The sequence below is a fragment of the Papilio machaon genome, chromosome 4, assembly GCF_912999745.1.
Source record: "Papilio machaon chromosome 4, ilPapMach1.1, whole genome shotgun sequence".
NCBI lineage: Eukaryota > Metazoa > Arthropoda > Insecta > Lepidoptera > Papilionidae > Papilio > Papilio machaon.
This window is the reverse complement of record NC_059989.1, coordinates 7,632,658-7,755,777: the sequence shown is the minus strand read 5'-3', so window position 1 is coordinate 7,755,777 and position 123,120 is coordinate 7,632,658. Positions and strand designations below refer to the sequence as shown.

Here is a 123,120-nt window from a genome sequence, read left to right as displayed (position 1 = left end):
AGCGTTGATTTTCCAGGTGACTTCTAATAATAAAAATATGCAACAATCGTTTCCACTAGTTCGTTTAATATGCACGTTTCAGTGGCGATTTAATTGCAATACACTTATTCTTTATTTAGTCTCTAATAAAACATTATTTTGTTTCATAACCAAAAGAGATAAGTACCTCAAAATATAAAGCAAAACCAAAAAAAACCAGCCAAGTGCGAGTCGGAATCGCGTACCGAGTGTACCATACAAACCAGTAAGTAAATAAGCAAAATTTACGGTTTTCGGAATGTTTCGTTTATCTGCGCTATAAGACGTTGCTTCGTACTAAATTTTAAGATCCTCAGGTCACGGGAAGTACTATCTAGGTTTTGATTCCCTTCTTTTGATTGCGTTAGCTTAAAACTTTGATTTTTTCATAGCTCCAAGGGACAATAGACCTAAGTATATGATATAAATTCCAACTTGATACCTCCACGCGTTTCTGAGAAAAAGGGTCTTGACAGACAGGCACACGGACGTTCAACAAAGTGATCATAAAAGGGTTTCTTTTTTCTTTCGAGGTAAGTGTCATAGGTAAAAAGGTTAAGTGCCGTATATTAAAAAAAAAACGAAGTTCCTTTCGATTAATTAGTGAAAGAACCAATGTTTATTCTATGAATAAAAAACTTAAGTCTTCACAAAAAGTACATTTTATATCAATGAATTTTCGTTATATATTGTCACGTCGTTGCCATGGTGAAGTAGCGCTCATTCGTCGTTAACATACTTACTATAGCAAAAAGTGTCGTGACAACTTTTCGTAAGAATTTTTTTTGTCTAGCCCCCTTTCACAACGCGCGATAAGGAACTTCGTTCCAAAAGATTGTCTTTATATAGAAAAATATTACTTTAAGTGTAATTGTTACAAATCGACTATATGAAATCCGAGGTATTCGATACATACAAAAATAAACAAAATAACTAAGAAACATCAAAGCAAACGAGGTCTTTACCCTTTTAATTAGCGACTAAAAGAATCTTGTAAATTCTGTAACCTCATTGGCACGTTCAAGAGTCAGCGAAAATAATAACATTTATTGTATTTTAAATGTAGTCGTAAACTAAGCCCGGTTTAACAAGGCAAAAAACCAAATGGATGATCATGAGCCAAAGTATTATAAAATGAGACAATCAAATACAATCATAGTAATTTAAATTCTAGCACATTGTAATGTGGAAATTATGTTCATTTCTTTATTCCTTTGTTATATAAAATATTTGTTGGTTGGAACAGTTAAATCTTATATCGTTTAATTACCAAATATGTTCCTGTAAGTTTAATTTCTTTCATGCAATATTTTCGTCAATCAGGTATTGTAAATAAGAGTAAGCAAAATGTTCTGTTAAAGATTTCGCAACAACAAATATAATTGAAAACAGTACAGTTGCTACCTCTATCACTACGATAAATATATTTATAAAATCATTCTGTTTGATCGGTTCCGGTTTGATTTCGAACGTTAAATATTTGATTCCTTACTCAGGGCTAAGCCCATCGTAAATATAAACCATGAGCACGATGATTTTGCGATTTTACATCACCATATATAAGATAATTCTTCAGACTTAGAATAGCTAATATATTTATGTCACATGTTTAAAATATTATAACTAAGGTTTTATTAACTTTTATACAATGTTAAACAGCTTTCTGCAGTCCAACTCAGAGTGTCAACTGGTAATAGTTGATTATGTACGAGGTAGCATCAATATAAACTTAAATAGCAGCCTGTTTCACCCTGGACCCTAAACCAGTGAACCAATTGAGAAGTAGTCATTATTTAATTACCCATCGATTTGTTGCTTCTGTTTATCAATTTTAATGTGTTAACATTTACACATATATACTGTTCATCGTAGGGCCTGTGTAATTTCTTGAGAGTTATTTATGACAACTATCCGTGTCTGGCGACGGCCGCATCAAAGATCACATTGAAAGATAATAATACAAAATTTCCCCTTCCTTTCTACAGAATGTAGCTGGCTGATGGCGGAAGATTTATCAATTGGAATAAACTTGGTTCACTAGTTTCCGAGTTAAAAGTGACAAGGTATTTTGTGGTTAAAATGATGTATTTCGAAAGAACTTTTTAAACGTGGTCTCTCCTTGTGCTCGCGCATGTCTCGTCCGATACGATTTGGATCATTATTCACTGACATTGATCTGTCTCCTACGTGGGCAGAGACAATATGCCAATGTCAGCTCAGCTACGCCGCCTAATCGCCGCGATACGAACTTGGCAACCGGAAATAATTTAGTAACGAAAACTATAAATTAGTGTTACATTAATTTTAGTTACTATTAATATTTTTGAAGATCCTCCACAATCCACAATCATTAATAAATAATAAATCTTCTCTAGTGAGACATCATAATAAAGATATTAACAAATTTGTTTTTCATCATGTGGAATTTTTTATTTTACTATTATTACTTCCGATGCGGTTGGCGTTTCGCCTAAAAGCGGTTAGTCATTATGAGTCGTTAATGGCGTTTTTAATTACTTATAAAAATACTTCGATACTAAAAAAAGTTTGTGGGCATGAACTTATGTATTTTTTGACAGTTTGTCAAACAAGTAACCTTCAGTATATTAGAGATTCTGACAAATTATTTAAAACTACCTTACATTAAAATAAAAGAAAGTATTAAGGTATTTATCAAATATGTTTAATAAAATATTAAAGAAATTACATACAATATGTTCATAGAATAGTTTCTCTTTGCAAAGGAAGCTATAGATAACATTAAATGAACTTATGATAGGAAAACGGTGCGCTAGGCTAGCTTTTATCGATTTTAACGTAAATTATTATAAAGTGCATTTGTTAAAGATTGGTAATCAACGATTTTTTCCCATGGACAGTTTTCAACTGGCTAGAAATAAAACAATGTGAGCTTTGAGTAGTGGCCGTGATTATAAATAGATCGAGTACGGAGGGTGACGTGTCCTTGGCTGCGACTGGCGCGTTGGAGAGTTGGTGCCCGAAATATTATGTCATTAGCGGCCAGCGGGCGACGGTGTTGCTGAGAGAAGACCGTCCCAGCCGCCGCGTTTGTGATCACCACCAAGTTTAATGCCCGCCATTTTCTTTTACATTCGAAGGTGACTGAGTCAAAAGAAACTAATTTACGTCTACTGATCGATTGTAGTACTGTGTATTGGTTGATACTTTCTTTTATGAACCCAATCAACTGAGTTTCTTTTTAATATTTAACAAAAAAAAGTGGGGCAAATGTTTTCTTCATATAAATAAAATAATTTACTATCTTGAATATAGAGTTAAAGGCCATGTGGGGAAAATAAGTTTACGGTTTGGGAAATCCCTTTTAAAGTATAGAAAGTACCTAATAGCTTACAATATCACAATACACATAAGTATTCAAGCTGTGAAACATGTTCTATGTGGTATATAAATCAATATAATTGGGTCGAACATGACAGCCCATAAATAAAACAACGTAATATATAGTCGCTGAAAATGTGTTTTATGATGGAGTTTAACAAACTGACTGAATATATACGTCATTAAACAGACGCGTCTTTATGTGATTATTTTGAGATAGCTTATATATCTGACTAACGTGATTGACGTTAGTAATACCTAAATACTTTGATCGGAGATTTTTAATCCAACACACACATCAATCACATTTTCAGCTCGTAAGCAAACAGTTCAGTTTTCATTCAAAACATATAAATTAGTGTAAGAGCAGCGACTAATCTGATTTGGGCTTGTAATTTAACTATATTTTGTAAAATATATTACATTATTAAACAAAACAAAAGCAATTTTTTACAGGGATTTATACTTGAAGGCTCTTTTTGTCTTAAACTGCTAGAAGGCTGCATTATTCCAAAGTAACGTAGGATATAATTTTACGTCAAATTTGTATTCCTACGAGTATAGACGGGCACGATAGTTTACTACAAACATGCTTGGCAACGTTGTTTACAACGAGGTTCGAAAGATGCGGAATCAGTAGAACGATGTAGTAAAGAAGTGTTTGATTGACCCTGGAGACTGCTATCAGTCCACCTGTTCGCCATACATAATAGCAGTTGTCGCAACACGCCGCGGGAGCTGCTCACGTCGTGATCTACACCCATTGTTTGGCAAACATCACTTCAAGATATGGCAACATTTTGTAGTAATATGTTGAAATATATACGAATAAATGTAAAGTTTTGAATAATATGATTTATTTGAATTTTCCATCTCCGACTCTAAAAAAAAACAAATTGGTAGCACTTTATAAACATTGGTGTTGATGTACAATAATTACTACATCATCATTTAACTTTATTTTCATATAAGTTATAATTGCAAAGCGCCAATAGCCTTAGAAGCTTGCTGATGAGGCAATGAGTTTTACTTAAGGTCTACTAAGGCAGGGTCTACAAAAAGGACAATACGTAGCTTCAACATCCATCATTCCATTACCACCAGACCCATCTTCTATTTTAATTTATTAGGAATAATTGATAAAATCAGTAAAAGTTTTTACAAAAGCGTACTAGCCTAGCCTACTTTATTTAGATACCGTAAGTACCATCTTTAGGCTACATCACTTAACATCAGATGGGATCTTGTTTAAGCGCCGATTTATTCAGTGTAAAAAATATACAAGTAAGCTACAGTGTTTCTGAAACATGAAAACAATCAATAAAGGCCCTCATTTTTTCAACAAAACCAAGGTGTTTATATAAATAGAAACAGCAATAATTCGTCAAAAAAATATTTCAAGGTTATGTTATTTTCGTCTAGCAAACGGACATCACAGAGCGACTTATGCCAGATGCGGCGTGGTCATTGTCGCACGACGTGCGTTGCGGCCGACGACGATGCGATGTCAGCCGGCCGCCGCGTGCAGCGCCCAATATAAACCGCGCTCCGACCAATCAGCGTCAATTCTCGCCCGTCGTCTGCTCTCACATATAAAAACTCCTTTCGCTGCGGCTTATTTCAAAATATTTAATAATTTTTTCATAAATGCTGGCAACATCTGCATGTGAACTTATTACGATTGTCTATGGACTGTTGCGTTCACTATTCAAGTGATCAATTGTTTCTTTTTCAGAAAGAAAATAAGAGTAAACTGTGTTACCAAAAATGAATAACTATAAAACAATGTTGAAAACTTTTTCAACTTCAATATATAATTAAATATTTTCGTGACCTTTAAAATAAAACGTAAAATAATAAATATATCCGACTAAAGCCGGCAAAAGGCGCTCGTTAATAAATCATATGAGATACCTAATCGATATTTACGTCGTGATTTATTTCATTTTATAAAACACTTAATTTGCAATAAACATGGACATCTGACATATTTATTACTCCGAAATTTATTGGTTCAGATTGAATGGTATAATGTTTTGAATTTATACCATGACAATTATTTTTTAATAAATAACTTACTCGATCTAAGCACAATATTAGCAACAGTTTAATAAAGATTTCTAAATGTATCTCGACAAACTGTCAAGATTCAGTATTATCATGATACATTATAAATTACAGTAATAAAGGAAGCTGTTCGCAAATTAATTATAGTGTTCTAAAATTATAACAAAAGGCTGTTAAATATATTATTGCCACACTCCTGACCTGGCGCTAGTGCGCACGCATACCTGGATTTTATTGAAATAACTAAGTGATATATGAAAACGGCAACGAAAATAAGCTGAACGTCAATATCACGTTATAGAAAGCAATAAAACAATAGGTCGATATCAATGCGAGCTGGTAATAAAAATCGACGTCAGTCACCTATATTGAAACTGCGGCCCACGCCGCTGAATCCGTGTACACATCGGCGACGCTGCCAAGCGAATTAAATAGAGTGGATTTTTGAAATGAACGTCGTGTGCGCAAACAATAGGTCGAGGTAACATCGCTCTACCCTTGATTAGCGACGCGACCACTTGCTGCGGGCCATCAAATGTACAGCAGTCTTTACTCGGTCGCTTATAGCTTTATAGCCCCGTAATTAAATACTAGTCGAAGCGTCTAAACTGGAATGCATTAAAGTTTGCGTTGATGGTTTTGCGTGATAAAATTCAATGGTCGGCTACAACCACAATTTCCTCTCCCACACAGGAAGAAATTGTAGGCGGTTACTATGGTCTGCGATGTTAAATCATTTCTTTAAGTCTAGGCGTTGTGACTAAAAAAAGGAACAGGAACAATTCAACTTATATATCAAGACTAGCTGTCATCCGCGACTCCGGCCGCGCGGAATTAAAGACAAACTTAATGAATAGCCTATGTGTTCTTCCAGACTATGCTCTACCTCTATGTCAAATTTCATCAAGATCTATACAGCCGTTCTGGAGATACCTTCAAACAAACATCCATCCATCCACCTAAACATTCGCATTTATAATATTAATACGATGTCGGCAAAGGAGTAAGCCTCCTAATGGTAAGTGACCGCTAACCGTAGACATCTCCAACAACATGTATATATAAGGTTGCAGATGAACGCACTGTAGTGTACCGTACGTACCGTAGCACTTCAGCATAATGCAAATTGAACTCAGAAATCTGCACAAAATTTTGTGGTGGGTGGGTACGTTCGTATAATTTATACTTCCATTTAAAATTAAGTCGGTGGCGTAGCGAGAGCGTCGGTGGCACAGGGGTTAAGAACTTGACTTGCAATCTGTAGATCCTGGGTTCAAATCCCGTTATGTATTAATGAGTTTTCCTATTTTAGATTTATATATGTACACCTATTAGACGTTCTTACGACGAAGAAATTCAAATATATGTGTGATGTCAATCAACCAGCATTAAGCCAGCGTGGTTGATTATGGCCTAGCCACTCCTAACTTAGGGTAGGCTTCGAACCCCTCAGTGGGGATGTATAGGCTGATGATGATGATGATGATTTGAAATAAAAACCCCAATACATTTAACCATCGTTTCATTATTAACTATACATAATACAAATGGGCCACGGTTTAAAGTCCCTAATCTTTGGAGTAATTTACAACTCAGCGACACAATACCACCACGCATACAATCACATTATTATGTATTGGACACTTTATGGATTTTTTCAATTAACTATAACATAAAATAAATCATTGTAACTTTAATTCAGTTTCAACTTTTAGATTTGGACAGGCGTGATCGACAGTGCAATATTGATGTGTCGGCGTGTCAGTTTCAAGGAATCTTACGTCGGCAGCAGAATAATGCGTCCCAATATAACCAGTAACCAGACAAATGTACCAAGTTTCTACGCTATTTAAAGCAAAAATATACACATGTTGCTGTCAGATTAAACGAAGATAAATTTATATTCTGAAATGTCTTATCTTCATACTTTGTAAGCTATGAGTTTCTTTATGTAACAATTATATAAAAATGAGATTGTTATCAAAAAACATATTAAATCAAATAAGTACTGGGGGGTGTTTACCGGATGGGTTCAATGGAAAACACCAGTACTGGCGTTGATTTGATGTCATCACCGGCGGCCGGCGTAGCATTCCGTAGTGCTCTGGGGGGACGACCAACCAAAGTACTATTAACAACATTGCTACTGACTTACCTGGCGAGTCACTTTTATATGAAAATATCGTAATGACATGGAACGTGTTAAAGGAGTATAAAAAAATCGGCGATTTCAAGTTATAATATTTAATTGATTAGACAACTAATAAAGTAATTTAAAACACTACTAAACTAGTGGCAAATTATGATCATAAGGAAGTCAACGATTTTGTCAGTTATTATAAATCCGGACGTGGTTTAGTTTTATATTTATGAGGGAACAATAAATAAGCCGCATATAATTAGACTATATTTATATCAGTATGAACCAATTACATTGTTTTTAACGATGTGTACATTAAATTTATTACTCGGTATACAGGCGTGCTAAATGATTTTCTTAACGGTCAACGTCATTGGGTATATTCCAGATGTCAATTTATTTTATAACATTATTACAGCTAGCAAGTTTTATAGAGTTTCCGCGGTAAGTCGAAAGGAAATTGACATGTGTAAAATTAATGAATTCATTAATGATGGTTATAGTTTTGACAAATTTGTACCATTAAAATTATTAGGTAGGTACTTGTGCAATGGATACTTCGTTGGAGCACATTCGGATATTTTCTGGTAAATAATCCTTTGTCATAATGTCTTGCTGATTGATTCAAAAGCTTTAACAAAGTTTAGTATGAGAGCACGTTTAATTTATTTTTTTAGAATTCTTACAATGTACATAATTTGTCCTAAAAATGAAAAGTAAGTTGGTATGAAAGGATGGAAATAGACGAAATTGTTTAAAATTACTATGCTAATCATAAATCATGGTATCAAACTGACAATCTAGAGCGATGAGTGAATCCGATTTAATGTTGCATAAAATCCATTTGTGTTGGAATGGAATCAATTGCGTTTAATAACCGAGTAGAGGAGAATTCACTTATTCCTGCGCCGGCGCAGCGAGGTAAACATTTTGACACGCATGATTTATGGTGATTTACCGCTCACTAGCAGAACAATAGTTACACGGGAGGGAGCAACTTCCTGCTTATCGCTTCATTACAGCACTCAATGAAGCCGACGTACACCAGCGCCGGTTTAAAAGCGCGTGCACCGCAAATAAACGGCTTTCAGCTGAAATAACTAATGTCTTACCTACTTATTGTTTCGACGTCGAGGAATGGGAACACTTAACGCGAATTTTATTTCTCGAGCACCGATGATAGATTGATGGCGGTATATCCACAAGTTTCGTCTTTGAAGCGGTTTCTTTTAGCTTTAATGGACTATTGGTTTTAGGTTTCATTTACGACCGGTGTAGTGAATCAACATATCTTACATACATATAAATATTATAAATGTGTACTCAAAATTACTTATGTTACAGTTTTATAATTTTATAGATGTCGCCTGAAACTCCATTCGCGCAGAATAAAAAAAAAATAAGTAGCCTAAGTGTTTTTCCAAACTCTTCTATATCCATGCTAAATTACATCCAGATCTGTTGAGCCATTCTGGACACCTTCTACCAAACATCCATCCATCCAAACATTCGCCATTTACAATATTAGTAAGATTGTCTCAGCGCCTCACTCACCAGCTAAGTTATCCTTGTTTGAATATATAAAAAAATACTCAAAAAGGCTCCCCTTTTGGATGTAAAAAGTTTTGCATAGTTGTGCTTCTTTTTATTTGGATATTGCTAGTTGTGACTAGATTTGCACGTAATCAAAAGTCCGAAAAATATTGATAAAAGGCGGTTTAACTAATAAAAAAAAAAACTATACATGTAACCTAATTTACACTTGATTTATTTATCAATGATTACTTTACACTTCATTTTACTTATCAATAAATACAAATAGAGTGATAGGAAAATGTTTACGACTTGACTCTCTTATGTAGCAGCATTAACAACAAGCTTCCAGTGATCAAAGCCCCGCTCCTGCAAACAAACCAAATTATTTCGAATTTTAACGCAAGCTGCCAATAAAATGGCAAGTAGCTATAAAAATTATAACGTCTAATGCACCTGGAACGAGTGAATGACACGACCGGACAAATGAATGAATCAAAGAACAATTCTTAGGTTATCAGTCATTTTATATTCATTATGTTTGTGGAAGGATGGTAAAATTCTGACTTTTTAATATAACGACAAAACAATAATTGTAAAGTTTACACAAATTCTGTCCTGAAATTTGTTTTGTACGGCTTGAAATTTTGTGTGGGAGTCGTTTAAGAGCGTTACATTACACCGTATATCGAATAAAAGCGATGAAGCTGTTCACACAGTGCAGTAAAATTTGTCATTTTATATTTAAATCACTTGTACTTTATATTTGTATCATTGACTCCTACCAATGTCGAGTACTTTCTAAATATATATTTTTTTATTTTTCTGGGACTTCACAAAGACAATACAATGTCGCTTGATTGTTTTTTATTGTCCGGCTGACCCACAAGAAGGGCATACATTTTTTAAATGAATGATTTTTCACATTCAAGGCAATTATGCCACTTTTGGTTTTTTAAAAATATTAGATGCAAAGTGTCACTGACTAAAAATGCTTATTTAGTCTTCAGTAGACAACATTTAACATATAAAGAGACCGCTAGATTAAGAAAGTTTAAGTTTAAGAAAAATTTGTATCTTTTAACCTGTAAAAGTTAAAGGAGCCTTTATTTTTTGAATCTTCACTAGTTACAGAATTGAGCCAAGGCGGATATGATATATTGTCTTAGTATATTTCCATTAGCCAAAATAAATGTCTATAATAAGCGTTTACCAGATCGCGAGGCGACGCGCCGCGGACTGTCCGTACGGTTTGTATGTTGACACTCTATATTCCCGGCTGTCTTTGAACTTCTTTAGAATTTTATCAGCCCTGGAAATGTTAACATAAAATGATTTGTTGACTGTTGATTTCACTATTTAATTGTGTTAATATCACTAGAGAAAAATAGTCTTATAAAAAAAAAGACTAAGAAAAGAAATTCCCAATAGACATTATAATCATTGCTGACGAAAGTCTAGTCAAGTGTATTTCAAGTTTTATGATACCCACATTAAATACTCTTAAGCGTTTAATCGTTTCTTTGTTTTTTTTTAATTTGCACGTTTATAAAATGATTCGTTTACGTCAAGGAGTAAATTGCATTAATTATGTATTCGTACGTGATACTTACGTGAAGTGCGTGCCAGCGGCGACGAGCGCGGTGCGGCGGCCCAGCGCGCGCACGTCCGCCGCCCCGCACCCCGCCACCGCGCACGCCACCTGCAGCGCACACTACTGTATCACCCCCGCCCCGCCCCGGCCCTGCGCCCTAACAATGTCATACGACATTCTAGATATAAACGAACATCTCCTCAATCACATTCGCAATCCAATTTTATTTATATCCTAACCTCAAATCGACCTTGACAGTGGCATGAAAAATTACTGCCCGTACGTCCCAGTAATCAACAACCCGGGTGGCGTTTTAAAAACGAACCCAGCGCTAAAATAAAGGTCTTTCCGTGTGACACTTGGGCATTATCAATCTGTTTTAACTGGCGACGGGAAATATACGCTGGTGGTATGCGTGTGGGTGTTCGTTTACGCTAGTGTGCGTGTAGCGAGCGCTGGCCGGTCGCCAAACGTCAGCCGCATCTCTGACGGGCGTGTTTGTCAAACACAGTGTCGGCGTGTCGTTAAAAACTCAAAGCTATCCTAAACATTGTGCTGTGCTCGCGCTCAGCTGGAAAATGCATCGAAACGACACAGCGCCGGCCCGGGTGACAATTATTTCTACCATAACAGTTCCCTAACAACATACGGTCGCTAAAATTGGCGCCTAGGATTGAGACAACGTGCACACAACACTAGTGATGTACTTTTGGGTTGTTCGATATACTCATTATCTATACATAATAATAAAATTGGGGTGTATGTATGTTATATCGATATAAACATAATTGTCATAGCACATATCGAAAAAACATTTTTAAATTTTTGTCCGTGTGTCTTACAGTCAGACATAGTCTGTCCTCAAGGCCGCGTGTGTTCCGAGTAATCTTCGGAACGATTTAACCGATTTAGACGGGACTTGGACAAGAAAGTAGCCGATGCACACGGGCATATTTTAGGCTACTTTTTTTTAATTCGTCGCTGTCGAAGTCGCGGACGACCAATCATTTATGAGCAACAAATTGGATCATTGACATTTCCTAATGTAAACTCAACATTAATGGTATCTAAAAATACTGCTTGTATTACAAAATTATTATGTTGTCGTGCATGTTACTTACTACGAGCATTTTAAATACAAATATCAACTTAAATATCACTTATCAATTATAATCGATGTCGATAATAGAATGTTGTGCATCCCTAGAGGGTGCGCAGCGTGTTTACGACGTACAACCAAAATAGTATCATGCAGAGCTCCTTATGCAACGTCTTTATCCTGCCAGGTTTAGCGTAAACTTTGTGATAGTTATTGGCCAATGTGTATCGTCAAGGTCGAAATGAACGCCGACGTTTCGCTCGCACTATTATTAGTCGCTCGCTGGCAAATTATTATGATATCTGGAAAGCGTCTATTACATATTTACTATTATTATTGCTTCTTACCTTATCTATGTTCATAATTCGCTCCTTTAGAGATTTGATGTGCAACAAATTGGGACGGTGTGTGGGCGGATCGTTTTCATCGAGGCACTGGAACGTAATTATTACATTTAATATATTCCTATGACTTTCATATTTTATTTCTGAGTTAGGAATATGGTATTGGTTTGACAAGTTTTATCAGTCTAAAAAAAGACAGTTCTCTAACAGTGTGAGGATGTGAGGCATAGATAAAATGGGTATTGTATATACAGTACAGTCAGAAGATAACGAAAGTATTAGATTTTTCCTTGCTATATTTAACTAACATACCATGTAGGGCGTTGCGCCTCGTATGACATTGACTTTGTTACAATAAGGGGCGAGGGCGGCCATTTTCTCCCGAGGCCCCACCGGCCGGTACACACCCATGTTATCGCACGCCGCCCACTGTCCCAACCGGATGAAGCAGAACCCTGAACAATGTGCTGGGTTAACTGCCGCTATAAAGAGCTGGATACTACTCAAAATTTGTAGAGTTGTTGAAACTATAGCTTTCTACAGTGTGTTCCAAATAACAATGTCCATAAAACATGTTTTACAACGTAAAAAATAAATAGTATTAGTTGAAGCTAACAGTGCTATCTGGATAAAAATAATGACGTTACAAATATAACATAACCTTTGTTTTCCTATTGTATTATATATTTTTAAAGTTTTAATGAATTTTATTATCAAAAAGAAAAATAAAAACAGTAACACACAGTTTAATATGCAATATATAATACTAGACACCATTTTAGTTATTGATTTACTTTTTTATAACAATCTAAAACATATTGAGCTAGTTTTGATTTAAATTGATTAGATGAATATACCTTTTTAATAGATGAATGTATAATATTATAAAGTTTTTTTTCGAACAATTTAGCAAAAATGACGCTTATTACCTGAACAGTAAGAGTCCCAGCCAGCCTCATGGTATGATTGCTTCTCATTAAAAGGTGGAATTAACGTTATAAAGTTTATTCCATTTTGTAGCTTCTTGTATTTGCCTTTAGCGAAAAATTCATATAAACTGTAAGAACAGGATCACATTACCACGAGTTCGCATTGTCTAAACATTTAGACAAAAAGTTAGTAGTTTCTAGTAATTCTTTTTAAGAAAAAGAGTTATTAAGACCAGAAGCAGACCCAAAACTAGATGGAAAGGTGTAGTGCTAAAAGACATCAGTGAGTGCCAATTCTCAGACGAAGATGTCGAGGACAGAGCGAAGTGGAAGAAACTAACTAGGAAAGCCGACCCCACCACCATGTGGGATATGAGGTAGGCAGAGACGAGAGACAGAGAGTTATTAAGTTAAGAGATCATATAGATTGCTAGTAGTTGTATGTATATTTATGAAATCTTACTAATATTAAAATGCGAATGTTTAGATGGATGGATGTTTGTTTGAATGTATCTCCGGAACGGCCAAACAGATATTTATTAAATTTGCCATAGATGTAGATCATAGTCTGGAAAAACACACAGGCTACTTATAAAGTTTTTTTTTAATGCCGCCTAGACTTAGTCACGGGCGACAGCTAGTATAAAAATAAACTTACTCTTGTAGTATATTTGACTGCCATACTTCATCCAGTGTTAACTTCTTTCCCATTTCATGTGAAATGTATTTAGTATCATAAACAATTGGGAACAAATTGTTTATATTCATCTTAAATATAGAATACTTTTTAGGCAATGGACCTATAAATTGATTGTGCAAAAGTAATAAATCCATAAATATATTGTGACCAATTATTGGTTTCTTGTATTGAACTAATAACTGTATTATGTTTGAAAATCCTAACAATTTGTCTATTAAGTTTTTCTCTAATATCTCCATTTTTGCATTGTTAGCACCTTCTATACTCTTATCTCGATATATTAGAATCTGAAAAAAAAAAAGTAACTTTAAATTGGTTAAATTAAAAAAAAAACATTTTATAGACAAAAATGCGTTTTTATTTCCCTTTTCATTATTTCTGTAAAACCAGAAAGGTTATATAGGGTTTCAAGTCAAAGTAATTTTGAATTTATATTTAATTAGCTGTCGCCCGAGAATTGGTCCACGTGAAATTTAAAAAAAAAAACTTAATAAGTAGCCTGAGTTCTTCCAGACTATGTTCGTTTGTTCTGGAAATACCTTGAAACAAACATCCATCCATCCATCTAAACTTTCGGAATTATAATAATAGTAAAAAGTAAAATTTGAAGAATAACAAATTTAATTGGGAGGGCGATTGGCCAATATTTATTAATAAAATTATTTTCAAGCTACAAAATTACCTTATTGCTATTACCTAAGCTATCAGTTGTAAGAATGTTGGGGAACCTTTGCCGGAGCTCGGTATGTATGAGGTATCTTTGTATTGGATTCTGTACATCTATATACATTGTTCCATCTTCACTGCTATGGAGCCACCTGAAAAGAAAAATAATGTCAATTAAAAAAAGTTGGTTTTAAAAGTTATATTTGTTATAATGTTATCATGGATAACAAGTAGTTATTAATTTTAGATTTTTAATCCTCCAACTGTGATGATCAGTTTATAATCATACTAGCAATATTGTGAACTGAATCAATCATTGACCATTGGTGTGGAAAGAAAATAAATATGTTTTTGTTCTGAAAACTGTTTTCATACAAAATTTTGTTGTTCAAAAAGTTACAAATTAATGGAATGAAAGAAAACATAATAAAATTGGATCAAATTAAATTAATTCGTTGATTTATATTATATATTAATGTAGTTTAAAACAAATTGAACCTTAAATGTTCATTAATAGGAATAATTTTCACTTACTCACTGACTTTATTGCTATAATATTGTAATTCTTTTTCTTCTTCAATTTCTAATGCACTAGTTAGATAGCTAGTAAGATTATTATTTTTTATTTGTTGAACTATTTCATCTTCTTCAACTTTTGATAAATATGGAATACCTTCATAAATGAACTGGAATTTACAAAAAAAAAACAATTAAAAATATGGCCCAATATCACTTTCAATTAAATGTTATTATTAAAAGCCTTATCTTTCCTTTTGGTATACAAAGAGCTTTTTGATAGAAATAAATTGTAGTTCCATTGTTTTTTATTATATAAAAAGGATTTCGATTATTTATGCTTACCTTATTAAAATTAAAATTATGTTTACACAAAAACTTGAGTGTAGATGCTTGAAATATGAAGGATTGGTCAATATCTCCCAACACTTGCGGGCACAAGTGAAATGTATATCCCACAGCATTATAATCATTCTTGTTTCTGTCATACTGGAACATTGTGAGACCCACTTGTGAGATAATCATTTTGCTAACTTCATCTTTGATTTTATCGTATCTTTGTTCATTTGTGTCAAACAATCTGTAAGCAGTAATGCAAATTGCTAAATAAAATTACTTACAATAGTATCATTCACTGAGTTTATAATAATGGTGTTATTACATTTACTCAGATTGTTTTCAACAAAAATAATGTTTGAAATTTAAGTGACACTGTAAGTAGGAGTAAGACTAAGGTAGGAGTAAGACATCAGTTAACATTAGGTTTAGTTTTTTTTGATTTAATATGAAAAGATTGAATAATTGGACACTTCTAAGAGTTGGTATTATATTTTTACCTGTACTTAAAGCACTCTCCTGATAGTAAAGCGGTAAATTCAGCGTCGAATCCAACAAAACATGAACGTTTCAAATTATTGGTTATGTTTTCCAATTCTGCGGCAAAGTTCTTTCTTGTTATCTCCATAATTAAATTGATACAAAAACACGACTTGATTTATATTTTATAGAATAAATTATATTTATTTAACACATTTTATTTATTAAAAACAATTCAAAATTAGAAAAATTTTTTTGACGTTTTTGACAGAAATGTTTTGTCTACGGAAGTTGTCTTTTATCTACTCTTTGGTCGTTGTCATAGAATTGTTAACAAGTTGAAAAAGTAAGTAAGTTTTTGTATAAAATTGTAAAATAGCTACTAAGCTACTAAGGAATATCTTAATTATTAATGCACTCTGTAAGCATATTAATTGTATTTTTACAAAATAATCAAGACAATTTCTCTATCTCTTCGAATGTACCTTATGCTTATGTTACCAGTATGGGTAAAAAAGGGAGATGGGGGCCGCCATTAGTTTTCCTTCGTATACGTAATTATCCGTATCCACATCAAATCCTTTGTGATACGGATTCAAATCCAAATCGAAAAATGATTATCGACTGTGATAATAAATTTTTCTCTCAAGTATAGCATTTTTTGTACTATGTACTTTGAAAGTGTAATGAATAATAAATAGGCGTACAATATTATGAATATTATGTAACAATAGTTTTCTTATAACAAATAAATTATTTCATACGTAATTATAGGTCGTCTTAAGAATGTGTGAATTAATAAAATATGCCTAATTAAATTAGTTAATTATTAATATTATGAACCTATAAAAGTAGAACTGGTTTGCAGATCGTACCAAGAGCGTCGTCAGACCATGATCTAGGCTAGAACTAGATTTGGGGTTAGTAGTAACATTTGTTTTTATTCCTAGCGGAACCTTTCCCAACATGGAAATTTCGATACTATGGGGGGAGGGGAGGTTACACCCCCTGCTTTTGCACTCCTTGCCAACGCCCATGTAGGAGTTGCCAAGTTTTCATATACCAATTCGTGTAGAGCTTCCCTTATTTTCGATTATTACGATTTCTAATTGAATCCTGCCTATATTTTGTATTTCTTCCTAATGCAAAATTCTGAAGTTTCTAGGAATCATGATCCATATTATAAAAATAGAGATTCGAATCACTGTCATAAATATGAAGTCAAAGAGAGATAGGGGAATTTTTTTAATATTCGTGTATGTTTACGGTTTCGGCACAGCGACGCTCGTAAATTGCAAAAACATGCAAATTATTCAGAGTACAGCGTTACTAATGTCGATAGCGTCAAGGCCGGGTCGCCGGCTGGACTCGTTTGTGTAGAAATATATTTTCTGGTCTGTTTTGAATGTGCAGAGATTTGATGATAAAAACTTCGTGTTGTGTAACTAAACTTGAACTTTAAATAAATTCTGTTTGGAATGAACGTGAGAATAAATAATTAACAGAATTGTTATTGTCTAGATATGTTTAACGGTAGTTACACGTTTATAAAACGTGTAATTTGAAAAAAAGTTAATTCCACTTTTCTTAGATTAAATAGGAAATCTTTATCTATTCTAAAGATCAGCTTAAGCGGCAATAAAACTACCGAGTGTGTCAATAAGTGCTTATTATGTGTATTAGTTCTAAAGTAACTTTTATTAATGTTTAATAAGAATAGATCAACGATTGTAATTCATGATAGTTACGGCATCAATCAAGTTAACTACAATTTCCATCTGTACTTGTCTTTTAATTGCAGTTGCACAATAACTTACGTCACGATGTAGAGAGAGTTCGTTCGGCGCGGGGCTCGCCAATTTACTTCCGAATTGGAGCCCTCTTAATGCAGCGAGTAGCGACGTTAAAATACTAGCCTCAGGCGCCGCGCGGTGCCGTTGCAACTCGATGTTGCAATGTAAACAGATAGTGGATCGGATCGCAAGTCCAAGCCGCAACCAGCAACCAGTCGCCACTCAATGGTCGGCTCGCATGGTCGCTTCGTCACGCTCGACGTCACTATCTTGTAAAGGAATCGGCGTGCAACTCAAAAATGTCGTAAGAGATTGCACGGCTGTACTTACTCAACTAGTGAACACAAGGTTTACCATCAAAGATGGAGAAAGAAAACGTCAATCCAGATGTGATCGTGAAGCCTAACTACATGCTGATGTCCTTGCAGAGGATACTCGTGTTGTTTGTTATATTGGCCGGTGTAATTGTTGTTGTTTATTATACGCCGATGCCAGGTATGGAAATTTTATAAATGCTTCTCACTGTTTTATGATTTTTTTTATAAAATAATATTTTTAAATTAAATAGCTGCGACCGGTTCCTTATATTTTTATGTCTACTGATTTTACTATAATCTGTTTATTGATTCGAGAAGATCTAGATTCTGTATAGTATTTTAGTGCATTTATTTGGAACAGACCTTGCCCAATTAAATTTTGGCTAATAATAATGCCTGAAATCATATTGATTGTATATTTTTTGCAGAGGAATATTTTGAAAATTGTGATCGTGAATGCCATGAATTGGATTGGCCGATGATATGTCGTGTGAAACTAGTCATAGAAGTTTATAAAACGTACAGCAAGTAAGCACCTAAAAGTTGTTTTCCTTTAAACATAGAGTTAATTTCATTACATATTTTTACTATAGAATTATTTCTTAAGTATCAATAATTTCCAGATCTTGTAATAACTGTGCCGATGGTGCAGATTGTCCGCCGATGTGCATAACAGCCGATGGTCGAGAACGCGGCGTATTGGCCGCCAACAGAGAGCTACCAGCCCCATCCTTCCACGTCTGTCAGAACGATATCCTCGTAGTAGATGTCGTACATCGAGCTCCAGCACATGCCCTTTCAATACATTGGCGCGGTCAACCACAGAAGGAAACTCCTTTCATGGATGGTGCACCAATGTTGACTCAGTGCCCGCAGCCCGCTTATACAACGTTCCAGTATAAGTTCAGAGCATCAGCTGTGGGCACGCATATGTATCATGCACATTCTGCAGCAGATGCGGCAGACGGGCTAGCCGGTGCGTTTATTGTACGTCAATCGCCTCGACTAGATCCGTTAAGGAAACTTTATGATGTTGACGCTACTGAACATACGATCTTTGTAGCCGAATGGGGTCATTCCATGGGACCGCTAGCTGGAGTAACACCCAACGCACCAAATGCTGAGTCATTACTAATTAACGGAAAGGGAAGATCATCCGAATATTCGAATGCTCCTATAACAACGTTTGTAGTTGAAAATGGGAAGAGATATAGATTCCGTCTAATGTATGGTGGAGGATCCAAAAGTTGCCCCATCAAATTTTCTGTTGATGATCATGTTCTTAAAATTATTGCTTTAGATGGTTCTAGTATACAACCTATGGATGTCGACGCTATAACATTTGCTCGAGGAGAAAGAGTTGATTTTGTTCTAGATGCTAATAAAGCTTGCGGAGTATACAAAATAAGAGTAGTAGCTGAGAAGTCTTGTCAGGAGAATCTTGAAGGTGTGGCAGAGGTAGTGTATAAGACTTTGGATAGTAAAAACCTACAAAAAACTAATGAAAACGTTAATTTGCCAGTGAATCGTGAACTAACAACAGTGAGTAGTGACAGATGTGCCAGTGACAAAGTGTTGTGTCTGAATGAAATACATTCTGCGGACAAGATTCCGGCCAAGCTCGCCGCGGCCATAGATGAAGTTATTTATGTGCCTTTCAACTATTCCACAAGACAAATATCAGCTAAACGAGTCGGTAAGTTAAAGTATTACTAATACTTATAATGCGACGGTGACATAAACCGTTTTTATAAAAATGAAATCAAGATAACGTGTATAAATAGACTAAAAATTGCATTAGCAATATTATCGGTTTGAGTTAAAGACAAAGTTGAGGTAAAGTGGTAAAAGTATTGAAATACAATGAAAATATAGGTAATGTCTTTAAACATTCCAAAGTCATTGTTACAAATAATTACCAAAAAAAAAAAAAAACTATGAATCTGCTACAAAAATTATTACCCTAATGAGGTATTTGAGAGTAATCATCTTTGTTTTTATTGGGTATACTTTGGTTGTAGTGTTCGTGTCAATGACATTTTATTGCGCTTAGTTGAGGAAAACTCAGTTCACTTATCAAGATTGTTTATGGCGAAAATAGTACTTAAAGGAACAGCAAATGACTAATGTCAAAGTATAGAACGGTGCACTGACACCAAACAGTAACACCATAAGGAATAATTAAAATTATTAAGAGATTGTGGTAAAAGAGTAAATAAGAGATGACTTGTTCTATACTATTTTGCACCCGGTAATTTTACGATTCCTATAACTACGATTCCTATAATATGATAACATGATTTTTGTCTTTTATTGCAAACATTTTGCTTAATTTTCATAATTACGTAAAATATTGGAAATGTAAGTTTGTTTCTCCCAGTTTACCTATAAAGGGAATGAAATTGCGTACATTGAGTATACAGGTGTATAGGATGTTTTGTTCCGTACATTTATCTTGATTTTTTTTCCCTTGGGAGGGGAAAGGCATAATAACATTTTTACGTTTTCACTCGATTCAACATGGTTTGTCCGTACGTAATAATTTATCACATGTTGTTTAGTTACATAAATTATTCTTACACTTCTATTTATTATTCTTTTACTTTCGCAATTATTTTTTTAATAGAGATAGTTGTAAGGGCTCGATTTCCGCAACTCCACGACTGGAGCGTATTTTGCGTGTGAGCAGGACCTGAATTCACTCCAGCCAACCCAACTATAGAGATACTTATAAAATTGTTAATTCTATACAAAAGATACAAACAGGTTAGGTTTTGGATTGTAAACTTTGAAGTAGAATAATTTTTTAAATGTCTTAGAAATTATCCAATATGTCAACTAAAATTGCAAAGAATTGTGCCCAACTATGTCAAGTGTATGTATATGTATGTATATGCAAAGATTTACGCACGGTGCTTCTAAATTGTTTGAATGTTTATTATAATAAAGTACCAAATAACGTAAATGTATATGCATGTAGGTACAGCCAACGAGATTAAGAGTTACGTTAAAGTTTGTATAAACGTCATCGTTTAAACGTCGTAAAATATTTTTTTAGACGGACAAAGTTATCTGACCCGTTGGGCATAAGTCAAACTAAATTATAAAAACTCACTATTTAATGTTGCCCCCATGTTAATGTAAAAAAGGTGTTATAAGTACCTTATACTGTCTTTGTCTTGTCATGTTTTATTTTGTGTCATTTTTCTATTCCTATGTAGATTTTACATATTTTCTGACAGAACTAACCGTCACAGTTATTATCTAATATATAAAATTCTCGTGTCACAGTTTTCGTCACCGTACTCCTCCGAAACGGCTTGACCGATTCTCATGAAATTTTGTGAGCATATTCAGTAGGTCTGAGAATCGGCCAACATCTATTTTTCATTTTTTTTAACTGCGCGCGGACGGAGTCGCGGGCGACAGCTAGTATTTTATAATACAAATCGTAGTGGTCAAATTAGTAGTTAAATTATTGTTTTTAATTTGTAGATAATAAAATGTATTTTAGCGAATAAAAGTAGAATATTAGGTAATTTTTCTCATGAAATTAACATTAATTACAGTTTAGCTCGTGTAGCTGAACTAAAAATACCTCTACTCTATTTCTATTTAATTCTATCTATTTTAATTTTTGATATGTCATTGATTTCATGATATTTTTTTTACCTTTGGTAGCACGATGCGTTTTGCTAACTGTACATACGGACGATTACATAACAACCAAACTAGGTAAGTCAATAAGTAGGTCGCGATTATTTTGTAACTGCAATTTTGTGTCTTTTGCACGGCGGCAAATTTCGTATCGAAAGTGTGTAATAATGTTCGTAAAAGCTGGAAAATTAACACCACATATACTAACAATGGAAATCAAAATAAAACACGATTGTTCACTATGGTTCTAACATAGAATACGTTAGAAATTGGCAACAGACAATATAAGTAGAGTTCTGTAATAACAGTAGTTCATATTTGATTTCACGGTGCTTTAAGAGAACGCTTGGAAAGTGTAGTAATAACGTCTAGATAATCGCATGCATTGCAACCGCTAGTGATGTCAACAGATTGCAGATAGACAGCCGTGCTAGTGTCTCCGCAATCTGTGAGCTCTACTTTACCCTGCTTATTAACAACTGTCGTAATTACATTGCGTATGTAATGATAGGTTTATCATACATTTAATTGACTAGAGTAGAAGGAGGTCTTACTCGAGGAGGAATCACTACTTGGTACTGAGTAGTCTGTAGTAGTACTGAGTAGTATTGGTTTTATCGGTGACGAGGTCCACGTACAGTAGTGGATATTTATTGGTTGATCATAATGACAGGTTCTAAACGTCCTATTAGAAGTATTATTTTGTTGTATTTAGTAATTTATTTAATCATTTTAATATTTCTTCGATTCGATTTTATTTTAATTTTGCAAAGTAATAAAAAATTACGCCACCACGTTTTTAATACTTGTGGTTTGTACAGTTAACATTTATTTATGTAACGGCAAATAGTTTTATATAAACGGTAGAAAGATAAAAAGAGGCGACTGAAATTATATCTTACGATTTAATTATCTGATAACTCGAAATGTTTACACTGAGTTTGTAATAACACATCCACTCCATCTTAATATAAATTACTGTTCTCATAGAGCCTCCTAATATTAGGAGGTAGTAATAGGAGGAATGTATCAGGAGGTTCAGTATTTTCTTAGTTGAGTTGATAATAATCACATAAATGAGAAAGTAATGAGAGTAAATGTGTCTAAGTTGGTAGAGGAAGACCGGAAAAAATGAGGATGGTTTGTGTGAAAGAGTATATTTATAAGAAGGGAGTCAGATATGACGGCTGATACAGATGCATGGAAGAGAATTACATACTTTGCCGACCCCTCGTATGGGACAAGGACAGGTTGATGAGGAGTACTTTATTAGTTCACATATAAACCACTATGAACTTTAAATGTGATAATTCAAATTTTATTACTCAACAAATTTATTTTACCTTAAGAAATCCGTTTAATAAAGGTCGTTATTCTGTGAATTCGATTTAACTTTTGCTATTAAACACTTCTAAAAACGTATTTAATTTTTGCCTCCGACGACCTTTACGTTAAAACAGTACTTGTACATATTATTGTAAGGCTCCTGCCCTTTCATTAGTAGAAAGTATGTAGGCGTCGTACACTCCCGCTGATCACAGACCAACTTCTATACATAACTCTTTATTATGGTGATTAATTTTATACTAACACACCCTCGCTTTATACAGATGGTACATTATACGGCAGCATTTTTCTTATGTATTAAAATTATGTATACAAACTTTTTGTTAGTATGATTATAACCAAATTAAAACCTTAGGTAATTGATGTACACTGAGAATTGTTAAAAGTCGACTTTTTTATTGTTCATCGCATTCATATAGACTACAGATAATAAAATAATACACTAGTGTGTGTAGTGATACCAATACAATTAAAATATCATTATGTACTCCTTTTTAAAGAGGTTTATGTTTCTTACCAGGATTATAAAAGTTGCGTTTGGTTATGTAACTTTGAGGAACAAGAAGTTAGATAAGTTACAGTTATTATTATATCAATAATGTAATCTAATTGAAACCGCGATGAAGTGATCTCGAAGAATTTCTTATTGTTTTATTCGAAAGCTACAAATGAAAATTTTAGAATTTTAGTGGTACTCGTCTAGTATTCGTGTGTGTCCATAATTTATTTAGCTGAAATAATATTTATATACTTGCTAACAACTAAACAAGTGAGTAAATGAAAATGGATTTAAGCAATATTCTGACGATATTGAGAGAGCATCATAATGCAGTCGACATAAAATACCAACGCAATTTAGTTCCACAACTTTGCATTAGAAGTTTAAATTGGAAATCGCCGCGGAAAATCTATTTCACTACTCTCTGTTATTGAAGTTTTATTTTCTAAAATAATTATTAGTTAAAAGGTAAATAATGTTTGATAGGTATTATTTAACGTGAAATTTGATGACAACAAAATGTTACTCGTTTCTCTTAAAATTACAACTAATTATGTTAATGAACACCTAACAAAAGAAATTAATTTAGTTCTATCGTCGGTTGTGGTTGAAGCTAACTGTGAATTTCTACTTTCAAAACAAACCTTTAGCACATTGTCATTCGCCTTTTTCTATTTAAAAAATAAAACCAAGATAACATTGTTTTTGATTAGATGTTTTGTCGTGTAAACGATATTTAACCAAAGAGTATCTACTTTTCCGAATTAATTCTGAGCCATGTTGGAAGTAACGAAGTATTTGGACCATCTAGTTTATTATCCGTTGCGTTATTCAATGCCGACCCCATTTTCAATACACGTATGCGTTTTATTCAAACCAACGTATCGCAAGTCATGAATATTAACGATTTGCGCTTAATTGCGTAATAAACACATGAATGAATGAAGATACCACCTTACGATACTATCACGTACACAAGAACATCTTCTATTTAAGTCAAAATTGTGTTAATACATTTGAATTTTATTGTATACGTAATTTTTAGCGCTTTTGCGATGTTTTCAGATCTGCAATTAATTTACTGCTATATACTTAAAGCGTATAATATGCCATCAATCGGTTTTAAATACCGTCAGAGTATATATTATTGTTAAGTCCGATAATATTCACGTTACATGTGGTCTATGATATACTACTCGTACATTGATTTTATGTTAATTGAGTAACTTCTCCTATGCACAGTTTACCAATGTAACCTCAATCATAGGTCGTATTTCATAACATGTTGACTTAACTTCTTCTCAGATGTCATATCTCATATTCTGTTGCAGAGAGTTGGGGTCAGACTGACGGCTTCCGTTTCACGTACCCAGCGTCTCCCCTACTGACGCAGGGTAGTGACGTGAGTTCTGAAGCGATCTGCGCCCGAGGCACCAACGACGACGAATGTGTTCACGTTAAGAACATCCCTTTGAGGTCTACTGTTGAGTTGGTTATGTTTGATCAAGGTAAGAAATGTTTATACCAGTAATATGTACCTTTAGTTTCTACTGCCGAAACATGTGTGTAATAATATATTGGTGTTCCTCTCATCCTGTTTGAAAATTCTCACATATCATTGTGTTGTTATTTTCTCGTAATGATCTATGGGAATACACAAACTAAAGATCTTTTTGTATCTAAAGATCTTTATGTATTATTATATTTATTTATATACATAAATTCTAAGCCACATAATTTATTGATAAAAATGGTTATAAACTTTAAAGTAGTGACTTATTGAAATGGGTTTCTTTTTTAAAAACAATTTTTGATTTAGGTTTGATTAATTACTACTAAAATTTCTGAACTAAGTTTTTCACAATAGGATTTTAAATGTTGTTAAAAGTTATGACTTTACGAGAATAAAATAACAATAAAAATGTATATTACAAAAGTTCTCGAATGGTCAACTTATGAATTATTTATAAGGCCATGGAATGTTACGTATAATCAAAATGTAATGAAATATACGACCTTTTGAATAATTCATGACTAATCTATAATAGATTAAACGATTTACAAATGTAGAGGTCGCATTTCATTTATCCTTTAAATATTAACTTCCTTCTTTCATATCAATATCGCGAAGTATTCAAAGTATCATATTATTGTAGATTTGAATTAAAATAGTGTTAAATAAGTCGTAAACTTGAATCTCAAATGCAATGCAGCTTATTGTATTTTAATATTATTTTATTTTTATACACATTCAGATTATTACGTACATGCATAAAGCGTGAATACTGCAATTAATTTTAAAAATCTTAACTTAATTAAATACTAAATTTACGGATAATAAAGCGGATACACAAGAGGCTGCTAATTAATGCGTATGTTCACCTTTTGTAAAATATACATTTACATATAATATACCTATAACAATATCTTTATGTATGTAGATTGTACACTAAGTGAAGAGCTCGTGCGATGTTTTAGACTGGGTTGAGACGCAGTCAAGGTGTTTGTCCATGCTAAATAAGTTTGTTCAACACCGTTTGAAGTGTCTTTGAGTGGTGTTGGTTATTGTTGTGATTTTCATACGACAACTGTGCTGTTTATTTGTAATAAAAAGAACCAGTCTGGATCTTATTGAAATGGGTGATTATAAACAACGAATATGTCACTCGTTTTTCACTAAAGCCTAACATTTGATGAAGTTTATTTAAAACAATTTGCCTATATTTGAAAAACTTGACATTTTTCCTAATAGACAAGATATTATATATAAATCATAGGGAATTGTAAAGACTATATTTTTTGAGTAGACTATAGTAAACGGACTGTTTGTCTTAAAGATAAAAGGAATTGACGGCTTTCTGTTGAAAGTTCTGCAACATATGTTTTCCTAGCACTTTACCTGACGGAAGATGTCTGCTGGTGTCAATATTCTCATCGGCACTTGTGTAACTAAGTCTATTGACAAATGTGTTTGCGTCCGGTTTGTTTGTTGGCTCAAATGTTATTGTAAATATCCCTTGTCTTTGTTAAGTTTTGCAACAAGACTTGTACTGATGCCGCAAAGTTAACTAACTCTATTTTTTTTGCTTTTACGATGCTTTACAACTATTTTCAGATTCCTTAAATTAGAAATTATATAAGTCATACTTGATATACTATTTAACTGATAAACCTATATTAATTTCTTAAACAAAATGGTGCTTGTTGTTGGCCTAATTTTAATCCTCTTTCTCTGCTCACCTTATTTTTGTAAGGAAAGGATGGGAAGGAGACGTTGATTTGACAGAGCAGTATAGGCATGGGGATATTCTCTACTTGTATGCGTCCTCTCCTGCATCATCAGCATTCAGGTGGTCGCTTGCTCGTTTGCTACTTTATAATGTAAAGAAATTAAAAATATCTTCAATGTTCACTTAAAGCTGGTCAACTTTTATTCCGTTAATTTTAAATGGTGAATAAAACTACTCATTAGAGTAAATGAAATATATTAAAATACGGATTGATAAAAATAAACATAATAGCTTCGTATAAAGTCTGTAGGCAATCGATACTTCAATGTCTTCAAAATACTGCGGTGTAGCCGACATAAGTATTTATTGCGCGGATGCAAAATAAGGACAGTTCAATTATTTTATTTTTCCGTAATAATAAAAAATACTGAACACTTCAATTAGCCAACACGTATATTCTATGAAAGTGAGAGTTGGGTAATATTCAATTTCAATCTCCATTCCCTGCACTGTTTGTAAAAAAAATTAGATAAATAAGTATTAAAGTTTATGTTATTGCAGATACAGTTTCCGAATTGATAATTTTATTTTCGATGTCGTAATGTAAATGATGGAAATGCTTTTTTACAAACTTATATAATTTGTTATCATGTCTAACACACATATATGTTAGAACTTTAAATACAAGCAATTCATAACTACGAGTATGACAAGTAAAAATTAATAATATGCTCAAAACCACTGATTCACCATCATTTTTACATGGTTTTTACTAATTGACGCATTCTTTTTGGAAAAATTCAAATTATATGTAGTAAGAGAAAGGTTTTTAATGATGTAATAATCGGGTAAGAAGGTGCTAGCTTGGTAAAAAATAAAATTAAGTCAAGAGTAAGGTTAGGATAAAAAAGGCAAAAACGTCAAGTAGAATCAAATAAAATAAAGTTTAAATGGAAAGCTTCTTCCGGATTAGGATATAAAAGCTTTAAAATCTACTCACGAAATTGCAATCTAAAGTTTCTATGGTAGGGACGTGACTGAGAAATAACATCGCTGAATTGATGCTAAGGTACTATGTATTTATTATATGTAGGTTTATATGTGGATATAATTATCATACGACCTTTGGCAAGCTCGTTATTGGTGTATCGCAGTGACCTGTGTCTCAAGTACTTTAATGCTAACTTTCTCGTGATGACTTCTCCGCTTGCGACATAAGTATTTATTGCGCGGATGCAAAATAAGGACAGTTCAATTATTTTATTTTTCCGTAATAATAAAATATACTGAACACTTCAATTATTAGCATTATAATAAACCTCATTTTACAGTTATAAATAGAAAAAAGAGGACTGTAAAGCCTTATTCTATAAAAATCTAGAAATAAGGGATATTATTTATAGATAGCAAAAGTGGTATTGGAAAAAATGCACGATATTCTGACACTGAGTGCACTTTTCTTGTTTGAGTTGTTGTTATATGATAGTATAGATATATTAAACCTCTGTTCCACAAACATAAAGTAATAATTAACTGCTGTTTCCACTAATTTCACGTTTCAAAACAATTTTAAAACATTACGCGCACGGACTGTAAAATGTTAGTGTACAATTTCCCCACGGGCCAATTTCAAATCGCACGAATACCAATAGCAGAAATCCGCTTTAATACATTATTGCACGAATGGAAAATATAAGAGAAGTATTGATTTAATAGTATGAAAAGTTTGTAGAAATCGAGTTATTATTGGGTTTGGGGTCATATCAGTGCGTCATTATCAATTTCGTAGACAAATTCATTTAAAGCTCGTTACAGTGATGAAAAAATACACTAGCTTTTAGTTATGTGTTCCTTAACTAATGTTCAAACTTATTGGGTGTTCACAAGATGTTCTGAGAACGTCTGTGAAAACTGTACAAATAAATTGAAGATAATTCGAGCATTTCAATGCGAAATGATGAAGCAGTGAAACCTCGAATCTCAAATAAGCACGTACCAACTGAGATAACTTAAGTAATTTAGAAAACGACTACTAATCCGATTGGAACTAAATGGCCGAGTACGATTTTACTATCGATCAGGAATCAGTTTCTCCTTTAAATTGTACTACCATTTTATATTTCAACTTAGATGTAGTTTTCTTATTGTTTTGTCTGATTAGTATGAGTTTACAAAGGTCTTGTAATGTAGGAATTAACAACTTCAAAACATAAGAGTATTTAAGTACTCATAATATTTAAACACCTGTACATTGCTGTAGTGTGGACAAACATTTGCAAATTAGCGTAAACAATGTGAGCATTGCATAATAAATTTGAGTACATTCCGTTGTTCCCTATATTCCAGATTGTAGCATTAATGGATTAAAAGTAAATATTACAATTATGTTCGGTTTGGCAAAGGTATTGTTGAGTTCTTATTTATATTTGGAATTAAATAAAGTCACGGCAGTTTATTTTGTATTCTTTTGTATATAATAAGCGATAAAAGAGCAAAGGTAAACCTTAAGTATACGTTAAGTATCCCATCGATACGATTATAATATCAATAAAATCGCTTATATAAAAAATGTAAGCTAACACACGCTCTCGCACGTTAGACCACAAGGGAACGTAAATACGTTTTACGTAATTATATTATGCTTAGAGTAACAGATTTCGACACTTAGAATCAAGTTGGTTTCGGTCTCTGTCGTAAGAACCGTGTTATATTACGTGCAAATCCGAGTAGGCCTATTGTTTAAAATATGTTTGACGTAATAAGTATAATATAGGGATTTTTAGTTACCTAATAAACGTTACAATTACCTATATATTCATATAACAAAATATGCATATTCAGTTTTTCTTTCAAACATAAACATTGAAATTTAAAGAATGAAACTATTGCACCAAAGTTTATTTCTATTTTATTGAAAATAACTGATTGGTTTAATTTCTTTCAGGTGGTGAATCAGATCACATATTCCATCTCCATGGCTACAATTTCTATGTGGTTGGTATACGCGAGTTTAATACCAGCATTGAAAAGCATCAAATCAAAGAAATGCACGAGAAAGGAACATTATTTACTTCAACAAACTTAATAGATCCTGTCATTAGAGATACTATTGTTATACCCAAATTCGGTGTCGTGGCGTTACGATTCGAAGCTGATAATCCTGGGTACTGGATGATGAGGGATGAAAGATCAGCTCATTGGACTAGAGGACTTGACTTCGTATTAAAAGTGGGCGAACAAAGTGATTTCGTTCAAGCACCTCCAGATTTTCCCAAGTGTGGTTCCTACGTCGGCCCGGAATACTTTTTAATTTAAACATAAACCATACTAAGGATAATAAAATTAGTTACCAGCGTTCTTTACTTAATTAGATTATTTGTATATGATAATTAGATTCAATAATATCAGATGTTTTCTTTATTTGCAATTATGTAATTTGCAATCAAAGATAAAGTATATCTGATGTTGTTGTTGAAGTTTATTTTGGTCATGGATGTGTTTAACAGGGGCAATATTTATTTTAAGTTATTATATGTAGTTGAATTTTTTCTGAATCTGACCTAAATTTTGATTATCTAATATATAGATTTTCATAACGATATTTTAGGGCAGTAAATAAAAACATGTCAATGGATTCTCCTTTGGATATTGTTACTTGATAACTTCTAAAAAGAGAAATTTATAAATATTGAATATTATTCTATGTACATATGCTTAATATTTGAACTTTAGAAAGCGGTAGATATAGCGAAAACAGTATCTGTTTTAAGAATGTTTAATAGTTATATATTACATAAAGACATGTGATAAATAGGCCTTATTGGTTAGAGTAAATAGCCATTCGATCTTGCGTCTAAAAGTTGTAAGATATAATAATTTTTTAGATTAAGTTTTGTGTTGTATTCTAGTTTCTACTAGCTATTTAACTTAATAATGTGTTAATTTAAAAATAAAACGTATATTCTAAAAGATTATGTACTCAGAAATATAAAAATATACACCTAATTTTTAATTGAATATTTTATTTAAAAGCCAAATATAATCAATCGTCAAGAGTTTATAAATAAAGACGTAAAGAATTTATTAGTTTTAATTTTAAGTTCGGTCTCGTATAAAAATACGTTACTCAAAGTAACCTAAGCCTATAAAGTAAGTTTTTGGAAGTATGTCATAATGTTGTTCAACGCGATATATATGATGGATTTCAAATTATATCAAATCTTTTCTGGTGTTTGTTAATCTTCTTATATAAAAATACATTTTTAATCCTAAAAACAGAAAGTATTTTTATAAGTCATACTCAGTACTTCTTATGGTATCGACCTCAATTTTTTCTCGTGTCTACAAAAATCAACAAAGAAAATAATTGACAGTCTTTACAATGGGCATCATCGAACTTTCTACTGCATTATCTCTTCACTTCGTCTTTTTGATAACTTTTGTCAAAGGCCACTGACTTATAGTTAGTTTTGTAGTGTTTTGTACCTATTTTAGGATAATATTCATATTTCAAATTACCAATACACTTCAATCACATTCTTATAATCTTTATATTTGCATATTTATGTGGTATAGAGATTTTTCATGTTATTAAGGCAAGGCTACTTAGACTATTAATGTACTATGCTGGCGACTTTATTATGTTTTGATGATTTGAAAACTAAAAAAATGGGACCATCTTCAGAAAAGGAGCACCAGAAGCGAAATTATGTGGTTACACACAAAAAAGATACAGACAAATTGATAACCTCCTTCTTTTTATAGTCGGTTAAAAAACCGTTGTGGCGTCTTATATAAGACATGTTATGTAACATAAAAAATGAAGGTGAAGAAAAAAATTAAAATGTTTTGTCTAAATTGAACGTACCAGTACCAGATACGTCAAAGTACTGCATCTAGTCTTGAAATTTTACACCAATGTTCCTGTAACTACAAAGCCAAGAACTAAGAAAGGATTCTACTTGACTTATTCCTTTAATGTCAATGGGGTTTGAGGTATTTTATAATAAGAGAGTATTTTATAAACATTGCGGAGGTGGATGCGGATGCGGAGGTACGATTTCATGCGGAAGTTTCACACTTGTCCGGCGGCGAGATTCGTTTACAAGCTTAGTTAGTACATAGTACCGAAAGGCTAATTTAGCCTGAATCCTCTGTAAAAAGTAATATTGTATCTAATCACAAGTTATGAAGCCTTATTTATGGTAACAAAAAAATATGTTATGTGTTTTTTTAAATAAGTAGGCATAGATAGAAATTCAAAAAGTAAAAGGCACACTGTTAGGCAAAGTTATTAACTCCGAGAGCATTGATTAGGGTGAACATAATAGAGCTGTGTCGTTTGGTTATTGAACAAGATAAACAGACATCTTTGTTAATTTACTTTCTATTATATCTGAGATTCAATTAATAACTTATAACAGATCTTATTCCTTGGTGAATTGTTCGATTCAATCTTGTTATTTACTGATCGTATTTTAGTACATAAGACCATTTATCTAACGATATTACGGTGTATCTAATAAAAGTATATAAAGGAGAATAGGTTTTAATTATGGGCATAATGAAAAAGGTTGGACACACGCGTTGAATAATGTCATAGTTTGGACATATTTTTACAGAAATATATCGATATTTCTCCAGCGTAGTTATAGCGCCCAAGCCCCAACTAGATATAGGTACACGATCGATACCTAGTAGATTAGGCTAGACTATGTGTAAAAACATTAAAGTAACAAATTACGTCATATAAAAAAGTGGAGGGTTTAGGTACTGCTGGCGTTTTAGTGGGTGGTGATTTGAACGCGTGGAGCACATGGTGGGGAAGCCGGCAGGATAACAAGCGGGGTATTGTGGCCGCGGAAAAACTCGACGAGCTGGGTCTACATGTACTGAACGACGGTTCTGGGCCGACATTTGATGTCATCAGAGGAGGTACCCGCTTTTCCAGTTGCGTCGATGTTACTGCTTGTTCGGCCCACTTATTAGGTTGGATAGTTAACTGGCGTCTCGCGGAGGATGTATCTAGTTCGGACCACAAGGCAATCCTATTCGACCTGGACCTGGACAAGTCCAAGGGCACCAAAATGGTATCCTCCACCCGGAAGTATACTACTAAAAAAGCAGACTGGGTTGGGTTTCGTAGAAAACTCGCCCAGCTGTGGGAGAATGAAAGGATAACAGCGGTAGAGATTAGCAAGATAGAGACGAAAGAAAGATTAGAAGGAATGATAGAAAGGTATGTTGCTTCCGTGGTGGAGACGTGCGAAGAGGAGCTGCCCAAGGTGAAGAGGAAGAGGAGAGCAGGATTGCCTTGGTGGTCCGAAGAGCTCTCTCGACTCAAGACCGAGGTCTTGAGGAAGAAGAGGCGGATCTCCTCCGCGGCGCCAGTTCGGAGGGAGTGGGTCGTGCAGCAGTACATGGACGCTAAGGAAAACTATAAGCGGGTGATGAAGTCGGCCCAGACCCAAAGTTGGAAAAGTTTTTGCTGTCGCCAGAAGCGAGAAACCATGTGGGACGGAATCTACAGGGTACCACGTCGCACAGCCGTGAGGAAAGATGAAGCCCCACTCATGAAGAATGGTAAAATACTAGAGGGGGTGGAATCGGCCAGGAGCCTAGCGGAAACGTTTTTTCCTGAAGATAGAGAGGAGGAAGATGATGCGGACCACAAAGAAATAAGAGAAAGAGCTGGCAGAGTGAACGAGGGGTCGCATGATGATCCATGCGACCCCCCATTTACAAGAGCAGAATTGTTGTGGTCCGCATCAAGCTTTAGCCCTAAGAAGGCTCCTGGCCTCGATGGTCTCACGGCTGACATTTGTTTAGCGGCAATCACCCTGGATTCAGACATATTCCTGGCGATCGCTAATAAATGCCTAAGTCTCTCTTTCTTCCCCAGAAGGTGGAAAGAGGCAGCAATAGTAGCACTGCCTAAACCCGGTAAGGACGACCTCACGCAGCCTAAGTCTTACAGACCAATAGGGCTTCTGCCGATTTTCGGGAAAATTTTAGAAAAAATGGCTGTAAGACGTCTACGGTGGTACACTGCACCGTCGATCAGCGGGCGCCAATACGGTTTTATGCCGCAGCGGTCTACCGAAGACTCCCTCTATGACATGGTCCAGCACATTCGATCTGAGGTAGGAGAGAAGAAGATCGTTGTGCTGGTATCATTAGACATAGAGGGAGCCTTCGATAACGCCTGGTGGCCCGCGGTCCGGTGTAGATTAGCGGAAACACAGTGCCCCGTAAATCTGAGGCGCCTGGTCGACAGCTACTTTAGCGAACGATCGGTGCGCGTCAGATTTGCGGGAGCGGAGTACGTGAAGAGTACCACCAAGGGCTGCGTGCAGGGATCTATCGGGGGGCCTACTTTTTGGAATCTGCTGCTGAATCCCCTTCTGGTGGAGTTGGATAGAGTGGGTACACACTGCCAGGCTTTTGCCGACGATGTGGTTCTGATGTTCTCGGGGGACAGATCCTCGGAAATACAGGAGAGAGCCAATGCGGCCCTCGCTCTTGTTCAGAAGTGGGGAGTCAGAAACAAGTTAAAATTTGCGCCGCAGAAGACGAAGGCAATGGTCCTCACTAGGAGGACCAAATACGACTCCCCGCGTCTGAACATGGGCGGTAAGCCCATTGAGCTAGTAAAAGAAATGAAAATCCTGGGCTTGACAGTTGACGATAGACTCACCTTTAAGACGCACATTACGAATGTGTGCAAAAAAGCGCAAGGCCTCTATCGTCAACTGTCAAGAGCGGCCAGAGTTTCGTGGGGTCTGAACTCAGAGATCATCAGGACCATATACGTGGCAGTTGTGGAACCCACGATCCTTTACGCCGCTAACGTTTGGGCGCCCGCGGCAAAACGGAAGGGGATTTTGAAGTTGTTGAACCGGGTGCAGAGGGGGTTTGCGCAGAAGATTGTAAGGGCGTACAGGACCGCGTCTCTGAACTCGGTTCTAGCGCTTGCTGGGTTGCTTCCTCTGGACCTTCGGGTCCAAGAAGCGGCCCTTCTTTACAAAGTAAAAAAGGGTCACCCCCAGCAAGTGCTTGTAGACCTCGAGATGGAGGAACCGATCCCGTACGCCCAGACGCCACACCCTGTGCACCTGGAGGGGCTGCAGTTCGACTGCCTGGCGGACGGTGACGAAGTGGCCCAGCAAGCTGCCGTCGATGTAAATATGTTAAATATTTACACCGACGGTAGCAAAATTGAAGGTAAGGTCGGCGCGGCGTTATCCGTTTGGGATGGTGCTGCGGAGACTCTCTGCCGGAAATTAAAGCTGAGACACTTCTGCACCGTATACCAGGCGGAACTGTATGCCCTGCACGAGGCAACCCTATTCGTAGTGAAGAGCACGCGCAACGCGTTTGGTATTCATTCCGATTCCAGGTCCGCCCTCCAGACGGTAGTAAATGGTGAGTCCCTCCATCCCCTCGCAGTGAAAGCGAGAAAAAATTTGAAAGAGGCTAGAATGCAAGGGAAGGATGTAAGATTATATTGGGTGAAAGCGCACGTGGGGGTGGAGGGAAATGAGAGGGCGGACGAACTTGCGAAACAAGCTGCAATCGGAATGAAGACCAAACCCCACTACGAAAAGTGTCCCATTTCATACGCCAAGCGACAGATCCGCTTGGAATCGCTTGGGGTATGGAATGGGCGCTACAAGGACGGTGAAACTGCCTCGACAACCAAAGTCTTCTTCCCGGATGTCATAGAAGCGTACTCCATCATCAGGAAACTGGACGCAGACCCGGTACTTACACAAATTTTGACCGGACACGGGGGGTTCTCTGCTTACCTTTGCAAGTTCCGTTGTAAGGAGAGCCCCTCGTGTGTGTGCGATCCGGGGGTACAGGAAACCGTGCTGCACATCATCACCGAGTGCCCGATGACCGGCGCAAGGAGGGCCGACTCTGAAATCAAATTAAAAGAAAAAATTAAGATCGACAACTTATGCAGTCTAATAAGAAATAAAGAGAAAAGAGAAACGTTATTAGAATATTGTAAGGAGTCGGCCCTCACGGCCATAAAAAGGAATAGGGTGTAGGTGAAATAATTTATTGATTTTAACTATTTATTGATATTTATTGTTTTTATTGCTTTTTAACTTTTTATCCTTTTAAATTTATTTTTAATTATATTTGAAAATTATTATTGTAATTTTAAACTAGTTTTAATTGTAATTGTTTTTATTGTCCAATTGTACATAGTTTTAATATTTTATTTAATGTATTATTTTTTAACCTAGACATAGCAATAATATTGTGATATTAGATTTAAGATTTTATGAAAGTGTATAACCGCACCCCAGGTCCCTGACCCAAAAATATGTTAGGGGGAACGAGAGGGCGGCATGGCGCCGCCCAATAAAAAAAAAAAAAAAAAAAAAAAAAAGCCTATAAAGTAAGTTTTTGGAAGTATGTCATAATGTTGTTCAACGCGATATATATGATGGATTTCAAATTATATCAAATCTTTTCTGGTGTTTGTTAATCTTCTTATATAAAAATACATTTTTAATCCTAAAAACAGAAAGTATTTTTATAAGTCATACTCAGTACTTCTTATGGTATCGACCTCAATTTTTTCTCGTGTCTACAAAAATCAACAAAGAAAATAATTGACAGTCTTTACAATGGGCATCATCGAACTTTCTACTGCATTATCTCTTCACTTCGTCTTTTTGATAACTTTTGTCAAAGGCCACTGACTTATAGTTAGTTTTGTAGTGTTTTGTACCTATTTTAGGATAATATTCATATTTCAAATTACCAATACACTTCAATCACATTCTTATAATCTTTATATTTGCATATTTATGTGGTATAGAGATTTTTCATGTTATTAAGGCAAGGCTACTTAGACTATTAATGTACTATGCTGGCGACTTTATTATGTTTTGATGATTTGAAAACTAAAAAAATGGGACCATCTTCAGAAAAGGAGCACCAGAAGCGAAATTATGTGGTTACACACAAAAAAGATACAGACAAATTGATAACCTCCTTCTTTTTATAGTCGGTTAAAAAACCGTTGTGGCGTCTTATATAAGACATGTTATGTAACATAAAAAATGAAGGTGAAGAAAAAAATTAAAATGTTTTGTCTAAATTGAACGTACCAGTACCAGATACGTCAAAGTACTGCATCTAGTCTTGAAATTTTACACCAATGTTCCTGTAACTACAAAGCCAAGAACTAAGAAAGGATTCTACTTGACTTATTCCTTTAATGTCAATGGGGTTTGAGGTATTTTATAATAAGAGAGTATTTTATAAACATTGCGGAGGTGGATGCGGATGCGGAGGTACGATTTCATGCGGAAGTTTCACACTTGTCCGGCGGCGAGATTCGTTTACAAGCTTAGTTAGTACATAGTACCGAAAGGCTAATTTAGCCTGAATCCTCTGTAAAAAGTAATATTGTATCTAATCACAAGTTATGAAGCCTTATTTATGGTAACAAAAAAATATGTTATGTGTTTTTTTAAATAAGTAGGCATAGATAGAAATTCAAAAAGTAAAAGGCACACTGTTAGGCAAAGTTATTAACTCCGAGAGCATTGATTAGGGTGAACATAATAGAGCTGTGTCGTTTGGTTATTGAACAAGATAAACAGACATCTTTGTTAATTTACTTTCTATTATATCTGAGATTCAATTAATAACTTATAACAGATCTTATTCCTTGGTGAATTGTTCGATTCAATCTTGTTATTTACTGATCGTATTTTAGTACATAAGACCATTTATCTAACGATATTACGGTGTATCTAATAAAAGTATATAAAGGAGAATAGGTTTTAATTATGGGCATAATGAAAAAGGTTGGACACACGCGTTGAATAATGTCATAGTTTGGACATATTTTTACAGAAATATATCGATATTTCTCCAGCGTAGTTATAGCGCCCAAGCCCCAACTAGATATAGGTACACGATCGATACCTAGTAGATTAGGCTAGACTATGTGTAAAAACATTAAAGTAACAAATTACGTCATATAAACCATTTTTTAAATTTGTTCTTTTAACTAGCTTAAAAATAAACATTTAAAATAAAAATCAGGGAGCATTGTGGCATTTTTAAATCGATTCATCATCGCTATGTTAACGAGGCGTACGTCGGACAATTTCCGACGCCGCGCCGTAAACGGAACTTGTTCTAAAAGATCATTTGACCAACTTTCACTTTTTAAATGTTACGATCGGACCGAGTGGTATCGACAGCCGTCTGTTGTATCTGGAACGTTGGCTCTAATAGTTTTTAGCGGTAAGATTCTAATTATAATGCTAAAAAGCATCGTTTCTTTTCTTTTTAATATTGGCTAGGCTTTGTGACGTGTTTGAAAATTGATATTTATGACCATGCACTTGGTAAACATAGAATACTTTGTTTTAAATGGAGCGCTATGGACTTTTCTCTTCTTTAAAATTACATTAAAGGATCGAGGGCAACGCGTTCGTTAGAACTAATGCTAGTTACATACGAGGGCAGAAATCAGACAGTGCAGTTCTTCTGTTGTTTGAACGCATAACGCCTATACTGAACAGTTCCTACTGTAGGTGTGTGTTCAAACAACAGCAGTAGGTACTGCACTATCTACCATTCTGCCACATAGTTTTGCCCTTGTGTGAAACCAGTGTAAGCTGATTTTTAGCGAAGCTTTTTCAGCGCCGCTTGTACGAGCTTGTTGTTTTGTCTTGGCTCGGGGCCAAGCCGCGTTAACGCGCTCGCGGATTGCGCGTTTTGTGCTCGCTAGCTTTGTTAGCGTAAGCCGGTTGACATAATTGTTTTGGTGTTAACTAGCGTTAACTTTGACTACAATTTTTGTTAAAAAAAGAATGGTAAATTTTAATGGATTTATGATCTGTGCTTATTGATTACATACTTAAATCTTACTCTTTGAGCTGATTCTATTGATAAATTGTTTGGAACGGTTGATAAGAGGGTGATATTTCGATATTACTTTCCTTGTATTATCATGCTTATTTCGATATCGATTATTATTTTTAATAGAAATAAAATGAAAAGAAAATAGGAACTGCAGGGGGGGATTTTATAAAAAGTAAAACATAACTACGTATTGAAAATGTATAGTCAGCCAGTACCATTTTTTTAAAGATTGAAAATTAAACGAAACAAAAACATTGAAAACAAAGTTACCCGTACGTAACATAGATCATCGTCAAATGAACTCTGACTACATAAGGTAAGTACGTAGTTAGATTTAATCAGTTTTTAGATACATTTGTCAACTTCATTGAACATTTAATGCATTGGAAAATTAATAGAAACTTTCTTAGTTATGTTATCCAATAAAATTATGTAAATATCAAATTATATAATCATGGGATTCCGCTGTGTACAGAACTCGTGTACAGAAATTTTGCCGTCCCTCTCGTTCTCAGAGAATTCTCGCAGAAAAACAGAGATAATAATAAATTTTTCTATTTTCTTCGGCAGTTGATATTCACCTTAAACAAATATCCCTTCGCTTATAATGTTTGCAATATCATAGTTACGTGAGCTATTCTATAGAAATGGATGTAACACTTACATTTTAATGTTTGATTCTTAACTTTCTCATTGAAACATGACTTGCGATAATTTTATGTGGGTTAATTTTTTTTTATTTCATTTCGAACTACAGAAAGTAAATACTACTTTAATTTTAACTGCAACTACACAGTTTTGAATAAACACTCTTACTGCTCAGTTAGGTTTAATTGTGTGCTGGCTTTATAATAAAAAAGTACAGAGTACAATAAATTATACCGGACAAAATTGGTCATGAAATTCAAAGCATTAAACGCAAATTGTCTTTAAACTATTCCCACTTTCCTTTCCATCCTAAGTTTCTTGAAACAAACATTTCATATCCCTTTCTCTTTTATGATGAAGCTAAAATTAAACCAAACTTTGCAAATCGATGTGAAAGACAATTTGCGTAAAATCAAAGTTTATTAGCTGTTATATTAAAAAAATATCTTCTGAACAAAAATTACAGAAACAAAATCAATTTCTTATGAACAATTATTACGTAAATTGTAACAATTGCAGTAATCAAAACAAAGGTCTGAAAATTAAATGTTTGAACTTAAAAGGTGTTTCTAGTCACCTAATGCTATATTACCTAGAATCTAGGTCATAGATGCTGACAATCTATTGTTTTAATGATCATTAAATTTTAACTAATAAAATTGGTTCACTGGAATTTAATTAGTAAAACAATATAAATAAACTTCATTACATAATTTTGAATAGAATAGAGTAGTTGATATAAGTATACGTGGAGCTCTCCCGGTCGGAGAGAGCTTGTTAGTCCATTCAGTTACTACAGCACTGAATTTCTATCTTTAGAATTAATTTGTTTAAATAAGTTTGAATTCGCTGAAACGAAAATTATGAGGGGTGAATCTGAATGCGGATGAAAAAAAAACGAAAAGTTACGCCTTATTAATTAGTATAGTATCTTTTTGGTCAAAAGAGACACCAATTAATACTAGGAATTATGAGGGAAAGTAAGGTAAGTAAATATTAGAATTGTTTTCTTTGAACTATTTAATGTTGTTAAAAACTTATCGGATTTTAACAATTCTTTTTGAATTTAACAGACTAATTTAGCAACGCTACTAAACATAGTTTAGTAAATCTATTTTTTTTCATTGCGTGTGATAACGTATCCTGCTAAATCAATCTATGAGGTAAGTAACAAATACAATTGTATAAGGTTAAGCTTGGTTACGTTGTACATAACTATATTATATTTGCATATTAATTTTTCTTTCTTACATAATATGCACAGCTTGCTATTTCAAAATTCCAGAATATTGGAATTTAAACTGATACTTTGGAGTGAAATAAAATTCTTAGGAAAGTATATTTTCAACAATTTGCGGGAATATGTGCGCTTGGCGTAACTGAAGTGGAAACAATAATATCATAAAATACTTCGCCTTGAGTGAACGCAAAACTGCGAGAAAAGTCTTTTGTGGTTTGAAAGTATTTTAAATATACAATTTTAGGTTTTAGAGTAAAAAACTCCGAGTAAATTAGATTTTATATTTAAAAAAACTTGTACATTTTTTATTTAATCTACATAAAGATGTTTAATAATGGAAAACTAATAACAGGTTAACTTATTTTATGGAGTATAATTTGTGTAATAAATATGTAATAAGATAGGAAAAATTCTAAATACAAAGGGCAAATAGGTAACAAACAAAATTTATTTAATTATCTTCACTATACTTTACAAATATTAATTTATCCGGTAGATAGATAAAATTATTCAATTTGTCGAACACGTCTGCTAAAGGCTATCGCGAGGTAATCAAATTTTTACCACCTACGTGACAATAATTTCCAAGTGAGAACGCCCTATGATTAAATTTTCTCGAGTAAAAACCATTAAAGGTCGACTGAGCTTATTTAATATTCAATAACTTTTTAGGTTTTCTTCTAAATATTGTCGTAAATTAAAATTCAAATCCATCAAGAACCTTTTGTTAACGACACAATATAACTCTTTAAACATTTTATGACCTAGATTCTGCTTGATCTGAATTTGTAGCGTCGGTGGCTCAGGGGTTAAGCACTTGACTTGCAATCTGTAGATCTTGGGTTCGAATCCCGCTATGTACCAATGTGTTTTTCGATTTTCGATTTACATATGTACATTTATCCGACGTTCTTACGGTGAAGGAAAACATCGTGATGCAACCCGCACATATGTGTGAATTCCCGGGAGGAAAAAGACGGCGACGCGGCTCGCCATCCGTCACGTTCTGTCCCCAAAATGGCGAAAAGTAGATTGCGGAAGTTCATTTGGCCATACTAGATGGAGGTCCGTGAACTCTGCCTACCCCTCTGGGTTACAGGCGAGGATTGTGTACATAAAGGCTGTTCGACACAGTATGTACTACTCTTCCATACACCTCTATCAGCCGTCATATCTAATCTTGCTCTTTCTCTACTTAAGTATATCATTCTTTCATACAATCTGTCCATACTTTCTTCGGTTCTCCTCTACTTTTGTAGCTAATCATTGAATTTCATTATTTTCTTTTTTTCTGTGCCAATCATCTCATTACATATGTCTATACCAGACTAATATACTAGAAAGGTTAAGTAACATGTACAAATCTTTAGGTTTGATTACAGACATTAAAACTTATTAGATTAATATACAATGTATTTAATATTGTTCTTTATAAGAATCTCAATCAATTATAGATTTTAAAAGCCTTTATTTTCCTGAATAAATTTATAGAATTATCTTTGCGAGGAAGCAAAATTTAAGTTCAGCAATAATTCGCTTCATTTTGACAAATGTGCCTCAACGTTGTGACAAACGAGGCCGGGGGGAAATTTTAGTTATCGCCCTTACGGATCTCTTGTAAAGCTCTGCCCTTTGTATTCAAATCGCTTGTATTTATACATTATTATTGTCTCAAAGATACTTAGAATACAACACAAGCTAGAGTTACAATTACACTTAATAATGCAAGAAAAAGCAATCCAAAAAGAAATGTTTGACGTTAAGAAAAAGAAGCGACAAATTAAGACTTAAAACATAAAGTGGAAATGAACGGACGTCTTTCTATATAGATGCAATCTAAAAGTAGACAAAATGAATGTTCACGTATTGAATAAAAGCTATGACTCTAAATGGCTGCGGTATCGCATAGATGCCAACATTTATTTTCATTAAGTTCTGGTTACGTTTTCAGTGCGTTCATTTTAATGAAAATTCATCAATTACAATTCAAAGAATAGCACTATTGCCACTACTATCATAGAATAATTAAAAAAAAATACCAAAACTTAACTATGATTTTGAGATCTAACTATTTTTCAATATGTTCTATGTTCGATGAAGGATTAACTGTGGGTTTCTGAGACCAAAAGCTCCGTTTAAAAAATATTCTTATCCTTGTTGTGTCAAAGATGATGACATGTTTTATACAAAGATTTTGGTCTCAAAAACTCAAGGTAACATATATTTATGGATATGTTATTGAAAATAAATCTTTTTAAAATTTTCTAAAAAATAGATTTTCAAAATTTTACAATTCTTTTAATTTATCATTTGGAAAACTGCTTAAAGACATTGCTAAGACGAACATGTGACTTAGAACCTTACAATAAATCTCATTGATATTCACTCTACGTTCGCTACAATTGGCACTCTGACGACGTGCAGCTTTGCATTAAATAAAGTGAGATATACTCGTACATTCATATTGACACTTATAACTATTGGAACGAAGTTCCTTATCGCGCGTTGTGAAAGGGGGCTAGACGGAAAAAATTCTTACGAAAAGTTGTCACGACACTTTTTGCTATAGACGAATGAGCGCTACTTCACCATGGCAACGACGTGACAATATATAACGAAAATTCATAGAAATAAAATGTACTTCTTGTGAAGACTTAAGTTTTTTATTCATAGAATAAACATTGGTTCCTTCACTAATTAATTGAAAGGAACTTCGTTCCATCCGGGTGTCCCTTGACACCTCTCAAGTTTTATATTTATATTTCTCTATAAGATTTAATGATAGTCGTTGACACATCTATATATTAATTAAAATTTTCTTGTTGAACACTAACAGATCGAACTTTTTTAATTTGCGGTGGAAAGGTTGTTTTTATTATCTTAACTCAGAAATTACCGTCCATGACGTTACATAGAACCATTTAGACGATTGTTAATTTATTTCAATTAGAATTAAACTGTAGTGACAGTTGGCTTTAGCGAATAGTGCACTAAATTTGATTTGTGTTTAGAGCTGAAATTTATTCAGGAATTAAACTATGAAGTTGTTGAAAGCGAAATTTGTCCACCAGTTTGACTTTAATCGTAGTAGTTGCTGTCCTAATTCGGAAACGTAGAGCTTATTTTTTATACCGAGCTTCAGAAAAAACCTCAGAATTTTGTGTTCTTTGACATAATGAGAATAGAAATATTTAATTAAATAAATAAATCCGCAGAAATATGAAAATAACATGGTACGATAATTGTTCACGATAAAACAATATCTCGCGGGAAGATTGCCAACTGCGTTTGTTGACATTTCGCTATTTTTGACGAAATGTAGTCTTTTCATTGTCATTTAGAATTCAAATCATTTTAATATTTTTATTCAAATGATATAAAATTTTTTATTCTATAAAAGTGTTAACAGAAAATCTGTTCCATTTCCTACGGTTATATTTATAAATAAGATTTTTAAATAATAAAAAAACAAGACGAATTTGTCTAAATCTATGCTTTGAAGCTTCGAGTGATTAATGAACTTTCTGTTGACATTGTAATATTTTTACGTTAGCTCCAGCCAAATAAAATGAATTCATCTAACGAATATAAATAACGGTTTCATTAGATGTGTTGTTCTAATGATAATGGATTGTTCTAGATGTTCAGCTATATTTCAAATTATGATTTTTTTTCCAAAATTAAGTAATTCTCATAACAAAGAAATGAGCCCATAATCCCATCACCTTGAAGCCCCCAAAGTAGCTATATGTCATCCATCTACTCTATCAATGTTCCATTATTTTTTAAGTGAGCTCGGATTCCTTAGTCTCGTATCGTCATAATTTCATCACGTAAAACATTACCTATACGTGTGCACTCATATAAAAATACAATTATGATGCTCGAGGTAAATTATCTTACTTGCTTTTGAAAGATTTTGTTTTCTTCCCATCGCATAAGTAATTACAGGGATAAAGTCAGAAGATTTTTATTTTTTCTTCGCAAAGTTTCGTTATTCTACAAACTAATATAATTAATAAAGTTTTATACCTCGATAAGATTCATAAATGCTAACTTAGTTTAAAATGAACTTAACAACATGTTTGTTTAATTAATGTAACATACCATTGATTCACGAGGGAGTCCACAAACTTGTTTCAAAGAGGTCTTAAGTTATCTTAGCTTAATGCCATTAATAATAGTTTTATCTCGTTTACAGTTCACCAGTCACATATCATAATAATTTTGCGGTGAAAAGACTTTTTATACGTATTTGTTATTATTTTCATTACTTTGATAAAAAAGCTGTTTCTAAATTTTTATCATGAAATATTAAATATATTTTATGTTCTGGCTACTACAAACAACAATTTTAATATTGTAAAGTGCAACTCAGTTTAAGTAATATTAAAATGGTGCAATCAGAATGAGAAATTCATTCCAATTTATTACAATATATATTTCATTTTGTCGTTAATTTCAACTATGTTTTCATATTTTCCTGTAGAAAGCAGAAGTTACGTTACGATTGTATATCAAACCTTAAAGGAAATGATCACGCGACACTCGTACGCGAATCGTTTTTATAAGCTTTAAGTATAAAAACTCAGTAATTGTAATTTCTATATACGATATTGTTCAGTTCCAATAATGAATTTTTACTTTATGTTTAGTAAATTTATTAAAATAGACTTACAAACACAATTGACCCAGAGTTTATATAGAACGGTGGTAAGACCAAACCTAGCTTATTTTATACCACCAAGTTTATTGTTACTCTCATTTGATCCTCCGTCGTGTTTCTCGCGCATTTTGTATCCGTGCATACATAAAACATACATATCCTAGTACTTTACGACCTCCAGCGTGTCATTACGTTCAACACGGCAACAGCGAAAGCTCCTACACGGACACGTGAAAATAATAATACTGAAATAACTAAAATCCAAGAACACTTCGTTGTATACTCCTAGATTATTATTGTCGTTTATTTACTAAGTATTTCGATGATCCAAATTGTTTTGTCATTCAGGAAATAATTTTTACACAATTCTATCATCTGTGTTGTTGACCAGAAATTTCACCAGTTTGAAAATTGACGAAATCCTTAGTAGCGCCTAGTTAATATGAATAGATATTTTCATTGCACAATTTCTATCAGGCGCTTTCTTTATATCCACATGACTATGACCAAAATGCTTTGCTAAACCAGACACTGAGACATAACCATTTTTAAAATTTTGTAAAATATTTTTAATGTTTTTTTTATTCAAAATAATTAAAAATACTTATCAAGCAAAATCATTTTAAGCCGCAGGCATAATATATCATGAAAACATTGACACCGACACAAATTTACCAAAATGTAAAACACATTTTATGTTAACACCTGTACAAATATTTGCTTTATTGGAAAAATGAAAAATATTTCTTGGATTGTGTGATCTGATACAGAAAAATTATTTCGTTTTTGTATTCAAGGTTGTAATCTTTTTATTTCTTATATAAATAAAAACTTATGGAATTAATGATATCTAAATTCTATGTTACAAATAGTATATAAGTAATAGGTATTTTGCTTTATAACTATCAGTTTACTTTAACATTTATTATATACAAGTAAGTGTAGAGAGTTTTTCTACAATTTGTGGGTAATGTTGGCCTTGCGTGGAAAAAGGCCATGCTTACTGAGTAATTGACTTATCAATCTGGAAAACGGCGCGCCAAACAAAAGCCCTCTGGGACGCTTTATGTAATGTTTTGTTTAATAATAACCATACATAATTAATATTTATTTTAACACACAAATAACACCGATTTCAACAATTTTTTATTTACTTACATGTTACACATATATACATATATGTGCATACATGTGTTGAATCCAATGTAGAAAATGTTAAGAAAAGAGTAACGATTGCTAGTTCATTCGTTGTTTATAGAACGACTTTGTGAAATTATAAAATGAGGGCGGTACTGAGTTATTGCAGTGTCACAAGCAATAAAATAGCAATGAAACGCGCATACTGCCGCAGTCGCAAGTTAGACTTCCGCCATTCAATATTGTACCGTATCCTGGCATAATCCTGTCTTGAAGTCTAATTTGAATGCTTACAAAAATATAAGTAAATTTTTAACAATCTGATAAAATTTAAAACAATTTTGGGTTTAAGGGTTACTGGGATTTTTTGAGAATTCTGCTATCGTATTCCATCTTTTTAAAAACAGTACGCCTCGGGCACCCCGAGACCTCGTTCACTTAATTATATACAGCGCCCCCTGGTGAACTAGCATTGACGTAAAAATAATATTTTAAAATGCTTATAAAATATGTATTCAATAGAGTAACTACATATAAAATAAGCAGTTGCTTAGCGTTCATGTTAAAGTGAACTCTTGTGTATAATAATTGTTAAAAAAGTACAGCGAACTCTTACGTAAAATTTACCTCGTTCGTTTTAACATGTTATGTTAACATTGAACAAAAAAGAAAAATAATAAAATACGTATATTTTAGCAGTATTTAATGCTTTTAAATGTTTGGTGTTTCTTTAAAATTTTGTATATCAAATAATCAAAATAATAAAATCGAGAAAAAATGTTACAAATGTCGCAGTGCATAAAAGAATATTGTTCTGTTCTTGACGGAGGGAGCCTCGATTAGTCGGTCTTCCTGTAATTTTCTATCGAGTCGCAGCTCGGATGTCATAAAACCTGATCCCGGGGCTCGTTTCATTCGCTACGTTTACGTCGTTATCTCAACTAGCCACCGCAATTACTCTTCTATAAGACGTAGAATATAAAAAGACCGTGCACCGTACTAATTAGACATGGCAGTCTTTCAAATATGTTTTTCAGAAAGACTGTTTTTGTTCGACTGACAGAAGTGCAATTATTTTTGAGAACATAGTTACATGACTGTTTTTTTTAGTAGCTCTAATAGCCTGAACTTCTTTACTAATTGTGAAGGGCGACGTGTCATTCAATTAGGGAATGTTAAAGTTAGGCATCGAATCTGATCAAACCTTACAACGTCTTGAGATGACTATGATGGACTGATGGTGTGTTTACTACTTTACACATACTCGTATTACGGTACAGTCATTTAGATTTATTTCTTTCACTTTTATTATTTTCATTTTTAAAATAGAACGTAACTACATTGTCGAAGGCTAGTATTACCTGTAACAGTGACACAATTTTATTATAGAACGTGATTCAGTGTCGTGCCAAGTAAACATAATTCAATGGTTGTTATAAAATTACTTAATGCTGCCTAGAGATTTGAAGGGTCAAATAACATGACTGAAGGTCATTTCCGTCAATTAATATCAGTTAATTTATGTAATATCTTTAATAAGTAAGTAAATAACATAATATTCAGAAACTAAGTAAAAGACGACGGTTTTTAATACAAGCTTTTGGTGTGTCTTCGTCCGCTTTTTAATAATTATCGTTACTTTTTAATTTTCCATATCACTGATCATTTGAATATCATAATTTGTTATACTATATTATCTTTTTGGAAAATTAAATGTAATCTTGGTTGAAGATTAAGTGTTGCTAAGACCTTAGCAACAGAGTTATCTTTTCAATCATTATCATATACCAGTACATAAATCCTGCACCCGTCTACAAGATAAGCGAAACCTTATCCCGGTCTGTATTGCAGTTTGCTTTAGGATGCATAAGAAAATTGCTTTTTAATGTTTTTCATCAATATTTGAAAGTATTTAAATATTTTAATTTAAACATTGAAACTATAAGATAGGAGTAAAAAGTAATTTTTCACAAAATAACTCTGTAGGAAATAATTAAAGAACGAGGAAAAATTTTCCAAGTATATAAGATTGTCAAAAAATCACAAAGTAATATCGTAATAAAAATAGTAGGTCTATTCTACGTTTTGCTTTAGGGGGAAATTTGGTACGCCATACGTAGCAATTAAAAGAAAACCGCTAACAGAAGTTTGTTACCCACACGTATATACGGTTTTATGACCGCACAAGCAAACGTGGAATTATGTAAGTGAAAACGAGCCTGCTCCGCGGCTTACATATTTATTTTCAGTTAACTGTTATTGTTTGTGCTTTGTTTTGTTTGGGCAATGTAGAGAATCTCCTGTAGAGAATTATTTACAGTTTTGAGGGTCCAGCACGAATATTCATGAGGACAATTTCGTAACGTAATCGTTAAAATTTGTAATAATTTTTATGCAGCGCGTAAAGTATACACCAACACATTTGTACAAATTTTGACATATTTTGTCATGTTTTCACGCTAGGCCCTCGTATCGACTTCTCTTCTAATGATTCAAGTGACGCCGGCCTCATAACTATTTTCTATTCTGAGAATATGAAATTATAATTTATTTTTATATCCTACACAAAATATACGCATCCTTGTTGTTAATTGCTGCTGTACAAAAATAAAAAAATTAAAAATACAAAAAAGATTCGTAACCTTAATATTTTTACTCGAATATTTTTAACTGTGTTTCAATTCCCAAAATACTTATGTAAAAACAAATAGCGATACTTCTTAGTCTTCAAAAAAACTTACGTTTTAATAAAAGTCAGCAGTGTAGTTTCGGTAAATGAATATTTTTTAGTGTAGGATGACATTTTACTTAAAATAAAAATTATGTCAACTTCTAAATAAAAAACACACGAGGTTTACTTAACTGCATGGATATAAAATTGAAACAGAATTAGCATCAAGCAACAATTTTTTTACCTGGCGTTATAATTATTTACGAGTCGTTTGTGTGTTAAAAAAACATAATATAACGTAGAGGTATGTAATCTAATATCTTTTGTAAAATGTTATTAATGCAGTAATTACAAGTGTTGGTGAGAGAAACGTCCGAGAATAGTAGCAAGCAATTTCCTTGATCCTTTTGTCACTTATATTATACGTCACCGATAGATAAAGAACTTTATTGGTTTAAAATCTGGCCAGTTATCATAATAAAAGTGATAATTAGAGCAAAGTTTTTTTTTATGTTACACGGTGGAAAACGAGCAAGCGGCCACATGAATTCGCCGAAATGGCGAAGCGACCGCTGCCCATAGACATCCGCAATTGCAGATGCGTTGCCTACCCTCAGTCGACGAAGGACACACAGAAAGAGAATCTTTGCAACCCTAGCGTCCACTTCTCCATCAAACTCACTTACCCTATCTCTTTCCTTATGAGAAAAGGATGTGGTGAGAAAGAGGAATAAAATTAGTCCTCATATGGCCTAATAGTCCATTGCTTTTATGTCAAATTGTGAGTTATTTGTTCAGTTCGCAATTTGCAACGACTAATATACCTAGTAAAATTACAAACTGTTAAAGTTCACAGTCAATCGGTGACATAATATAAAGAGGGCGTCGGGTTTTCCGAGCTGCCCCCTTGCTTATTATGTGTGTCCCTAAGGTTTTATTCGTGTCGTCTTGTACATCTATTTAATGTCCGAAGGGTGAGATACTGAATAAATATATACAAAATGGCCGTCCTTTCATGTTTTTATTATTTCTTTTTTTTCGACAGACACATAATACGATAGACGTAATTTAGAGGATGTATATAGAATTCCTAGTACGGCAAAACGAAGCAGTAACGAAAAAACACAAAACATTGCCTTCGTAGAATAATTATCAGTTTTATGGTTTCAAACGTTTTTTGAAAAGTTGATTTTCCAAATAATAACTTTATTTTTTATGCTGTTGGGATAATTAAAAAGTAAATTAATAAATATAAGTACCATAAATATTTTAGGATTTTTCATAGGACGCTTTGCGAACATCTTTTAAATATTTATGGATAAGAGAAATTGCTTATTAGGATTATAATTAATATTATTAAAGCAGTCAACCCTTTTTTTGTTAATATTTCCATTTTTCACTTTGTAGTAATTACAGTCATTGTTAAGCATGGCGACAACGGGAAATAAGTAAATATAGACAATGTTGCAATACAACATTAACTTGAAAAGCCAGATGTGCTCTTTCCTACAACATTCAACGCTGTTTTACTATTTTATCTCGTTTTTACTGGCGTACACTTTGTCGACTTTCATCTTCTTCGTAGCACTTCCTCTACGAGACTGCTTGTAACATTGTACTCAATCAATGTTTTAAATTTGTAAGAACCTGCATCCATTTTAATCCATTTTAACTTTATACTTTTGCCAATGTAATTTTGCCATAAAATATTTTCGTTGCAATTTCCAAATTTGCAATGATTACCTAGGTTATGATTTGTTATGAAATGCTGAATTTGTGAATTGAAAGTTAAAAGTTATTTACTAAATAGTCAGCTGATTTCAAATTTAATGAAAATTAAATGGGTAAAAAATAAGATGTATGTAGAGGTTAGTAGTTGAATAACACAAAAAATTCAATATTTTGTGATGTGTCAATCGGCAATTCGATTTAATATGTGCTACAGACACGTTAACCTTTTTACTTGAAGCTTCTTTATAATTATTGCTTGTATTTAAATTTTTAAATCAATGTTTAGTTACATTGAAATGGTTCAAATAACGTGACAAATGTATCTTTCCTCCTCATTGTAACATCTTGGTGGCAAAGTCAACTTGCATACTAATATCTACTTTCTGCGGCTTAAAATTGTCAAAAGAGATCGTTTGTGAACAATGGTTTCGAGTGCCACAAAGGGCGCGTACACTAAACGAGTGGAGGGTTGCGCGCGTGGGGTGCGGGGATTGCGACGGGGCGCAGGGGTGGTACCGTGGCCAGAGCGAAGCGCGAGACAGAGCGGGGCGAACGCCGGCCCGCCGTCCATCACGCCGGTCTCAACTCCACATTAATATCACAAAAACAGTGCAAAATCTTATGTGAAAAAAATGCCAGTTTATTAGTTGAAGTGCCGCACGTGGTCTTGTCGCCTGTTGCGCACTCTTGCGGCCTTTTTTTAGCAACTTCGTTGAAGAAGTTCGAAGGCCGCGCCTTTTTGGGGTTCCGACGGGAATTTTGAAGGTAAGTTCCTTTTTCTTATATTTTATATAACGAGATGCTGCGAAGCTGTAAATAAATACAAAAAAAACATCTAAAAGTATTAATTACGCCCGGACTGGCATTAACATGCTGCAATGATCTTGTTATTATTTAAAAATATAAAGTTAATGAATGAAGAATGAAAATATAAAGAATTTAAAATGAAGAAGTATATGAAATAATTGTTTTCGAATTTCAATTTCACAGAGGACATTTTTAATTAGTATGTAAAATTATTGTATTGCATTTTGTATAGTTTCTTAAGTTGCTTTTAAATAAATATTGAAGATACTTAACAAATAATCAACCATATTTTTAATTATTACTTCATTTAACGAGAATATTAAATAAAGTAATAACAAAAAGAAAATAAGCAAATAAAGAGCTTAAATAAAAATCATTTAATTCTGTATAGTATTGGAATAAGTAAACGAGCATAATTAAAAAATACCAAAGCTTTGGTAAGTAGAAATAAATTTACTTCGTCTTTTAATCTTAAGAAACCTTCAAAGATTTAGGTATAAAAGTAATTTATAAGCCCGGTTCAAAAATCCGATACAGAAAATAAGCAGTACTTTTTCTCTGGTACTGAATGAGAAATTTCACGGGACCGCTTTCAATTTAGGCAACGATTCGAGGAGACGATCCAACGACGCCGAGCTTAGAGCATTTGTAGGTCTAATTAAAAGTTCCGTATACGCCCGACGCAATACAAAATAACAAAGAAATAATGCAAGGACAGGGGACAATTTATTCAGGACCGCCATCATATTCTGCTATTATTCAAATTACGTAGTTAATTGTGTTATCTTACTTTATTGTAAGGTCCGAAAAATAAACTGTAACAAAGGGGCACGTAGATTAAAAAGTTGAATTTACAAAAAATCGCGCCATCTTTTCCCATTACAGTGTTCATTAATTTTTGTTAACATCCAGGCAGGCTTCTTTCATGATTTCACATTCATATGTAAAACGTCTTAGATTATATAACAAGAATAAATTATTATATTATGTAATAAAACACTTACGAACCAAAGAATACATGAGTATGTACTTAATAATAATTCACATATTTTTGAATCGCGTGCCTTGAAAGTTGTAATTATAGTACAATTAACTATTAGAAGTTGAAAATAAGTTGTTTTTAATTATACATACTCGGTTTTATGTAACTTGGATGACCTCGTAAATATTATATTTGTTGTATTCATTTTACAAATCTTACAAATTTACTTATGAACCATGTGACCGCACAGTACTAAGTAAGTACTAAGTACTAACAAAATGAAAATTATAGTTGCAAAATGTGCTTTTTATTAAACAAAGGAAAGATGATTTTTGTGTCTAAATTGTTGGAACTTTACTTTTTCGTTACCTTTAAAAGGACGGAAATGTTGGGAGTGGAAACGTGTCGAGAGGTGGAAAGTTTTTAGGTTACTTTTGGGAGTATAAAAGTTAGGGATAGTTAGCTCTTATGTAAGTATATTTCTGTAAAATTTGTAATGTATGTCTATGTAGTACTCATATGTGAATTTATAAATTACAAGCGGTTCAACGCGACTTCAACCTCGCGGAGTTAAAAACAAAATCTACCAATAATTATACTATATATCACCCGGGATAGTATAACCTCCCAACACTAAAACAACATACATTACAAAAAAACAAACAATCAAGTCTTTCCACTTTATAACATTAGTATAATGCACAGGAGAACAAGTTGATCAAAACGTACGAATACTATTAGATCGCTAGTATTTTTTTAAATTTCAAATTAATTGAATTAACAGGAGATTAACAGAGAATCTGTGAATTATTTCTTATAATGAAGATAAAGGGAAAACAAATCAGTCACGAGATGACCTATCTTTTGGTTAAGTAGTGTCATTTTCTATCCACCTTATTACATTATTAATTACTAAATTTCAAAACATTTAATCAACCAGACAAATTGTTCTACAATTAAAGATACAAAATATATTTGTCGCAAGCAGAAGAAGAAATCAATATGAATAAATCCAAATTAGAACACGAGCGGTGTTCGAAGAGACGTCATTCTGGAAATAGAGATTGTTGCTATACCATTGTTTGTTCTACATGAGCTGTGTGAATCAATTATAGGCAGTTGTGAAGTCATTGAGTATATTCCTTGAATCCGATATTACCCACTACCACAGCTCAAGCGCAGTACAAGTGATCTCAATTAATAATAATTCTGATACCTAGCCACCCCGTTTTTTACATTCATATATGGGCGTTCATATTTATGATATTTATATTAAAACTGTTGTATTTTAATACATGCTATTTTCGGGATTCTAGATAATAGCTGTTTGTTTTTGCTAATAATACAGTACTTTGATAGGTTTTCATGAAAATGAATCGTGTGTAAAAAAAACAATAGTACTTTTTTGTTATCATCTTGCAATATTGAAATTCATCCAGTCAACAACTGGCACGAATAAGCTTTGATAGAAATTTTACAATAACCTTACTTTTGTGCGAGTTTTTCACAAAGTGTTTAACTCGGTGATTTAGGATATAACTCTTTGTAATACGACGGATTTCGCAAAGGCATTTTCTTACAGTGTCTTTATTATCGGTACGTCTTCATTTTAGGCATTTGTAGATTTTTTATTACACATTTAATTAAGCCATCAGTTATATTTTCATGTAGACATGACCATTAATAATCATCGTTATCACGTAAATATGGAGAGGGTTTCTTCCGTATTCACACGAAGAGGGTGCTACGGCATAACTTATTTTTTGCCCTCTATCTATCAATGTCGAATAGTTAAAAACAATTGGAGCACTACTTATTATTCTTTGTATAATATTTTTTATAGCACTATCTTTCGGTTTTGCTCACCTTTGCGGTTTACGATACTATCAAGTCAATTTTAACGTCACCTATATCGCGAGAGGTAATACTCTTACGCCGACCCTCGCCGACTGTAGTCCAATTTATTTTTAATTATTCGCTTCGGCTAGCAATCAGTAATAACATCGAGTGTGTGATTTATATGGATCCATTTACAATATTTCAGTGAGATAATATTAAACGTTTCACTGTGGTTCATTTATTCTACAAATTATTTTACAGTGAATGTTTTATTTGGAGTATGCACTTGAAAAAATGTTTTATTTACAACATACCTTTTCCTGCAAAATAGAACAGTTTATGACGCATTCAAATTAAAAAAAAAAAGATTTCAAACCCTTTTTATATTTACGCTTTTGTTCCTCATGTATGTATATGACGTTGTTAATGTTTTACTTTGAACTTATATGTACTTCATATATTAACATTTTTCTATTGAGAAGAATGAGTAATAAAAAATCAACCTATAATTTTTCTCATTTCGGAGCAGGAAAATGCTCGTCGAATTCGTAGCAACTCGTAGCTGTTCGTAGCGCGTCGTTATGTTTGGAACTAATGGCAATTGTGAGTGTGAGTAATACGGGGTCCATCCGAGCGGGTAATGGCTAATTTCCCTCGGTCATAAAGGGAAGGCATACATTTCATCCGCTACACCTAACACGTTCGACCGTAAAAAAGTCAATTTTTGAACGAAACGCTTATTGTGAGGTTTTTGCATGAACGGAGCAACATTTGCTTATCCTGGTCACGTATTTCCTTTATCATAGTCATTTGGACCCTATTACTGAAGAGCGTTGCCATGGATATTTCGGTTTTGTGTGAGATAATAAGAGTTACCATTACAAAAGTACAATTGTTCACTTTTTAGTATCTTATTGCCTAACATACCAAGAAGGCCGGTTATGTTTTAATACTAAAAAGGATCACGCATATATTTTTAAATAAAGTGCTAAGAAGTGTGCATATCAGTTTTAATAAATCATCAAATAAATGAAAATAACTAAAATTATAGAAACCAAATTTGTTTCGTATAACATTGATGGAATCGTCTGTTTGAAATCTGCAACTAAAATCTCTGTAGCATGTTAGAAGATTCGATTATAATCAGAAGCAGAAGTTTATTAGATCAGATAAATCGATCCAACACATTCCATCTGCAGGAGCGTATAAATTTGGCTCACTTCCAAACTAGAAATGGTTTGCTTACAATCACTTATAGAAACCAATAATGATAATTTTTATTGATTTCTGTATTACAAATAACTCGAAAAATGCTTTAGCGATTTGAAAAATTATTTCACCAATAGCAAGCTTGTCTTTCGGCGAGTGAAATACGCTTTTTCACCTACTGCTTTTGTTCGTTTACACTCGAATATTTCATAGCATTAGTGTAACAAGTAGTTTATCATCATAATTGAAAAAATATCCATATCATGGAAATAATTTAAATTGCGAATATTCACGAATTCAGTTACTGTCCCGACAATAAACTATAACGATATTGAAATTAATACTAATATTCTCATCATCACACTGCTTTTATCCCTACGGAGAGTCGGCACAGTCATATCTGAATTTACCCCCTTCTTATGCTTATCCTCTTTCACATAATCCATCCATACTTTCTTTGACATACATTCATATTATTACTTTTTGTTTATGTGATCATCTCCCCGCATATCATGACCAAACCAAGCTAACCTTCTGCTTATCAATATCTCCATCATTGGCGCTACTTTCAAACTTCCTCAAATATACATATTTTTAAGTTTATCCTCTCTAGTCACACCCCACATCCATCTTAGATCATCATTAGAAACTTTGGTGGTCCAAAATTCCAAGATCCATACAGTAGAACAGATCTTACGATCGACTTGTAGATCTGTCCTTTACAAGTCACATTGGGCGTTTCACATCCTGGTATCAATAATAACATAGTAATTTTCTTAAATATTCTACATTACATTAATGAAATGAAAACAACAACATTTCAAAGTAATGAAACCTTCTCTAATATTGTATTAAACCTTGTATTAAAACGTTGAAATATTGTGTACCAAGAAGTGACAAATAATAATCAATTTATTTTTAAATTGTATCAATTATATTAATTACTTTAAAATTCTGCTTAATTTGTTAATGATTTGGCTCTAAATGGAGTAATTGTAGTAACAATCTCTATGAAAAGTAAAAATTTCGTTTAATTTTTTTTTATGTTGAACGAAATTTAAAAATTATTGAATATAAAAACAGTTGAACAGGTTTCATCATCATCAGCGTCATCAGACGCGCTCGGATGGGCCATAGTCAACTACACTGGCCCAGTGCGGGTTAGTTGACCAAACATATTTTCGAATTTCTTCGATTGCATCACGATGTTTTCCTTCACTGTTAGAAAGTCGAATATGTACATCACATACGTAAATCGAAAATCGAAAAACACATTGGGGTACATGTCAGGATTCAAACCAGAACCAACCATTCAACCATTCAGGACCTGTAGATTACAAGTCAAGTGCTTAACCCCTGAGCCTCCGACGCTCAAAAGGTTTAGTACCTTTAATTTCATCTACGTAAAATACTTCTTTATATATTTAGAAATTTACTATACAAAATCCGCAGTATTTTTATGGACTTACCAGAGCTTACCTAAATCCGAAAATTTTTGGGCCCTAGAGAAATTTCACTAAAAGAATTTTCTTATCACGGCACTCGATTCCAACTTTGCAGAACGCGTAGACCGTTTAAGTAGTCTCTGGTTGTCAATAGCATTACATCTTATTAACATTTTTTTTTTAATTTAAAGAAAGTTGAGACAAAATTCAGATCTTTATAAATGCTTGGAAATAAACGGGTTTTTTAATTTGAATAATGTGCAATAGAAAACATCGTCTCCCAGGATATCCAATATAATACCTTCTTTTTATACAGTTTCACCTTTCCCCATATTTGTCATCAAATCTTGCAAATGAAATTATAACCTGATGATGGAGCATAAATGTTGACATAGGAATAACTCAATGAAACCATACAAAGTTATCGAGTTTGGGCTCATTTGAATAGTCTTGATGAATAGTCTATTCTGCATCTTTAAAAAAAAATCTTTTAATTACCAAGAACAAAATTTTGTTTTTAATTTTTTTTTCATTTAATTATTATACATTAACGTGCGGTAATGCGACCGAATTAAAACATCTAAATCTTTTGGTTTTTTTTTAATTTGAGGTTCCACATTATTTCATTTCATTAATCTTTGATTTTATATTTATTTTCCAACAATCGATCACAGGTTTAGATATGTAGTGATATAAAAGTATAAATAACCTTCAATATTGGAGAGAGATTTAAATTGTAGACAGATTAGATTACATTCTCTTGGGTTCTCGTGTACATGGTACATTTCTAAGAATGACTTCAATTTACAATATGCTAAAGAAGATAAATGGTAAGAAAATCGTACTTTATGACGTGGATATAGAATCGCATTTTGCTTTATGGGCTGAGTTTTCTCACTGTTTGCTTAGAATTACTTGAGCAAGTAATCCCGCAGTCGAATGTTTTGTTTAAATTATTTTCGTATCTCAGGGTCTACTTCTCTGTATATCTTAAGTATAATATATGGCAAACATTGGACCCTTTTGGCATTTTATTAAAAAATGATACTTCTTTCTCAATATTTTTTCGATCAACTGCCATTAGTTTTTCTAACATGCATTCATGTCTCTATTTCTTTTTCAACCTAAGTAAAATAAATGCTTATAATATTTTTTTTACATTATTTTCTTTCTTCCTTTGTATTATAAACGACCTAATATATAGTACAGCATTATCGTAACATTTGTCACAAATGGACAACGTGAAAGTCTTGATTTCCAGCTACAAGTCTCATTGTTAAATGAAAATCTTTGAAACATGGAATTTGCTACAAGAACAAAAGTGTACAGATATATTGATTGATAAAAATAATACACACAAACACAACACACAATACGTACTTACCATTTATTACAATAGCATTTGAATTTATTATACACAGATGTAGTATCACAACTGTATACCTGAAATTTTCAGCATCGTAAATCAGCGCTGAAAATTTCAGCTAACAATATCATTTGTTCCAGCTTCGTATCGAGCTCCGGTAACCTGTTACTGTGACATTTAAGCTGATAGTAATACTGCTATCAACGTATTACGTCACTCTATTGTAAATATATTATAAAGGTCATTTAATAAAACTCAATTTCCATGCGCGTAACTAAATTATTTTAATGAATTTTAAAGTTTAAATTTTATTTTATAATTTGTTATTTAGTTATTTTTATTTGTAACTCATAATTGAACTATTGGTTACTTAGATTGGCTTATATTGTGTATACAATTTATAAACAACATTAAAATTAGTAAACAAAGTTGTTTATCGTAAATTAAGAAAAAATGAATAAACCCGACAGACCATATGCTTTGTGACACTCCGGGAATGAATATGCATTGAAAGAAACTCTTCTTGAGGGATCGTGGCCGTTTAGGTCACAGGTCACAATAGAATGAACATTCATTCATTGTCATACACACACAAACGTAAGAAGTGGTTCCAGCAGCCTTTTAAACACCCTTCTGTCCGTGCGTTAGTAAAATTTGGTTACGATAATTTATTATGACGAATATTTCTTGCACATTATTTGTTCCAGTCTTTACTATTTCAGCACAGACGATAAAATATTATCGATGTCTGGCAACCATTAATTTATATTAACCTCTAGCAGCCATCGTCGAAGGTAAACTTTATTGCCCTTTCAAGGTACTGCTCATAAAAACATATTTGTATATTTCAGATTTTCTAAGCAATAATTTAACTTTAGTTTTATTCAGTTTCTTGAAAAAACTAAAAGTAAAACAGACATACTCTAATAAGAAATCTTTAGTATAAATTAATTTCAAGAAACATTCATTCATTTCAATTTTCCGCCGCTTTGACACGCTCCGGAAACCCCAGGCTATTAAGCTTCGGTTTCGGCGTCTATAAAAGAGAAAGAAATCTAGAATATATTATGAGGAGTATATTTTACGAAAATTGTATTATGGAAAAAGGTTTATTTTTCTGTGCATAGTATCTCTGCATTAAATACTATTTAATAATGCAGAAAGAAGATAATATAGTTAAGTACAACAAAATGTATTTCTGTAGCTCTTTTTCCGCATTTCGTAATAGGCTATTGAAATGCACGAAATGACGTAGTGCGCACAGTGTACACTACAAATAGCCTTATTGATCTCTTGTCTATTTTGTCCTACAAAATAGTGAGAGGGATAACAAGCAAAAAGTACAAAAGTAAACTAGAGCACCATTAAGGGGTCTGTAAAATTTAATTTTCTTCTTTGCTATGGTTAAAAAATACGTCACATCAACTACATTAAGATATCCGTGTATCGTTTCCGCAACTTTCTAGATTGTTTTACCTTTATATGAAAGTTGCATAATTCTCAAGGGAAATTGAATTTTCTCTTTGCCAAGTCAGTGTAGCGTTTATACAAATATGTTGTATGTGAAAAATGAGTGCCAGAAAGTGGATATGAAAGTTTTACATTTTGTTTGAATCTTTAACACTTTTAATTTAATTATTTATATAACTTTCAATTAAATCACAAATTAATTTAATTAATACTTTATAATTTTAAAAGTTTTAATGAGACCATGATGGAGCAAGTTCTCTGCGTCAATATGATAGGTCAATCAAGTTCACGTTGCGTCAATTATAACAAATGAATTGTTGTGATTTAAAGTTGAAATAATAATAATTTATTTCATCTAATAATTTTTTACAAATATCAGAAAATGTTTTTAATTTTACATTATTAATCAATATTCAATTATGTAATTAACTTTTTCACTCTTATTCACTCGCCCTGAAGATGGACCCCTGACGGGTCCGAAGCTACTCAGTGCCGTCACCGGACGATCAGACGTGAGTTAAGCCGTTCTTAATTAATTATTATGTCTCACGAAAGTTTAAACAATTTAATTCACTTATGTAATTAATATAATACATACCTAATTGGTATAATCTACCTATTAATTAATTTAATAGTCCTTAACCTTGTCATTGTAATTGTCTTTATTTAATTTAAGTCTAGCGATCGATTAGATTTAAAAGCCAATGGTTTCAAGGGTCGAATAAGTCAGACTTTCAAAGTGACTTGCCCGACCTTGTAGTTTAAGTAAAGTGTATAACTGATTTAATAAGCCATCTTACCTTTCTACAAACGACTACACCTATACATCTCATAAAGTAGATTACTCATAAGATTTGCTTAATCGTGTTTGAATCATTCATACAAAAGAATGTCATTTTTAAAAGTACATGCAGATTTACATAAACCAACGTTCTTTTATGCTTCTAAATAAATATTTGGCTGTACACGTTTGTGGCAGCGAAATATAGCAATAGTTTCGTAACACTAATAAAAATGCATGAAATGTGGTGCTCGCAGTTTATTATTCCAACAGGTCTGACTCTCAAAGCGAGGAGAGTTTTTGAGCGAGGTCACTAGTGAGCACAGAGAATTTTCTCTCACTATCTCACGGATCTCATAATCGTTAAACAAGTGTACTAGTCCATCTATGTTTATACGCTGCAGGGAACGTCGCCAACGTTATTTATCTAAACCAGGTTCGAGAATAACATCTGAATTTTGAACTAAATTTAAATTATTCAGCTGAAAATTTTACATGTAAATTTTGATAAATAAGTTTGTGAACAACTTTAAAGGTTAATTAATTATATACAATATAACAGCCAGGTGACCTATCAAATAAAGTAGTGGGTAGATTAATAAATTTAAATGTAAAACAAAATGATTCATATAAGATAAATTATTTATCTTTGTTGTAACTTGCAATCATCATTAACGATTCTATCAGGCCGTGTTCATCGGATCTGCAATTAGTGGTTACTGATGTTGTTAACTGAAGTTCGCCTCGCCACAATCATGACACGTTCCACAAATAGAGCGACAGAGACTATTCCATTTGATTTTCAATACGTGCACGGATCGGACGAGAAAACATTGTATTCAAATAAAGTACTCAGACTTATAATTTGATTCTATACAAAATAAGTTAGATTTTGGCCTCTATATTATGCTGACTATTTTTTTTTCTTCATCTATAATTACTTCACACTCCACAATTCAATTATTGAATCGTTCGTTCATTGATAAAAATCTAAAATTCAACCTTTATAAAAGTCGAGGCGATAAGTTCACATACTAGACAAGACCATTACCTTTTCCTTCACGTAGACCATAATTTAATGTTTCATTTTAGCTTCTGACAGTGATTCACGAAGGTACTATTTCGCGTGAGGTGAAATGGCTGGACTATAGATACAATACGAGATAAAATATAATAACAATCTATGTAGAGAATCAAAAGTTAATGTTATTATACAAAAGATGTATTTAATAAAAAGAAAATGAATTTCCAGATTTATAAATAATGTTTTCTTTAATTTTTTAGAAATTAAAAAATTAAAAAGGGTAGCATAATAGTCCAGTCTTAATCTTCTTGAACATAAATCACTTTTAAATTTAAGTTGTAAGTCTCTTTTTTCTTTTCCTTTGGTTTGAGACGTTGATTAAGCATTTTACGATAAAAAGTTCTTAGTGAGAGCAAAAGATTAATTCGTATAAGCTGAAAGGAGCTTGAAAAATGTTGGCAGTTTTTTACATATAACCTTGAGAATTACTAATAAAAAGACACGAAAGAAAAAATATTTATACGTTGTGACAATGTTATTGGTTTTTTCGCTAGGTAAGTGCAATTGGATGACGGATATAACCTATTTTTTATTTAGAGACCCACGTTTTTTTTTAAGAAAGAGATGACTAGAGTTTTATAAATATTTAACAAAGCATTTAGAGCTTTTTTAAAACTGTCTCACTAAATTCATGGGTAGTTATTTTGCATTATTTTAGAGCCTATCACTTGATAAGCTTTTCTTTAACATCTCCTTTTTTATTTTCTACGTTGACCCAATTAAAAATTTATTTGAATAAAACAAGTGGATTCAACTTTTTCAGTCGTATCGAAATATTTGAGAACATACAAAAAAAAATCCCCTTTTACATTTATAAATATCCTAAACAGCGACTAACGACGAGTTGTTAATTTTGTAACTTAATTTATTTTACGTATTTTTAAAAGTTATTAAATTAAAACTAAATAATTTTTCGAAATAAACTCCTACAATGAGTAAGTATTACTAGTATTTAATAAATGTTACGTCTGTTGAATGAGTTGAACTAATATTGCATTTAAAAATTGACCTGTGGCAAAATCACGTAATCGTTAGCATAATTTCAATGGAACGCTTCAGGTTAACTGACATGACTAATTAGTGTCAATTCGCTTTACCAACTGAAGTCCCGCTTTACACAATTATGCTGGTCCAACGAATTGAATACCCTAATTCATTACGTACCAGATTATGTTTCGAATCACGAGCATGTATTTAGAATTTGATAGCTTTCAAATCAACAACATTCTAATTCATATTCTGATACTATTGTCATGTAATTGTCCAACAGATATTGTGTTTAATTTTTATTAGATGGTAATGAAGTTTTTATTTAGAAATACATTTTTCATCTAACTGTAGCCGTTCATTTAATTTTAGTAAATTACTAATGTTTATAAATAAAAAAAAAGAAAAAAAAAATATATTTTTTTAATTATCATTATTTGATCATCATTATTATCATATTTAATCTTTATGAAATGGAATAATTTGGAACACAAAGTATCTGCAAATACATTATCCTGTTTGAGAGCGCAAGACGACAACCTTATGTCGATAAATTTCGCTTGATATTCAAGATTTCCCCGGGGCTGAGGGCGGACCCGTGCCAAAACCTACATTCAATCCATTTATATTATTTTTGACTATAAAATACGTTAAATTGGAAATTTTAAGTGCCTTAGTGTAAAAGCATTTATTACCTTTTTATTTATCAAATAATTAATCGTTTTAAATAATAGCATTTTTGTGTGGCAATTATATTCTTTAGCAATGTCGTTGATAATTAAGTCCACATAAATGGCTTTCTTTTAATTGTATATTTGTAGTATGTCGATATAATTTTTATTTAAAAAGGAAAGTGCAACTTAAATAAAGCCAACTATAACGCAATAGCATTCCTACGGAAATCGGTGTGACGGTAGAAACGAATTAACTCAGCCGAGTGCGGTTAAAGTTTTAATTGCTTTGAAGTTTTAACTCAATGCTTTATTTATAGTACCGTTATACTATTTATACATATTATTATACTACCTAACTAAGGTGATTTTGTTTTATAATTTTACTACAAATAATAATTATATATTTACTGTATTAATGTTAAATATTTGTATACAATACGATATTTGTATACAATTTAAAAAAATATTCAGTTTTCTACAGACTTCTAGTACAAAGGAATTCGAATATTATTATTTCTTTGTAAATTACATGTTTTTACATTCTTAAACTATTTATAAATATTACAAAGCTTAAATTATTAAATATGCAAAAAACTTATCGAACAAAAACATATTCTACCGATATAAAATTGACGGTATTACGACTTTACGATCGTAATACGGATGTATAAAAGCCTTTTCGCCGTACAAAGGCTTTTAATTTTAAATCTATTCCTTTATGTTCGAACGAGACGTAGCGTTTGTTAGCAAGTACCTATTCACACATATTTTTTTATAGTTCAGTTTTTAAAAGTAAGTTGTTAAAAAATGTTTTTGTTTAAGAAAATTTGTAAATAGTAAATTAGAAGAAATATAAAACTTTTCTTTGTTCCTTCTACTTAAAAATGGCTATTTTTTTAACTTCTTTCACTAATGTAAGAAACATGAGATGAGTGCAAGGATCAAACAAGTGTGCCGAAAGGATAGCGTCAATTTCTGCTTACCCGTTCAGGCTATGCCTATGCCTTTGAGTGTAACTATATTAATTTTAGTATAATACATTTATGTACATACTAGCTTTTACCCTCTACTCCATCCGCGCGGAATTAAAAAAAAAATAATAATAAGTAGCCTATGTGTTTTTCCAGACTATGTTCTACTTCTGTTCTAAATTTCATCAAGATCCGTTCAGCCGTTCTGAAGAAACCTTCAAACAAACAATGTATCCATCAAAACATTCGCATTTATAATATTAGTAAGATCATAAATTCATGGTAGAAGCTACAATAAAATGGAGTTTAAAGCGCTATTGCTTAATGCTTTAAACGCCTCTTATATGTCGAGCTTAGCCTCAGTTCACAAAAGTAGACTAAAATCTCTTCTATTCTTATTCAAGTCTAGACGTACAAAGCTTAACTTGATTCTCGATTCTCAAGTAAACTTATGACATTCAGAAACTTCAAGACAGGCGTTAAATTTAGATGCACATATGGAACTTCATTTCGCATTCAAATGCCAAGCTGTATTAACGTCGGAGGAGTAGTTTTATTTTAAAGTGAGGTTACTTGTACTATTAGCCTTTGGCCTCTGATACCAAAGTCTCTATCTAAAACATATCGTTATCCCTGTCATTACCTTTGATAAAATAGAGATAACAATATGTTTTAAACGGGCATTTTGTTCTCAAAAACCCACGGTTATAGTTTTAAATTATATTGTCGTTCTGTTTTGACACCAATAGTTTAAGGTAGTGAAATTATTGTGATGGCAATTCTTTTATTTTTAATTAAATATGAAGTAGCAATTAACAAATGTTTAGATTTCTACTTTTATGATAGTTTTTAGGTACAACCATGCTACAGAAATTATATTTGGAACCTAAATTTTTGTGTAGTCAGATTGTGATTTAATCTTCAAATGGAAGATCTATTTTGGTACAGCTTAAGTACTAGCTCCCGCCCATGACTTCGTCAGAGCAGAATAAAAAATAAAACAGCTTTAGTGACTTCCGTATACATAATAAAAAATTAAACAATTACTGAGTAATAAACAATTTTTATTTTTAACTTCACTTTGATAATCAAAGGTTGAAACGTAAAAAATGCATTAACCATTTGAAAAAGAAATTAGAATTAAAAAGAATAAAACAACGGAAATTACTCCAAGCGATTTATGCCCAGATACGTTAATACATTAACGTTATAAAAACTCACGGTAATGTTTAACTTTCTACTAACCTTTTTATTTAAAATGTATTATTGGTTAACCTTTCAACCACTTTTTACAAGGTATTTTCATCAATCTTATTTTAGGTTTTATATGTATCTTTTATGAAAATTGGGTTGCCAACAATCAGGAGGGTAAAAAAATACGAAAAAGTTAAAAAGGTGTTCGTGTTAGTTTCACTAAGATGAAAGGTTTTCATTCGGTTACCATTAGAAATGAAAGGAAATCCATTAGAAGATAAGACTAAATAAGGATATTTAACCCATTAAAAATGCTTAACGCTCATTTAAAATGAAAGCTGTGTTTTAATAGACTACATAAACTCCATAATATCAATATATCTGATAAGAAAAATGTACGTACAAAATTGTAAAAGCATAGGAACGGAAAAAATCGCATAAAAAAAACGTAACAGCTTTTATTCAAAAATATATATGTAGTTTTTTTTTTTAAAAAAAAAAAACGTCTTTTATTGGACTATTTCATTTTTACAGTTCGTTGATTTTTCTACGTTTCGATAACCGTTGCGACCGGCAGTCGGTGCGTATATTGTAAAATGTAACGTGTGGTTTTTTAAGGTTGGTATGTTTTGTAATAAACTTGCAGGAATAAAGTATTTCTTTTACATTCTTTTTGTGATATCACAAGGAAGTTATAAAAAAGTTATATTAAATTAATCGTGACAAACCTTCCTAGTTAAAACCTTCCGTTTAAAGTGATCCGTCTTTCTTTGATACTAACACTTTATTTAACCTTTCCAGGTTGCAGATACTTTTGACTGGGTAAGTCATAAATTTTTTAATCATTAAACGCAACAAGTTATACATTGAAAACTGTTGAGGATTTGGGGCTGTAGAACTTGTTTAATACGTGTTTTACGTCGTTTGTGCAATTCACTGCTACCTACTTAGTTGTTTGTAAGAAGAGGCGAAGTTTATCTGGTTGCAAGTAACATGGCTATTTTTCTGTGAGTAAAACACTACGGATTTCCTTCCACAACTGTACGTATCGTTTAAAAGTGATGCTCTTAAGTTTAAAATTACCTACATACAGCGTCGGAGAGGTGTATACGGAAAACACAAAATCTAATATTAAATTGGACGTCTTTGAATAAATACGTTTAAATTCAAAATGTTGCGCAGCGAAAACGTTAAGTTAATTTAAATAGTTTTAACCAGTTAAGAAAAGATACCATATACTCACATTCTTATTTAATTCCAGCACTTTTTTTTAAGCAATCGTAGTCTTGTATTCTTTGTTCTACATTCCCCCGAACGACGCCAGACACGAAACAAGTATTATAAAACAATAGATGGTTTTGCGTGATCCGACCACTAGTTTCTCTTCGTACACAAAATTTGTTAGTTTGAAATTAATTCTATGTATGCCTACGATTTTGCTCGGGGGATTTAATTTAATCTTAATCAAGGACGTGCCATTAACTCCGCACCTGCCTTCAATATTGTACATAATCAAATTAATTGATCACAGAGTCACGGCCTGAAGGGACAAGTACGCACACAACCGTAATCTTCGATAATAATAATTAGAAGACATTCCATCTTCTATGCTAAAGTTAGAGCTATTATGTAATAATCTAATAATATCATCATCAGCTCACTATTCGTCCCCACTGAGGGGATCGGAGCCTACACTAAGTTAGGGGTGACTAGGCCATAGTCAACCACGCTGGCCCAGTGCGGGTTGACTTCACACATATCTTTGAATTTCTTCTCAGATATGTGGAGGTTGCATCACAATGTTTTTCTTTACCGTAAGAACGTCAGATAAATGTACATATGTAAATCGAGAATCGAAAAACACATTGGTACATGGCAGGATTCGAACCCAGGACCTGCTGATTGTAAGTCAAGTGCTTAACCCCTGACCCACCGACGCTCTAACATCATTTATTACTAAATAAACAATTATCTTACTAATCTTGTTTCTCCCTTGCATCGTTTCCTCATTCCTGAGGGTCGCGACCTCTCCACTTGACACTTTCTCGTAAGGTGTTTCTTACGAATCTTAATTTACCAATATCATAAATGCTTGTTTTGATGGATGATTGGATGTTTCCGAGAAGGTATCTACAAAAGGGTTTTAAGGATCTGGATTAAATTTGGCACAAATGTAGAACAAAGTCTGGAAGAACACATAGGTTACTTATGATTCCGGAAACGTTTATGGGTTCGCTTGGGATTAGACTAATGACATCTTACTAATCACGCTAATTTTATAAATGCGAATGTTTAGATGGGCCGTTGAATGGATGTTTGTGCTGAACACTTCAAAACGTACACTTAATGGATCTGGATGAAATTTGGCACAGAGATAGATTACTGTCTGGAATACAGCATAGACTACGTTTATTTTTTAATTTTATGCAGATGAAGTCGCGGACTAAAGCTAGTTTAGCAATTTTTTGACTTCGCGTCCTCGTTTCCTTGATATGAGGGAAAAATTTGACTTTGAGGCCTGAACTCCGCTGACAGAACTACTTTTTCCTAATGCCTTTTATTGTTTTGAAAACAAAACATCTCCCAGATATGATTGTTGTGCATTTTTTTCCGACTACTTCTCATTTAAATTTTTGTTATGTACACAGATTTTTACGATAATTACTCAAAGTAAAGCTCATACATCACTAAAGAGTCTATTAGCCGATATTAAAAATATATATATGAGTAGGAGTCGGCGAATCTTGAATAATAAATGTCGACGGGTCGTTACCATGGCTTTGAAAGTATCCGACTTCCGAGACTAATCTCGTAAAAAAATTGCAGGTTGTATTTCGCAGTGCTTCAGACAATCTTACCAAAAACATTTCAATTAAAATATTCAAACTTTCGTGAGACATTATGATAAACTAAATATGAAACAGTTAACACATAAGTGTATATCCGATGTCGGCACCGACTAGTTTCGAGCCCATCGACAGCAATTCCGCAGTGAGTGGGACTGGTATTATTTCGCGGTTGCAGCTCGTCTGTCACTGTCACTGTCACAAACTAGTCGGTGCCGACACCGGGTATACCGTTTCATATTTAGTTTAACAGTTATCTGAATTATATTTGATATGATTAAATCTTCACAATAAGTCTAAATGAACTTACCAAATTATGTTCGATTTATACCCGTACAAAAAGATATTTTATCTCAGCTTTTTCGAACAGAATGTAAGGGATGAGTTTTAGTAATTGTACTTCGTCAGAAGAAACATACGGTTATTTAATTTACGTCTGTTTCTTACGCGTTAATGAAATTTAAAATTATCGTTAAGCTCAATATTGAATAAGATTTTGTGGAACTCTTGTTACTTTAGAACCCGCTTTACGTATACCTACGCAACCCTTTACGGAGTCATGTACCGAAAAAGGTTGTTAAAATTTATAGCGATACAAAATTTAAATTTATTACTTTGTACCAACGCGAACATTTTGTATTTTGCTCGTTAAACTGAATTTTGTTTTCGCCGGCTCAAATCGTCGCGTCGTCTCCAGAGTGTTGCAATTAAGAAGTTAATTTGCATTGAAATTACGCAATAAATATGTCGGCAATTTGTTACGAAAATAAAGAACGCTGAGGGACATATCATTAAGAATTTATGGAATATGTTTCATACTTAAAGTTTGCTTATTTGTTTGTATTTTTTATTTTAAGTAAGCATGTACCGTGCAAAAGTGATGTAAGAACTAGATTGTTTGACTTCTTCTTGATTTTAAAGAATTTAGAATTCAGGGTAGGTATTTAAGAAGTATACATGTACGAGTTATACATGTAAAGATATAGCACTACCCACTGCTGCGAACCTGACGCATACGGTGAAATATGTTAGTCAAAACAAGAAATAGTTACTTAAAAATTCAACTTACTGTAGCTTTGGAAAAGAGTCAAAATATACATACTTTAAGTCATGTGAAAAATTACAAGTACTGTTTCTACTAAAATAAATTCGTATGAAGAAATATACGTCTTAAGCATACTAGAAGTATCAAATTTATTTTCTCTAGAAAAATAAAATATTTTTTCGCGGGAAAAATCGTACGGTACTCAAAAGAAGTTTCTATTTCGCTATAGTTTGGTGGGATAGAATTTTAATAACATTTCTTTTGGATAAATTATTTTGCACGTTCATTCGCATTTGAAAAACTAAGTAAATTAGATTTTTGCGTTAATGTTTACAACGTTCTTTTAAAAGGGTTTATTCATTCTTAAATTACATGATATAGAAAAAGTTTTCTTTAGAACTCAAAGCAGTACAAATAAGTCTCTTGTCTTAAGCTTTTTATTATGCTATAAAAGATTCATGAAATCAGTCCTGTCAAAAGAGAGTGGAATACAGATATTTTAGTTAAATATTAACATTTAATTGTATATTATAATAAATATTAAAGCAAGCAAGGGCCCGCGATTAAACATTACTTTGGACTGCCTCGTATAATGAACATAAATTACGGCAATCACTAAATGTGTTTCGTACCCGAAGCGGACAACTGAGAATCGTAAATTCATGTTATCCTATTGCCCCTGTTCATAAAGGGATGACAAATGATTAGTTGCTGTTTCTGATTTATTTAGTACAACCTCAATAATTATTTCAATTTTTTGACAGCAAGTCATTAATTGTGAAATTAGATAAATTTGCTTTCGTAATGAAAACTGTGAAATATTTCATAAATAAATAAATAAACATGCTCTTAACACGTTTAGTAGGATTTCTACGGAATAAAGTGAAGAGGGTGAGTCAGGGCCCTGAACGTGTTAACTAACAAGGGTAACTAGATATCACAAATTTTAATTTAGGTCAAATTGACTAGCAATCTAAGTTTATATTAAATTTCTTTAAATAAGTCCACTTTTGTCTCTACTAATATTGCGTAGGATACTCGTGTTAAACAAAACGTTAAAATATTTTATTTATTTCATGAAAACTTGTGTTAAATCTCATCATAAAATATGTGCCATATTAAATACTACTTCGGTCACGTCAGTCGCGTGAAACATGTGCCATGTGTTTAAAACTATAATTAACAAAGCTTAATTACTTTTAATTTTGTACCTTCATTTTATATTCATATACTTTGTGTCTAATATACGATGAGAATTATATAGTAATCGTACATGTTTCGGCTTGTGTAGAAAGTAGACTTATTAGATGCAGCTTAAATTGGAGATATGTATAGGTACATATCAATATTTGTCTATATATTAGAAACGAGTCTAATGTTCCATATTTGCGTTTAGATTTTCATACGGTAATATTTATGTAAAAAGTAATCTAAATAATTAATTATCAAATCAAAGTACGATTTTACACGTTGAAATGAAAACACAAAGAGAATCGCAGCAACAAAATTCCATTTGACACGCAACTGTCGGCTTTGTTATAAATCTAGCGAGCAAGACAAATAGTGAACACGTGCGGAACAATGGTTACCCACTTTGACATGCAAAAACTATGGACAAAATGTTTTATACTATACACGGCCCTCTATACATGGACAAGCTATAAACCGTGATATTTTGTTCCTATTTGATCTTCGCTATTTTGGCAGCGGTGGTGAGGATTCATACTATTAATAGGGATAGAATGAACTCTATGAATCAATGGCCTATCTATTTATAGAGATCAGTGGTTTCATACTTTTGATTTTTTTTATGTAATTTCAATATAAAAGACAATGCAAGCGGTCGTTAAATAGTAGAATAAAGAAAAAAATATGGAAAACAATTGCCAATTGACGCTGAATTATTAAGTATTTTTTAAAACGGTGGTAAAGTAATTCGGGCTAAGGGCACTGTGAGAGGAATCTTTGTAGGTTGTAATCATATTTATTAAGCGACATTAACACCTCCATTTTTCTAAGACATCCAGAAGTAGAGTATAATTTTTGTCAGATTTTACAACTATTGATTTACTTTTATTTAACGTAATCCGCAGTATGACGTAATGGCCATTACGTCAAGCAAAGCAAACCTCATCGCGTGACCTGAACTATGTTTGATTGAAGATGTTGAGGGATTCTGTAAAAACCATGGATTAACCTGGTAATGTAACTTCACTACCCTATTTCAATGTAACTATGAATATATGTTATCTTTTCAATAAAATAACTGATGTCATCAGTAAGCATTACAATATAACTTTTAGCATTTGATGTATATTATTCAATTACTTGATTTTTTTTCCAAATACTATATAAGTGATATGTTGCTTGGGATAAACTTACAATATATAACGGTCTACGGAATTGTTGCATAGTTTGTTCGATAATTTCCAAAGGGACTTTAAATCTTTAGAATAGTACCAACAATCGGACCGCGTTACTACGAGCAAATACAATTTTATTATTCTACTGTGTGCAATTTAAGCTTGTTGTGAGTTTATTTTGATTGTCATAATTTGTATGAATTTTTCGCAGTATAGTTATTATTGCCTATCACTTCAAAAAAAAATAAGCTCAAATTGTCCCATTTCCGGCAGAACCCAAAAATCCTTAAGGTCGATTTCAACACTAATTTAATTATTTTGAACGGGAAACATGCATCGGTCGCCCTCTTAATGATAGATCAGGTTTTTCAATTACTATTGCTATCCTATTCCATAAAGTGGCAGAACTTCTGTAGTACTGTAAACAGTGATTGGCTTACTTGTAATCGTAGATTTCGTTGCACAAAAAGTGGAAGCTTGTCTTTGTTGCACATTTAAATTAATTTAATTCGTATTTGAAAGCTGAAGCTGTTAGCACTGCACTTTGTAAATAAAACACTGTTGAACAACTTAAACTCAATTTATTTAATCTTTGCTTAACATAATGTCTAGAAGATAATTCGAAACGATACTGCGTTAACAAAATAGGTCAGCGACATCTACCGAGCAGTTGCGTAAATAAACATAAAAAATAATTGATCGCCGCGTGTAAAACAATACAGCGCCATCTAGTGAGCGAATCGATTTTATTCTTATTTTACATATTTGGACATACCGCCCACCAAGAACTTGTTCTTTACATATAATATACACAAAGCTATACAATAATAAATTGGAAATGCTGACCAAAGAAAAGACAATCAGTTAAACTACAAAATAACCACTAGAAAAAAAAACAAAAAAACTACTATTTAATTGTTAAAGTACTTCGGTAATCAACATAACATATGAAATACAAACAAAAAAAAAAGGAAACAAACATAATTTCTATACAATAAGTTGGCCGCCCACCGTGAAATACTAACAAATAATAAAGTACAAAATTGCTAAAATTAACATCTATACAATATTAATATACATCACTATTCAATACCAACTTCTGACTTTGGAAGAAAACATAATTTATTACAAGGTCTCTTTACGATACCATTGGTCGTTTTCATGGTTACCACCCGAGTAATATTATCCTTGCCTGTATGTTTTTGTATAATCCTTCCCAGTATCCATTTTGCCGGAGGCAGGTTCTGATCGTGTATAATAACAACGTCATCAATTTCTGGCTCAATTCTTTTTGTGATCCATTTATATCTCTGGTTTAAGGTGATTAGATATTCCGCTGACCATCGTTTCCAAAAATCGTTCACCATCTTTTGAGTTAGTTTCCATCGTTGAAGACCGGTAATGATGTTATTGCTAGAGTAATCTCGATCTGGAATAATAATCAAAGGCTCCCCAACAAGAAAATGTCCCGGAGTCAACGGTAAAGGATCGTCGGGACTATCGCTTAATTGACTTAGAGGCCTAGAATTTAGGCAGGCCTCTATCTGAGTTAAGACGGTAGCCAGCTCTTCAAAGGTGCTATCGCCCAAAATTCTTTTTAGATGAGCCTTGGTGGAACGCACACCTGCCTCCCAAAGTCCGCCAAAATTAGGAGCCAGTGGAGGTATATAATGCCAAGTCGTACCTTCACTAGCCAATAAAGTACCAATCTCTTTCGGCAATTCTGAAGTGGCTCTGTTAAACATATTTTTCAACTCCTTATCGGCACCGACAAAATTGGTGCCGTTATCACTGTATAAATTTTTACAGTGTCCTCTTCTGGACACAAATCTACGGAAGGCGGCAATGAAACCATCTGCAGTTAAACTTGAAACGGCTTCCAAATGAATAGCACGGGTAACCATGCAGATGAAAATACAAATGTACCCCTTATAGGTCTTTGAACCGCGCCCTGGCGAGAATCTAATCCTAATGAACCCAGTAAAATCCACACCAGACGACTTGAATGCTCTCTCCGGCTTAACTCTAACAGATGGGAGTTGACCCATGAATGGGTTTCTCTTTTGTCCTGAGTATCTGACGCAAGTTACGCAATCTCTATAACACTTTTTAACGTAATCCCTAGCTCTCAATATCCAATATTTGGATCTCAAATAATTAAGCATTACCAATGGACCTCCATGCAGTGTTTTTAAATGTGCATCATAAATAACCAATCGTGTGAGATGACTTGCACCAGGCAATATGATAGAATGTTTCTTATCAAAACATTCTTGAGACTGTTGGATGCGACCACCGACTCTTAGCACCCCATTTTCATCAAAAATGGGGCAAAGCGTATGAAGTTTGCTAGATTTAGACACGGATCCGGTAGACTTTAACTGTTTGATTTCTTCCTTAAAATGTAAATTCTGAACGTCTCGGACACAAATCGTCAAAATATCATCCATCTCTTTCGGTGTAATATTATCTCTAAGCCTTCTATCTTCTTTAGGTATTTTCCAACGTGACACTCTTTTACAATACGATAATACTCGCAATAGATTTGGTAACCTCGAAAATCTTCTCCATATAAATTCTTCATCTAATTGAATGACAATAGTCATAGCCTTAACGGGTCTCTGTTCCTCCTCGGTCGTAAAGTCTTTCTGAACAGGGAATTCAATATTGTCCTCATCTTTTAACCATTCAGGACCATGCCACCATAACATATTTTCCTTAAGGTCTTCTGCTGGCAAACCGCGCGAAGCACAATCTGCAGGATTGAACCTAGTGCCCACGTGATTCCACTGATCACGGTCCATCATAGTTAAAATCTCAGACACGCGATTACTAACAAATGTTGTCCATCGGCTTGGTTCACCACGAAGCCACGCTAGCACCACCGTGGAGTCAGACCAAGCATATAGGTTCTCTTTACTAACCTTCAGAACTTGTGATACTTCGGAAATTAATTGAGCTGCCAGAAGAGCTGCACAAAGCTCCAAGCGGGGAATCGACACTTCCTTCTCAACTGGCGCAACACGGGTTCTAGCTGTAACCAAATTCACATTGTAATTGCCCTTTTCATCCCTAGCCTTAACATATACAGCTGCAGCGTAAGCTGTTTGTGAGGCATCGGCAAATGCATGCAACTCGACGTGATTGCCGCGCTTTACTTGCAACCACCTCGGTATGATTATGTCTTTGACCTTAACCAAACTTCTTTTAAATTCAAGCCATTCCTTTAACAGATTTTGTGTGACTTCATCATCCCAAGACAAACCTGACTTCCACAATTTCTGCATGTAAACCTTAGCAGTAACAACTACAGGTGCGATCCATCCTAAAGGATCGTACAGCCTCGCTATTTCTGACAATATCTTCCTTTTAGTGATGGGGCACTCGGTTTCAGGTAATTTATGTATATATTCGAATCTATCCGTGTTCTTGTTCCAGCTTATACCCAAAACCTTGACCATATCATTTTCTTTAAAAACCAACGATGAATCCGCCCTTTGCTTATCTGTTTTAATGTATTTAAGTAATTTCTCACTATTTGTGCACCATTTCTGTAGATTGAATCCTCCAGCCTTCATTACTTTATTCAATTGCTCATAAATCTCAATGACTTCATCTTCTGTTTCTCCTCCCGATAATAAGTCATCCATATAAAAATCTTCTAGTATTATTTTTGCCGCTATTGGATACTTCAATTGTTCATCCTTGGCTAATTGTTGTAGACATTTTACTGCTAAATATGGTGCACACGACGTACCGAAAGTGAGTCTTACCAATTTATAGCATTCTAATTCCTGGTTTGGGTCGAACCTCCACAAAATTCTTTGGCTATCAGTATCCTCATCTCGCACTCGAATCTGCCTATACATTTGTTCGATGTCTGCCACCACACAGTATGGATGTAATCTCCATCTCATCAGAATGTGTCTTAGATCCTGTTGAAGCTTAGGACCTATAATGAAACAATCGTTTAAAGACACATTGTTAGAGGCCTTGCAAGACGCATCAAAGACACACCTCACTTTGGTTGTATCTTTATCTTCCCGCACAACAGCGTGATGTGGGAGGTAAAAAACTTTCTTAGACTTGTCGTCCGTAACTTTAACCATGTGGCTCTGATTTATGTAATCTGCTATTACCTTTTTGTATTCATCATATAACCTTGGATTTCTTAATAATTTCTTTTCTAATGATATAAATCTTCGTAGTGCTGTCTCCTTCGATTTGCCCCTAAAACACTGTGGATCATCGTCTTTATACGGCAACGTTACTACATACCTCCCGTTTTCATCTCTTGTTATAGTCTTCTCAAAAATTTCTTCACAAATTATCTCATCTTTCGTCATACGCTTTTCTATACTCTCTGATCCTCTCTCTATCTCCCAGAATTTGCTTAACTGTTGATCTTCTTTCACTTGTAGATGTAGACTTATGATTCTTGGATTTGATTGCTTGGCCGTCTTAACTCTTCCTGATAAAATCCAACCAAACTGTGTATTCTGTGCAATAGGACCACAGTCGGTTGGGTGTCGTTTTAGGCCCTCTAATATAATTTCGCTCAAAACGTCAACGCCTAGAATAATATCAACTCTGCTCGGTTCTCCAAAATGCGGATCTGCCAGTGATAAATTCTCGATTTCTGGCCAATCCGTGATGAACGTTGAATTATTTGGTATAAAAGATGTGAGAGTGCTCAACACATAGGCATTAACTGATATCGTAAATGAATTATGACGTGATTCTACTTGAAATGACACCATGCTCTGAGTGCGCGTCTCTCCGTCGCCCACTCCAGATATCACACCATTAACTGAAGATCGTTTTAGACCCAAGGCTTGAACTGTAGCTTCATTAATAAATGATGCCTCGGAGCCTTGGTCAACGAGTGCTCGTACTATTTGAGAATATCCGGTGTCTGATTTGATCTTAACTACAGCTGTAGCTAGTAATACCTCACTTTGCGTCTCATGTGCAAAATGAGTTGAAATCTTAATATCTCTCTCAGTATTTTTAGATAGCTCACTAAGCTCCTTCGACTCGGCAGGAGCCTGATTCTGATATTCTTGTTTTCTATCCAGATGTAACAGACTGTGGTGGCGTTTACCACAGCGTCGACAGCATGTTGATTGACGGCAAAACCTAACCGAATGATTATGTGCCAAACAATTGAAGCACAATCTCTTTAATCGTACAAACTCGGATCTCTCTTCTGGGCTTTGCTCGCCAAATTTTTTACATTGAAATAGAATATGTGGTCCAGAACACATAGTGCAGGCTATATTTTGCGAAGTAGCTCCACGTTTCTCAATAGTGGAATGGAATGACTTGTGCTTTACTATTGCTTTAGGTAGATTTACCATTTCCAACGTTCTGAAGCGTGTCTCCAAAAACTTAGTTAGATCTAACCAGGTGGGTAGTGAATTTGATTCAGATTGACTAACGTGTATCTCCCACTGCTTCCGGGACTCAGGATCTAACTTAGACACAACTAAATAATTGACGATGACATCCCAATGGTCCACATTAATCTTTAAATTCTTCAATGATTTCAAACATGCAGTGGTAGTATCTAACAGTTGCTTTAAGCCTACTGCTGAATCTGAAGGGATATTTCGCTGATAAAATAACTTCTTCATTATTTCATTGGTATTATATCGTAAGTTATTGTATCGCTGGATCAACAGTTTCCACGCTTCAGCATAATTTGTTTCTATCGTCGTCAAGTTTTTGAGCAGATTTGCAGGTTCTCCCGACAAGCTACTCTTTAAGTAGTGCAATTTTTGTACACCACTTAAACTTGTATTCTCGTGAATAAGCGAGACAAACATGTCATAAAAGGTTTGCCATTCATCGTATGCTCCTGAGAATGAAGGCAAATTGATTTGAGGTAATCTCACTTCACAAGTTGATGCAGATGTCTCTGCGATAGCACCACATTGCCTTGATGTCGATGGAGAAATTGCACGTAAATCTTCTTTCATTTTAACTTTATATTCTAAGTAGACTTCTTCAAATGCATCAATAGTGTCGTTTTTAAAATAATATAATTTCTTCCTATCGTCGGCTGAGACTTGAGATATTATTTCTGTGTGTTGATTAATGAATGTTGTGTATAAATTTTCTAATTGTTCGAGTCTTGCTTCTATATAAGCTTGTGTAATCCTCTCCTTAGGAGACTTTTTGTAATTCTGAAACGCCTTCTGCAGACGCTGCCATTGGTCGTCTTGCTTCACAAGAAGTGGGTCCATTTTAAATTATTTTTGAAAATTTGCAAGTCCCAGTATAGCCCAACTTAAAATTTTCCAAGTCCTTTAAGATCAAAATTTTTCTAAGTGTCAGTGTAATACAACACAAAAATTTTACAAGTCCTTTAACACCGAAATTTTCTAAGTCCCAGTATCACACAACACAGAAATTTTTACAAGTCCTTTAACACCGAAATTTTCTAAGTCCCAGTATCACACAACACAGAAATTTTTACAAGTCCTTTAACACCGAAATTTTCTAAGTCCCAGTATCACACAACACAGAAATTTTTACAAGTCCAAATCACTATTCCAATATTCTAAGTCTAAGTCTTTAACACCTTTTCACTTGAAACACTAATAATTTTTCTAAGTCCAATTTAACTTTAAAATTTTTCTAAGTCCTAAACACTTTAACAGTCACTTCACTTTACTCACGATTTTACAAGTCCAATCTTCAACTCCAATGTTCCAATGTTCCCGGGTTTCGGCACCAGATGTTAGCACTGCACTTTGTAAATAAAACACTGTTGAACAACTTAAACTCAATTTATTTAATCTTTGCTTAACATAATGTCTAGAAGATAATTCGAAACGATACTGCGTTAACAAAATAGGTCAGCGACATCTACCGAGCAGTTGCGTAAATAAACATAAAAAATAATTGATCGCCGCGTGTAAAACAATACAGCGCCATCTAGTGAGCGAATCGATTTTATTCTTATTTTACATATTTGGACAGAAGCAGTTGTTAATTGTGCCTTCAAACGACCGTGTCGGATAGGAAGTGCAATTAACGGTCGTAACCTGTGCAATTAAACGGAGCCGTGCTACAGACTGCTCCGGTAGCCACATTGTTATACGATACTCTTTGAATAATTACGTGTCGTTGTCAGAAATTCACTTGAACTTATTTTATCGAAGCGTTCAGTTTTTACGGTGTAAAAATTACACAATGGTTGTTGTTTCTGTTTATTAAAACACACATTATTATAATGACACACATATTACACAATGTACTATTTTTCGATAAGTTTATATATAAGAGTTGGCAAATACAAATCATTTTGGCAACTATTATCTTTTTTAAATAATAAATACTCCATGGTATGTACCACCCTAAATTATTTGTCGACAGTATTTAATTTTCTTTTAGAAATGTTGAAATCTGTTTTTATAATTATTATGAAAGCACTTTTAATAAATAGTTAAGAGCTTTAGAAAATAATTAAGTAAATTACTTAAGTTGTGCTTATTCAAAAAGTACATGCAGATTAAAATTAATAGAGAATAAAGCAAGTCGAGCAGTTCCAGTGAGTTTGAGTTTGTTTTGTTTAAGTGGAAACAAAAGCAAGCAGGATGCTTTCAGTTCATATCTGGCACGAACTGCGATAGTCAAACGTTTGACTTTCCAGTTGCCCGCTCGTGGACAGCACTTCACAGTAACGGTTTAATTGTTCGCTGGACGCGCAAAACTTTGAAGTCCGCCTCTGTGCACCTGATAACACTACCTCCGCTTTCATCTTATAAAGCAAATTACATTTTAAACTCAGAACGTTTTGGATTTTGATTCGATGAGATAATTTTTCAAATTGATTTTAATTTTTTAGGATACTAATTTTTTACGCTCAAAGTTGCATTTAAGATTTGATGAATTAAAAATAGACTCTTTTAATGGAAGTAGTTTGTATATAAAACTTTAGCGAAAATTAAATTCTAGCTTAAGCGAGGTCCCTGAATAGCTCAAGTGCAAAGTTTGCTATTTAATTTTAAAAAGTTGTAATTCGAACTTTGGGGGCGTGCTGGAGACCGTTAACGGTTTAGCAACTTTTTTTTTTGAACGAAAAAAAAACTGAAGTTACAGATTTTTTAAACCTTTGGCTAATACTTAAAGCTTAATTGCCATCAAGGACTATTCGGCAATTTTTTTTTTGTTAACTGACCCTTGTATACAACTTTTCAATAACTTTTACGTAGAAAAATGATGGAAAGATTTTAATATTTAAAATTTTCGTAAAGATTATAAAACCTACTTTAAAGGTAATTTTTTTTTAAATTTTGATAATTTTACACTCACATTTTAAGATGACAAGTAAATCTTTATACAAAACAAATATCGTTTACTGCAATACTATGAGGAAATATCACGATAATTGTACACTACATAGGTCTTCCTAAGACAAGATTCATAGCCTTAATATACGTTCTCTGACGCACTGGAGCGTCCATTCGTAAACGTAGGTAGCAAATACCCATGCATATAGAATCTGCATAATTAGGAAGCGTTGAATTTCCATAATATTCATAATAATTAACCAGATATGAATATCACGATATCTATTTATTAATAACCTGAAATGTTATGAGCACTAAAAGTAGGTTTCCGAGAACAAAATCTTTGTATAATGTTTTACAGGGATAGATCCCGCAACAATAAAATTGTTGGGTGCTCGGGTCGACCGGTGAAATACCACGACCACACCAGAAGATCTTTCGACTGATGAATGTGGTGTGTGACCTAATTTTAGTCCTCTTTTCCTTCCAACCCTTTTCTTATTAGGAAAGGTTGGGAAGCGGAAGTGGATTTGGCGAAAAAGGGGCCGGATATGATGTGGAAACATTCTCTTTCTGTGAGTTTCCTTGTCCGTTGTTTAAAGGTAAGCATCAGAATTTACGAATGTCTATGGGCAGCGGTCGCCTTGCTATTTCAGTGAATCCAGGTGGTGGTGGCAATCTGTTTTGTCAACGATGACGATATGTTTTGTACATAGATTTTGTTGTCATAAACCAACGGTTAGTCGTGTACACATGTCATCGTAAAATTAGTGGTCGTGATTTTTACTTGTGGATTTCCGTCGTACACGTCTCTCAAAAAGATCTACATAAAACTTTAGCCATTGAATATTCCATTTTCACTTCTCTTGTAATTTAATGTAAATTTGAAAGCAAACTAAGATAATGGAAACACGAAAAGCTTTCAGTCTGAAAGTATTTTTTTTTTGTAAAAATCTACTTTTTCCGACAAAGATTTCATACTAAGAAACGAAACCAAGTAATGATTTACTATCGTAAAAAAGTAGATACTTGACATATTACTCAAGTTACCATTCTTATAAGAGGCCTTGTCTAGATAATTAAGCCAAAGAATATGTGACTTTGCACTTAATAAATGTATTATTAAGTGCAAAGTTCGCAGATAGTCGCTAACTATGTCTTTTACGTAGATAGAGCGTCTGTAACCACTCTATAAAAAGATATAGCCTGCCACTGAAGCTTACTTAAAAGTATTAACCTAGATCCTTAACGTCTAAGTATATCTGGCACTTAGGTTAGGTTCAGAAATAGGTGGATTTAGATAGACTAGTAAATCTATTTTCATGTCTATTTTAACATTTCGTTTTGTATCTGAACTAGTCTATGTTTTGGTTAATTTTACCAAGCTTGTGTACATTTTTAGATTTATATATTACTAGCTTTTACCCGCGACTCCGTCCGCGCGGAATAAAAAATAGAAAACGGGGTAAAAATTATCTTATGTCCGTTTCCTGGTTTTAAGCTACCTGCCCACCAATTTTCTGTCAAATCGATTCAGCCGTTCTTGAGTTATAAAGAGTGTAACTAACACGACTTTCTTTTATATATTATATATAGATAGATTATCATATGTATATATTATATGTACATATTTTTATATTCAATCTTCTAAAAATAATCCTTTTTGACTTATTTAGAAAGAAAAATACGTTGAAAAGAAATCATTTTCGCGTATATTGAAAAAAAAGAATTTCCATAAGAAGGTGTACGTTTGTAACAAAATGTTGGAAGTCGCTCTATATACAATCTTTATTTAATTTCCGGGTCGAAATCTTTTGTGCTTTAAACATTTACCTTGAGATTCCAATGCCGAAAAATATTTTTATCTAAGGTTTTCAGAGTGAATATGAAAGATAACCGAAGAGATTTAAATATAATAGGAGTTATAGAACGGACATTACAAGCACTACTTTAAATGAATATTTAGAACATAATCGCAAAGTGTCAAACAAGACAACCGAAACTAAGACTTAAAATAATAGAGTTGTCAAGCGTACGGTTTGTACATTTGTAATGTCCCGTCTATTAATATATATAACGCTGCAGTGAAAATCCACAGTCAGAATTGTAACGTCTAAATAGAAGTAAGTAAACGTGTTCATTTATCTGCAACGTAGCTGAACTAGTGAGTAGAAGTTACTTTGTCCGTTAACCTACTTCCACGTAATAGGTATAAAGTTTTATCCTTACCCGTGTTTAATGTGCCAACTAGGTGCTTCTGTTACTAGGTCAAACTAATGTTAAATGAAATTTCTTTGTATATTTTTAATAGTATTAAATAACAAATAACATTTAGAACCTAACTTAGAAGAAATTAAACAACTGTTTTCGATGAATATTATCTAAATTTTTTTTAAGAAAAAAAAGTCCAGAGTCTTTTGTTATTGCAGCTGTTGTTGAGTAAGGTCGGAGATAAATTTAGACTCAGATCAATTATTTGTTCAGATACTTGATCTTTTCTTGTGATCTTTCAACATACTTTCCGGTATGAACAGTTCATTTGTGTATTAACAATGCGAGTATATTGGTAAACCTTGATACGAAGCCGCTTAGGTTTCTATATTTATAAATTTATGAAATCATTACAAATTCTAGAAAACTATAAGGTTATTCTTCTAAACATAAGTACCTCTCTTAAATATATATGCTTATAATCAAACAATGGAGTTGTACTATATCTTGAGTTAACAAGGTCATTATGTCTATAGTCCGAACTGGAGCTGTATTTTTATTGAACAAACGTATTGTGAACACAAACGGAATTGGTGGTTTACTTTGAAGAAGCTTACATATATATGACAAAATATACGTATACTTAAATGTAAAAACGTTTTACATCTTGAATAAGTAATAATTGTATATTTGATTAAGGTGAAATAAAAATGCTACACATTAAGTTTTGTTGGTGTTTTTGTTGCCCGTAGAAATTATCTCTACTGTGTTATTACGGAAACTTTTTTATATAATAAAAAACAAAAACAAATTAAAGACGCGTGGTAAGATTGTTATCGCAGCTGCCGTCAGACATCTTGATATTTTCAGACGGGATCTTTCATTTGTTCAGACATTTCTCGTTTATTTCTCTTTTTGCTCGAGGGAAACGAGTTTTTCTTTAAATTTTTATGGTTCTTATTTGTCGATAATAGGAAAAAAAATATATATTAAAATTTAATTTGATAAAAAATAAAACTTGAAAAAAAAAATGTCCACGCTTCGTATATTTGTAATGAAGGTACATTTGTTCAAAATGAACTTCTTTAATCAGAATACATAGAAAAAGTTAATTCTGTCTTAATGTTTATGCAAAACAGACACAGGGACAATAAAAATGTATTTAATGAGGGTGAGGTTTTCCTCCCTGAATTGTGAATTTTAGTACTTTTAGTTTTCTAATTAAGCGCAGTCACAGGATAGCTATTAAGGTACACTTCATTTCCTTTATAAAAATACTCATGGTGGGTTTCCACTGCATCTCTTTGTGGAAACAAATCATTATTATTTGCAATGGATTAACTATGAGAAGTTGCATATAACTGCGGTATATAATTTTGTGCATGTATGAATATGTCACAGAGGACTGTAAAAATTCACAGCGTAAAAATATCCTGCTAGGAAATAAATGTCTAGTGATCTGTTACTGATTTATCTCAACTGTTTTTGAAGCTAATATTTTCAGACAAAGTATGTGAACTTTACTCATTTTGACAATAGACAAGTTTTGTGTTTGCGACAGGATACGACTTTTGAAAAACAAACAGGCTTCGTAACATTTTGAGGTTATTCTGTGAGTATTGATCGTGTCTGTTATATTTAGACTTCAATGTGAGCCGCGACCCTCACAAATCAGGTAGGTCGCCAAAGATCGTTCTATTCACCTTTTATAGTTTTACTTTATCATTTTTTTTTACTGACGTACATTTATTTTTCTATATACCTTTATTCGCTTTTATTTGTTCATAATTCAATGTTTCCTTTTTTGAAAACTGTTTAATATGTTTGGATATTGTAATTTGACAGTTCAATTTATCTAAACACTATGTCTAGTAAATAGGCTTGGAATCAAATTTTTTAAGAAAAATATTTTAAATGTTACGTAATTGTCTTAACTTTAAGTAATCTATACTGATATTATTAGAGAAAAGATTTGTATTTTTGAATAACATAAACTCAAAAAGTAGTGGACCGTTTCCAACTTAGGCTATATTAGATTTTTTTTCATTGGCAATAGTTAGTATTTCACAAAATAATTGACATCTATGAAACACTTCGCTGATCAAACCTAAGCACATTTGTATTGCTGAGAAAATACAAGCGAGTATTCTTACTCACGTCCCATTTCTTGAAACACGTGACTTTCTTCCTATTTTCTGTTAAAAGAACGAGAATTTTTTACTAACAGATTCACATTTTTGTATGAGAATATTTGATTTAGACAGTAGAAAGTGCCCAAAGCAGTTTTTAACTACAGAAAATATATATCTTGAGTTTTGTCACATAAATCCGTTCACTAGATGTGTGTGATCATTCGCGTTTATTATTAGAAGGTATCTCTGGAACCACTGAACGGACCTCGCTGAAATTTTGGAACATATTTAGTGCATGGCCTGGGAGAACACATATGCTACTATTTTTTATAGTACTCCGCGTAGCAGTCACAGGTTATCACCTGTGACTGCTACGCGGAGTCTTAGTCTCTATTCTTATCTAAAACCTTATTTAGAAAAACTGAAAAAAAAAAAAACTTTTTACTTTGGTTAAAAAAATGTCTTCAATTATTAATAGTCAAGTATACCTTTGAAGTCAAAATGTACTCGTAACATGATTGTTACAAGTTTAAATATATTCATTATATTTTATTACAATTTACATATTTCCTTTCAAAGAATTTTTCTCGTCGACCCACTCATAAAAGAATTGAGTTTCTGTTACTTTTCTTAAGAAAAATACTTTGATCCAATGAAACGTTTCATATAAAAGCAAAGCAAATAAAAATAAATTGACACTTAGTGTGAGAGCCTCGTAGTGTCGTGTTGTGTCGATAAAAGCAGGAACCGACATCACGGAAAGAAAATAAAATTGTACGATACAGAAATATAATGCAGCGCAAAGATTCTGGTGAATAAGATTCATTAGTAAATTTTTTGATGTTTTCAATTTTGTTAAAACATAAAATAATTTTCTTCCCCAACTGGGGACTCCTTTAAGTGGTCCTTAAGTGGTGGAAGCCAGTAATAACAACATCGGCTGCCGGGTAAACCGGTGAAATACCACGGCCACGCAGAAGATAGGCTTGAAGTGGAAGCAGTGACGCGTTTCGTCTAATGAGTATCCGTATTGGAGAAATAATTGTAGTCCGCACTCTTTCTCATCCTTTTCTTACAAGGAAAGGACGGGAAGGGGAAGCAATTTTTATGGAGAAGAGGACGCATAGGAAGGGGAATTGTCCTCTTCCTGTGCGTATCCTCCGTCTATTAAAGGTATATCATCTACAATTGCGGATGTCTATGTGCAGCAATCGCTTCACTTTTTCTGTGAATTCAGGAGGCCGCTTGCTCGTTGGCCACTTTATGATATTAAAAAATTAACCTGATATTCATACAGGTTTCAATGAAGTTATACTAGCTTTGGGAAGTAAAAGCAATACGCTAACGTATTATTTATAGTTTAGTCATAGTTTGTAATTGAAGTTCATACAATTTTACTCTGCTTTCAATTAGTGAATATATTATTTCAGGAGTTCCAAGTTTGTTTCCCTGCAGTTTAAACTTACACAATTTTACTTTAACTTTGTTATCTATGCTTCGTACTGGAGAAATTTACTCTAAGATGTTGTTGAGTAAGTCGTTAATGTTAAACTTCTGTCTAACCACAATTATTGTGCTTGTAGTGAATCACTATTCGCAATTTAATTAAGGAAACGCAGGCCGTTTGAATTTGGTTCTTGAACTGTCTTGTTATACGAAGTTGATACATTTTACTTGAATATATCAAATGTTTTATCACATTGCATATATAATTTCTAATTTAAAATAAGATTTTATTCACAATTTGTATCAAAAAGTAATATTAAAGGAGAAAAAAAAACAGAGTTTAACATTACAATACGAGTATATTTTATTATTTGCAAAAATTCTGTGATAGGAAACATGTATTTATTCAGCAATGCAAATTGCTACATTCAGCTAAACACTTTAATCTCTTGTGAATAATGGATGAAAATGTTAATTTACAAGAACCGCATTGAAAGCTGTTTGTAATTGAAGATTTTGGTCTTCTAAAATTTATAAAAAAAAAAACGAATTATTTCTATTGACAAACGGGATTTAAGTTTGAGCCAAAGCAAACTACGCATTTTTAGACATTTTAGAATTTGGCGTATATTTTTATGGCCTTATGATGTATTTACAGTGAATGATTCAACCAATGTATTAAAAACGTTTAGACTCTTTTGCGAAAGAAATTTAAAATGATAAAGAGAATTTTTTTTATATTTAAAGAAGTTTTAAAAAGTATAAGCAATATATTTACTAACTAAAGATGGAGAAATAAAGCTAAGAAAAACAATAACAAAGTAAAAAAAAAAACATTTGATACTTTTACTCGAGGCACTTATCTATATCTATATCTATATATATAAAAGAAAGTCGTGTTAGTTACACCATTTATAACTCAAGAACGGCTGAATCGATTTGACTGAAAATTGGTGGACAGGTAGCTTAGAACCAGGAAAAGGACATAGGATAATTTTTACCCCGTTTTCTTTTCTTTTTTTTTATTCCGCGCGGACGGAGTCGCGGGTAAAAGCTAGTAGCAAATATTTGTTGACGAAAACAACTTGTGTATAATAAAAACAATCTTTGGATTTCTTGTAATCTATTGTGCGATTACAAATTTTGTTTTTTCGCAAACTTAACAGAAACGACTCTTATTTTGCCGAGACAATTTCTACATGCTGGTTCGACTACAAAAACTTTTCAGGGAGAAGACAAAAAGATAGAATTCCAAAAAATTAAAAAGTTAGACAAAGACCTCCAAGATAGTTGAGTTAAAATTCACTGGCAAATGATTTCGTATCAATCTTTTTAATCAATGAGTACCAGTAACCAATCTTACTAATATTATACTCCTACATGCGTATGTGTGAATGGATGCATGGATGTTTGTTTGAAGGTATCTCAGGAACGGCTCGTTGGATCTAATTGAAATGGATGAAATTGTGTAATGATTTTAATGAGTCGCGGGCGAAATAAATAAAAATCTAATGAATATGTCACAGGAAAATCAATAAAACAAAATTGCGATATACTTGTACCTACGAACTAGTAAGTCCTTAGAGTACGTTACTTTTTATTCTATAACTAGCTTGCCCGCGACTCCGTCCCCGCGGAAGAAAAAAAAAACTTAATTAGTAACCTGTATGTTCTTCCAGACTATGCCAAATTTCATAAAGATCCGTTGAGCCGTTCTTAAGACACCTTCAAACAAACATTCATCCATCCATCCAAAAATTCGCATTTATAATATAAGTAAGATAACTGAAATACAGATTTATTTGAGCATGTGTTACTTTGTATAGCGAGTTAGGGTAATTCATAAACATATAGCGTGTTCTGTATTCGGCATGTTAACAAACTCGTCTTGCAATAAGTTATTGGATTACTTACAGTCGTCGTGTTGGCTGGAGTTTCTTCTTGATTAAATTAAACTTTGCGTGCAAAAACTTTTCAGGGTTAATTAGTTTACTTGACAATACACCATGCATAATGTTAACTTTTAAGACTGATTAATGTTCCGAAGTTTTGAAGAAATGTTAGAAAGATATTTAAACTTCATGTACGCATCCAATTTTCCGATGATCTTCCAAATAAACACAACGTATTGCTACTTTTTTATGGGTCATGTAGATATAAATCGATATTTAGTTATTAATCTAGAGATAGTTATTAATCTAGAGTTTTTATTTATCTTATTCTTTTTCTTCTACATGTACAATGTTTTATTAATATTATATACAATATTTTATTTATACTTATTTATTTCTAATATATTACTGTATTACATAATATTGTATTAGTAAAATAGAATCTTCAATTCATATCTGCCCTGCACATAATTATACTTTCCTCTCATATACCGGATGACTGGTAGAGAATGCCTTTAGGCATTAAGTCCTCTTTGTACTTATAAAAGTGCTAAAGAATAAATAAATAAATAAATAAATAAAATAAGTTATGCTTGGTTTTCACTTCATATTAAGGTACAGGAAGGTGGCTTTTGTATTATCTAAATAGTGTGTTAACTCTCTCAAAAACAAACATCGTCAAAAAAGCAATTTTTTCAATCAGCAACAAAAATCATATACACGTTGCGAGGCAGTCAGGCGGCAACTCGGCGGATGACTGCCCCCTGCCAATATACCAGATTCACGTTCATTATTTTTACAACACTTTTGAGTACTGCCGAAAATCTTTTAAAAAATTGTTGTTGCATATTCTTTGGTTTTTTTTTTACTGTTAGTTTAAAATAAGACAACAATCATGTAATTATCATGAGGCTATTAATTTACCTTAATAACCTCATGAGAATTATACCCATAAAGTCATATGGATTAAGTAATTTTTATTATACACATAAATTTATCCAAATCATAAAGGCATATCATCTCAATACCTCACTGAATGGTATATTATCCCCTTTAAAAGCCAGTCACATGCTCGCACGAATACGCCACTTCAAGTTTCTATGTATTAATACATCTCCATACGGATGAATAGAGCATTGTTGAGGCGATGGAAATTTTACCTTCCTGAGATTTCTCAAAATCGCAGTTTCATTCTTGCTTCCGTGGAAAACGCGCGTGGGTTAAATATTTAGATAAGATATAAATTTAATCGGGTGGATCAAATAGCACTGAAATATTTCTGGAAACAATATTACCTCGAGTATCTGCTTGGAATAATTGACAATATTTCTTAGGAAATTAAATATGTTACCGGTAAGATGATTTAATATCAAAGTGTAGTTACACATTTACATTTTCATCAACTTGAATGAAAATATACTTATATACCAATTTTAGATCAATCAAGTGCATGTATTACAGATATTTAGGTACAGAATAACGATATAGTACTTGCAAGTATACCCATCAGTACCTGTACGTTGTTACAGATGTATACAAAGGCTTATTGCCTCTGCTTGTTTGATGATATTACGCGTAACAGATGTTATAAGCTCAGGATAATCAATAATGCCTTGACAAATGCCATCTGTCATCATTATATCCAACAGTTAGATACGCAAAGGGGCAATCGATATTTCATAGAAAGTTTCTTATTCAGAAATTCTTAACTAAATCAGAAAAGTTAGATATAATTAAATTGATGAATTGACAAGTTTTATGTTTTTATTAAATTTTATATAAAAAGTATTTGTGTTTGTAAAATGTCCAAAATTTTACAAAATCGTGTACCTTAAGGTTCGTAGAATTGAAATATAAAAGGAAATTGAAACATTCGCAAGTAACATATGAATAGGGCTGCCTCTTCGTGTTTCATACGAATTTTTCGTATTGCATGGAGCTAGGGGTTTGACATCGAAGTTACCAGGTCAGAATGGGCAGTGTCAAACCAGTATTTGGAGGTCGTTCTAATTGTCGTCCGCCGAGGATGGGGTAGACAAGTGCGTGTTACTTGACCAGTGGGTCTGCCAGTGTACGGGTCTACATTTATTGCAAGATGTCAGCCCTACGTATGGAAGTTAGATCCGAGGGAGCAGCGATGCGGCATCTGTGTGGTCTGCTGGCTCGCTCGAGGCGTCCAATTTAGTTGCAGGTAGATTCCCGTTAATATTCTAAAAGTAAAGTATAAAATGTATCTGGTTTTTTTTTTCAAAGACAGCGGTGGTTGACACTAGTCAGTGATAATGAATTTGATCCTTAACATGATGTTACGATTAAGACTGATGTATTAATATTGTAAGTTCTTTGTGCAGAATTATTATTTACTTTAGTATTTTTATAATCTTGACTCAGTTGTATCTAGTAAGCTTAACAATTTTATGAACACGTCAATATTTATTAATTACCCTACATTTATTGTAATCAAAATGTAATATTCCATTTCTATTGTTATCGAACCTATATTTACGTACGTAATATCTTGGTCGTAATTACATGATAAATAATTCTAGTTATCTCATAACATAATCATAAAGACATTGATAGTTAATACCTAGCCTTGGAACAAAGTAATTTTCTGTTCAAAATACGAAATGTTAAAATCTAAATACGAGGCAAATTTGACAGAATACAAAGTGAAATGTTCTAATGGCTTTAAATTAAATTTTATGGTTTGGTGAACTTGTGTCGATTTATTTGCCGCGTAACTAATATTTTCAGAAGGAATTGAAAAAAATTAGTTCTGTTGATTTTATAAATTAAACAGGCAATTTCCATTGACTTTGTAGCATTTAAATTGTCGGGTGGCAATCTCCATTCCGCATTCTCTTTGTTGAGACTGGAGCGACGCATATTAACGAGCGTATCCGCTCAACTGATGCATCATTGTTTCACGCCAAAGGAATTGCCCCTAGATTGCCCTGGGAACTCGAGCGATTTATTGACACAAGAGTATACTCGCTTTTGAAATAATATATTAACTTTGAATACATATATAAATGACATAGGCAACATGTCCAAAGATGCAAAACTATTTTATATTGTTGTTTTTCGGTGGACAGAAACTAATGGTTCAAATATCAGTGAGTATAATCTAAGGTACAAACCAGTTGTGGTAAATTTTTGTATCCTTTTCAAAATATCACTAACTAGCTTTTGCCCGTGATTTCATATGCATAGAATTTAAAGGATGAAAAGTAACCTATGTGTTACTCAAAACTGTTCTATATATGCGCCAATTTTAAAGGGATGTGTTGAACCGTTGCGTAGTTATCGGGGAAATGTGTAAATCAGACGTATCCCACGGGAAATATACACATTTCCGGGATCATAGGTAGCCTATGTGTTCTTTCAGCCTGTGTTCAATCATCATATCAAATATCATCCAAATCTATGCAGTATGTTTGTTTGCATTTTATTGGCTCCGAATGAACCGATATGAATTTTTTTTCACTCTTGGGAATCTTAACTGTTTCTTGGGTGGCATAGACTATATTTATAATATAGGATTTTTTTAATTCCTCGTGGACGAAGTTACCGGCAAAATGTAAGTAATTGTATTAACGCGTTTTTTCACATATAACATACGAGTATTTAGTTTGCCATAAACATTTTGAAGTGCTATTAAAGTTACTGCATAAATATGAAAATTTGTGACAAATGTGGAAGTAAAAATAAAAAGGTAACTTTTTCCATGCGCTCTAGGATACTATAGTTCACATTTCCAACATGGAATAGTTATTAAAAAGCGTGGAACGTTAGCAAAACATTTGTGTAAAATAAACGTGCAGTGGAAATGTATGAACAAGCCCCGAGTCGGCTGTGTCAAGTGGGCACTATGCGAAGGTGTCTTTTTGCTATAGAATTTAGGAAACAAAAGATAAAAAAGTTCACACAATACTAAACGTACTAAAACCGTGATAAATTGTTTAAATTTTCGTGAGATACATATCTAGTTGTTGCCGTCACCGGATTATCATACGTGAGTGTTAGCCCTTTTTAATTAGTGAAGAACCGTGTGTTAACACTGAGAAAAAACTGTTTATATCGAAGATAGAAAATGTACATAATGGCGAGTATTATTGATGATATATAGTGTTGAGTTTTCACTGCCGAAACACTTGTACAAAAATATTATTGCCCCTTTTATTCTCTTGAGCAAAACGAAATATTAATATGTTTTTACAGATCTGTCGGTAGTGGAAACTGTGGGTAAGAATTGCATTTAATAACATTAATAATGTAGGATATTTCACAAGAACTGTCTGTAAACATCATAACAACAATTATTACTAGCAGTTAGAAAATATTATGTACTTTGTATCAAAAATGACTGATTATGACAACATTTTTTTTTAATTTAAGTATTGTACTTAAAAATTACATGGTTAAATAAATTTTGTAAGATTTTTAAAGACATTATAAAAGAATTCTTATCCTCTTAGCAAATGTCATTATCCTTTAGCCGGTTACAAAACCCTTTTCCTTTGTACAAATTTATGGTATAAATTACCAAGCACACCTGCGAGCCCTTTACAGTATAAATTTATGGCGTTATTCAGAAATAAAAACAGATTTTATAAAAATTTGCGACTTGTTTTCAAAATTTCCTTTAGTTCTAATTACTTTGAGCGAATCAACCCGTAAAAGTCCTTCAAGAATAAATAAGTATTTATGGATTTTTTTAAATAATTAATATATTAAGTGGTGATTTTCTAGGGATTTTAAACTTCAAGGTAAAGTAAACTAGGTAAAGTAGCTCGTCTTTAATTGGACAGTCAAATACAAAATTGAGATTTTCAAATCCGTATCCTCAATGATAAATTAACGTTATGATAACTTTTTCCACATGGTTGTACTTTTTTTAAGTTCTTTTCAATCCGACAGATATAATAGGACATATCAATAGATAAAAGAACTAAAAATTATAAAGGTTATCGCTCTTCAAGCTCCATTTTCATGTAAATATATTTGAATGCCCTGAAAAAAATCACACTCAAAAAGAACCAAAAAGCTAAAAAAAATCTTACATTGAACAGAATGAAACTGGAGGAAATAATTCAAAAGATTTCGCTTTCCATGTTAGCATTTTACGTGTTGCTGAGTTACCGTTTATTTTGCAAGGGGTGTCTGTATATTTCATCGTTTACTGTCGATTTTATACGCACTAATGGAAATATGCTGCGTTGTTTTATAAAAAATAATCGGAATACGTTCGATTTTTTTACAATCTCAACACTATCATATATAAGTTCAATACTTGTTTTAAAAATATTTATGGAGCTAAATGACAAATCAAATTAACAATTAGTGAATACTTGAACAATTAAACTTGAATAATTAAACTTGTGTTGGTTGTGGAAAAAAGTGCTTAAATTGCAATATGTCTATAGTATTATCATCATCATCAACAACCTTTATCTGCCCACTGTTGGGCATAGGCCCTTACCATGCCTTCAACAGTACGTGGTCTTCCGCCTTCTGCATCCAACGTTTATACTATCAATTTCTTTATTGCATACTTGCTTTTACCCGCGACTCCGTCCGCGCGGAATAAAAAAATAGAAAACGGAGTAAAAATTATTCTATGTCCGTTTCCTGGTTCTAAGTTGCCTGCCCACCAATTTTCAGTCAAATCGATTCAGCCGTTCTTGAGTTATAAATAGTGTAACTAACACGACTTTCTTTTATATATATAGATTTGTTATTTATTTCTATTACATACAAAACTTTTTGTCATCAGTTTTTTAAAGAAACTTAATCAGTTTTTATATTAACATGCTACTTTATGACAGCTATTTAGAAACGCGAAACCTCTAAAGTTAAAATTGGCTATTTAAACTTTTTCGCTTACCATAATGGCAAATTTTGTTTACGATATTACTTATTCAAAATTTGCTATTTAACCAACAAAAACAGTTAGGAGAACCCTTTGTAAACTAAGAGACATATATATTTTTCTTAATTGCAACAGTGCACGTAAACGTCTTTTACTAATTTTAATTTTACAATTATTATTCTTTTAGATTATAACTTAAATTCATATTAATTGATGAAATTGAAATTTTATTGCTTACATTTTTATGTAGGAAAAAAAACTCAACAATATATAATTCTTCTAAGCGATAGCTAAAACACTAGTAAAAAAAAAACTGTTACTAGTTTTTCTGTGAAAACCCACATTCACGTATATCGATCATATACCCTACTACACACAGTTCGATTTCTATAAATAAAACAAACGCCAAACGTATCATTTCGCAAACTCCTTTTGTTTTTTAAAAAAGCAATCACTGCAAAAGACAACGTGTACAATTCTTGTGATGTAATACAGAAGTTTGTATTCTGCACTCGAACATATTGCATTGTTTCTGGTGGAAAATATACTTGCGAAGCTCAAAAGTAAATTCAAGTATTAATAAAAGAAACTTATGATTCCGAGAAAACTGTAATAAAAATCATTAGTGTAAGATAATTTCGATACTTAATAAATATACATCTTTGATAAAATAAGACAGGCGTGATTTGAAAGCCGCGTTTAGTCTGATGAGTGTGTGTACAGGAGAACTAGTTTCAGTCCTCTTCCCCTTTCCATCCTTTTAGTACAAGGTAAGGATGGGAAGGGGCAGTGGATATGGGACTCTATGGGCAGCGTTTACTTCGCTATATTAGCGAATTCCGTTGGCCGTTTGCTCGTTTGTTACCTTTATACTACAAAATAAATAAATAAATAAAATAAGTAAGCAAATGCAAAGTATTAAAATCTCCAAAATATTTTTATGTAACGTAGGAGTAAGTTATAGAGAGTACATTTTTGAACAAATGAACCCAAAAACAAGGAAACGCACTTATAGCTACGGAAAATTTACTCCAATCCGATTTGATCACAACTTTGGAAATATACTCTTATTTCGGAAGTTGATAAATATGAGCATTTATATATTTCTATTTCTTCACGATAAGTTTTTATATGAAACAGTTGATTGTTGAATACAAATCTTTTAGACATTGTTTTCAACGTTGCAAGATGACCATTTTGTTTCGTAATTAATTCAATTTGTAAGAGTAAAACAGTAATTAACAACGCCATAATTAAATGCTGTAAACAAAGCATTGTGTGGCAACAATAGAGCAAGCGTTATAGTTAAATATTCAGGTCACAGCTTGCAAATAGAAACAGTTAAGCCGTTAACACTAAGCTTCGTGATTTCCCAAGACTGTAGAATCCTTTGTACAAAGAACAGCCATGAAATTAAACAGAGTTTTTAATTAACTGTGTAACTTAGTTACTCCGCCAACGTTTTTTTTTCTAAAGTTGCAGCGATAGAAAATTAAAATAAATGAAAATTGGGGAACAGCATTTTTTGAAACGACTTCCAAAAGAAGCAACTTATTTATTACGGTAATGGATAACATTTTTAATTAATTACAAAAAAACATACAATTTTGTCTTATACCGCAATGATAGCGCGGACTAGTTTAAAAGCTTAGCAGTTGGCATTGTCTGAGCTTTTCATAGCAATGTCAAATATAAACAAGAACAAACTTCATCACCCAGTGAACAAACCCGTTGAATGTTTGTTGTTATCTTGGAAAGCAATCGCCTGAACAAACAATGTTCCGCATTTCTATTTAGATCATCCGTTACCATTTTGACGTTTCTATGCGCTTACTGCGCATATTTGCATTTGCATTCCGGCCATGACATGCACAAACATTTTTTCGTTACTCACGTGAGTCAATTTTATCAGTGGCTTTTTGTTCAAAGTTTGTTGTTATATTTAGTAGGTACAATTCCAAAAAGTTATTTAATAACAGTAAAACATTCTGGTGGTCGTTATCATCTTAAAAAAGGGTTCATAAATAACATTGTATGTTACAGCAGATTCCAATATTAAAAACGAGAATCTTATTACCATTTATTTCTATTAAGAAATATATATCAGTAGATGACAGTTTTGCAAGTTAAAGCTTATCTTAAACCCCAACACCAACGCTTTGTAATATTCCCCAACGATGTAAAGCAAGTCGGTGCATAAAATGACAACAGACCTGTTGCGACATCCATTGTCTTGCATAAACAAAAGGCTTGCGGCAGTCGACGGGGTGACATTTTTAACAAGACCCCATATAAAAGAGATAGACATCAAACTAGGCGCTGAAGCATTATTTTCCTTACTATTTTTTTTAATTAGACCCGACGTAAATAAATGGCGTGATTTAGCCAACAATGGAAGAAATGTAAAAAATATTGTTTATTATAATTAATATACACATCATGAGTTCGCTCTGTCGAAACTTTTATGTGCGAAAATTTGAGTTCGACATATCTCTGAAGAAACATCATATTTTATTTGAATTGTATCGTAAATAAATACTACAGCCATAACTTATTTCCTTATTTATTAGTGTACATAATTAATACGATAGAAAGGAAGTAAAGTGCGCGTGTAACTTTTTGCAATGCAAATGCAAGTACAAGACTTGCGTTTGTTGCTTTAAAAGCAGGCTAAGGTTATGTAAGCTTTTATTTTTGTACATTATGGTTCTCTCTTGACCTGCAAGTACTCGCGACGGCTTAGCCGAATGTATTCGCATTATTACATACTTTATTAGAGTTGAAAAAAATTATATCATACTCCTACCATCAAAAAAACTGTTACTTAAAATGTACATTCCATTCTTTAATGCTTGATCAAATATAACGACCTCCTCCCTTACAATTATGGTAACCTTTTTACCATAAAATATGGTTTATCGCGAAAAATATATTCCTTCATAATCCCGGGACGTAAATGTTTTTTTCAACGAACAGGGAAAATGTAAGAATAATATTCTCCTTTACCATATTGTTATAAAAAAAGATTTCTTCTATTGTTAGTAACATTATTTAAGCTTTTTTCCAGTTATCTGCTTTTGAACATTCAAAATTTATTTTAAAACTATCAAAATCAACTTGGTTTCAGGACCGTATAGAATTATGAACCGTATATAAACTTAACACTGTCAACATATTACTTTTGTAAAGAAGATGATCAAGCTAACAGGTTGCGGATTAACACCAATAGTTTATTTCATTTATTTTACTTTGGCGAGTGAAGAGAGTGGTCGGGTACAGTGCTTATTAAGATTGCAAAATTTAATTTCATCTCTTCAAAGAGATATTTTCAAAAGCTTTGCAATGTTGTAGGAAGACTTCTGTATCTCATATACTTGATTTTTAAAATATGTCATAAAATTTACAAACATCATGTTAAACTAGTTAAAATGAACTATAGGTTCACAGGAATTATCCAAAATTTACCTTTATGTATTTTAAAACAAAAAGATTAAAGTAAATAGTCTAATCGAAAACTTTGTATAATATCATACTAAATGTCACAAACCGCATGTGACTATTTATAACATTAAGTAGAGTTAATTGCACAGATATATAAATTGTTTAAATGTGTTGCTATAAAATTATTCCGATTTAATTAAGCCAACATTATTCCCCAAAAATATTCTATTATTATTAAACGCACTTATTTTTCTGTACCTGGCACGAAAAAAAAAGAAAAAAAAATTGCTTCAAACCTATTTTAGACGTTTATTGTAACAAAGCTTTCGGTTCCGTGATGAAGCTAAAATTAAATCATTAATAACACCGCATCATTTATCACGGAACAAAACAAATCGGTAACAATGATATCTACGTTTAAATCTTACAAATCCTTTCCATTACTGATTTTGATTTTAATTCGCGTCTTATTATTTGTACAATTAAAAAAGTTTTTTGTTGAATTTACAATAATATGGAAAGGTCCCAGTTAGATTAAAAAATTAAAATAGACAATCGCATTATTATCATATGATAAATGATGGCAGATCCGTCACAGCCATAACATTTCTGCGTCGGTTTTATCATTTTGACATGATTCGTATTTTACAAAAATGTCCAATATATCTCAATTTCTCGGGCTCTTGAATAGTTCAGATAATAGATACACTAATTAAACATTGATACAATGATATTGTGATTGAAACGGAATGATGTTATCGTACTCTTAAAAACAAATAACTTAAAATGTGTTGTTCGGTAAAAGCATTTATACATTACACACAACACTTTATTTCCCCTTTCATTTACCCTTTTTGTCTTATGACCCGACCTCTAGTCGCTTGCTTATTATATCACGGCTTTTGTTTTGTACCGTCTAACATTAAAGACAATACTTTAGCTATGTACTTATAGCTTTTAATCTTCAATCATTTTCAGTAAACTTTGTTACGGGATTAAGTAAATAATGACCTACTTACAACACTCGTACAACTTATCCGTCATCGGCATCTACTAGTTTTCACCCAATCAGGGATTCTTCTTCAGGGTGAGTGGGACTGGTATTATTTCGTGGTCGCGGCCTTTCGCTCACTATCGGTGCTGACACCAGATTAATTGCGTGGGTGTGAGCCGTTTACTAAATACATAATCTTAAAGTTAATTGTGTCTAAAACATATCTTAAAAGTATAGTGTTAACTCTATTTATTCATAAATAATTATTATTATTATTTAATTTGTGTTGCGGATGTCCATGGGCGTCGTTGATCACTTCGGTGTTCGCGCCGCTCGTTTGCTCCCTTCTCTTATAAAAAAAATAAAAAATAACAATTTTATTAAAACTATGTTTGATATGAGTAGTGGAAATACTTGGCAAAAACTAAATGGATAAAGAGTGGTTGATTGATCACAATCCATCGAAACATATTTTCCTTAAATGTTTTTCAAAGATTCAATAAAAAATGTAACAAAAAAAGTAATTTGAAAGCATTGGTTAGTTTGTATTTTTATAAAAGAAATTTCCCCGTTCCCTATTCTCCAATGGCGTAGCTCCGAGCATTAACAAACGAAGGCAACTTGGCAGAAGTGGGTAAATATTTATAGCGTTCAGAATTAAGCGAGGGAAATGTTTTCGATCTCTCACGGCCGGACCTTCGCAACGCCTTTCTGTAAATTGGTAACTTCCTCACTCTGTTTACCAAAGGAACTTTCCGTTTAATTTTAAGATAATGATATAAAATACGATATGAAATTATATAACACGATGTTTCTATATTACTGTTTAAAACTACATAAATTAAAAAAAAATACCGCGACTCCGTCGGCGCCGAATTAAAAAATACCATAATGAGTAGCCCATGTGTTCTTCCAGACCGTAACATCCGTATGATCTATATCTGTGCCTAATTTGATCGAGATCCGTCGAGCCGTTTTGGAGAAACTTTCAAACAAACATCCATCCACCCATCCAAACTTTCGCATTTATAATACTAGTAAGAGTAAGATGGCAAAGAAAATAAAAAAAAGCATTTGCTTGCATATTTAAAAGTTACCACGAACACTTTGTCGTAGAAAATCATAAGTTAGAAAGTCGATAGCGTTTTACTGTTAAAAGACTAGGTCCCGTCTACTATTATTTGAAAACTTATTGTTTACTTTGTTCAAAACTTCTAACTCTGACGTAAAGGGAAATGGGTTCAGATATATGATCTGAAAGCGTTCTTGACTTTGCGATGACCGGAACTTGTTCAAGAAATCCAGGAACATGGAAGCTGTAAGAGACTTCCTCTAGTGTTGTTATCGACAGTTATAAGGTAAAACTTTACTTACTATTTAGTTATTAGATGTCGCTCATTACGCGACTTGAAAATTTAAAATAAAAATAACTGTCGCCCGTGACTTCGTCCGCGCGGAATTAAAAAAAACTTAATAAGCCTATGTGTTTTTCCAGACTAAGTTGTATATCTGCGTCAAATTTCATCAAGATCCGTTGAGCCATTTCGAACATATCTTCAAACAAACATCCATCCATCTAAACATATGCATTTATAATATTAGTAAGATAAGTGGTATTGCAGATATCCATGGGCGTCGATGAACACCTTGGTGTTCCCGCTGCTCGTTTGCCCCCTTCTCTTATAAAAAAAAATAACGAAAAATCTTTTTTGTCCTTTGTAGAAATTATGTTATAAAAATATATTACTTGTTGAAGTGCAAACTGTAAGAATAGTAGCTTAAGACATAATTAAGAACTTATTGGAGAAAAGTTATGGTAAGGTTTTGGAGGAGATTAGTGAACAACAGCGATAAATTAAAACAATAGAAACCAGATAAAGTCTTATTACGCCCTGAAATTGAGATAGTTTCAAGACAAAAGCGTGCTAATCCAATTTACTGTTATCCGCTTTTCTTGTTGTTCCATTAGCTTTATATTGGTATTACGCCTGTCTATTACAGTTCTAATACCTATATATGTATATATATCTATTCTGTTTATAAACTCTTTAGATCTTTTATTTATTGTTTCTAAGTTTAATTAACTTTGCTTCTCTTTTTTAGTATTTTACTATTATTTCGTTTATATTGGTTCTTGTTTTTTTTTGCAAAAAATTACTCATTTTTACGTGAACGAATAAATTTTACATGTACATTTAACTTTTTAATTAATTCATCGTTATTTTTAAATAAAATAAGTTAAGGTTAAGTGCAGTTGGCACCCGGCCACCGGTACGAGGTGGCCGGGCGCCGAGCATGCTTAACCTCACTTACACAAACATTTCAGTCTCTTCAAATATAAGATATGATATTGCATTTGTGGTTATTAATAAACTATATAAGAGAAATAAACCAAAAAATTTATACCCTTTTTTATGAAATTTCACGATGTTATGAGGGTGAAAATTTAAAATATTTTTTTGACTTGGATTCTATATTGGCTAATTTTGAATGGAAATACAAAAACAAATCTAGACTGTGTGTTAATTCACACATATTGTTTCTCTCAAAAAAAAGATAACCATATGTGTCAAGGCATTTGAAACCCACAGTCACTAAGTGGGAAAACTTTTTAAATAAAAGAATACACATAACTAGTAATGACTGCAGAACAAGAGAAGGTTGCCCCGTTTATACGTATTATATAAAAGTTGCATCTCGGAGTACTGCGAAAATTGCAATACTTTATTTTTTCATCCTGCTCACGTTCTCTTACGTAAAATGAACAACCAAGGAACGTACAGTTAAGGGGGCGGGAGGGGAGGAAAATGCTACGGTAGCACCTGTGCCCCTTGTTACGGAAAATTGTTTCAGTCACGAAACTTTAGCGTGTTATAAACGTATCATCCATCTTAATCTTAAAACTCATCTTTATTTTCATCTATTGAAATATTGATCTTATGTTAAGAACACTGTTTTGTTTCATTCATACAAAAACATATCTAACCTTAGACTTATCATTGCAACAAATGTATTTTTTAATTAAAAGTTACACCTAAACTACTGTTAGAATGATCTAAATACTCACGGCTTGGATAACTCAAAACAAAAAGAAAATGTAGTTGAAGATCTCTTATTTATTTTAAATAGTCAAACAATAAAATTAAAACTACTTCATTTTTTTCGTATCCAATGTAAATGCATCATCAGCTAAAGATCCGCCAGAACAAAAGATTTACGTGAAGCGGCAGTGTCGTGCCGTAATTAAAAACTGTTGCCCAACTCTAATTCGCCCCGAAAAAACCACTTTTAATGTTAAAATTTTTGTATATGAACTTTAGTTTTATACTTTATACCTGTTCTGCGCTTTCTAGTGGCAACATAACAATTTTTTTTTTAATATTTGTTTTTAAATGTTTATGGCATAATGTACAAAAAATATTTTTAGCCTTTTTTTACGGATAAAAAAAATTAAACATTAAAATTTTACATTTTGTCGCCCTCTTTCGATTCGGAATCTAATTAATATATGAATTGCCCTCCAAAGCCCATCTTTTTCATCGAATGGTAAGTACGTACTTCTTGCTTGGCTCTAAGTGTTCTTGATTTTCACAAAAATGAAGCTATGGAAAATTTTCAAATTTGTTAACAGTGCGCTCAATTGTATTTTTACGCATTACATTTAATCTTAAGTATTCATATTTCTGTCAAATTAAATTGATACTCAGTAAATTACAAATGTTATGACTCTCTTTTATTATACTAGGTCGTATTTCTTTTCCTTTGTTACCTCATCTCATTAGGGAAATCTCGACCGAGTTAAACTACTGAAATGAACTATTGTCAGGAAAGAATGAAATTGTAACATTATTTTTAGACTTTGTAATTAAAAAATAAATCGAATAGTAAGCTCACCTATCAATAAATTCTGGATGCACGAGACTATATAGACTATCTTGTATGTATTATGTATGTCCGTTATGAACTCATGTAGTCGTAGCGATGTAATAATTCTTTTTAATATCCTGCTATTATAAAAATTATTTTCAATGTTTTAATGGTTTTCATAATTTATACACGAGGTAAAAGTGTTTTCTAATTTTACATCTTGTTACTTTGTTGAAATTGTGAAGAAGATTGCATTGCTACTGTGGAAGTTTTGTTTATATTCTCTTAGTGTTATTCCTTTGTAAATATTAAATTCTTTTCAAAGAAATGAAGTTTTTCTATTTCGTATTTGTAAGTTAAATATGTCTTTTTTAATTGTTTTGGTATTTGAATGTTAATTCTGTACAAAACAAACGTAACAGTAAACAAATAATTTAAAAAGCAGTGGGCCTAGCACGAATATTTGCGACAAGCACCTTCGTATCGTCATCGTCAATTATATGAAAATTATTATGAGATGTTTGAAAACTAAAGATAAATCTTTGATAGTATATATAATCTCAATAAAATTATTCCTTTTCAAAAGAGTTTGGACAAATGCGAACAAAAGAAACTGCCAAGACTAAAACATGTATGCGTACCGTTCATAATAATAAATTCCCAAGTAGGTGTATCCTCTTACTATTATATCACATTTACCTCTATCAGTATACGGATAAACTTTTGGGTGAGTTCTCAATCTCTTTAAGCCTCCAGGTCGCTCAGTAATGCTAAGGCGGTTTGAAGGATCTATTTACATAATAAATCTACAACCATTCCGAAATACCGAAAAATTGAGTAAGTATGATAGAAAATAAAATTCTTTATATTAATGGTAAAAGTTTTCACAGGTGATGTAAAAATGAATATCATTTTCAAGATACATTTACAGTTTTGTAAAATACAAAAATTACAACATCAAAAGTAAATCGCTGAAAAATTATGATTTCGAAAATAATAGACGAAAAGCTTATCATATTTGAAACTGAAAACATGTTTGGTTCGAAAAACAATTTTTTTTTTAATTAATTTATGTTTGTAGTGTAATGTGTGTGTCTTTGTTTTCTTATTTCTTCGTTGTAAAATCTTTAATTTACTTTTTGACTTAAATAATTTCGTAACTGTGTAATTAATCTAGCTAAGCAATTTATGTATGACGCGTTATAATCTCCAGCTCAGTAATAAGTTAATGCGATAACTTAGGTAAGTTATCGGAGCAAAAGACCGTGTAAATTCCGCACCTATCTCCTTTGACTTTGCCGAGAAACTAATTTGCTGAAAATCTGTCGTGAATCATATTAATTTTATAATTATAAATGCGAATGTTTAATCGTTGTCGTTGTTAAGTCGAAATGACTAATCGTTGATTTCTGAGACCAAAATCATCAAAAATATATTGTTATCGCTTTTTTGTCACAGATAATGAAAGGGATACGGTAAATTTCAGGAATATTCCAGGATGGCGTAAAATGGAAATTCCTAATGACATTTCTACTTATGAATAATTTACTTGAAGGGCTTTTAAGTACAATTATAGACGAAAATACTTTGTAAATAAATAAGAATTTCCAATGATTAATTTTTGTAAGTACTTCTCGAATATTAAGTTTATTACTCGAATTTTTCTAATACTAGGTCTTGTTATAAATATTAAAAAATTGGCACCAAATATTTTAATAGAGCTTTTTTGTTTTATTGACTACAAATAAATCAATAGTTAAAGCACTTTGGTTACGAATGATTGTAAAAGTGGTCATTTTACAAGTATTATATAATTAAAAAATAACTAGCTGTCACCCGCGACTCCGTCTGCGCGAATTTAAAAAAATAAGTAACCTATGTGTTCCTTCAGACTATGTTCTATATCTGTGCCAAATTTCATCAAGATCCGTTAAGCCGCTCTGCTAAGTTCTAAGCTAGTTAATTTATAATAATGACTCTCGAAAGTTTAAACGATTTATTTAATTTTTAATACGCAAATCTTTTCTAGATCCCCGAAAATATTTCTTTTCTTTCAACTTGTTAGGAAGTCGTCATATAAAAAAGGGATGTTAATTACGTCCACTTTTACAATTGGTCCTCATTAAAAGGAAAAAATCAAGTAATAATACTTAATTCACCTTCTTATTTTGAACCTAGCAAAATTTCTCTTAGAATCGAAGAATTGTATTATTTTGGAAAAAATATATTTCCTGCAACTCGAGGAGAAAACTTCATATATAATAAGCTTAACGCTTTGACACAGCTGTGTGGTAAATTTTAAAACAATTAAATATAACAAATGAGTAAGAAATTGAAAAAGAGTTACAATTGAAAAGGCAATTTGTTTTATAAATTTTAACAAGTGTACAAAAGAACTTTTCCCGGAAAATATGCCCCATATTCTAACAGAAAGTCTGGAAGTTCTCTACTTAATATTGTTTTCGTCGATATGTAACCTATACTTACATGGAGTGTTTCATAAAAGTTTAACGTCTAATCAATAGTCGATTATCGAAATACAAAATTTCGAGTAAAAGAGTATCTATGATAGTTTTAGTTTTTTTTAGCTTTTGTTATTTATAATATTAATTCTAAATACTCAACTTTGAGTTTAAACTGTAATATGTAAATTAACTAATACAAATGTCGTGATAACAGGAACATTGTTAAATAAGACCCTAATTTTAAGACAAGGTCACTTCAACACAGGAAGCGGTTCAACAATGACCTTAATCAACACTTGTGACGTGACACGATAACACGCGTGCCCTAATAACACTCCGTTTGACCTTTTACCCTATAAAATGTAAAATAAATACCTCATTATTCTGTACCGAAAGGTAACGAAATTGATTTTAAACATTACCGAAATATCCATTGCTAAAAATAGTAAAAGAAACTTGTTACGAATGCATTAATCCCGTAGGATCCTAATACATACTCTTTCAAATACAATAGTTACAATATTCATTTGTTTTATACTATAATAAAAGGAGGCAAACTCTGGGGTGATCATCGACGCTCAGATAATAACAACTACCGTTACATTTACTTTACTTTTCATCACTATTTTAAATCATACCAGTGTCAAATTATTCAAAATTGCTATTAATTTTAGTGAAAAAATACAAGAATGTTTTTTTCATGACTTTTAATATTCGAAACACTGAAACAATAAACACTCAACAGACAACAATAGACATTTACTAGCGCATACAATCTTTCGGCATTACTTAAAATCAAGTGAGATCGTAAGTAATTAAATTGAAGCAGGCAAAAATTGTCTTTTACTTAATAAAAAAAAAAGAAAATACAAAATTTCAGGTCATTACGCTGCTGTCTCAAGTTATCAAGAGACTAAGACGCGTCAAGGAGATTTCATTTGCCAGTACTCGTTGATTTATCACTTTCAACGATTCCACTTCGAACGAGACGATTTTTTTTTACTATAATTGTAATTGTACTTAATTATAAATACGTGATACTTGTGCTAAATATATACCTACTTATTCGTATATTTATTCAATGTAATTCCCGTAACAACTAGAATTTTCCAAACCCAAACATAAACTTTTGAATACTTCGTTTGTAGCAAAATTAATTTGATCAAAAATATAACACAAGGTTCTGTATTTGATGTTTGAAGGTTTCCACACACAAAATAACCATACAATTCATAGTATTATCTCTGTTTCTTCAAGAATAAAGAGACGGATTATATGTCTCACAAGGTGTTTCGGCGATGAAGACGGTTATATCTATAACGAAGGTATTAATTATGTTCATAGGTCTGTTCTAGAAGAATAACAGTATAACTAGGATGTGTTTTACGGTTCAGTGTCTCATCATTGACCGTTCAGACATGTGACGTGTACTAACACGTAGGTTACGACTCTCTCGTTCGCACAATGAGACACGGATCGGAACGGAGATGGCCCATCAAATGATAATGGATGAACAACCGAAGGGGCCTGGACAGTCGCGCGATGATATGCGCACAAGTTATCCGTACTATATATACGATATTATACACAAATATAATAAAGATACAATTGAAAAGTACAATATTATAGTGCAATTAAGTGTACTGTTGAGTTTTTTTTATTGTGTTTTGTGGAAGATGACATAAATATCGTTAATACTATATAGTGTCATATGTGTGATTAACAATCTGTTCATTAAATATTGATTTACAACTCATGCCGATCATCAAAAAAATTAATATAAAGGTATACTAGTAAACGCTAGGTTACGTTATTTATTTAGGTAAGGTTCTCTTGATTCTAACTTTGAATCCTATTTTTATTAGTGTGATACGAATTCTATGTAGATTTATTTAGTGGGTTATCACTGCTACTTAGATAAGGTATTTGGCTCGTTTCTGTAGTATTCATACATATATAACACTAACACTATTTCTTTACATTAACATTTGCATGATGAAATGTTTTTGCACACTTAATGCTTATCAATATTATGAAGTGAATGATAAACAAAGCTAATGTAACAGTACTGGTAAGAAATGGGCTAATAAATTATCCGTGTATCAAAGACGGGTGTGGCAAAATGATGCAAAACGAAATGACGCTAATTGATTCCGAATTGATGGGTTTGACAAGTTTAATGATTCGTCATAGAAGATATTAAGTTATTAACCGTGTAACACCCGAAACACCTGTATACATATTCCTATGTCTATATTTACAAATAGATAGTTTTTTGTATCGGTGTTTTGGAGCAAAGAAAATTTAGTTTACGTACAAAAGTAAATTAAACAATAAAATTAAAATAAATAATATAAAGCGAGGAAAGGAATATGGTCATTTGAATGTTTTTAGCTATTAATATTATTCAAAGTTATGTTTTGTTATACCTTTATAAAATATGTAATACGCTATTTAATAAACGATTTAATTTTATATATTATATATCTTAATTTACTTAATCTTAATATGTTTATATATTACATAAAACGTATAACTAATTATGATTAATAAACGTATTCAAGAATATCTACTGTTAAATTTTCTTTGTTCAAAAGCATAAAAATCCTTTGAAGACTTCAAAGTACTTTCCACTTAAGTAAATTCAGGTTTTTACATTCAATGGGTTTCTGAGCCCTTGATTCACAAAAATAATTTAATCATTCAGTTCTTTTAAATTTCCCCGCGGAGAGGAAAGCGATTCGTGCTCCTGGTTTGTTTTATAAACCAATAAGTTCTACAGATTAAATAACGTAATTTACCTCGAAACATATAATTGAGTGCGTGGTATTTGTTTAGGATTATATGTTTTTTCTAATGAAATTGTTAACCTTGAAAAAAATCAAGAGTGGGGAGAGTTAACATTTCTTGGCACGTTCTATCTGTTTGTTAGAAATACATTATATCTATTTACATATAATATATTGTAACCAATGAACATATAACCATATTATAAAAAGCGAGATTGACTATTTAGACGTACAAAAATATGACTATCCCAATCAATATTTCAAAAGTATTTTTCTTCGCTATTTTCGGAATTTCGTGCGAAGTGAGCGGCTAAAGCTTTTAACTTGGTCCCAGAGGCTCTCTTTAGGCAGACCCGGCTTAGTCTGTTTTTTTGACGCATTTGTATTCCCACTGCAGGAAACTGGAGAGTTCCAAAACTCGGCTAATCTATGTTCTTTTATTTTAATGTTTTACCCGACTGACAAGTGGGTTATACTTTTTTAATATATTATTCGAAATTTTAAAGTCAATTACAGCTTTTGTCAGCATATTTTATATTCATTAAGTACTAAACTAAATGAATATAACAAGGCAAATGAAAGCCCAATGGAATATATATTTAATTAAGATTTGATATCCTTTAATATTAAAATATCTCTGTTTTTCTTGTTTAGTCTTTGACACTTTTGAAAAGAGGGTTTTCTTTAACAGGACTATCGGATAACGGCCTGAACATGATCTAGTATCCTAGACTACTAGATACCTACCATTACCTCGCTAGAAAGAAGGTCGTAAGATTACAATTTGTAAAAGTAAGTAATAAAGTTTTATATTTTAACAAAACGTCTCCAATTTATTTTGTTTATTAATTTCTTCCGAGCTTTTATAATTGAGGTGAAAACATGGGATTATCCAAGAACTAAATATATGTATTTCCAGCCTTTATGATGATTAAAGTAGATAAAGACGTGCAAAAAGCGAGTAAGAAGTGAAAATGTTTTGGGTCCCTCATAAAGTGAAAAAAAAAAACGTAACATATTTTTTATTCACGCCAGTCTACTGTAGGGTTGCAATAATTAGGTCAAGTAATAGCTGATTTTTATAATAATTGTGTTCTAATAAATAATTTTTTATCACCAGATTGTCCACAATGTTGGTGCGCTGGCTCATGTTGTTATGCGTGGCGTTGTGCGCTCGGTCCGTGGTGTCTCAGGGCACGCAGCAGTGCCCTGCCTCCAACACCATCACGCCCTGCAGCTGCACCGTCAAGAAGAACGGACTCGACATACTATGCGAGTTCACTGAACAACAGCACATACAAAAGGTAACAATTTAAATGTCATAATGAAATGCATGATAACATGATTTATGTACATCTACTACGAGCGATGAAACTCTCGGTTAGTAATGTTTAATGAGCAACCGACACCATGGATTTCGAATCCACAATTGATATAAGGACGGCCTTTGTTAAACGACTAAACCATGACGCTAGGTTTTATATAGTTTTGTGGGACTTTGTTCTAATCCCAAAGCTAACAATGTGTATTATAAATGAAAAAATAAGTAAAAAATAATAGTTGTTTTTTTTTTGTTGCTCAGTTGCTTATACTTTACTTAAATATTCAAGTGTTTAAATGCAATATACATGAGTAGCTAGGCTATTAGTATTAGTTTAATTTTGATTACCAAATACATATTTATACGTCACATATAAAATGTAATAAATATGTATATTCCAACGGTAAATATAACATCGTTGAATATGTAGCGAAGATTGTTAACTTTATTTTATTTCCAGGCAATGAACACGCTACGATCAAAGCCGATGATAATATTCTATCTGAAACTCCGACACAACAATTTAGCGAAGCTTCCTTCATACATTTTTCTGGGGCTTGATATACGTCACCTTACAGTACACAACAGTAGCTTGGCCGTTATTGAGGACTCCTCGCTCAGCTCCATTGGTAAATATCACATTTCACGTAAAAAAATAAAAGTCCAAAATTTTAAATTTAAAAAAAAGATAGCCATATTTTATGGCTATGTTAATAACAATACAACTCAAGTAACTATTTTGCGAACATATAAAATATATGTATATTATGTTTTAGGCAGTGAATACATTGATGTTTCAAATTACAGGCAACAAGTTGACGCAACTCGACGTTTCCCAAAACAGTCTGGCGACTATACCAACATCGTCGTTTACACATCTCAATCATCTACTGATACTCAATATGAATCACAATAAGGTAACTTCTTTAATTCTCTAACAGTGGTATAATTAATATTTGCTCGACTAAAGATAGATCTCACAGTTCTGACAAAAATCATTTTTATTTATGAAATTTCTTTAGAAATATATTTCGATATGCTTGTCTATAGTTGCGTTAGGATTTTAACTATAACAACTCTTAGAAATTAGGTGATGTAGTAAATGGAGATTACTTTATACTAAGTTATGAGAACCTATCCGCTATAAAGCTCTTGTTTTATCCCTTTTTCTTATTTCGTGAAATCATAAGTAGTAGGATGTTGAATATTTTTAATATGTTTAGTAACAAGCTAGCATAAAAATAGTAAATCGAAAACTTACAAATTACATACTTATTTCTTTTGGCCATATACCTCTATTGTGGCCAGACTTTGCAATTTAAGTGCATAACTAAGTTCAGTAAAAATCAGAACAATTTTCTATGTGACTTATGTTACCCAGTCACGAAGTTATTTGAAAGAATTTGAATATGTAATTATGTATATCTCGACCAACTGTCTGTGACCTACTTACAACTTTCGTGTGGTGTTTCTCTTATGGTAATAATACAAAGATAAGATAGAAGTTTCAAGTCCTTTTTATTATACATCAGTTTTGTATAAAAAGACTATAAAAGATATGATGGAGCTGGAGATGTTATACTAAGTCTTTTATTTACTATATAGGCTAATCTAAATTTGCTTACCATTCATTTTAATTATTTCAAGTAATTGTAATATCTAATATTATAATTCTTTTAAAATTAAATATGTTTATTTGTCTAGGTAACTGCGGTACATAACAGAGCTTTTATTGGTCTTGATACATTAGAGATATTAACTCTATATGAAAACAGAATATCAGTTGTAGATGCTGAAGCTTTTAAAGGCCTGGAAAAGTAAGTACTTTAAACGACTACGTTGTGGCAAATTGAATTGCACTCGATACAGTCAGTCACCTTACAGTTCAATTACCTTCTCCTTTGTTATTTTTGACACTTTTTTACATTAAAAGATGGAAAATGAGGAAAAGGCCACCTGATATCGCTGAAATAGCGAAGTGACACGTGCCGATATCGAATATCTGCAAGAAGTTAGTATGTTGCAGATACGTTGCCTATCTATAAAGAAGGGAACGCACATTAAAAGGATTCTCTTTTAAAATATTAAAGGACATCTCCTTGATTAGGAAGGGTTTAGAATTAGCCTACGGGATATTTTTAAATTTATTTATCACTGATAATTGCTAAATGATTGTAAACCTCTAATGTAACTAATATTAAAATATATCTTACAAATTTCATTTGTACAGAAAGCTCAAAAGATTAAACATTGGCGGTAATGAATTGACAGCTGTACCACAAAAAGCATTAGCTTTATTGGAAAATTTGAAAAAGTTAGAGATGCAGGAAAACAGGATTACTTCAATCTCGGAGGGTGATTTTGCAGGTGCGTATTTTTCTAATTAACTTTATAAGAATAGAGCTGTTATGTTTCTTTTATTCTTATTTTCTTGTATTCTTATTTTCTCTAGTCATAACACAACATAACATGATGATTCTTCTTCTTGTCCTTTTTGTCACTTTTAATACCTAATTAAGTTTGTGAATCTTTAACTAAAAAATAATTTAATGTAATTTTTTAATGTAACTGTATAAACATTGTTCTCAGGCTTACGAAACTTAGATTCTCTAGGATTGGCTCATAACCAACTAAGAGAAGTACCAGCACAGGTTTTCTCTCATTTAACATTTCTAAACTCTTTGGAATTGGAAGGGAATCAAATACAAAGGATCGATGAAAAAGCATTCGCTGGTCTTGAAGGTAAAAATCATAACTCTACTGCCGTAACACCTCCCTCTCTCTTAGATATAACTATAAGTTCTCAATAAGTTTCGTGCAATTGTTCCGGTAGTGAAAAGTCATCATTACATGATAAATATTTCAACAATAATGTTATTTAATTAATTGTAAGTTTTATCAATTTATCTCTTTTTACAGAAAATCTACAATATCTTCGTCTTGGTGATAATCGTCTTCATGACATTCCCTCGGAAGCTCTACGTCCATTACATCGACTACGGCATTTGGACTTGCGATCAAATAACATCACGTATATAAGTGAAGACGCGTTTACTGGATACGGTGACTCTATAACATTCCTGAATTTACAAAAGAACATGTGAGTAACTTTACATTGTGTTTGATGTTGCATCTCTTACTCGTTTTTCAAATACTGGTCCTTTGATTCAGTTAGGAAATATATTATTATAAATTGTTTTAAGTGAGAAAGACTTGTTTAATGACATATTTACTTGTATTATGTTAAAAAATTAACAGATGTTCAAATCAGTTTTATAAAGTGGTAATAATAATCATATTTTGTATTAAATTTTATAAGTTCAATTTATATTTCATCAGCATCATTAAGATTATTAAATAACATTCTTATTAAGCGTCAAGTTACTCGGCTTAAACTCTATTCAGAATTACAATATAACTTTAGTCAAAATTAAATTGTGTTCAAAGTCGTGTTATTGTTTTTAAATTGAATTTCGTTACAATTTTACGATCCATGAAGCAGACGGGCGAAGGGTTAACGTTAATTAAAAATTTACCCTAATTGGACTTGTTTTTGGACGTGTCTTTTAATTTATTTGCCTGATTAATCGTAATATCTAAATTAAATAGTATATGTAATACGTACTATATAATATGTGATATAATTTTATTTGTGAATAGGATTCATCAGTTGCCCACAATGGGCTTCGATAATCTCAACTCTCTGGAGACACTCAATCTACAGAACAACAAACTCCAACATATTCCCGAAGAGATAATGGAACCGATATTGGATACTCTACGAGTTGTTGATATTATGGGTAATTACAGATTAATTATATTTAACAAAGCTAATGGAACAGTAAATGTACTATACGACTAGTTTTACATCTACCTAATATTAAACAAATGAATATTTAATTTAATTCTAAATAATATGCACTTAATCCCACAACCCATTAGGGGATAACCCAAGAATCTCCTTCATCCCGGGGTGATTTCGAGCCAGTCTTGGATTTCAAGCTCTCGCTACTTTTTCACCTCACTTTTGTAGCGGTAACTGGGTTGATAGTACTTACGCCTAGTCTTAGTCAAAAATGAAGCTGTTTCTGTTGAGTTAAAAATTTCCGTGTATTTTAGATAACCCATTAATTTGCGACTGCGAGTTGGCGTGGTATGAAGCGTGGCTCTCTGGTCTCAGAGACAGAGACGACGAGATGATGCAGAAGAAGCGGACCGTCTGCACCATGGTCAATGAGCACCGAGAATATAGCGTCGCCAAAATGCCCCTAGAGAAGATGAGCTGTAAAAGGAAACCACCGTACGGCCGACCCTCAGGCGCAACCAAAACTAAACCAATAATAGCGACAAACGCGTTACTCATCATCGCCGCTAGATGGCTCTAGATTTAAAACTGTTAAATACCAAAGTGATTTAAATTAACCCTTTTAATTTAACGCGAAACGTACATTATGCTAGCTGTGGCCGGATAGCTAAATGATACGTATTCGCTTTTATGTATTAGTTGAAAAAACTTTATAACGTGATGAATTTGTGCAATAAACTACGATACATATCAATTTTGGGCTGAGTAGATCAAAATTAGTAATATTTGGGAGCGAGTAAATTGTGATAAGAGAAAGTTATAACGGATGTTTTCTTAAAGAGCCGTGTAAGTTAGTGTTATACACTAAATATAAATCGTTTACAACAGGTATGCCTTATTGTAGTTATGCACCTAAGAGCGCAGACCGAATCTAATAAAACAACTACATTTAAGAGTTAAAAGGCAATAAAAACTCTTTACTGATTAATTGGAAATGAAAGTATTAACGCTGCTAATATCTAAAATCTTAACAACTTAAGCACAATTGTTTCTTATTTAAATATTATACCTTAAATAATCTAAAACAAACTCGTAATATTTTTTTATCATTTACTCCTTACCTTTGTAACGTATTTGTATCTACATGTACTAAAGCTTTTGCGCGTTTACCATGTTGACTATTACAATATTGACATTATTTATAATTCTAGACTTCTAAGCACTTGGGGTTCGATGACTATTTATATTCATGTATTTAAAAGTTCTAAAGAAAACATTATAATATGTGTCATACTTATAGAGTTTCCCTTCGTAATGCTACCTCTTTTTAGAATGTTATAATTTAGCTTTATTATGCAAAAAGTCATTTTAATATGGAGCCTCTGAATGTTCGATTTTGTGTAGTTTACAAGTATAGTCAAATAAGTGTTAGAGTACATTATTGAATAAAATATGTTGTTATTACAATTAGAGTGTTCAATACTCGATTGCGGTAAATCTCAAAACCTCTGTCGAGTCTAATTTTATTTACGTTATCATTTCGTATTTTAATCTCCAGCTTTTATTAAATTAAATTTTTTGTTGTTCTTTTTCAAGTTGCTCATGAATACAATTTTAATTTCTTTAGAGAAATAGTATTATATTAATAATTATAGAATAATAATAAATGTGACTTTAAACATAATTTGCCGATGTTTTAGCATGAGTATATTTTTAAAATAATCGTAAGCTATTTTTCTGTTCATGTGAAGATATTTCTCTACATTCATTGCTATTAATTTTCTTAAGGCTGTATTAAGTGTATACTGAAATGTATGTGAAACAGAACTTATTCACGTGATAAATTGAAACATAAAACATATCCCTTTAGTCTGATGTAAGTCGTATATTATAAGTATATTGTTGTTAAAATATATACATACACGTTTAGCATATATGTCGATCTTCGCTAATATTTGAGATTTCAATATATATATACACGTTTAGCGTATATGTCGATGTCTTCGCTAATATTTCAGGTTTCAATTTACGATGTTTAATATATCAGTATTATGTATTACATAATCGTGTAATATTGAAAAAATAAATGTGTATCGTGTGAAAGACGCGAGATTGAATATCCCTTTGTGGGTTATATTCATTTTCACACGTTGAACACATTTATAAATATATTTCGATGTAGTGTATAATAAGTAAACAATTCTACGAACGTTATTTTTAAAATAATCGATTAGTTATAATGAATTTTACTAATTACTTCTATTTTGCTTTGAGCTGATTAAACAAATCTACTAATGGTATTTAAAAATAGTTGAATGTTGTTGCATTTTAAATTCATAATTTTTTTTTTGTAGGATATCAGAGTCGAGATAACCTGATTAGTTAAGATGAATTTTACTATTAAGCTATTTACTACTTTGTCTTTATCGATGTTATAATTGTTGTACCACGTAAATTTAAAACATTTGAAGCCTAAGATCTGATGCAAGATAGGCAGTGAAAATGGAAAAGCAATGATTCTACAATTTCAACTAACTGTATCTCTCTGTAATCCATTAAGGTAGATACCGCATCTACAATCTTCTCTTATTACGGGTGGCTGTTCGTCCCTTTGTCATCTGGAATAATTATAAAAAAAATTAGACAACGTCTGCTATTGTATGGCAATGGTAATTAAAAGCGATTTCTTTTTATCTACAATAGGAAGGAAGGCGAGACAATCAAGTGATCCGAGGAACCAATTTCAAACATATCGATATCGTGAGAAAAATATTGTTAACGATTTAGAGCTGTTTATTTGCTCTACTTTTCAAAATTTGCATATCAATTTAGAGTAGTGTGTTGTAATTGAATATATGTATTTGATGTTGTCGACTAAATATATATATTTATAATATATATGCTGTTAAAGAAGTTAATCGATCTATTATATTATAAAATGTGTGTATGGAATTACATTAGTCTTGTATAAGATTCAATTTCGTGTATGAAATTGAAATATATATAAAAATATGACTCTAACACATGTAAATACACTGGTTTTTCTGATTATCCTGGATTCTATATATTTCTTCAAGTATTCATAAAGTTAATCAGTTTAGAGTCACATTTATTATAATTATGTAGTTCCGATACTAACGATACATTTTTCCTGTAAAGATTGTTTTCAATTTTGATTTAAAATAAAAATGAAAATGAATAATGCATTGAGTTTTTTTAAATTATCAACTATACAGTAACTATATAGTAGCTCTAGCTGTAGCCGGTCACTCCGTCCGTGTGTAAAATTTATACACACAATTAACATATTCGTATCTATAAGAATGTATGAGATACAATACGATATGTTCTCAAGATTAAAGTTTAATACTAATACAAGCATAGAATATCCTCACTCTAAATAAAGTTGAAAACATTTTGGGGAATGTAAATGAATAATATAAATACTACAGAGCTTCCTTTATCGTAGTTCGGGTTGAGTTGACCGGATAAAATTAATTAATCAGGTTTAATTGCTCTATTTCAAAAGCATGGGCCCGGGAAACCCTGTTTAGTAAATCAAATTACGCAAAAGTTAAGCAATCTCAATCTGACGAATAAACTGTGAGAATTAAAATTGAAAACGAGAAACTTGATACATCTGAAAGTTTTAAAATTTACTATAAATAGAAGCAATGAAATAATTTTTAAGTAAATAACTAGATCTTTACTTCATTTTCATATTTAAATTGCGACATTTTGACATCGGGCTATGCTAAAAATTTATTTATTTAATTTCGTTTGTTTTCCTATAGAATTGACAATAGGAATATCGAGACTTAGAAAAGTCTGAATGTATGCTTTAAAAACAATGAATCTTTATCACAAAATCCCTAATAAATCCTTATCTATATAAATAAGTATGTAATGTAGAGAACAAACCCGCTGATCACATCGTAATGAAACAACGTAGGATGTTCTGAGGATGTTTGTGCCCAAAAAACACTTTTTTTATAATGCTATATTGTGATAAATCTTACTTCCTACTAATATTATAAATGCGAATGATTAGATGGATGGATGTTTGTTTTAATGTTTCTCCGGAACGCCTAAACAGATTCTTAAGTAATTTGGCACAGATGTAGAATATAATATGGAAGAATATATAGGCTACTTATTGATTGCGGACGGAGTCGCGGGTAACAGCTATTTGACATAATTTTGAGGTTATGTATTTCTTACTTTACACCGCATATCAAAGCTTGCTGGTTTCAGCGAGCGAGTAATTTATAAAAATGTAGTAAGTTTTACAAAATGTTATAAGAATCTGAGTAATTTATCATGTGAGTTAGTTACAATAATCCCGTGAGCGATAAAATTCGATTAACGCAATAAAAAGTACTCTACTCGACTTCTTACTGCAATACTTAACTTGTCTCATAAACTTTCTTTTATGGTTAGAAATAATTCCATTCACAACTTTTAACACCCTATAAAAGTAACAAGATTGTTCAGTTGATAACATAAAAATGTCTTACTGCTCCTGATATAAAAAAGTAAAGTTTTACAAGATAAAAAGATTTCTTTATGGTTTAAGAGACTTAAGTTTGCTTCGCTACTTTTATTTTTTGAAAGTATTCTTGCGATAACTAGGAATAAACTGTTTTTATTTGTGGCAGTCAACAGGATTGGTATGGTATTTGTAAGATCAAGAGTAATTTAAACACTAAATTAATTCATCAGTGCTTAGAGCTCCAAGCTTGTTCCAGCATATCTTTGAGGACATAACTCGAATATCAGGAATTGAATCCACGGCTGTATCGGTAGACCACATCTCTAACAATTATGCTTATTAAACTCCTTACGTGAGCCATTTTTTTTGGGTTTGATTTGATAATGTTAGCATTTTGTACTTACGTTAGAAAGACAAATGAATATTATGCGAAGTTAACTCCGTAAATTGATACATATGACGCAACATATAGGAATTTTGTGTCAATGACTGATACGAAACTTGAACTTTGAATTTCAACACACCAATTACTCTTGCTCTGTGGAGTAATTTAATTCGGTGGTGAAACTCCACAAATTTGCATTTAGATTTTCGGTTGTCATCGATAAAAGCCGCAACTGAATAGTTAATAAGCTGGTGATATACGAGTATGTTTTTATTTAACCTTAGAACTTCCCTGATGATATATTAAAATAAAAATTTATTGGTTCTCAATTTTTTTTAGAGAGAATGAGAGTAATTTTAGTATAATGTTATGAATTTTTGAGCAGTGAAAACTCACGTTAAAACTTCTATTTACATTTTTTGACTAAATTGGTAACTGATTTAAAAAATTGAGAACTAAAATTAAAATATAAATATTATAATTGACATTCTCTACTTAATTTTTCAGAAGGAAAGCAGAATTATAATGAAAATTTACATATTCTCAGGGACACTTGTCTTTCTTGGGACATATGAAGCTATTATTGGATTTATCACTGCAATTATTATATTGGTAGTCGAAATACTCGACAAAACAAATATCCACAATAACGCCCTTTAATAACGCGCGTGCAAAATACCGTGGTTTTAATTTCGTTCGAATTTCCATCCAATATATTTGTGCAGGTACTACTCGCGCCGCGGCTTTAATAACATTTTGGAGGCCATGATGGCAAAATTTACAATTTGCCTAAATTATCGTGGAAATACATTTTCATTTCGTTACTATTGGTTTTGGCTAATATTGGAAATAATTTTAACCGGTGATATTTCATGAAACTATTTTTTATTATGATTAAATTATTATCCTTATTATAATTTTAACTACCAAGTGATGTAGAAATAGCAAATATCACTTAAAATCCAATATATCTGCGATGTCTTCTTGTAAAAGCATGCTACGATTGTAATGTCTGTATGTTCATCGAAAAGAAAATTTTGTTACGTTAATTACAACCAAAAAAAATAAGTGTTTTTGTCTTTCTGTTTGTTTGTTCCAGACTTTCATGGGAAAGTATCATGCATATGCCGGAATATTGGGAATATTGTGGGACTTCGCCAGCACAGAAATAAAAATTTCTGTGCTGGCGAAGTCGCGGGTGACCGCTAGTTGTACATAAGTGTACAAAATAGCCACAATTTTCTCATAAATGCATTTAGATTACCGATAAACATATCCTCGTAATTTAGGAAAGTATCGAAAGTCCATATTTGCAAAAACAGCACATACTAATTTATGAGATAAAGATAATTGATTTTTCATTAAATTTACAGGAAATGTTAAATCAAATCTATATATATATATATATATATATATATATATATATATATATATATATATATATAAAAGAAAGTCGTGTTAGTTTCACTATTTATAACTGCAGAATCGATTTGACTGAAAATTGGTGGGCAGGTAGCTTAGAACCAGGAAATGGACATAGGATAATTTTTACCCTGTTTTCTATTTTTAATTCCGCGCGGACGGAGTCGCGGGTAAAAGCTAGTTATGAATAAACAAATAAAACAGATGTCGAAGTTAATACGAATTGCTAGTGCATTTGTAATAGATCAGAACCAGACAGTTAATATTTTGTACTTATGTATGTACCTATATATGTATAACCGTAGAGTTTCACTGCTGTGGCACTTGTATTAATGCATATTGTCACCCCTTTCGTTCTCTTTGACAAAACAGAGACAATAATACGTATCAATACCAGTGTTACCGCAGTTGGTAAATCTCATGCGCTGTAACGCAATATTAACCTTTTTTAGCTAATCTGTCATCCATTACACTTTCGATATAACTTTATTGTCACAATTTATCAGTGATACCGATTAGTGGAAAGGACGATTGGCCATATCAGTTCATTTTCACTGTCAAGAGCTTTATTAAGCGCCAGACTCAACAGTTGTACGATACTTGCTAACTAAATCCGAAAAAACACAATACTGGAAATAGGTTTTTATTATGCAAATCGTTCGGAGAGATTTCAACGAAAAACGAAACTCAACTTTGTCATCTTTTGTAAGGTAAGTAATTTTACGAGTATTATAAATTCTCTCAAGCACCATAATTTATTGAGTCCTTTGTTTTGGCAAGAAAATGACCATCTAGGTAATCGGTTCTTTTTCATACAATTTACATTTTACATTATGATATGATAAATGAAAGTAAATTGACTTAAATATGATAAACTAGTTTTTACCCGCGACTCCGTCCGCGCGGAATAAAAAAAATAGAAAACGGGGTAAAAATTATCCTATGTCCGTTTCCTGGTTCTAAGCTACCTGCCCACCAATTTTCAGTCGAATCGATTCAGCCGTTCTTGAGTTATAAATAGTGTAACTAACACGACTTTCTTTTATATATATAGATAGATATACTTTTATTTTTTAACTTTTTATTATTTTTTCTTCTTTTCTGACGTTGCCAGACTAATATGAAGACTAATATACCAACCTTAATTCAGAATGTTATTATGAAAAAAATTTTTATTAACTGACTTCATTACTTATAAAAATATATCTTATTTTAGGAATACATCATGCAGTCGTGGCTGGTTGCGACTAGTTGTTCAAATTACATTCGGTTTTATCACAGTGGTCAGTTTTATTCTGATAGTCCTTATGGCGTTTCGTGGTGTAATAAAAAGGCCTCCGTCAAATAATAACCGCTGTAAAGCAGACAGTTGCAGAGTGGTGTGCTATAATGCACCTTATTACAACAGTTACGAAGAAGACATTATTAATACTGCAATAGTAAGTAATTTATTAAAGACACTAATGTTATTGAAAAAATAAAAATAAATTGAAGTAATCTTGGTTTCTTACAGGATACGGAATCGAACTGCGAAAGAATGTTTTTGATGCTCAAAAATCCTATGTTTGTTAATTGTACGTTACCATTGAATTGGTTATCTAGTTTGCGATCTAATATACGATCATTAACTATTATCGGAGGAAACCTCAAACATATACCGCCCAACGCATTTATCAGTACTTTCGCTACCAATGTTAGGACTCTGTCTCTCGAAGATGTAACATTAACCAATTGGTTTCCAGAAACTTTTATAGGTCTGTCAAATATTCAAGAGCTATTAATTAAAAATACCACACTATTAACTATTCACTCCGGTGCATTAAAAACAATCGACGATACTTTAATAACTTTAGATATCAAAGCCACTAATGTATGGGATCCCATAAACGTAACCGGTACAGCTAATCCTGAGAAACTGGCTACTGTAGATTTTTCTAAAAATATATTTACAGATATACTGAACAAGAACAGCTTTTCGCGATTACAAAATTGTAAAATACTATATTTAAATTCATGTAAAATCTCTGTAATTGCTAACGGCACATTTGATCATTTGATAAACATAGAAATTTTGTTTCTTAACAATAATTTTATCCATACCGTAGCTGATGGTTTATTTAGTCAAATGCTAACTCTAAAACATAAACCAAGGATTAATTTACAAGACAATCCCTGGAGATGTGAATGTACGATAAATGAGTTACGGAAATTGCACGAGCACGATCTGTTGATTGTAGAACCATCATGTTACTATCCCAAGGAAGTTCAAGGATTAACATTTTCCGAATTTGAAAATTATTGTTCATCCAATGATTCACAAACACAAGTTATCATTCCAGATATAAACGATAATAAAAACTTTAATAGGAGCTATCAGACGTTAAATATTGAGAATGAAGTATCATGCGATTATGACAGCGATGTGGACAACGAAATAACACCTTTAATTTCGACCTCTAATGAATATCGTTGTTCAGGATTCAGAGCTCAGAATTACAAATTAATCCCGACGGGTTCAAATAGCTTATGCGATCTATTTTCGACAGACAACAAATGGCTTAAACCTGTATTTTATTCGAGAATTCAACCAAATTCAGTTATTGAAATATCTTCACACGGACCTTCTAACTATGGCTTACTGTGGTATAGGGCAAACTGTCCGCGAGAAATATACTGCGTTTCCAGTTTACCGCAAGTGCTGAGAATTTTTAACGTAAATAATAACAATAATTACATATTTTGCCGGTTTTATAACAGAACAGTACTGACTGATGAATGTGTAGTTTATGATTTTTCAAAATCTGAGCAACCGTATCGAAGAAAATCTATATTCTTGTTGTGTATGATAACAGCTATCGTTTGTCTGTCATTCGGTGCACTTGTAGTTTACGGACTTATTCGTAAAAATCCTGGACTACTGAAAGGAAGCAAAAGAGTTCTCTTTGTGAAACATAAGCAAGTTGATGCGTTGGTGCTTCCACCTAAAGTGCCTTTGAGAAGCAATCAAATGAAAGAAACTCATTTTTCAAAGAGAGGTAATAGGAATATATTTATAATGTCCCCTGATTTGAATAATTTACCCATGAAATTTACAAGAATGAATTCGACGAGAAGCACCAACAGCAGTAACCCCAGTTACATTTCGGCGATACAACCGAGTGAGGATCAACTAGCACAATGGCGGTTAAAGCATTATTTGGAAGAACAGTCTACCGTACATTCCCCTGATTCCTGCACGTCGTCAATTTCTTGGATTTATGACGCTGATCCTAAACCGTATTTTTCACTTGATTCTAAAGAGCCGACATATGACATTGTTAAAAAGATTTGATCGCTCTGAATATTTTCATTTTTATTTATCGACACACATTTTGGCAGGTCTTACCCTTAATATTACATTCATAATTTACGTATTATTTAAAAATGTGCATTTGGTAAATGGTTTTCCAACATCTCATTACATAGACTATTATGTAATAATGTTTATTTGTTGAGTACATCTTCTCATTAAATTATGCATATTTAACATTTATTTAACAAAATATACGTATGCGGGAAAAACTAATATTTGTTTCAATATTACTTTCTTTAAATTTGCAAAATTATTTCGTAGTTTAAATAAATCAATGAAAAAGCATAATATCTATGCAATTATGTAACGTAAGTAGTTATGCATGAGACATTTGTTCAAGTCGCACATGTGACAGTCACAATCCTCGGCCACCGGTACATTGTCACAACGAGAACGACATGATACCCTCATAATGCTAATACAGCTGTTTGAGACGTTTGAGCTAAACTTATACAAGTATTATCTTAACCACTACTCATATTCACGGCTTTTATTACGCATAGTAAAACAGCTATATGTTTTATTTTCCTGCAGTGTATTCTAGACTAAAAATAATTTGGTTTCGGTGAGTTCCTTTGAGATGTAGTTTTGATGAGCCCATTCTTTTATAACAACCCTGTTTCTTCCTAGAGTAGGCTTAAAAACTATTTTTAATTTGTAACAATCATGTCAGAAATTGTATGGCCATTAGAACAGTAAAAATTGCTGGAAAAACTGCAGATCTTAAGCTATGGCGTTAGCGTATGGGATTGAAAGATTTTATAATGAAGGTCGCATACGGTTTGATACATCAGAATTGCGGGAATCCATTTAATAATGGTGGCAGGGGTTTAATCTTGGACTGGTCAATAGTAGGGGCAGGTAATAAGCAAGCAAATATATTCGTAGAAGTGAATAAAACGAAAGGAAATTAAGAACTAGTTACAGTTTTGCTTTTAAGACTTTTCTCACAACGTTCGATATAATAATAACTAAGGGATAGCACCTAATTTGATTTAAGAAATTGCACTTTTATAGCTATTGTTTACCTGATGTTACAGAAATTATTTACTTCAAAAGAGAAGTTTTGACGCCAACAATAGTTGGAAACGAACTACAATTTTATTGGCGCACTCTTCAGTTTTCCGGTGGAGCGAACAATGCATTTGGCAGTGGCATTCTTACGACAGACGGCTGCTATTTTATACTATAACATATGACAGGAGAAACAAAAGTTGATAGTAAACACGTAATATGGTAGTCGAAA

The 123,120-nt window shown here is 32.6% G+C and overlaps 5 protein-coding genes across 6 annotated transcripts; 3 read left to right on the top strand and 2 right to left on the bottom strand.

The window, feature by feature from the left end:
- Positions 1 to 9,383: 9,383 nt before the first annotated feature.
- LOC106720365 (pre-piRNA 3'-exonuclease trimmer) lies at positions 9,384 to 17,658 on the bottom strand. Of its 2 annotated transcripts, none has more exons than XM_045686774.1 (11): positions 17,600 to 17,658; positions 15,312 to 15,546; positions 14,985 to 15,136; positions 14,467 to 14,602; positions 13,743 to 14,071; positions 13,085 to 13,212; positions 12,468 to 12,610; positions 12,159 to 12,245; positions 10,732 to 10,820; positions 10,332 to 10,430; positions 9,384 to 9,487 (listed from the first exon to the last, which is right to left on the bottom strand). In XM_045686774.1, the coding sequence occupies exons 2-11, from the start codon at positions 15,489 to 15,491 to the stop codon at positions 9,424 to 9,426; spliced, it is 1,407 nt and encodes a 468-aa protein (XP_045542730.1). In that variant the 5' UTR covers positions 15,492 to 15,546; positions 17,600 to 17,658; the 3' UTR covers positions 9,384 to 9,423. The 2 variants fall into 2 exon arrangements, with proteins under 2 accessions (XP_045542730.1, XP_014370515.2); XM_014515029.2 differs by lacking the exon at positions 17,600 to 17,658 and adding an exon at positions 15,803 to 15,932.
- Positions 17,659 to 17,774: 116 nt separating this feature from the next.
- Positions 17,775 to 30,009, top strand: LOC106720364 (laccase-2). Its single transcript, XM_045686773.1, has 5 exons — positions 17,775 to 18,070; positions 18,321 to 18,420; positions 18,516 to 19,588; positions 24,727 to 24,903; positions 29,570 to 30,009. Exons 1-5 carry the CDS (start codon positions 17,938 to 17,940, stop codon positions 29,938 to 29,940), a joined length of 1,854 nt encoding a protein of 617 aa, XP_045542729.1. The 5' UTR covers positions 17,775 to 17,937; the 3' UTR covers positions 29,941 to 30,009.
- Positions 30,010 to 51,174: 21,165 nt separating this feature from the next.
- On the top strand, positions 51,175 to 113,303 carry LOC106720206 (insulin-like growth factor-binding protein complex acid labile subunit). Its single transcript, XM_014514794.2, has 11 exons — positions 51,175 to 51,387; positions 107,789 to 107,889; positions 108,218 to 108,401; positions 108,879 to 109,047; positions 109,226 to 109,335; positions 110,123 to 110,235; positions 110,649 to 110,785; positions 111,008 to 111,160; positions 111,338 to 111,518; positions 112,079 to 112,218; positions 112,538 to 113,303. Exons 3-11 carry the CDS (start codon positions 108,228 to 108,230, stop codon positions 112,801 to 112,803), a joined length of 1,443 nt encoding a protein of 480 aa, XP_014370280.2. The 5' UTR covers positions 51,175 to 51,387; positions 107,789 to 107,889; positions 108,218 to 108,227; the 3' UTR covers positions 112,804 to 113,303.
- Positions 72,768 to 77,933, bottom strand: LOC123723621. The gene has a single exon (XM_045686844.1). The coding sequence runs from the start codon at positions 77,931 to 77,933 to the stop codon at positions 72,768 to 72,770; it is 5,166 nt and encodes a 1,721-aa protein (XP_045542800.1).
- A 6,717-nt stretch (positions 113,304 to 120,020) lies between the features above and the next one.
- Positions 120,021 to 121,901, top strand: LOC106720181 (the record flags this gene model as incomplete). Its single annotated transcript, XM_014514766.2, has 1 exon — positions 120,021 to 121,901. A coding segment is annotated over one exon (1,833 nt), but the record flags the coding sequence as incomplete, so codon positions are not given.
- Between the last annotated feature and the right edge of the window lie 1,219 nt (positions 121,902 to 123,120).

What these genes read in the sequence shown, in the direction of transcription:
- LOC106720206 (XM_014514794.2), top strand. Translation starts at nt 108,228, where the DNA reads ATGTTGGTGCGCTGGCTCATGTTGTTATGCGTGGCGTTGTGCGCTCGG. An exon ending in CTCCTCGCTCAGCTCCATTG is followed by an intron (nt 109,048 to 109,225) that starts GTAAATATCACA and finishes TTCAAATTACAG; the next exon opens with GCAACAAGTTGACGCAACTC. An exon ending in TCAATATGAATCACAATAAG is followed by an intron (nt 109,336 to 110,122) that starts GTAACTTCTTTA and finishes TTATTTGTCTAG; the next exon opens with GTAACTGCGGTACATAACAG.
- LOC123723621 (XM_045686844.1), bottom strand. Translation starts at nt 77,933, where the DNA reads ATGGACCCACTTCTTGTGAAGCAAGACGACCAATGGCAGCGTCTGCAG.
- LOC106720365 (XM_014515029.2), bottom strand. Translation starts at nt 15,930, where the DNA reads ATGGAGATAACAAGAAAGAACTTTGCCGCAGAATTGGAAAACATAACC. An exon ending in GGAGAGTGCTTTAAGTACAG is followed by an intron (nt 15,547 to 15,802) that starts GTAAAAATATAA and finishes TACTGCTTACAG; the next exon opens with ATTGTTTGACACAAATGAAC. An exon ending in GAATTATGAACATAGATAAG is followed by an intron (nt 10,821 to 12,158) that starts GTAAGAAGCAAT and finishes TGTGCGCTGCAG; the next exon opens with GTGGCGTGCGCGGTGGCGGG.
- LOC106720364 (XM_045686773.1), top strand. Translation starts at nt 17,938, where the DNA reads ATGGAGAAAGAAAACGTCAATCCAGATGTGATCGTGAAGCCTAACTAC. An exon ending in GTTTATAAAACGTACAGCAA is followed by an intron (nt 18,421 to 18,515) that starts GTAAGCACCTAA and finishes AATAATTTCCAG; the next exon opens with ATCTTGTAATAACTGTGCCG. An exon ending in GTTGGTTATGTTTGATCAAG is followed by an intron (nt 24,904 to 29,569) that starts GTAAGAAATGTT and finishes AATTTCTTTCAG; the next exon opens with GTGGTGAATCAGATCACATA.